The sequence below is a fragment of the Carassius carassius genome, chromosome 3 (assembly GCF_963082965.1).
Source record: "Carassius carassius chromosome 3, fCarCar2.1, whole genome shotgun sequence".
NCBI classification, from domain to species: Eukaryota; Metazoa; Chordata; class Actinopteri; order Cypriniformes; family Cyprinidae; genus Carassius; species Carassius carassius.
The window spans coordinates 15368378-15512556 of record NC_081757.1 but is presented as its reverse complement, the minus strand read 5'-3'; the positions used below and the strand labels follow the sequence as shown (position 1 = coordinate 15512556).

At 38.7% G+C, this 144179-nt stretch overlaps 5 protein-coding genes and 1 long non-coding RNA gene across 12 annotated transcripts in view; 3 read left to right on the top strand and 3 right to left on the bottom strand.

Moving 5' to 3' along the window:
- The window catches only part of LOC132121312 (integrin alpha-11-like), a 50517-nt gene extending 14868 nt beyond the window's left edge, over positions 1 to 35649 (top strand). Inside the window, exons 3-30 of one of the 3 annotated variants that reach the window (XM_059530608.1) lie at positions 8608 to 8720; positions 11159 to 11250; positions 11482 to 11596; positions 11954 to 12081; positions 12164 to 12312; positions 13412 to 13556; positions 13817 to 13982; positions 14252 to 14322; positions 17143 to 17287; positions 17517 to 17665; positions 20788 to 20931; positions 22723 to 22926; positions 23036 to 23166; positions 23439 to 23605; positions 25732 to 25871; positions 26096 to 26206; positions 26349 to 26434; positions 26511 to 26715; positions 26898 to 26996; positions 29204 to 29280; positions 29776 to 29859; positions 29950 to 30040; positions 30131 to 30244; positions 31415 to 31498; positions 31933 to 32043; positions 33036 to 33131; positions 33841 to 33954; positions 34095 to 35649. In XM_059530608.1, the coding sequence (XP_059386591.1) occupies positions 8608 to 8720; positions 11159 to 11250; positions 11482 to 11596; positions 11954 to 12081; positions 12164 to 12312; positions 13412 to 13556; positions 13817 to 13982; positions 14252 to 14322; positions 17143 to 17287; positions 17517 to 17665; positions 20788 to 20931; positions 22723 to 22926; positions 23036 to 23166; positions 23439 to 23605; positions 25732 to 25871; positions 26096 to 26206; positions 26349 to 26434; positions 26511 to 26715; positions 26898 to 26996; positions 29204 to 29280; positions 29776 to 29859; positions 29950 to 30040; positions 30131 to 30244; positions 31415 to 31498; positions 31933 to 32043; positions 33036 to 33131; positions 33841 to 33954; positions 34095 to 34109 (3346 nt within the window). In that variant the 3' untranslated portion in view covers positions 34110 to 35649. Of the gene's footprint in view, positions 1 to 8607; positions 8721 to 11158; positions 11251 to 11481; positions 11597 to 11953; positions 12082 to 12163; positions 12313 to 13411; positions 13557 to 13816; positions 13983 to 14251; positions 14323 to 17142; positions 17288 to 17516; positions 17666 to 20787; positions 20932 to 22722; positions 22927 to 23035; positions 23167 to 23438; positions 23606 to 25731; positions 25872 to 26095; positions 26207 to 26348; positions 26435 to 26510; positions 26716 to 26897; positions 26997 to 29203; positions 29281 to 29775; positions 29860 to 29949; positions 30041 to 30130; positions 30245 to 31414; positions 31499 to 31932; positions 32044 to 33035; positions 33132 to 33840; positions 33955 to 34077 lie in introns of those variants that run through there. The other 2 variants (XM_059530600.1, XM_059530618.1) reach the window with 2 other exon arrangements.
- A 2674-nt stretch (positions 35650 to 38323) lies between these two features.
- On the bottom strand, positions 38324 to 40902 carry LOC132114457 (intelectin-like). The gene is made up of 8 exons (XM_059522587.1): positions 40820 to 40902; positions 40057 to 40130; positions 39833 to 39967; positions 39505 to 39752; positions 39217 to 39375; positions 39006 to 39126; positions 38703 to 38806; positions 38324 to 38509 (listed from the first exon to the last, which is right to left on the bottom strand). Exons 2-8 carry the CDS (start codon positions 40121 to 40123, stop codon positions 38357 to 38359), a joined length of 987 nt encoding a protein of 328 aa, XP_059378570.1. The 5' UTR covers positions 40124 to 40130; positions 40820 to 40902; the 3' UTR covers positions 38324 to 38356.
- Positions 40903 to 53437: 12535 nt separating this feature from the next.
- LOC132121297 (meiosis-specific nuclear structural protein 1-like) lies at positions 53438 to 57954 on the top strand. Its single transcript, XM_059530574.1, has 10 exons — positions 53438 to 53593; positions 53706 to 53930; positions 54208 to 54335; positions 54437 to 54539; positions 54625 to 54854; positions 55007 to 55223; positions 55304 to 55411; positions 57020 to 57277; positions 57412 to 57537; positions 57665 to 57954. The coding sequence occupies exons 1-10, from the start codon at positions 53591 to 53593 to the stop codon at positions 57776 to 57778; spliced, it is 1512 nt and encodes a 503-aa protein (XP_059386557.1). The 5' UTR covers positions 53438 to 53590; the 3' UTR covers positions 57779 to 57954.
- A 5054-nt stretch (positions 57955 to 63008) lies between these two features.
- On the top strand, positions 63009 to 68879 carry LOC132121305 (tryptophan 5-hydroxylase 1-like). The gene is made up of 11 exons (XM_059530587.1): positions 63009 to 63256; positions 63790 to 63924; positions 64338 to 64521; positions 64613 to 64713; positions 64865 to 64932; positions 65020 to 65216; positions 65369 to 65504; positions 66764 to 66890; positions 67011 to 67106; positions 67576 to 67709; positions 67808 to 68879. Exons 1-11 carry the CDS (start codon positions 63167 to 63169, stop codon positions 67980 to 67982), a joined length of 1443 nt encoding a protein of 480 aa, XP_059386570.1. The 5' UTR covers positions 63009 to 63166; the 3' UTR covers positions 67983 to 68879.
- Positions 68880 to 93230: 24351 nt separating this feature from the next.
- Positions 93231 to 94952, bottom strand: LOC132114450 (uncharacterized). Its single transcript, XR_009425325.1, has 2 exons — positions 93773 to 94952; positions 93231 to 93724 (listed from the first exon to the last, which is right to left on the bottom strand). It is a non-coding gene; the product is annotated as an uncharacterized LOC132114450 (long non-coding RNA).
- Positions 94953 to 97930: 2978 nt separating this feature from the next.
- On the bottom strand, positions 97931 to 143857 carry LOC132121274 (potassium voltage-gated channel subfamily C member 1-like). 5 transcript variants are annotated; one of them, XM_059530544.1, is made up of 4 exons: positions 142648 to 143857; positions 111735 to 112665; positions 104354 to 104539; positions 97931 to 99361 (listed from the first exon to the last, which is right to left on the bottom strand). In XM_059530544.1, exons 1-4 carry the CDS (start codon positions 143215 to 143217, stop codon positions 99252 to 99254), a joined length of 1797 nt encoding a protein of 598 aa, XP_059386527.1. In that variant the 5' UTR covers positions 143218 to 143857; the 3' UTR covers positions 97931 to 99251. The 5 variants fall into 5 exon arrangements, with proteins under 5 accessions (XP_059386527.1, XP_059386509.1, XP_059386535.1 ...); XM_059530526.1 differs by lacking the exon at positions 97931 to 99361 and adding an exon at positions 99916 to 102084; XM_059530552.1 differs by lacking the exon at positions 97931 to 99361 and adding an exon at positions 99916 to 101032.
- Positions 143858 to 144179: the final 322 nt, after the last annotated feature.

Below are 144179 nucleotides of genomic sequence, written 5' to 3'. Positions count from 1 at the left end.
GGGGGCGTCAAAGACTGTACAAAAAGGCTATCTCTGTTCCAAATGCTGTAACTTTTGATTCCTTTATCCAAATTATTATTATTTTTTATCCAGATGCAGCTAACATGTAGGGGGACTTCACTAAAAAAGAATTTTCCTCCTACCTTATTTCCTTCCTGAGTTATTCCATGACAAATAAGAAAGATATGCAAAATCATAATACAAATTATATATATATTTTGTCTTTTATCCGCAATTTCTCTGCAGGACAATGTCTAAATGTAATCTAATTTATATTTTTGAAAAATTTAAAAAGAGTTCTTTCAAACGATACCTACCTTTTGACTCTCCTTGCTATAGTTTTGGAGTTATTATGATTATATAGTAAAATATAGCAAAATTTGCTGTTTCAGTCTTACCAGTTAATTTCTCTGTGTGTGTGTGTGTTTGTGTGTGTGGGTGTGTGTGTGTGGGGGGGAGGGTGTCTTATTTGCACTCTTGATGTTTTAGAGTGTCACCCCTTCATTGCTGTACACTTTTTTTCTGCACAGTGGCTGATCTGTAGTTTGTACCACCAAAGTTTCTCTGAGTTTTCGGATTTTCTTGTATTTCCCATTCATTTCCTATGTGGGTCATTTTTGACCCGTAGGAAGCTAAGTGTGCAATTTTTTTTTACGACCCTTTAACATATCAGAATCATCTCCTTGATTTTTTTGTGTGTTCACATAGGTAATACAACAAAAGTCACCAAGTTTCATCCCCCTCCGATGAAGCAAAAAAATTTAAAAATTTAAAACGTACATGGTTTCGGTCTTTTTTGACCCGAAGAAGCCCAGAGGGTTAAACTTTTATCTAGATTTAACACACTGCAACGCGAGTAATATAATATTTTGATTGTACTTTATTGTACACTTTATTGTACTCGTTTTTTGTTTACATGAATTTATAAATGAAATGAATAAAAAGGGGAAAACAAGATAAAAAAACACATCTAAATTAAATGAATGAACAAAAAAAATCATAAAAGAAGTAATGTGGGAAATTTGCTTCAAAGACTGGGCAAAATAGGAATGAATTCAAAAAAATCTGTCAATGACTTGCTGACGTGCACGAAAACCAGCCATGTATTGGGCATTTCTTGGTTGGCCATGTGGTCCCATGCCATCTTCGTCCTCCACATCCTCCTCCTCCTCCTCCACCTCTTCATCTTCCTCCCTGTTAAGTAAGGGCACTCTCATCTGCACTGCAATGTTGTGCAGCATAGCTGTTACTATTATTACTGCACAGCACTTTTGTGGAGCAAACAAAAGACCACCGCTGGACTGGTGAATTGCCCGAAAGCGCATCTTCCACCTCCCTATTGTGCGTTCCACAATACTACGTGCAACACGGTGTGCCTCGTTGAAATTTTTCTCCCTGTTATTCATAGGATTAGCCACAGGCGTGAAGAGATATGGCCTCAGTGGGTAACCACTGTCCCCAAGCAGCCTCCACTGTCCCTGTAAGTTTTGTGCCTCCTGACCAACAGATGAATTGGTGAACATGAAGGAGTCGTGTGTGCTTCCGGGCCACCTTGCCACGATGTCTGTAATCAAACCCTTATGGTCACAGATCACCTGGCAGTTGATAGCTGCATAGCCTTTGCGGCATATATATACATGGCCATCCACAGATGGTGTAAGGATCGGGATCAAGGTACCATCGATCACTCCAATGACCTGTGGGATGTGATGATGTGTTAAAAAATACTGTTGTATTTCTGTGATGTCCTGTCTTGATGCTGGAAATTGAATGTGTTCCACAGCAAGTGGAAGTAATGCATTGGTGACCGCTTGAACAGCTCTTGAAACTGATGCCTTACTTAGTCCAAGCCTATCACCAAGTACCTGGAGAAAACTGCCTCTTGCATAAAATCTCAAGGCTGATAGGAGTTGGATTTCAGGGGACAAGGCAAAATTTCTCCTGGTGGCACGCATCAGCTGAGGTCCAATGCTATTTAGCAATTGGGCTATTTGTCCTCTTGGCAGACGGTATCGCCTTATTATAGCCATGTCATCAAGGATATCCAAGGGGTTTTGATGCTGTCTGATGAAGGCATTTAAAGTCACCAGTCTACTTCGTGGTCGTCTCTGTCTTTGTCTTTCTCTGACCCTCAATTGAAGAACACGCTGTAGTGCAGGTGCAGCCATGATTTCCTCTGCAAGTCTAGTGAGGTGTAAACTCTATACTAATCCTAGCTTAATTGAAGAAACCATGTGAAGGTCATCAGGCTGTGATAATGTTCACATATCCCACTGCCTATCATCAATTTCAGTAATGACATTAGGCCCTACCTTGAAGAAAGTGAAGGTGTGGCATGCTTAAAAAACTGTATAGATTACATATTATATTCCTTTAATCTATCCTCTGTTCATAATGATGAAAAGTTGTGCTTATTATAAAAATGTACACATAGAACAGTACTGGTAAAAAATGTTGTTGATTTTTTTGTCTATACCTGTAGAAATGTATTGGCTAGATGAAGTACTGTATATATATTTGTGTTATCTGTCACGCCAAATATATAGACTTTATATTAATAATATTGAAACTTAAATGCTTATGTCTGAAAATAATCATCAACCATTAGCCATTTACTTCAGAAACATTTGGAAGAACTCATAACAATTATTTTATTATTTCATATGGTCTTAGGCCTCGTGTGCATGGTTCAACAAACACATGGACATCAAAAACACTGCATATAGCTTTATTAATAAAAAACATTGCATAGTTTTATTAATTTGGGTTATTCAGTTCCCCACAACCTGCAAAATACATTGTACAGTGAGATGAGTCATAACTACATATAGAAAACATTTCACATTGCACAAATTACTGAAACAATAAATCACATTACCTGTGTCTTCTGGCAAGATAATTGGTACAGAAATTGAGGGCCTTGCAAAACTCATCTCCTCTAGTGCAAGCCTCCTCTCTTCTAAGGCCAGTTTGGCCTTCTTGAGCTCAATGAGCTGCTGTTGGAAGTTGTTGTCTCTCTCATTGGCTTCTTGAAGGCATTGCCTAATGTCTTTCAAGACATCTAGTTTCTCTCTCTCCAGCTGCACTAGGTCCTGACTACAGCTACAGACATTCTCAAACTGCTGAGTTGTTGTGGCTGCAGTCTGGACCACTGAAGATGGAGGCTGTGGCCTGGGAGGGTTTTTTGGAGGACTAGGAGATGGTAGGTGCTCGGAGATGGCAGATGAAACTGATGGTTCCTCTGAGCATGAAGGACCTGACTCAGGTTCAGGCTCAGGCTCAGGTTGAGTTATCCCTACTCCTCCATGGATGTCAATACCACCACTAATTCCATCTGAAGCACTTGTGCCAAGTATTGACAATGCCCTTTCTTCCTCGGCTGTAAGAACGGGGGACTCATTGGTCCCACCACCTGTTTTTTTAATTGCAGTCCTCTGCAGTGCCCTCTTCCTTTTTGCCAGGCTTGCAAAATCCTGCCACTTCTTGTGGACCTCCTTCCCTGACCTTTGAACACCCCTGGTTGCAGTTAGTTTGGTAGCAATGTCCTCCCAGATGTTTTGTTTTTCTTTATTAGTATGGTGTCCTTTAAATCTGGTAAAAATCACATCTTTGTTTTTCTCTATCTCCTCTAAGAGGACATTAATTTCATCCTTTTGAAAGGTATCTTTTCTTGTTTTGTTTTTTTGTTCAGCCATTTTGTCAGTGTCTCCGCCTGTATGTATGTGCTTTATATAGACTTGATTGGTAATCCAAAACAGATGACAATTATTAGGTTAAACGTTCAGAATACGATTCCATATAAGGTTAAATTTCAGCACTTTGCGAATGGACAGCGACTCGTAAGTAGCACGTAGAGCGCGTTCTCGCGCTTTCATGTTAAGTGTATTTTTGGGAAACGCTCGTGGAATTGCTGCGAGCGTTCGTAAGTTTGCACGTAGAAAACGCTCTTAAGAGCTAAGATACATCGTTATCGGGAAACCCGGCCCAGACTGTAGTTTACTAAAAGTTTATTAATCCTGAATGTGTCGCGTCTCGCGTGTCCATCTATATTGCACCAAATGCGACACTGCACTCCCTTGTGAAGTCGATTGGATGAACGGTTCTCGAAATAATAAAAATGCAAATGGACATACAGACACAGATTCCTGCCTTTATTAGAGAGAAAAATATGTTAATTACTACCGAAGCTGCGATGCTCAAAAAATGGTATTCGACCAGCCCTAAACTTTTTCCTCTTACAAGGCTATTCCTGAATTCAGTATTATTCTGGGGGCCGGATGGAAATCTCTGGCGGGCCGGATTTGGCCCGCGGGCCGCCAGTTGAAGTTGCATGCTCTATACACTACCAATCAAAAGTTTTAATTTTTTTTTTAAATGTCTTGTTTCTGTGATGGCAAAATTAAAGCCATTTGTCAACTCTTTAGCATCACACGATCCTTCAGAAATTCTAACGTGCTGATTTAGATTTTAAATAACATTCCTTATTGTTATCAATGTTAAAAACAGTTGGACTTCTTCATGTCTTTTTGGAACACAAGATAAGGTGTTTTCGCAATGGAGGAACCTTTTCATAGTTCCTAGAACTATTGGAGAAAGTTCCTGCTTTTTGGTGTTCGCACCACCAGAACTAGGAACGTATTTTGTTCTGGTAAATCTGTTTGGGGGAACTAATTTAGCTCCTACTTCTAAAACAGTTCTATAGGAACCACCAGTAACATAAGTGTACATTGATTGGAAAAACGCATTTACATTCCATTATCACAAAACCCACGTCACACAACAAAAACAGCTCCGATCATGGCGTCTTCCAATCAGCGATTGATGATGATTGTAAATGCATTCCTAGAACTATACAGTGCGAAAGCACCTATACATTTCCAAGGTTCTTTGATCCTTTGACCCCAAACCTTTGAAGTGAATGTAATATTTGTAAATTTCAGTGGTCAAATATCAGAGATCTTAAGAGCTACATAAAATAATCTGTTGCTATCATTACCTTCAACTCTTAGTAATATCAAATTGAGGAATTTTACAATTCTTTTTATTCTGTCTCTCACTTTCTGTTGTAGCAGTTTGGATAGAAAGAGATCACAGGTCACATATGGAGAGAAAATGGCAAGGCAATACACAAATAGCTGAGTTTGGTTATGACTTGCATGATTATTATGACTTGGTTGTCCATGATGGTGTTCATGGATAAAAAGGCATGCATTCTTTTCTTGATGTCTCTCTGGCTGACAATGGTATTTTTTTCTGGGTGGCCACTGACACATGCACATCCACAAAATTGGTCTGATAGATCCCTTGGGATGGACATACAGACCAACGTGGACACATATGAACATATTGTTTATTTTTTGGGGGGGTTGCAGTTTGAATTCCTTGCTGAGTTTTGACTTGTCTGGCCTGTGACCTCTAAATTCTTCAAACAGCAGGAGGGATGAAGCGTTCTTCATCTCTACTCTCAAACTAACCTGATATTCTGCTCACAAGCCTTTTATACTGGTCTAAGAAAATTAATCTGTACATGAATGTCTTGGTTGTCAAAGCAGTAATGATTAGATTAAATCAACACGTGCAGTAATAGTTTTATGGGTTTAAGGATGTGTGGTGAGTTGCAATAATTACTTAACTAGTTTTGCTGCCTTCACTTGGAAGAAATGGAAACAAATGGAAGATGCTTGACATGCCCATTTAAATCAATTACGGGCCATGAAAAGGATAAAGCATTAGTGGTTCATCTTTCCTTTTCTGTCCCATCATATATGAAAGTAATGAAACGCCATATCAGTGTCTGTCTCACTGGCACTTCATAGACCTCAGCACCATGGTACCATGGCAAAGTGTTTTCTCACTCTCCAAATGTGAAAAACATTTGGCTATTAATGGCAAACCCCTCTTAGATTTTTCCAAAGGATCTGGGCTGCTAGTACAGCGTTTTGTGGCAGATTGAATATGTAAAGGTTGTATATTAGCGAGGCTGTTTCATTCATTGCTATTAGCCTTTTGTAGCCCTGCCACAGAGAAAAAACTTGAGAGCTTAATGAGTCTGAGCCTGATTGTTTTAACAGCTTACTGTGTCATTACCCTGGAAGTTTGACTAGACCATTAAATCACTGTAACAAAGGTCCTCTTTCTCATGCTCATCTCTTTATTTTTTCATACTTCCTTCTCTCCTTTTTTTAAGTGTGTCCTGAGCTGAACTCAAGGGTAAAGTATAGTGCCAAAGGCAGCTATAACAACAGTGATATTCACAATATTAATAGCAGCGAAAAAATATGCACGCAGTCTGAGCTCCTTCTGTGAAAAATCGTTTCCAGAGACATTTCAAAATGTTTAGATGAACTTTTAACTGGAGACTTCTGTTTTTTCATGTAAGCTTATCTCCTTGCTTATTTCATGCTAATTTTAAACCAGTGTTAAACTTAGACTGTTTATTTATCCAAAAATTGTATATCACAGAAATGTCATATTTACAAATGAAACCATGATAGAGTGTCCCTGTCGGTTCATTTTGTTTGTATGATCGTATTGACTGAATCAGGCTGAGCAGTAGGACGTGTGCAGAGCTTCTTGTTCTACTTCATTTCTTAATTCCACTGTAAATAGCCTGTGGGTGTCTTATAATCATATTTTAACTGTAATGGGTAAAATCCATTTGTTTGGGAAGCTGGATCCAGATTTTGTTGGAATGCTTCACTGCTGAAGCTTTCCAAACAGAGAAATATTATCTCGAGAGGCCCATGATGTTGACCCCTGGCCTATGGCAGAACAGTCATGGAGGTCTGGATCTGCAGTAAACTAGTGTCAGATATCGCTCTCTGAATCACTCTGTCCCTGAGTGGGTATTGCTCCTGTATAGAGCATTAACCTTAACATTAACCTGTCAGAATCAGCTTTAGATGTGCTGATTATTGGTGTGTGTGAGATGCAGTGTTTCAAACATGTGGCAGGATGTGATAGTGCCTTTGTGATTTGAATCTTTCATGTGTAATACAGAATGAAGAGGCGTTTTGAAACTATGCCATGAATCATCAAATGTGATGATCTCCTTCCTAAAATATAAAGGCAGCTCAATATTTTTCCATAGAGCCATTTATACTGCATCAAGTCAAGTGAGCTTTAGTGTCATTCTGTTATATGTGGAACAAAATTTTGTGCTTCATAGACCATGGTGCTACTGTACATATTTAAATATAATATAAATAAACACATACGGTAGCTAACCTATTGAAGTTTTAATTGACTTTTTTTTTTTGCATCAGACATGTATCACTTTGCTCACATCTGATTGGTCCAATTTCAGTTTGAGATCTCTTACCTAGAACATAACCTGCCCCGGAGCATGTTAGCTGTACAGTGTAAGTTACTATGGCAATGAACGCAGCTAAAAGCCAAACCATGTACACTTTCATGATATCTAAACCCCAGGATTGGTGCAAACTAAACTAAAATTTACCTGGCTAGCCAGCTGATCCGGCTTCATGGTACAGGCCCCTGGTCTATTGTTTTGTTTTGAAAGGTCCTCTACCATTCCTTTGCAGCCCCAATGAACTAGATATCACAAGATTAAGGTTTCAAATAAATATTAATAATGTTACCTAATATTAAGATTAGCAAGCACTACTCTGAGCTGTGAACAGACCTTTGAGTAACAATCAGTAATAACTGATATGCTGCTGTTAAGAAAATGTAACGTTCTACATGAGCACTGCTTTTAAAAAGGCAGACAAATAATCCAAGGATCATAAGCTAGCTCTTTTGCAGAAAATGGAAAACTGTCATTCTCAGACCCAATGCAAAGATATTGCCTTACGTCTGACAGACCTCACCATAAACTAATTATGAAGTTCTGAATGATATTTAAGAGTCCATCCTGACCTGGCACAGGCACAGGCACATAAATGCGAAGTCAAGCTAGTTTTCTATCTCCCTCGAGACCACTATCAGCATGAAAGAATTCTGCATCTCTTGCATAAACAGCTGAAGGTACACATCTTGCGGTGTTTAAGGAAGCCTAGTCTTGCAGTGATCTGTGACTAGTTAAATGAGTCCTCTACGGCTACTTAGTGAAAGTGACTGGCTTTGCTTATAAAAGCTGCATGCTTCCTAGAGCCGTGAGAAGTACATACTGCTCCCTGCAGTGCTGCTGCTACTGCGTCTGAGTGATGTGTGTGTCCCTGATTGCTCTCTGCTGGAGCAGTATTACGTGTAAAGCATGCCAGCGTTAATGGAGCGATGTGTTTAGTCAGTCTGGGATGTAGGATACATATTTCAACACTCACGCAAATATCTCCCATACCTAACCGCCCTGCACGCTTCCATCAATACATTACCTCAGATGTCAACATTCAACTTAAACCTGTTTAAACATTCCTTTGCCGGTAGATTCCACTCACCTGCCATCTCTCATTGATTCACTTCCTCTAACCTCCTTTAAATGCCCCTGTTTTCAGAGGGAGCTTAAATCAATAGGCTTCTGGCTGTTTTATTTACAGGGAAGTGGATCACACACCTACTTATGTGTTTCTTCTGCCGTTTTTGTTAGATGAATATTGTACTGTGTCAAAGGTAATATTTATATGTTTTGATTCTGGATGCTTCCAGGTTACTGGTAGGAGCCCCACTGGAAACAAATGGACAGCATCAGACAGGAGATGTGTACAAATGTCCCTTAAGCAGAAAATCTGGAGGACCCAGCTGCACCAAACTCAATCTTGGTATGATGACTGCAGAGTTCATTTTCACACTTTTTTGTCTTTGTTATATTTCTTTTGTATTTAGAAAAAAAAAACCATTTAATTTAGACAGTATTTTGTTATGTCAGTATGATTAAAAAAACATTGTTTGAGAATTGTTAATACTGCATATTATTATCACATTTTCTTCAATATTTCAATTAAAATTATATAATTTCTTAAACATTATTATCAATGCACATTCACTTTCCTTCATTATTGTTGGCAATAAACTCTCTGTTAAAAATTTTCATCAGTAATTTTGTTGACTGGATTACCACTTTATGACTGAGTATAACAATTAATATATACTGAACAAAATTATAAATATATAATAAATATTATAATTATATTATAAATATAAAATATTTTTCATGAGCTGGACTCTAAGATCTAAGGCTTTCTCTATGTACACAAAAGGCCTATCTCTCTCAAATATTGTTCACAAATCTGTCTAAATCTGTGTTAGTGAGCACTTTGCCGAAATAATCCATCCACCTCACAGGTGTGTCATATCAAGATGCTGACTAGACAGTATGATTACTGCACAGGTGCGCCTTACACTGGCCACAATAAAAGGCCACTCTAAAATATGCAGTTTCACTGTATTGGGGGGTCGGGGGGGGGGGGGGGGGGGGGCTGTCCGAAAACCAGTCAGTATCTGGTGTGACCATCATTTGCCTCATGCATTGCAACACATCTCCTTCGCATAAAGTTGTAGATTTGATCAGGTTGTTGATTGTGGCCTGCGGAATGTTGGTCCACTCCTCTTCAATGGCTGTGCGAAGTTGCGGGATATTGGCAGGAACTGGAACACGCCGTCGTATACGCTGATCCAGAGCAACCCAAACATGCTCATTGGGTGACATGTCCGGTGAGTATGCTGGCCATGAAAAAACTGGGATGTTTTCAGCTTCCAGGAATTGTGTACAGATCCTTGCAACATGGGGCTGCATTATCATGCTGCAACATGAGGTGATGGTCGTGGATGAATGGCACAACAATGGGCCTCAGGATCTCGTCACGGTATGTCTGTACATTCAAAATGCCATCAATAAAATGCACCTGTGTTCATTGTCCATATCATACGCCTGTCCATACCATAACCCCACCGCCACCATGGGCCACTCAATCCACAATGTTGACAGCAGCAAATCGCTCACCCACACGACGTCATACTCGCTGTCTGCCATCTGCCTGTACAGTGAAAACCGGGATTTCGTGAAGAGAACACCTCTCCAAAGTGCCAGATGCCATCTAATGTGAGCACTTGCCCGCTCAAGTTGGTTACGACGACGAACTGCAGTCAGGTCAAGACCCCGATGTGGACGACGAGCATGCAGATGAGCATCCCTGAGATGGTTTGCAAACCGATTGTTGCAGCAGCTGTCTCAGTGGCTGGTCTCAGATGATATTGGAGTTGAAGATGCTGGATGTGGAGGTCCTGGGCTGGTGTGGTTACACGTGGTCTGCGGTTGTGAGGCCGGTTGGATGTACTGCCAAGTTCTTTGAAACGACTTTGGAGACGTCTTATGGTAGAGAAATGAACATTCAATTCACGAGCAACAGCTTTGCGGGACATTCCTGCAGTCAGCATGCCAATTGCACACTCCCTCAAAACTTGCAACATCCGTGGTATTGGGCTGTGTGATAAAACTGCATATTTTAGAGTGGCCTTTTATTGTGGCCAGCCGAAGGCACACCTGTGCATTAAACCATGCTGTCTATACAGCATCTTGATATGCCACACCTGTGAGGTGGATGGTTTATCTCGGCAAAGGAGAAGTGTTCACTAACACAGATTTGTGAACAATATTTGAGAGAAACTGGCCTTTTATGCACATAGAAAAAGTCTTAGATCTTTGAGTTCAGCTCATGAACAATGGGGGCAAAAACAAAAGTGTTGTATTTATAATTTTGTTCAGCCTATATAATTAGAATAAATACTTTTGTAATTACACATTAAAAGAAATAGTTATTATTTACTAGCAGTAAATAATTACTTTGCGAAGTAATAAGGGTTAGATTTGCGGTTTGGGTAAAGCGTTACCAGACATGCCTTGTGAAAAGCAAAGGGGGTAAACACATTGATTCATTCAAATGCACTCCTGATCTGTAATGAAGTTTACATGTGGGTTCTTCACTACAGAACACATCATCTATGTCAAACATATGTGTTCTATATAATGTTAAGTGTGTCGATATAGACTTTCTGCCAGTTTTAATATGTGCATGTGTATAGATGCACACGCATAACAGATGCACGCTGCAGATCAAATCAGGAATGTCTAGACAGGATTAACAAATATGTTTACAGTTAAAGGAAGTCTTTCTGCAAAGAACATATGCTACATATGGACTGTGGTTGGATTTTATAGCACAGCCTTTTATTTGCCTCCAACATTTTTTTTTTTCTTAAGGAAGGATATCGTTGACAAATGTCTCTGAGCGAAAGGATAAGATGAGACTTGGAATGACCCTTTCGTCAAATCCTAAAGACAACAGCTTTGTGGTGAGTTTGGATGGCTGGTTTGATAGTTAATAATGCATATTCTTTGTAATATTAAAGTCATCTGGCATTTAAATGGTCTAAAACACTAATATTGTTAAGTGTTCAAACACCATCCATTACATTTGGAACACTATTGAATTATAATTTATCTAGAATGAGCCCATGATCTTTATGTAAATCATAAATGCATTTATTAATGGTGCAATTAATAACGTTTGTGATAATTCACAGGCTTGTGGTCCCCTTTGGTCATACGAATGTGGCAGCTCTTACTACAGCACTGGAATTTGCTCCAGAGTCAACGCCAGCTTTAAATTTTCCCGCACTATCGCTCCTGCTTTCCAAAGTAAGCACACGCACCTGCACCTTCGATTTAACTAGGACAGTTTTTGCAGTGAAATTTTTGGTAATATGTTTCCACTTTCTGTCTCAACCATGGACTTTATTTTTATGCTGAATTTGGCCATGACAGTTTCTGGATCTGCCATAGGCAATATATTGTGAAATTAATCTTCATTTTAAAAAGAAAATGATCTTGACTGCTCATAAAGAGCTGAGTTGTTAAATCTTTTTTTCTTTTTGACGAAATAGTCACAGACCTTGTTTTTAAATAATCACTAAAATTTGATTTTGAATAGAACTACTACTGTTTAATGTGTTTTGTGTGCCAAAGACATCAAAAACGTCTAATTTCTTCTTTCAGGGTGTGAGACATACATGGACATAGTGATAGTCCTAGATGGTTCCAATTCAATCTACCCCTGGAACGAAGTTCAAGACTTCCTTATCAACATTCTGCGGAAATTCTATGTTGGACCAGGACAGATTCAGGTGTTTTAGACTTTCTGAACAATGACAATGTGAAATATCAAATGTGTCATTATCTCAAATGTGTGAATCACGTGCTTGTCAGGTTGGAGTACTGCAGTATGGAGAAAAGGTGGTGTCCGAGTTTCAACTGAATGACTTCCGCTCTGTGGAGGATGTGGTCAAAGCAGCCCGTAAGATAGACCAGCGAGGAGGAGAAGAGACTAACACTGCGCTGGGAATCAGTGTTGCACGGTAATGCTAAAATAATTGTTTACTGGTATGATGACTTAGTTATTGTCTGTTTTAATACTCTTTAAAGGGTCATGAAACCCCAGACTACTTATTCTAAGATTATAGCAGAGGTGTTTGTGTTGTACATCATAGAAGACTATGTTAGCATCCGCTAATTTTAACTGTTGGAGAAAATTGGTTAATTTTAAGCTTATTTGCTCTATTTTCATCTTCCGGATTTAAAATCTACATTGTGTTGACGTCACGATTTGTGATGTGGCAATGGACTATAGTACATTGATGAGCGTCGGTGTCTATTCAATTATTCATGAGATTGCATGTTCTTATCCTATGAGAAGATGCTTCGCTTAATTATTCACAACAACATGTGTTGATTTGCTATGAAAGACGCATCAGACTGTGAAATGACATCACACACATTAACAGAGAAACATTCATGGATCGCAGAAGAGTGTTTTTTCTTTGTAATAAGAGTTCGGCACAAACGCGATTCATTCACTTGGTGAGTGTAACCGTTTTTATAGCTCTGTGACACAACCTGTCAAAAGGCTTATATAAACGCCACAGAATAATATATATGTCTCATTTGTGAGTCGCTTTGAATAAAAGCATCTGCTAAATGACTGAATGTAAATGTAATATGTTTTCGATGCAGGGTGCAAATGGCTGTGCATTTATTTGTGTCTCTAACTCGATGGTAGCGAAATTAAACTGTCTGAACGCAAAGCTGTGTGTGCGCTGTCTGCCTTCCCTCTTCCCCCTCCCCCGGTCCGCTTCACACCACGCCCACTTTTTTAGCATTTTTTAAAACTGTGGTGAGAACTAACCAGTGCAGAAATGGGGGGTTTCATGACCCTTTAAAATGCTGTTTATTCATGTCACGGCAAAGCAGAATTATCAGTAGCCTTTACTCCATTCTTCAGGGTCACGTGATCCTTTAGAAATAATTCTGATATGCTAATCTGGTCAATACAAATGTCTTTACTGTCACTTTTACACAATTTAAGGAGTCCAGGCTGAACAATAATCAACAGAGACATCAACAGAGCCATCGAATGACATTTAGAGAGCATAATTTATTATCTATGGATGTTCACAGCTCAGAGGCTTTTAAACAGGGAGGCAGAAGAGGAGCAAAGAAGGTCATGATCGTCATCACAGATGGAGAATCACATGACAGCGCTGACCTGCAGCAGGTCATTGAGGACAGCGAGAAGGACGGCATCACCCGATATGCCATTGCTGTAAGTATTCAGTATTCTGTATTAGGTTTTTTTTGTTAGTTTTTTTTGCCATTGATCAAATGCCCATTCTCATGCTGAAATTATGATGTGACACTGGACCAACCATTGAGGTCACATTCATCTGCCTCCGCCTGTGAAAAAAGGCCTAATGCTTTCATCCCTATTTATGGGGACTTATGTATTAGAATGTGGGCTTGGGCAATCGAGACAAATGCGTCATGTTCCGGCTGATTGATTCTTGGGGTCGTTCCTCACAACAGGTACTGGGCTACTACAACCGCAGAGGCATCAACCCTGAAGCTTTCCTCAATGAGATCAAATACATCGCTAGTGACCCTGATGATAAGCATTTCTTTAACGTGACAGACGAAGCAGCTTTGAAGGACATTGTGGATGCTCTCGGAGAGAGGATCTTCAGTTTAGAGGGTTGGCGACTTTACCACTCTAGCACCGCACACAGCATTGCATCATATTCATAACACAGCCCAAAACCTCAGCCTGTAAAACATTTACATCTCTGCACAGCCCTACACTGTAAATCTCATTGGACCAAATCTTAAATTTTATAACACATCTCTTTGATATATGCCCTCTGCCAACTCGCTCTTTAAGACCGCTGAAATCTGCACTGCTCTGTTGTAGGAAATGGCGGATTCTTTTGCTCTTCCATGTGTTCATTTTGTCTCTGTTTGCAGGGACTAGCAAGAATGGGACAGCATTTGGTCTCCAGATGTCTCAAGCTGGCTTCTCCACACACGTAGTGGAGGTGAGTCTGGGTGTCCGTCAGTCTGTAGGTTCTCAATCTAATCTATTCCTCAAGTTAACAGCTCTTTATTTCATCTCATTTGAAAGAAAAAACCCAGACAGGTTGACCGAGATCAGATTAAGACCTACTCTGTGTGAACCAAAAGTCAGACGTTCAGTGAATGATTAGGGTTACTTTCTTTGAACTTAAACCTTATCTTTCCTCCTTCTTAAACATTCTTCATTTCTTTTCTTCTCTTTCTGTAGGTCATCTATATATGTCGTTGTCAGTAATATGATACACCAAAAATATTACAGCTTTACAATGGTGAGCAGATAAGATTCCTCCCTGATAATTCAAACGAGCTTCTTTCTGATTCTCATTCCAAAGAAATTTATATAAGTCCTGCCGGTTTTCCCAGGGATGGGATTATTGTGAGAAGTATGGAGGAGAAGGAAAATGTCTTTTTTCTTTTCTGTCTGAGCCCAGAGCTGATATCAGAGCTGGTTTGTCATCCAGCACAGACTCAGCACCTGACGTTCTCATACTGTACCTGCTGTTCTGGCAGGCCATCTGCCATGCTCCATCCAAAAAAATCTGCCTAAGATGTACCTGGTGGGTCTATATCCATCCAAGACCTGCTCCCAACTGTAGCACTAATCATCTCTGTCCAGGTTGCACAGTTTCCTGATGCAACCCCTCTGATTTTTCCACTCCGTCCCCTGAAAGCAAGCACAAACTGTTGTGAGAGTTATTAATATCTTTTTTTTTTTTTTTTTTTGTGGAAGAAGCAGATAGGAAAACTCCAGATGGCCATTGTGATGACTGGAAATCTAATCCATCAGGCCTCTGGATGCCTGAAACAGCATCTGCAACAAAAGCAATTTAAGTGTTGAGAGGGATAAGTTGTTGGAAAGAATGTTTGCACTCTAAGAGAAAATCATACCCCTAAATCCAGATGGTACTCTCTAAAAGTGGGATGTGTGTAGGTTTAAATATTGCTTTTAGTTTACACATATTTGACTTTTACACTTTATATCATGCCCCAGCATTGTTGTATTAGCTTTATTTTAAATGATCTATAGAGAACATTATTTATTGAGATATGCTGCAGCAATATAAAGTGATTGCCTAAACATGAATGATGGTGAATTCAGCATTATGATTGGTTGGCAATAAAAAATACTTTTGTTGGTGTAACTTAATTTTTATTTCATTTTACTTAACTTCTTTAGTTAGTTTAGTAGAGATCACACTTGAAAAAAGTGAAATTGAGATTTAGAGGCTACTTGAATAAAACAAACTTATACAACCACAATTTCCCAGTTTGTGTGATTAATCTGTGAACAGGCTGATCAAGGCAATCAAGGACGATTATCAATTTAATTTGACCTGTAGTAGGTTCCCTTTCACAAAATGCAAATTCAGTTCACACTGTCAAAAGACTCTATGCCATGTGATAATATCCCTTTTAAGAGTGAACGCATCCACTGTGGTGGAGAGTGTAACAAGCTTAAGAGGTTTAACTGGGTAAAAATTTGACTAACAAAAGAGTGAAATTTAAAAAGTGTGTCCAGTAAAATTTCATTGAAGTCCGGGGTTGATAAAATGGGTGATGGGGAAAAAGTAAAGCAATTCGGTCCTGGTGGCATCGGGTTTAGAGGCAGTCCTGCTTTGTTACTCCATGCTGGCCTTTTAGCATGTCTTCTGCATGCGATTGTGGAGTTGGTTCTGTAGAAAAGAAAACTGACAGTGGATTTATGGCAGTGGTGATGACCAGGTGCTCAAATTCACATGCAGCCCCCAGCACTGTTCCATTTAATTGTGACTTCGGAGTAGAGTTGTTTAAAGGATGAGGTCACACCATAAAGACACACAATACAGGAGACTTTTCTGGAAAACTCTGGTGGTTTAATCCATGGTGCATTTTGTTCTCTGATTAAAAACCAAAAGGTCATGATTATCAGCTTTGTGTGTTTATGTTTAAGTCCTGAAGTATAGACTGAGCCAGAGCAGTGTGTTCTCAGTGGCCTGCAAGTTCAGTAAGAATGTTCCCCCTGGACTGGAATGGCTCGGAACGTTGTTGTTTGTTTATGTGTAAGAAACCACTGGGAATTTCAGTTCTCTCTAAACATGAACCCATTCGACTTGTTCTCATTCCGACTGCTGTCTTCACAATTAACAGTGCGGGAAGCCAAGTATTTTGTCCATAAATTATGACAGAATAAACTCATCACTAAGGAAATAAATTGTTTATGAGGTTTCCATGGCAATTGACTGCAGAGAAATTATGAAGGAGCTGTATAAACACTGAGAAGATTAAATGTATGAATCACTGTTTTATGCGTTCCTGAGAGCTGTACAAACAACTGAAAAATTTGAAATGTTTTATATATTTATTTTTTAACCATGCTTTTAATCTACAATAATCCTCATGATATTTTGTTAATAATAACAAATAATTTTACCGCCTTCATACATTATGCTATGAAGGCATAATTGGCTTTTAAGATTTTAAGTTTTGATATTAAGTGATTGATGATATTAAGTGATTCTTGAACAATTGTTTCAGAATTCATTCTGTTCAATTCTCACTACTATTTTTTTATTATATTTGACTAAAGCCATTGGTAGCAAAAAGCACATAAAAGCAAAATTGCCTACTGCAGATAAAGAATTAGTTGGAAGACAGAGAACTGGCAACATAAAACACAACAAATGCCTCTATTAATTATTTTAAAGACCAGATGTCTGTAGTTTGATGGCAGACAGAAATAGAGAATATCATTAGTTTCCTGAATTTAATGTAATTGTGGATATATTCATATGCTCTGTCTGCAGGATGGAATTTTAGTGGGAGCAGTGGGAGCTTATGATTGGAATGGGGCTGTGCTGAAGGAGACTCGTCAGGGTAAAGTGGTCCCACCAAAGTCTTCTTATGAACAAGAGTTCCCAGAAGAACTGAAGAACCATGGAGCGTACTTGGGTAAAGAATTTAAACCTATACTTAACAAAAGTAGCTGTCAATGCTCATGATGGAAATGCCTCAGTATGATCTGGCTACATCTAAATGATGTCTGCTGTTTTTTTTAAAATTATTATTTTGGTGTAATTCTTTCGCCACTCATCTCTGTTCCCAAGCAAAGTGATTAATCTAGTATACTGTTTTACAAGTGACAGACATTTATTATCATCTTTCTCATTTTGGTTTGTAGGTTACACAGTGACATCAGTGGTATTAGCTCACAGTGGCCAGTTATATGTTGCAGGAGCTCCTCGGTTTAACCACACGGGCAAGGTCATCATCTTCACTCTGAAAAATACTGGAGAGCTCACTATATTACACTCACTCAAAGGACAGCAGGTAATGAATCTAAAAATATGCTCACAAACACTTGCAACGCACAGTGTTTGTATACAGTGCTGTTCTGACTCATTTCTCATGGCTTTTGTGTGCTTACAGCAGTCCTGTTTATCGACATGCTCATACTGTACAAACAGCAGTGATCAATTGGTCATTCTGTTTTCAATTTGGTACATTTCTCTCCTGGCTTTCATTTGCGATGAGTGGACTGTCTAGATTACAAATTTATCCCACACAGCCCATGTGCTTCTCATCACCGTCCTAAACCATGCAAATAAATTCACTCTTACAAATAAAACACAGAGAAAATTGAATATTTTTAAAGGAGTTTAAGATTTAACAGGTGATTAGCGCCACAGTAAACAGCCTTAAATATAACCCTATTAACTGTGCATAATTTTTCATGTGACTTGGCATTTACAAAGCATATACAGATGCTTGTGATTCAAAGATGCACAAGAGAAACGTAATGGTAGTGCATTTGAGTTAGGCTAAAATCTCTTTTTTTTGACCAACTGCTTTTGAATACTGACTTTAGAATGAGATTTAGGCCCAATCCCAATTGTATTTTATACCCCTTCCCCTACCCCTCTGCCTACCCCTTCCCTTTGCCCCTTGAAACAGAGTGTCAAGTGGTAGGGGAGAAAATATTCCCCTAAGGATTGGGACACCACTACCATGACGTCACACACCATCATTCGTCGTCTAGCTCTTACAATACACACATGTGCTGGTGTACATTAGAGCCTTTAATTATCGTTCTGTATTAATGAGCTGCTTACTGACACACACACATATCGGAAATCGCGCAGCTCACACATCCAGGAGAAAATAAACTTGTCAACACTGCCCCACGACTTTTATTAAATACAGTTTAAATACTGAATCGCTACATTATATTTTCCAGCGACGAGAGGATACAATCACTGTTTTTAAGTAAACTCACTCTAAAAAGATAAACGCACAGATGCGAATACACACAACTTCCATTTCTTTCTCTCTCTCGCTCTCTCTCCCTCTCTCTCGAATAGGGATGGGTACCGAAACCCGGTATTAAAATGGCCCGGGGCTAAATTATGAAAGACCGTAGTATCAATAAGATCTGATGGTATCGGTTCTGCTTTCGGTACTGGAGGGGAAAAATTAATGTACTATGCATTTTTGCTTAATAATGTTATCGTGCACATTTTATCTCACCAAACATTTCTAATGTGCGATCATATTAAGACGTTTGTCTGTGAGATCTGCGAGATCCCTCATGCGCACCGCGGAGGCTGTCTGTCAGTCACACACACACACACCACAACGAGCGCGGCACACGCACAGACATAACAGTATGAAAACTCCCGCTTAATAAGAAAGAGTGACGATGGCGAAGAGATTTGCTTAATAATGTTATCGTACAAATTTATCTCACCAAACATTTCTAATTTGCGATCATATTAAGACGTTTGTCTGTGAGATCTGCGAGATCCCTCATGCGCGCCGCGGAGGCTGTCTGTCAGTCACACACACACACACACACACACACACAACAAGAATGAGTGCGGCGCACACACACACGCATAAGGGGCCGTTCACATATCGCGTCTTTTACGCGGTCAAGTTTGTTATTTCAAATGTAGGCGCGTGGTAGTGACGCGCACGCGGTGTGACGCGCTCGTTTTTTCCAGGCGCGTCCACACCGCATCGAGTTAAAAACATCTCAACTTTTCAGAGAGCCGCAAGCGCACCACAGGTCATGTAGCTTTCTCACCTTTTCCGTAACAACATTGAAAGCTCAGCCAAGATGAAGGAACCGCTGATAGCTGTATGTGGATTTTTAAATTAATTTAGTAGCAGAGCTACTGCAAGCAGTTTTTAGTGCTGCAAATCCATTTATCCATTGCTGAAATTTCCGCGCTTCATGTAGAGAGCAGGTCATGGTTGCTTAGCAACGGCAGACGTCTCAGGAGCGCAAGTGCCCGAAGAAAAAAAGGAAAGGAAAAAAAATCAGAAAGCAGCGTGCCTAGCGTTTCCACGCGTTTTTAGACGCGATATGTGAACTGCCCCTTACAGTACGAAAACTCCTGCTTAATACAAAGAGTGACGATGGCGGAGACAGCAAAACGTTCCAAAGTGTGGTTATACTTCACTAGAGTTGATGCAGACAACGCTGGTTGTCATAAGTGCAACAAAATTTTTGCATGTAAGGGCGGAAACGCAAGCAATCTGTCAAAGCATCTTTCAAAAGTGCATTATGTGCAGACAGAGAAATGCAAAGTTTCCGACTGCCTAACACAACACAAAGTAACACAACACAAAGTACCGATAAGAATACCGTTAAAGTACCGGACTGTTAAGCAGTATCGGTAAGAGTAGTAATACCTTTAAAACCTTAACGATACCCATCCCTACTCTCGAATAGGCAATATTTGAGAAAATGGTTTAGCGATTTCTAATTATTGGAGGGACTAGTATTTGGCAGTTATCGCCCTGATCCGACATGCAGTGGCACTATCATGCAGTCTGCAATGATATGACGTTAGCAAATAGTATCGATTTTTTGGAAACATTTCTTTGAGTAACATGACCGTTAATATGAACTCACAATTGAATGTAACATAAAACAAATGATTACTTTTCCTTAAAATCTTTATTTATGCCAAAAAGCTTACATTTATGTGTCTTTTTGTTCTCTGTAGCAGCCATGTTTCAGAGATAATTCATACCCCTTCGTTTGAAGTGTGGTCCCGAAAAATCTTCGTTTGAAGGGCTATCTGGCCCTTCCCCTTACCCCTTCCCCTCCAACCAAAAGAGAATCAAGACACCCCTACCCCTTCATGTGAACTGGAATTTAAATAGCCATATTATGGCATGTTTATTTTACCCTGTGTTTGCCATATTTCTGTGTCCTTATGTTATTCACTTTAAGTTGGTAGACATTTTCAAATATAATGATAAGCATATTAGTTTTAGAGGACAATACACGTAAAAAGTGGCTCAGTTTAACTCCCTATGTGTTTTCATGCATTTTATGCTTACCTCAGTACATATCCAAATGGGGTGTTTCACAGTTGTTAAATTCGTGTCCTTGTGCACCACTAGTAATCATTTTGGTCTTGATGGATGTGTCTGTTCAGATTGGGTCATACTATGGCAGTGAGATTGCTCCAGTAGATCTGGATGATGATGGAGTGACTGATAACCTGCTGGTGGCTGCTCCCATGTTCTTCAGTGGAGGCTGGGAAAAGGGCAAAGTCTACATCTACAGAGTCACAGAGCAGGTAAAGTATTTTTGGCCCTTTGGCATTTTCTTGTGAAAAACAAGTTAATTAGCTATTGAGTAGCTATTATATTACCTCCTGTTTACTTCTTAGCCAGAATACAACACTACAGATGTTGCATCTTGTCTTAAAGCCGAGGAATCCAAGCTCCAATTCTGTGCCTGTGCATTAATGCACTCTCTCTTTAATGGTCTCACGTAAATACTGACAGGCTTTTGCCACCTGCCATACTTCGCATCAGAGAGTAGTGGAGGGTGAACTCAGCAGGAAAATATTTCCCCCTTGAAATGTAATTATATGAAGCTCACAGAGAGAGAGAGCTGCTATAATAAATGGAAAAGGCTGGAGTGCATGCAAGAGCAATGCTGTGAATAGAGCAGAACTCCATCTTTATCCATTTAGCTCGTATAAGCCATTTCCTTACGGCCTTAACCAGGAGACCACAATACCTCAGGTTGTAGCCAGACACTGGGTACATCAACAGTGCTGGTCATCTGCACTGTTTTACTGAAATAATTTCTCATTTTTAAAGTCACTGCTCTTCAGAAAAATTATCAGTATATACTGTCCGTTTATAATGCACTTCTCTTCTCTTCTCTTCTCTTCTCTTCTCTTCTCTTCTCTTCTCTTCTCTTCTCTTCTCTTCTCTTCTCTTCTCTTCTCTTCTCTTCTCTTCTCTTCTCTAATGCTAATCTAATGCTTTTATAGGAAGGCTGAGAAAACAACTAATTTCACATGTCTGTCGTCTATAGCTGTATATTTTCAGAGAGAGAGAGAGAGATTTAGGAATTTAGGAGGAGGGTGATGTGCATGGCTAATTACTCTCCCAAATACTTTGCTGACGTGAACAGTCTTTGCTTTGAGAAACTGCACCTTTCTCTCAAACTTTTCAACCATTTGAAACAAATTGTTTTCAGAAGCACATTTAACTACTAAATTACCGGATAATACAGGAGTTCACTTGACCTTTGGAGTCTGGTTTGGACTGTAATAGTAAATGTTTGTGCTTAAAACTATTTAAAACTATTTATTTCAGTCTTGTGGAATATTTTTGCATTTCTTCAAATATACTGTATGTGAAACTGCATTTAAGGCTGTCTCTGTGAAGCAGACTTTTTTCAATTTGTTGTATTTAGTCAACAATGTCGCCCAAATTTCTTACATAAACACATGGTAGGTTGTCGTTGTGGTCTCTGCATCTGGATAACAAATTTCTCAAAAGATTGTCTCTGGTTACAGAAATGTTTAGCTTTTATCCATGACCTAAGTGGATATTTCCCTCATAAACAGCCTCTTCTCAGAGTTTCTACATTTATTTATGATAGGAACGTGATATAAATATAAAAAAAATGCTCTTCTTTCTCATTAAAAGTTTGCATTGAACATTTTTGCCCAATAGCAGTATAAACTTTCATGTAAATAGGTTTCTTTTATATCCCTTTTAAACCATAATATTTATATATACTGTATTCCCAAAGTATTTTTTCAATTAAGACCTCAAGATTTCAGTTTTAAGCAAAAGCAGCACTGAATTATGGGTTAGATGAATATCCAATAGGAGTTTATATCTAGAGTTCAATCCAGTGCATTGTGGGGCCAGCTGACTTCATTAAAGAGCAGAATATCTGAACATTGTTGGATTGTGAACCTATTAGTTTACCCCCTACCGTTGCCAATTTTGGTGTACAAGCTATCAACTTTTATGGAGCACCAAGGCTGATTTTGTTCTCATCATGCTGTATCTAAATTGTTCTCCCTCATGGCAGCCTTTTTTGCTTGTTTTCCCATCAGCCTCGTTTTATACTGGAGGGCTCGCTGGAGATTTTAGATCAAGGTCAGAATGCCCGTTTTGGCTCTGCACTGGCCCCTGTGCCTGATCTTAACGGGGATTCATTTAATGATGTGGTAATAGGAGCTCCGTTAGAGGATGACCACAAAGGAGCCATTTACATCTACCACAGCCAACGCAACAGAATACTGAGGAAATATAAACAGGTATTGCATAAATGTCCAGCTACTCTCTTGTGTGTTAATTAATCTGCATGTATTTGCTTTGAGTAGTTAATTATGGCACGACTTTACATCCATCTCTTCTTTCTGTCAGAGGATTGGTGCTATTCAGCTGGTCCCGGGTCTGCAGTACTTTGGTCGTAGTATCCATGGGAAGATGGATATGAATGGAGATGACCTGGTGGATCTAGCTGTGGGCTCTCTCGGTGCTGCAGTACTTCTGTGGTGGGTTTCTAACACAAGGTTATTTACACTCTCCTTAAAGAAATAGTTCACTCAAAAATGAAAATTTTGTCATAATTTACTCACCCTCATGTCATTCCAAAGCTATTTAAGTTTCTGTCAAATTTTCTAAATATCTTTTTTGTTCTTAACATAAGAAAGAAAATACAGGTTTGGAATGAAATGAGGGTGAGTAAATCATGACAACATTTTCATTTTTTGGTGAACTATCCCCTTAAATACCACAATAATGTAAAATTTTTGCTTTGCTGCAGGTCTCGAAGTGTTGTCCGAATCCATGCTATTGTTCGATTTGAGCCCAGCAAGATCAACATATTCAATAAAGACTGTCGGAGAGGAGGGAAAGATGTGACCTGCATGTCAGCTATTGTATGTCTGAATATCACAGCTAGGACTCCTATCAGAGCCTCACAGGAAATAGGTCAGTATTTATATATATTTTTAGTGCTGTATATATATATATAGTATACACTCATATATTATGCAAACAAAAACTTTTATTTTGGATGCGATTAATCACGATTAGTCGTTTGACAGCCCTAATATTTGTTATTTATTTATTTATTTGAAATACCACTGTAAATAAATAAAAATACTGAACTAAAAAAATACTGAGTCTTTCTGAAGACATATAAATTGGTATATAAAAAGTTTCACCTCTATAAATTGTTGCTCATTTATTAAATCGTATTCATTTATGAACTTATTATGTAAATAAAATAATTTTTGTGAAATGACTACATCAGTTGTACTGCTGGATTGCAACAGTTCTTTGGTCAAAGGCTGAAAAGTTTAGGTTTCACCGAAAAACACTTGAAAATTGTTTTGGAGAATGGGAAGTTATGGAAGTGCTTAGAGTTGACAGCTGGTGAGGTTTACATACCACTGACCAGCTGCACATCCAGTGTAGTTCAGTTAAGGTTTCCCTGCTAAGTATGCCACATATTAGCATGAAAAAGATATCATCAGTAGTGATGAATTGTTCAACATACACTAATCTTTTGATCTTTCATTTGTTGCTTTGTTGATTCAAGATTTACCTTGGGAATGGAAAAGAAAAGCTGCTTAGCCAGCTCTGGAAATTATAAAGTAGACACATTGTATAAAGACTCTGGCTGAAATAATAAAAGAAATTAGTATAAAAATCTTTTTAGCTTGTGTAATATTGTGTCTAGAAGCTAAAGTCTCTAAAACAGCAGAAAAGATCAGTGGTCTAAATGGACGCAGATATTATAGATATCATAGTTGTGTTTTATGCCCTACACATTAAGTAGAAGCACAAATCGAGGCAGACTGGACTGCCTTGCTGCATTAAAGTGCCTCAGTCCCTCAGGACAGAGCTAGTTAGTGTTTGACACATGCAGTTTGACTTAAGGCCTTGATGACCATAGGTTTGTTTTAAAATACATGTGCTGTGGAAGGTCATGTTCCTGTGTAACGTGTGGGACCAGAGAGCAGCACAACTGTTTTTAGTTAAACTTCATGACCCCAGAGCATCTCCATCATGAATTCCATGAGTGTGAAGCCAATATAATGGTCTCAGAGAGATGACATGTCTTAGTCTTTAGGGTCATCCAGGGGGATCTGACTTCTGGGACAATACAGATGAAGGCACATATTTTATTTTGATCTAATTCTCCTCACATGTGGAGGGTTATGAATATGTTAAGCTTTTAATTGTGTTGTTTATTGGTACACATTTTTCAAATTTATGAGATTTTAAAAAGTAGGATAACTAAGTTTATAGGCTTTTCTCAGCCCATGAACAAGGTTCAAATTGTCTTTCAGCATACTCATGTTTGAACCTTGATGGACAGTCGAACATCCTCACAACATTCAGGTCTCTTAAAAGGGTTTGCCTTAAGATTTGATTTGATGTCTTTTAAGGCCTCAAAACTCCCAAATTGTTTCACCTCTAGAGTCTCTTAAATCTGTCTGTAGTCCACACATGGAAGAGCACTATTATGTCCATAAATAAATGCCCATAAAGTTGATGCTTTGCATCTTTCATTTAGTGTTATAACTAATGCCTTCAATGTAACAATGATGCAAACCATGTATATACAGTATAAATATATGAGCACACTACCATTCAAAAGTTTGGGGTCAGTGAGATTTGTTTTTAAGGAACGAATGCTTTTATTCTGCAAGGGTGCATTAAATTGATCAAACGGTGACAGTAAAGAGATTCATAATGTTCATATATTTCTGTTTAAAATAGATTGTCTTCTTTTAAATGTTCTATTTAGCAAAGAATCCTGAAATTTCTTTTTTAAATGAATTAGAATTATTTAAAATTGTAACAATATTTCACAACATTACTGTTTTACTGTATTTTGATCAAAGAAATGCAGCCTTGGTGAGCGTAAAATACTTTCTCACAAGCATGATTTTTTTTTAACAACTTTTAACATTTGCATGGTAGTTTATATACCAATAAGTTAACTGGCATTAAAAGTATATGATGTGCAAAGTGATAAGTAACTAAATATTTGAGAAATATTTCACTGTACAGTATGTTCACTCTGTTCCTTTTACTTCTCCTAGCTATCAGCTACAATGCTTTCTTTGAGGAGAAGCGCTTCAACCCTCGAGCTGTGTTTGATGACCCAGATCACCAGCAGCCACAGAATCTCACACTGCTTCCTGGAGAGGAGAAGTGTGACCACATCTTCTTCCACGTCATGGTTAGCTCTCACCTCTTAGGTCACCAAAGTGTCACAAGAGGGCATTTGCGTTGCATTTAAAATAATTGGTAATAAAACATAATCTACAATGACAACATAGCAGCATTCCTACTTTATTAAGTTCACTTTCTAGTATTACAACAGCAGATTATATTCTTCCAGTTTACACTTTAATAGCCATTTATTTAGATTGAGAGATTTATGATATTGTAATGTTGATACAGGAGACTACAGACTATGCCAGACCCATTATATTCACTGTAGAAACTGAGCTATTGGAACTGGATCAAGGCCCAGTTCTGGATGATAGCTGGCCGACTACAGTGAAAACACAGGTGAGTGTCTTTAGGTCAAGAGATACCTTACTGTTACACTGTATATCTTTTGTTAACAACATTAACACACACTATGAATTATGAAGCATGCTGAAACCTATGCGTGTAATAGCAATAATTACATCTAAAAATTTCTCTCCAGCTTCCCTTCTGGAACGGTTGTGACGAAGATGACCACTGTGTTCCAGACTTGGTGTTACAATCTCAGACTGATCTAATGAATCGCAAGTAAGACAAAGCCCACACACATATGCTAAAACACTCACATGTACACATGCTCTCATTCCCCTCTCTTCTTCCACAGGCAGTTCTGTGCCCAGGCGTTTAGAGCAGGCAGTCTATTATGTCAGAGTCAGACGCCAGCAGAACCTTCTGAGCGCATTATAGAGGGATCCAGGAAGAGGATGGTTGTAGATGTTCGTCTGGAAAACAGAGGGGAGAATGCATATGGAGCTCAGCTTAACATCACTAACTCTCCAAACCTACGCTTCTCCAGCCTTATAGTGAAGGTACAACATCACTTTGATGGCTTATGTTTAGTTTTTTTATACCTGATGAGAACTGCTTGGTTGATTTGTTTCATTGTCCATTCATTCAGATCTTGATTGATACTAATGACCTTTGTGAAATGCATCTGCAATAGTATTTGTGAATATAAAGTTAATTCTGTTCTCTCTTTCTCTATTCATAGGATAACTCCGAAATACATATAGATTGCCACAGTGAGAACAGGCGAAAATATGAGAAATCTTGCAATATTAGTGCACCCTTTATGAGAGCAAAGTCACAGGTGAGTTGCCATTGCCATATTTTTAAAACTCACAAAGGTTCCATTTTAAAGAATGAAAGCAGAGAACACACAGTAAAAACAGCAGCATTGTGAAATATTATTACAATTGAAAATAACTATAATAGAAAATATTTTCTATTATGTGATTTAAAACTCTCTTAAAATTCCCATGATGCAAAACTGAATTTTCAGCAGCCATTGCTCTAGTCTTCAGTGTCACATGATGAATGCCACCTGTTTAAAACAGTTGTGCTGCTTAAAACATAGGATTCTTTAAGGAATCGAATGTTTAGAAGAAGATATTTTATTAGAAATACAAATATTTTGTAGCAATTGAAATGTCTTCACTTATGATTCATTTAATGCATCCTTGCAGAATGTAAAGAACTAGCATGTAGTTTCACTAAACCCTTGTCATATTTCCCTAATGTGTCTAACATAAATGGTTGGTGAGATGTTTTTCAGGAGCCTGAGCCAGGCCAAATGTAATTTAGTAACTTACGCATTTAGCATATTGCACTCCATATATGCATAATTATGTATTGTATAATCCGGGCAGATGTTTTATTGCCATGTTCAGCAACTAAGGTTACTCTAGGGACAGCACTAGCCATGAATGAATGAATCAGTGAGTGAGGGATTTATATGTGCTCTAGAAAGCCTTGCTCACACAAACATATTGGACCACACAGTCAAAAACTATATAGACTTTCCCATATTACCCATCTGCAGAACCATCAGAAGCTATCACAGAAATACCAAGTCTTTACGTCTGGAATGTTCACGGGGCATAAACATACTCACAAAGTCACCAGCACCCTGAAGTTACAGAATGATTCACTTAGTGTCCTTTTTTCTGCTGACATTTAAGCTTGTGTTCAGGCATCTCCAGAAAAAGAAAACATGAGGCAAGAATGCAATGCAAGAATACTGTTACCATACGGTTACTACATCCATACAGAGCAAAGCCCATCAATCACACGGCCTGGACCACAGAAGTCTGTCCTGTGCTAGGCAACTGCTTTGATAGGAAACTGGTCAGCAGCTTCTCACAGAGTCCTGATTCATTTTCTTGAGGTTTGGGGGTCATTGGAGCAACACTTGTGGCTACAGGGAGAGATTTTATTGGCCCACTTGGGAGCCTGGTTCAGCTCAGAACAGTATGCGATGGGGCGAAAGTGGAATAAAAGGAGGAGAACTCAGGAGGAGAGAACGTAAAAAGGATTTTCCATGCTGTTTTGTGGCTCTACTCGCCAAGGGGGAATAAAGAGTTTGCCCACGTAGTTATAGCTGTGTCCAAATGCTTCCATTTCTCTGAGCAAGAATAAAACTAAAAGCCAGCTCTTGTGCTTTAAAGGGATAGTTCACCCACAAATGAACATTCTGTTATTGTTTACATGTCATTCCAAACCTGTATGACTTTTTATTTTATTTTTGCTAAATGCAAAAGACAGTATTTATTGTTTTGGGTACCATGTTGTTTAATACCTCACTGAGCTGATCTTCATTGTCTTGAGGAACAGTTGGAACATTCTTTGAAATTATCTTCTTTTAGATATAAAGTCCAACAATTTTGGAATGACAGAAAGATGAATGCTTTCAATTAATCAGACTTACAGTATATGATCAAATATCAAATAAGAAGTAGAAGATTAATTTCGTAAACTGCATGGAGACTTGGATTACCACTGAAGTGGTGGCTAGAGCCGCTGCTTCATGAACTGCAGCAGATGTTCACTGGGAGAGTCTGTGTATCATCTGTATCTGTGTTTTGTCACTGTGAAGAGATGTTTATACAGGATATGGAAGTTAATACCTCATGTGGTGGTTAGACTGCTCAGTGAATAGCCAGCAGCAGTGGATGAAGCCCCTTCTTCCACACAAATGATGTTATTGGTCTGTAGAAAAAGGCTAGAGGCAGACTAGCGTAAAGGGTCTTGGCCTGTTTGTATCATTCTTGTATATCCAGACAGGCTGTTTGCCCTGGAAAATATTGGTTTATCTTTAAAAATGTAAGTTTTGGATGTGATCAGGGTATAAATTTGAATTCTGGAAGCGAGGAATCCAAAATCTAGGGATGAGCTCATATTTGAACGTGTGTGTGAAGTTAGAATGGATGAGAGAAAAACTAAACAGTAGCATGAAAGAAATTGTAAGGAGTGACAAAAACACTTTGATCAAGCATTACTCTATTTCTCTTTCCCCAGGTAACATTTCGTTTGGAATTTGAATTCAGTCACTCTGTGCTGCTGGATCACATACGGATCATGTTGGAGGTTACCAGGTAGGCTTTGTCTGAGATGTTGTTAATATTTGGATATGAAGAAATTTGGGAACAATGCAATTAAGAATATGAAACTGAAAAACTCTTTTGTGTTTAATATTTTAAAACTTATGATTAAAAAACATAAGATTAATTAAAAAATCCAGAAGAAAATTCAATTTCAGGCAAATGATTTGCTTAAAAAAATCTGTTTAATTTTTGGAGCACAGTTTTATCCTGTGCAGGACAAAACAACAACAACAAAAACAAAAATACACATTGATCACTGGATGACAAAATGGCCAAATTAAAAATCAAAAATCTGCTAGATGTGGTCTCAGTTAAAGTGTCTAACATTGCTGATGGTTTGGAATGTTATGAAACTCTGAGGGAAAGGATCTTGGACACGACGATGCATGAGCTGGAATGTTAAACTCCTGATACATGCAGCCAAGTGACACTTCGCAGTGAATCCTGCCTGGGAGGTTTCTCATGCCTATTCTTATGTCTCTGCAGTGAGGGTGAGGAAGTTGTCCTACACGATAACATTAATGACATTTTCTACACTCTGAAATACGAAGCTGATCTGCTCTTCACTAGGTGAGATAGATGTGTGTTTGCTTGAATGCTCTAATCAATATGTGTGATTGTGGAAGTTGGAATAGTTACAATACACTTTGATTCTCTCAGGGATTTTTACCCTACCCGATATGAGCTTAAACCTGACCTCTCTCTAGAGGAACCTAGTGATTTCAACCCTCCATTCAACTTTACCTTTCAGGTGAGGTCCACTTCCTTGCTATCTATAACTAAAAAGAGGAGGGCCCTCATGTTTCCAACAAACCAAACATGTTTTCTCTATGCATCACAGATCCAGAACCTTGGTTATTTTCCGATCCAAGATTTGCAACTGCACATTGCAATCCCCGAGGTCACGAAAAATGGCAATCAAGTCCTGCAGATCAAAGATTTCCATATCGATCAGGTGAGGAGGACACAACTAGACTAGTTTTACTCTACTTGTTATTACAATTTGCCTTAGATTTCCAAAAATATTTATAAATGCTGGAAAATGCTATTTCCCAAACGTTTGCCTGATTTACAGTCTAGATGAATCCGTGCTAGTTGCCGAAAGTCAGAGCCAGTTTGCAGATTTGTGTTGAGAGATTTCAGTTTTTTTTACTTCAGACTATGATTACATCCATCTGGATGATATCAAACTTGTTGTATCAGGCCCAGATTGGCTAATGGGAAGGACGGGGAGAATTCCCGGTTGGCAGTGTTTTTTTTGTACGATATTAAAATTATTTTTATAATAATTGTACATAAATAGGTTAAGCAGAACAAATGTGATTATTTCTGAGAAAAAGTTGTGACATTTGCCAAGTATAGTAACCAATACTCGGAATTGGTGCTCTGCTTTTAATCCATCCAAGTGAACACACACAGCAGTTAGAAGAGAGCACACACCTGGAGCAGTGGGCAGCTGTATCCAGTGCCCGAGGAGCAACTGGGGTTTCAGTGCCTTGCTCAAGGACACTTTAGCCTTGGGTATTGAGGGTGGAAGAGAGCGCTGTTCATTAACTCCCCCACCCACCTAAAACTCCTGCCAGCACCGAGACTAGAACCTGCAACCTTCGGGTTACAAGTCCAACTCTCTAACCATTAGGCCACAGCTGCCCGTTAGGCCATAGGCAGACATTATGGTACAGCACAAATATTTTGAGCTTTCTTTTTTTTCTCCATTGTTTTCTTATAAAGAATCACAATTGTCTGTCACAATTGGGCTGAAAATGAATTTCACTCTGGCCCTGTGTTTTATATATCAAACCGATTTTAAAACCGTTTTTTCTCATTTGTCATGTGTCGATTGCATCAGTCTAAATATTCTAATTATTCAATTAGTTTTTAGGAATTCGTTCAATTAGTAACTGATTTTTAATTACATTTATGCATTTGGCAGAAGTTTTTAAAGTGACTTACTGCACAATTCTTTCAAGATATGCATTTTTTCAGTTCATACATTCTCTGGGAGATGAACCCATTACCTCGACATTGTTAGCGTCATGCTCTACTGTTTGAGCTAAAGGGAATGATATTAATAGTGATTTGTGTCTTTTTTGTAATAATAGTGCTTTGTGCCTTTTTCCATCAGGAAGGTGGAAGTCATTGTATCCCCCCTCAGCATGTGGCACACAGTCGGGCATCTCCGGAGGATCTCTCACGAACATCACGACTGGTAAGAACCTCTCTGCACAGGCTTAAAGTGTCACAGACAAAATGTGTGCCACATTTCAGACTTTTACTTTAGCACGACATAAAAGTGTGGCATGTGTTGTTATGGTGCTTTATAGTTTGCCTGATTTAGGGGCTTTCAGATATGAGATGTTAATTTAATGTGCAACAGCAAAGCACTTCTCTGCAAAATAGTTGGTTTTGTACTCTCTGAATAAAGCCACTAGAGTTTAATAAATTGTGTCATAAATTATTGGCAAATCTAGTTCATCTTCAAATAATTCTAGAAATGTTACTGTGTTTTTGAAGATTCTTGTATGTCTGAGGTAGGGAGTTTTGTAATGCACTAATGCACATCAGATTCCCACCACAAGCATCTGGGTTTCATCAGTAAGATTGTCTCTTTGTCAGAGAACTGTTCCTTGCTCATTTGAACAGAACTACTCCAACACTCTGACGGTGCCAGTGCAGTGTACTGTCAACCTGCCTTCCTACAGAGACGTCAGTGTGAGAATTGGTGGATCCCTCCGAACTGATGCATTGCATGCGGTGAGTAGCTGTGACTTTGCAATAACAATCTGATGAAGATGAAGAAGTATAATTTGGAAAGAACTTGTAATCAGGGCACAGTGTTCACACAACATGTAGGCTTTGGTCTAGAGGAGGATCTCCCAAAACCAATGCAAATCTATGATCGGACCAGTAATTAGAGACAAGAAGTCATGCAGTACATGTAGACATACTGTAATCTGGTTTTGTTTACATTTTGTACTTTTTTTTTTATTCCTTTTTTCTCTCGCACAACAACAAACAAGAAAGGCACATGCTTTGAATTTACAGTGACACGAGAAAGTAATTTGGACATTTAATCCACACCCAAAATGTTAAATGTCTGCAGCCAAAAGTCAAAGCAGGTGGCATTTATTTTTAAAGGGGGAAAAAAACACTTAAGTAAAACAAGTTTTGCTTAGTCATTAGCTATATTGTTTGAAAGTAAGAAATATTATTTGTATAATTTGTGGCTGTCAAATGTTAATATAAGTTCCATAGTTAATATGGCTCAAAAAAGAGAAGGAGTTACACATTTGATAGTCCACTTTAGACATATATAACAGTAAGTAACTTTGCTACTACTGTACATGTCATTACTTACAATCACTTATATATAGTTGCTTACAGATTGATGGTGCAAGTAACCATCAAAAAGTCAGTCCACTAATATTCTACGTCTACTAATACTCTAATGACTGGTAGTTAGTACGTAGTTGCAAAGCCACTTATAGTTAGTAAAATTTCTGAAGTACACTGTCAAAATTAACAGTTACAAAGTTACATTTTAATTAGAGTGAAGCATCATTTTTTGCAGTGTCCACTTGGTTTGATATTGTTTATCTAAGGTCAGACATTTTGCTAGAAGTATGGCTTTCTCCACCGCTTCTCTAGTTTCTCACTTTTAGTGCTTGCTCTCTCCAACTTTTGCACATCCAATGAAGTAAGCATCTGTCAGAGAAACTGAAAACTGTTTTTCTTGTCACGGGCAGCTGAAGTTCAAAACCCTCGAGCTGGTGACGACAGCCTCAGTGGAACTGAACCCATCCAGCCCTATGTTTCTGCCTGAAGAGAGGCCAGTCAGACATGTGAGTCACCCTCTATACACACCAGCATTTACAGAAACCCATAATAGAGAAACATTGCAGGACAACATGTTTAGACTAGGTAAAAATAAATCCATGACTGAATTTGTGAAGATGTGGTTAGTATGAGGAGTTGCTGTTGTCTTTTAACATCCTTGGCAATTTTGAGAGACTAAAACATTGATAAATGATGTGTTTCATTCATCTGTCAGAAAGGGTTGTACACAACAATTGTACACAAGCATGTGATATAAACATCCTTATGCTAACATTACTGATTATTTGACTTCATACATTCAGGTGCACTGGTTTTCTCATGCCAGAACCTTATCTTTACACACCAGTGTCTTCTGGTGAGCTACTGTGTGTGTTGTTTCACCACAGTAAAAGAACCTGGAGCCAAAGGGACCGAAAGGACCAGCAGCACAGTTCAGTTCTGTTCTCTTCTGTATTGCTGTGTGGTGCTGCCATCTGTAGGCAGGACAGAAAATAGACATAAATACTAACATTAGGAAATCTGAACTCAGCTGCAGCAGATGAAACATGAAATGTGACAACTTGTTTAGAACAGAAAACCAGTACCAACATAAACAGAGAAAAGACCTCTGAGGAACCCAACATTCATACCACAAGCAGCTATAATAAGATCTCTGGTAAAGCAGTATAGCTTGTTATACTTTTTCTTTTGTATGTGTATGTTTTTTTTTTTTAGATAGTCCTGGAGATCAGGAAAGAGGAGGATTACCGTGTTCCCATCTGGATTATCATAGGCAGCACACTTGGAGGCTTGTTACTCCTCTCACTTCTCATTTTGGCACTTTGGAAGGTAATGTTTACTTATTTTTTTAAGAATGCACAGATGCATGCATGTAAGCATGGATGGATTTAAGAATAGACAGAGTAAATCTTGATTATTACTATTATTATTATTATTATTTCACTCCAATAGTTGGGGTTTTTCCAAAGGCAGAAAAGGCGTGAGGAGATTGAGAATGAGGCTAATGGCAAGATGATGGAAGAGCGATAACGCAGGCTGCTCATGAGGGTTCTGACAGGCCTACATCTCAGGGACCAACCAACAGCAACATTAGACGTCTCTGAAACAGACAGAAAGGGAGAAAGAGAGAAAAACAGGACTTGAGGCAATGAAGAAAGGAGAGGGATTTGCTCTGTGCACTGGACGACCTGTTGTTCAACCATGAAAAACACTGCAATGACGCTCACCATGCCTGCACTGCTTACTGAGCCGACCCTGCAGACGGGTCTCCATCTAACTTCTCACTCCAGATCAAAACCCTCAGATGGCATGTTGAGGACATGTCTTCTGGCAGACACTTCGAAGATGCATTCAAAAAGAAAAGCCTTTTTCACAGGGTCTTTGGAAATGCAATCATTTGCATTGGATCCTTGGTCAAATCCAATGTCTGACTCTGCAGATATACAAGAGAAACCTCAAAGGGCTGTAACTCTATAAAACAGCCATGTTTTCTGGTGCTTCTTCTTGGACATCTGGAAAAAAAGGGACATTTTGGAGGTAAAAAGTGCAAAAGTTAGCTCATTTTATTGTAATGCCTGTCATTATTATATGTTATGTAATATTAGGCACTGGAGTATGTAGCTCTGTGTTTTTTGCAGTGGCCATAATTTATTGAATAGGAAATGAACTGTTGTGGACTTTACTACAATTTTGTAAAGAATTATTCTCCTCTAATACTCTAAATAATTATACATCAGCATTTTATGTTTTTCTGTATGCTAATTCTTCAGTCTCAAATAACAATAGAGGTGGACATTGACTATTTGACTTTTTTTTTATATTGATGCACTTTTTATATTGTAGTGATACAAACTTGAATTTTGTAAATATACAGGTTATCTTTGTTACACAGATTTCAATTGTTTGCTTTCATGAGGATTGTGGCATTGTAGTGCATCTCTAGTGAAGATGTCAGCCCCAGTTAAACTTCCATGATTGAGCAGCACATCCTCTAATACGCTTCACACCTCAACAAGTAGCCTTTGAGAAAGGGTATGCTTACTGTATACGTCATCCAGACATTTGATGGTTAATTCATTTAAACTATTTAGAATATTGTTCAAATGTTCCCTAACATCAAATGATGTTGAGTGTTTACAATGCTATGAAACATCCTTATCATTTGCAGTATTGTAGTCAGGGATCCCTATTCTCCAATGCTTTATCATATATATGTGTGAATATGCCTGTCCAAGAATATAAAATAAATATCTAAATAAAGAATTTGGAAAAAGAAAGAGTGTTTATAAATGACGAAGAATGCTAGCCCTTAAATGCTTAAATTATATGAGTAAATCTTCACAAATGTATTCATATAATATTGTCAAAGTAACTTGTAGACTACAACTTGTTGATAAGTATTGGCAGCCCACGGTTTTATTGAAACATTATACATTTGTTCCACTTCTGAACAATTGTAAAAAGAAATGCATGAACATTGCAAGTATGTTTAAAGTATATTAGATATAAATGGATCAATAAATGGCTAATCTGACAGGTTATTTTTTATTTTTTTCAAAAGTCACAAAGAATGCAAATGTATTCTTAGAGTACAGACTGAATGATAAAAGATAAAGGATATATACTGTAATGAAATACATTTTGTGCATACAGTATAACATTCAGGTGTTATTCAGTGTAATATATCTCAATGAGAAGATTTAGACTCATCAGAGTGTCAGCGATAAAAGAGAAGTACAGCTGCTTCAGTTAGGCTATCTCTTTGGAAGCACTCCATCCTGTATTAGTACCATATCCATTCCAGTCGAAGCTCGTAAAGTCCCCACACTGTCTTTACTATCTTGTTTGTGAACAATGGCTACTGTTGGTTAGTGAACAGGTTTTTTTTCGTGATGCGGTTATTCTGCCCGTGAACTCAACGCGCAGCTTGAAGCTCTGCTTTTACTTTTAAGTTTCTTTCGTAAAAAAGTAGATTAAATACAAAATTAACATCTACTTAGTTTACTCTCTTTCTTTTATTTATTTCATTGTATAGTTCAAAAAATTTTTCGTTTTTGTCCTGTGTTTCCCTCTTCTGATTTATCGAGCACTGTCGAGACTTCTAGCTTGTGCAAGTCAGAGGATGCGCGTGGCCGCTTAAATCTACCCCCCCCCCCCCCCACATCTCCTTTGTTAATTCTAAAGATTTTTTAAGTTTGATAATTCATTACATTTGATGAAATATCGAATCATAATGTATAAACTAATATTCATCCTTCATGCTTATTGCAGGCAGCACTTGAAGAGTGATTTATTCTCAGCCTTTTGGGGGGGGTTCAAATCAATACCAAGCTCTGGGAATCACTTCTTTACACTCTTCTCCTTCTTTACTGTAGTTCAATGTATCAAAATTGATCAATTTTTAATTTTAATTTACATGGACACTTCAGGTGCATAGGTCTTTTGTTAAACTTCAGCAATACACATTACATTTTATATTTTTCTCTTTACAGTTTTGTAGTTTATAGTGTTCTCTGTGAACAAAAAGTTTCCCTTTTTTGGTTTCAACATGTCTTCTCTCATTAAAATGTCATTTTGGGCCCAATTGTTTTGTACTCAAACTTTTTTCAGGCTTCATTATATTTATATGTGTGATCCTGGACCCAATCAAGTTGCTGGGGTATATTTATAGCAATATCCAAAAATACATTTTATAGGTCAAAACTATTGAAATGACTTTTTTTTTTTTTTTTGCACCCTCAGATTTTAGATATTCAAATATTTGTATCTTGGCCAAATATTACCCTATCCTAACAAACCATACATTAATGGACAGACAGAAAAGTTATTCAGCTTTCAGATTGTGTATAAATCTCAATTTTGGAAAATTGACACTTAGACTATACAACAAAATATATATAATTTATTAAAACATGCTAACATAAAATAGCCTAATAGGCTTTTCTGTTGATCAGGAACAATAGATAGAAATATGATAGATGTACAAGTGCAATAAAAATACATTGAAATGTCTAAAACAATAAAGCAATAAGATAATCAGCAGAATACACTGACTGAATGCTGTGACTGTCAGATCAGCAGTAGCAGAATTATTTCATTGTGTCTCAGACAGCAGTGATAAAGGAGTAGTCAGTTACTTCAAATCGACATTAAAAGACTTGTTTAATTTCCTTAATTATTTTTTCTTCATTTACAAGTGAAAATGTCACAATTCCAGTCTTTCTAAGCAAAGCACCAACCCTTTGCGCCACCTAGTGGTGATTTTGCGAATAAGTCTCACATCTATGTCATAAACGACTGTTTTGATTTATTTTTGACTTTTTTCACAAAATAATTAGTTTGGATGCCATGAGTTAGTTGTGATGACTTTGCAATAATTAATAAAGTATTTAAAATAGTAACAATGAAAACGAGTGTTTCCAATTTATGTGAAAAACAAAAAAAGCCCCTAAGTGGAGCGGATAAATATAGTAAAAGACAGGGAGAAAGAAAATTACCCTTCAGTGTCAGCAACCCAAGAAGCTTTCTCTTCCTGACACAGATTAGAGGTTTATTCCCTTCATTTTAATGTTAACTGCACCAAACAATTGATATCAGGCACACAACACAGACACAGATGCAGGCTTCCGCAGGAGACCTGATTATTTTTAATAAGTCCAAAAATGAACATCCTCAAAGAGAACAAAAAACCAGCCGGGGAAGATACCAGACAGATACAGAACACACCAATCGAAAGACAGGGTGATCAACCCGAGGACATGACAAATGATGTCATGCGCTTAGTGGTCTTTAGGGGCGTTTACATTGACATGACATCTAACCAAAAACAGACTTTAGTCACATAAGTTATTGTAATAATTGACCATGTATAATTTGTTTCAATAGGTGCCAATCCACTGAATTTATTAAAATGTTATATGTTTGCTTCCACTTTTGGACAGTTATAAAAACAACGTATACAGTTTTAATGTATTGAGTACTGGAAATAGAGTAGAAATTAGCAGAATCTGTTTATTAAATGGCTAACCTGTGAATTAATTTTCAGCAGTTAAAAACATTGGAGCATGCTTATCTGAACCAAACCCCCCCCCCCCCCCCACCCCAAAAAAATGCACTTATTATAGCCATTATAAATCATTTATGTTGTAAATAAATTCCTCATTGTGTTTATAATGTTCAGGTATAATGTTCATTAATAAATGCGGTATATCTCTTTAGAATGATCAGAGTGTCAGCGATAAAAGAGAAGTACAGCTGCTTCAGTTATTTCTTTGGAAGCACTCCATCCTGTATTAATACCATGTCTATTCCAGTCGAAGCTCGTAAAGTCCCCACACTGTCTAGGGACCTCCTCAGGAAAGTGTCCACCTCCACCAATACAGAACTGCAACAATACGAGTACATTACTAGCAACACAATGTGCATTTCTTCAAATAACATTAATGCTGTAGTTTTATTTTTGTTATAAGTGTATTACTGTAAATGCATCCATGTAATATTGTCTGATCTGAATTATTATATCACAAATTCTGTTCATTAATGTTGTTAAAAATAATTCATATTATTTTTTAACTCACATGTTCGGTGTCACAACCGATTGGTTTAACACCTGAACAAATAGCCATAGCTGCCTTTTCGTTATTGAAGACCCTGAATGTGATGAATCCAGGCTCAAATAATCCTGACAACAAATTCACAAAATATATCATTGATGATGATCTGTCACTGTAGATCCACATACAACAGTAATCAGATTACAAAAGGGATGATGTCTTAAATAATAGCATCACTGAACGATACAAAGATTTTATGACTCAATCAATTTAGCTACTTTCTTTACAAATATTTGAAAAATATTGTCTTAAGATGTATTGCTGTACCTCTTAGATAACGACCATACAGATATTTGGTTGAAATAGCATTTCCAGTATCATATACTATTGGAATAACAGGTCCATTATCAACGTTGCATGTCCCGATTCCAAACCTCACAGGGAATTTCTGGGAAAATGAAGATAAATGTCCGCTTTAGCTTTGCCTATATGTCTGTCAATGTTTCAAACTTAAACATTGTGTCAAAGTTTGTTTGACCTTGAACAAACTCAAAAGGTTTCCTCCATGTAGGGTTAAGAAGTGATTTTCAGTGTGGTATCTCAGGATGGAGGCAGTGGTCCAGTGTTCCAGCTCACTATTATTAGGAACATGCCACACAGACACATCCTGTGCCACAATGTCAAAATATCCAGGATTCTGTCAAGTCAAGTCACATTTATTTATATAGTGCTTTATATAATGCAGTTTTGATCTGTTTCATATTCTAGATAAATCATTTGATGTCGGCCCAGTGTCTTAATATTCTTTATGTTGTAATAAAAATACCTTGTAATCATCACTTGTGGCCGCTTCGGCAGCTCCAAATGTGACTGTGTTTGCCCATGTCCCATCACCATCAGGACGGTTTGGGTCACTGCCCTGCTGACTAGACCAGCGATCACCAACAGTGCACTTTCCATGCATGTTGTTTTCATGAACACTGGCCACCAGCGTCCAGCCGCCGCCAGCAGTGGTCATATCACAGAACGTCTGGTAAAGGACCCCTCTTGATGAGATCAGATAGTACAGGCCGTCTGAATGAACAGAAGTATTCCTGAGTCAAGTAAATGCAGTTGGTGCTTAAGATAGCAAAAATAAATAGAAAAGATTGTACCATCATAAACATGATACTTGTCACGGATTTCTTTGCAGCTTCGAGCAACATATTTAATTCTGCCCAGAAGTTTTGCAACCTCAGGGTTGATATTGGTTTCATCCATAATAATACATGGTGCTTCTTGTTGAGTTGCTAAAATATGAAACATAAAGACAGTGTATATATATTGTGATACGAAATGAGATAAATTTATTTAAATGAAGAAGAAAAAATACACCCACTTAATGCTACGTCACAGAACCATAGATTCAGTGAGAGTGCGAGGCTGAGAAGGAACCCAGGAAACATTTTTGTACTTTGCAAACAAAAGGAGAAAAGTTATTCACAATAACATATTAAGCACATTTTTCTGTATTCAGTTTGTGTTACAGCCTCATCGCTGTTCTCTGCAGTTAGATTCTTTCCGTGCTGCATTGTAAGGGAAGATATCGTTGTGATGTAGATGAGAATCTGTGGACCGATAACCAGGAAGTCCAGGAAAACCAGAAAGAGTTCTGCGTGTACCGTTTTGTCTAAGGGGCGTTTCATATGTTTTACCTTTCTAATAAAATAGTCCTGTCTTTTTTTCTGTATCGACAAACAGTAAAAAAGCGTGAATCCTGTCCAATCTCTTTCAATCAATATCCAACATACAGCAATGTGGAAGTTTATACTGAATTGATTTATGCCATAGGAGAATGCTACAGAACAATCTTGTGCATTTTTATAGTTTACATCAGGAAATAATAACACTGCACTGTTATAATGATAACAAGGCCAAGTATTTTTACTATCTTGTTTGTGAACAATGGCTACTGTTGGTTAGTGAACAGGTTTTTTTTCGTGACGCGGTTATTCTGCCCGTGAACTCAACGCGCAGCTTGAAGCTCTGCTTTCACTTTTAAGTTTCTTTCGTAAAAAAAGTAGATTAAATACAAAATTAACATCTACTTAGTTCACTCTCTTTCTTTTATTTATTTCATTGTATAGTTCAAAAAATCTTACGTTTTTGTCCTGTGTTTCCCTCTTCTGATTTATCGAGCACTGTCGAGACTTCTAGCTTGTGCAAGTCAGAGGATGCGCGTGGCCGCTTAAATCTACCCCCCCCCCCCCCACATCTCCTTTGTTAATTCTAAAGATTTTTGAAGTTTGATAATTCATTACATTTGATGAAATATCGAATCATAATGTATAAACTAATACTCATCCTTCATGCTTATTGCAGGCAGCACTTGAAGAGTGATTTATTCTCAGCCTTTGGTGGGGGGTGGGGGTTCAAATCAATACCAAGCTCTGGGAATCACTTCTTTACACTCTTCTCCTTCTTTACTGTAGTTCAATGTATCAAAATTTATCAATATTTAATTTTAATTTTAATTTATATGGACACTTCAGGTGCATAGGTGTTTTGTTAAACTTCAGCAATACACATTACATTTTATATTTTTCTCTATACAGTTTTGTAGTTTATAGTGTTCTCTGTGAACAAAAAGTTTCCCTTTTTTGGTTTCAACATGTCTTCTCTCATTAAAATGTCATTTTGGGCCCAATTGTTTTGTGCTCAAAAATTTTTCATGCTTCATTATATTTATATGTGTGACCCTGGACCCCAGCAGCCTTAAGCTATATTTTAAATTTGAATTTAAATATTTATACAGTCTTAAGCTGCTGGGGTATATTTATAGCAATATCCAAAAATACATTTTATAGGTAAAAAATGTTGATTTTTCTTTTATGCTGACCCCTTTTTTTGCACCCTCAGATTTCAGATATTCAAATATTTGTATCTTGGCCAAATATTACCCTATCCTAACAACAGACAGAACATTTATTCAGCTTTCATATTGTGTATAAATCTCAATTTTGGAAAATTGACACAGACTATACAACAAAATATATATAATTTATTAAAACATGCTAACATAAAATAGCCTAATAGGCTTTTCTGTTGATCAGGAACAATAGATAGAAATATGATAGATGTACAAGTGCAATAAAAATACATTGAAATGTCTAAAAAAATAAAGCAATAAGATAATCAGCAGAATACACTGACTGAATACTGTGACTGTCAGATCAGCAGTAGCAGAATTATTTCATTGTGTCTCAGACAGCAGTGATAAAGGAGCAGTCAGTAACTTCAAATGGACATTAAAAGACTTGTTTAATTTACTTTATATCTTCATTTACAAGTGAAAATGTCACAATTCCAGCCTTTCTGAGCAAAGCATCAACCCTTTGCGCCACCTAGTGGTGATTTTGCGAATAAGTCTCACATCTATATCATAACATTTACATTTATCTGACGCTTTTATCCAAAGCGACTTACAATTGCTACTTATGTCAGAGGTCGCACGCCTCTGGAGCAACTAGGGGTTAAGTGTCTTGCTCAGGGACACATTGGTGTCTCACAGTGGATTCGAACCCAGGTCTCTCACACCAAAGACGTCTTATCTTATCCACTGCGCCAACTCCACCCATAAACGACTGTTTTGATTTATTTTTGATTTTCTTTCACAAAATAATTAGTTTGGATGGCATGAGTTAATTTTGATGACTTTGCAATAATTAATAAAGTATTTAAAATAGTAACAATGAAAACGAGTGTTTCCAATTTATGTAAAGTCTTTACATAGTTCACGACTGTCAGTTCCACTGACTCTGTGCCCCTGGTTCAGTGTATATAGATGAATGCATCCTGAGAGAAGTTAGCAGCTTGTTATTTGTCTTCTGTCTTTTTGAAGGAAGAAGACACATTTTGTCGGTTTCATTATTTATGCAGAATACATTATTGCCCGAGCCCTTTTATGCAACTAGATATGATCATTATGTGAACATCGAGTTAATATTTCGGAAATAATCGAGGAATGTGCTGCTCTGTCGAGGTGCTCGCGAATCAGAACCTCAGATTGCGCTTTGGAAATTCAAGTTACATTTCGCAATACACATTACAAACCAATACACACAGATTTTTTTTTTTATATATATAAAACCTCTTTAAAAAGTTCAGATGTATTTTCTATATGCGGTCCTTGATTAAGACTGAAATTAGATTCAACAAAAATGCCTCCAAAGAAGAACGAGGAGATCGAAGAGATAAAGAAAACGCTTGATTTTCTGTCTGAGGAGATCTCGACTGTCTCTAAGCAGCAGAAATTACTCATTGATTTGATGAGCGAAATTAAAGAACTGAAAAAACAAAATGAGGAGAAGGACAAGCGGATCGCTAGTCTGGAGTGCCGCGTGGCTGACATGGAACAGCATTCCCGCATGAACGATATTGTTGTCAGCGGATTGGAGACCAGGCCGCGTTCTTACGCCAGGGCGGTGACAACGACAGGAAATGGGGAGCTCATCGATCCAGACATGGACTCCGTGGAGCAACAGGTGATTGCTTTTTTTCACAGCAAAGGCTTATCAATTTCACAAACTGATATTGAGGCTTGTCATCCCTTACCCCGGAAAAACAAGAATGACAAACCTGCAATAATAATTCGCTTTACGAACAGAAAAAACAAAAATGCTTTGCTTAGGCAAGGTAATAAACTTAGAGGGACTGATGTTTATGTGAACGAGCACCTGACGAAAAAAAATGCAGACATAGCTAGAAGGGCACGCTTCCTAAGGAAGCAGAGGAAAATCCAGTCAACCTGGACAACTAACTGCAAGGTGTTCATTAAACTTAACGGGTCACCTGAAGAAGCAAGAGTACTGACTGTGAGATTCATTGAGGAGCTGGACAAGTACCAATGAATCATGATCATGTAACTTAGTAAGGGGTTCAATATGTATCAATATGTGTGACTTATTTGAATTATAATGGCTATGGACTCTTTTGAAGAGCTTGACTGTTTAAACTTAACAACAGGTGAAAATGAGAGTGACAATGATGACAATGAAGGTTGGAACTTAAAAACTTTCAAATTCACTGATCATAATCTACATAGTTTTGAACAAGATCTTGACCCAGAAAACAATTTTCTTAACAACATAAACAACAACTGTTGTTATTACTCTGATGATCAATTCAACAAGATTATAAAATCTGATTATGGATTGTCATTTGTTCATTTTAATAGCAGAAGCTTATATGGAAATTTTCTTTACATCAAAGAATACTTAAGTCATTTAAAAAACCCATTCCAGGTGATAGCCATATCTGAGACCTGGCTTAATTCTGAGAAGGGTGTTGATCATGAGTTGGATGGATATGATTTGAATTATGTTAATAGAGAGAATAAAAAAGGAGGTGGAGTAGCATTATATGTAGATAGAAGATTAAAATATAAAATTGTGAAAAATATGTCAACTAACATTGATGATGTGATGGAGATAATAACGGTCGAAATTAATTTGGAAAAAAAGAAAAATGTAATTGTAAGCTGTGTATACAGAGCCCCTGGTTCAAATATCGAAATGTTCATGAACAGTATGTAAAGTGTATTTACTAAGAATGAGCAAAAAACGGTGTTCGTTTGTGGGGATTTTAATATAGATCTTTTAAATCCCAGTAAGCATAAACTGACAGATGAATTTATCGATTTAATGTTTAGCATGAGTCTTTTCCCACTTATAACAAAACCAAGCAGAATATCATCACACTGTGCAACTCTAATAGATAATATATTCACAAACCGAATGGACAATAGTCTAATGAGTGGGTTGTTACTAAATGACATAAGTGATCATTTGCCAGTTTTTGTGATGTGTGTTTGTGATCATGTGAAGTATAAGGAAGTTAAGGTGATTAGTTGCAGGAGAATCAGAACTGTTGAATCAATAAATACACTCAGAAGAGAATTACTTGCATATAATTGGAAAAAATTGTATGATGAGACTGATACCAATAATGCATACGCAACATTTCTGTCTACTTTTAAATCATTATATGATGAACACTGTCCGATAAATCAATTTACTATAAAGCACAAATTTAAAGAGAGACCATGGATGACAAAGGGATTAAAAAATGCTTGCAAAAAAAAGAACACCTTGTACAAAGAATTTATAAAACACAGAACCAAAGAAGCTGAGTATAAATACAAAAGATATAAAAATAAATTGACCAGTATCATGAGGATAAGTAAGAAAGATTATTATAATAAAATATTAAATGATAATAAAAATGATATCAAGGGTATATGGAAAGTGCTAAATAATATCATAAGGAATGGACCAAAGAATAATAAATACCCTCTGTATTTTATAGATAATGAGAGGACTTTAAACAATATGAAAGATGCGGCCAATGGGTTTAACAATTTCTTTGTAAGTGTGGGAGCAAAACTGGCTGATGTAATAAAAAATCCACTGACTGAAGGTGAGGTGAAGGCAGTGGATTATTTAGACAGTAACCCTTACTCTATGTTTTTGAAACCAGCTGAGGAAATTGAGATTATTGATATTGTAAATAATTGTAAGAATAAAAAGTCAACAGACGTGAACGATATTGATATGGTTTTAATTAAGGAAATCATTGGTGCAATTGTTAAACCGTTAACTCATATTTATAATTTGTCTTTCAAAACAGGTGTATTCCCAAGCAAAATGAAAATTGCTAAAATCATTCCACTATATAAATCTGGATTGAAAAATAAATTCACAAAATTATAGGCCATTGTCTTTACTCTCTCAGTTCTCCAAAATATTAGAAAAATTGTATGTAATCAGATTGGATAATTTTATTGAGAAGCATGAATTATTGGTTGATAGTCAATATGGATTCAGGTCAAACAGATCTACATCAATGGCAATTATGGAGTTAATTGAAGACATTACCAGTGCTATAGATAACAAACAATATGCAGTGGGAGTATTTATTGATTTAAAAAAAGCTTTCGATACAATTGATCATAGTTTGTTAATCAATAAACTGGAAAAGTATGGTATCAGAGGAATTGCATTAGATTGGATGAAAAGTTACATAAGTAACAGACTACAATTTGTTCAAATGGGGGAGTTCAGATCAGATTGTTTGGGTATCACCTGTGGAGTACCACAGGGGTCAATATTGGGTCCAAAATTATTTATAATGTACATAAATGACATATGTAGTGTGACTAACCGTCTAAAATTTGTGATTTTTGCTGATGATACTAATATTTTCTGTTCAGGGGAAAATCTGAAGCAGCTGTTGGAAGGGGTCACATCAGAAATTAATAAATTAAAAATATGGTTTGACTTAAATAAATTATCGTTAAATCTAGATAAAACCAAATTTATGCTTTTTGGTAATCGTAAAACTGACACACAAGTAAAAGTTATGATTAATAATGTTAAAATAGAAAGAGTCTATGAAAACAAATTTTTGGGTGTGATTCTTGATCATAAAATTTGTTTGAAACCACACATCAAATACGTTAGAACAAAAGTAGCGCAGAGTATTGGAGTAATGGGGAAAGCAAGGCATGTATTGAGTAAAAAAGCACTTTTTATTTTGTATTGTTCACTTGTGTTGCCTTATTTAAATTATTGTGTTGAAGTATGGGGTAACACCTACAAAACCACCTTACAAACATTAAGTACATTACAAAAAAGAGCTATTAGAATAGTAAACAAGGTAGGTTATCTTGAGCATACTAATTTACTATATTTAAAATTGCACACTTTGAAGTTTAAAGATCTCGTTAAACTTAAGACTGCTCAATTAATCTATAAAGCAATAAATAAACAGTTGCCTAAAAACATACAACAGTTATTTACAGATAGGGTTGGGGGTTATAACTTGAGAGGGGATTTAAATTTGAGTCAACATAGGACTCGGACAAAACTCAAAAGTATGTGTGTTTCGATTTGTGGGGTGCTTTTGTGGAATGGTCTGAGCAGTTCAATCAAACAAAGTGTTAATATGTTGCAATTTAGAAAAAGGTAAAAAAGTTTTATGCTTGATAAGTATAGAAATGGAGAGGGTGAATGATAATTCATTATGGTGGGAAAGAATGCTTGATAATGGTTTTTGTATATGCTTTTTTCTTCATCTTAATATTAAGATAACGCTTTATTTAATTTAGTATTTTTTTTTGTTGTTGTATTATTTAAAATGTTATGTTAATTTTTCTTGTTAGATTGTGAATTGGTTTGGGTAGTTACTGGGGGTAGTTTTTGATAAGCCTAGGGCTTCTAACTATCCCTTTTCGAACAGGTTGATTATTATATTATTATGTTATACATGTTTGTTTATTTATATGGATATTTCTTATGAATTGCTGTCATTTTTATTTTTTATTTTTTTATGAATTGTTCGAAATAAAGATTAATTCAATTAAAAAAAAGAAAAAAAGAAAGAAAAAAAAAACACGCCCCTGCATGGAGTGGATAAATATAGTAGAAAGACAGGGAGAAAGAAAATTAGCCATCAGTGTCAGCAACCCAAGAAGATTTCTCTTCCTGACACAGATTAAAGGTTTATTCCCTTCATTTTAATGTTAACTGCACCAAACAAATGATATCAGGCACACAACACAGACACAGATGCAGGCTTCCGCAGGAGACCTGATTATTTAAACAGACTTTAGTCACAGAAGTTATTGTAATAATTGACAATGTATAATTTGTTTCAATAGGTGCCAATCCACTTAATTTATTAAAATGTTATATATTTGCTTCCACTTTTGGACAGTTATAAAAAAAACGTATACGTATCCAGTACTGGATAAGGAGCAGAAAATAGCAGAAGCTGTTTATTAAATGGCTAACCTGTGTATTAATTTTCAGCAGTTAAAAACATTGGAGCATGCTTATCTGAAATCCCCCCCCCCCCCCCAAAAAAATGCACTTATTATAGCCTTTATAAATAATTTATGTTGTAAATAAATTCCTCATTGTATTTATAATGTTCAGGTATAATGTTCATTAATAAATGCGGTATATCTCTTTAGAATGATCAGAGTGTCAGCGATAAAAGAGAAGTACAGCTGCTTCAGTTATCTCTTCAGCACTCCATCCTGTATTAGTACCATATCCATTCCAGTCGAAGCTCGTAAAGTCCCCAAACTGTCTAGGGACGCCCTCAGGAAAGTGTCCACCTCCACTAGTGATGTGTCGTTCGTAAAAACGAATCGTTCTTTTTGAACGAATCGTTCTTTTTGAACGAATCTTTTAGGTGAACGAATCGTTCTCGTTCACGTAATCCACTGACTCATATTTCTCGTTCACTGCAGTTCCTCCCTCCACAACAGCTCTGAACCGGGTAGCTCTGTGAACTGTTTCATCCATAGACAGTAAGGTTTCATCCAGGCGGCAAGGAAGTCGACCGGAAGTTGAAGTCGGCCGCGAGCTGCCATCTTGTAGCAGAACTTCACTTGCGTTATCATCCCATTGACTTTGCATTCATTTTGGCGTCACTTTGACAGCGAATAACTTTACATCTGAGGCGTTTAAAGACTCCATTTGTCCATTATTTATTTCTAAAGATACACGACAATGTATAAAGTGCTCCATTACCTTCTATGTTACATTATGGCCCCGTAGAAATAGTTTTTGTAAAAAAAGGCTAACGATTGCGTCATAACCACTCGACTCTGTCGCACAGTAGAGAAATTACAGACAGGAGGAGAAGCTCACAGGAAATTAACTTATTATGGCGTACTGGCATTACACTTTAAAATACTATACAAAATAATTAATCAGAATACTTACTCCTGCTCACTCACGCCAAAGAACTCCCCGCTCAAGCTTGCCGTCTCTGCAAGATTAACGATGGCAGTTTGCACGCACAGCCACTTAGAAGATTTACATCTGTCAGACAGGTTGCTGACGTCATCAAGCTTAGTTTGAGTCTGCGCGTCAGAAACAGAAGTGCTAAAAATCGCTAAAAATGGGCTTCACTTGTCTCAATTGAGTTCCAATGGGGTCGCTGTGTCCATTTCTTTTACTGTCTATGGTTTCATCCTGTCAAAAATGTAGCAAAATTCAATGTGCACATTGAAAATGCATTCCGAGCCGATCACGTCTCGCCCCCTCGCGCCATGTCAATCAGTGCGTGAACAAGGCGGGGCTTGCAGAAGGTCAAGAGACTCGAGACTCAAGAAGAGGATTAAAGTGAGAGAACATGGAGAAGACAGTTGGTCCGTGTACGTTTTGATCACTTCGGTTTATGGCTTCAATATTTCATTCACACTTGTGAGCGGAGCTGAAACGCTGCTTTCATCTGATTGGTTGAATTGCTCCACCTTCAGCACAGTCTTTTCATTCTTTCAGACAGAATAAGAGTCAGTGCGAGTGCGGCACTGTAATGTCTGAAACCACCGCTCACTGTTAATTAGCATAATATTTGAATCAGATGTAGCTGGGCACATAATTCGTTCTGCATAAGCATAAGCTAAATCTGTGGCAATGTATTCAGAATCCACGATTAGCGAAAACGAATCTTTGAAAAACATTAAAAAAGAATGAAGCATATTTGAAGAGCCTGTTAAATTTGTACGACTGAGGTAATTTTTTTCATTTTCATTGTGTTTTTCTTTGTGTTTTTCTTCTTTTGTAATGGCATAGTTTTATAAAGTTTAGTTCATTATTATTGAACCAAATGTAATTCCATAGAACCCTGGCACGTTTTTATTATGTTAAAATAGCTACGTATTGCTGTGTTTTTATTATGTTGCTTCTGGTATATATTGCGGCAGTACATAATTCAAATATCCGGGGACTTAAGTAAAAGTTGCTCTATAGTGTTGAAAATATGCCACCCTACCAACCCCAAACCTACCCGATAGTGTTAACAAATGCAAAACTGATATAAAAACGGATTTGCTGATGCAACCATGCCATTTTAACTTACTTTTATGCACATTTGAACTATTTTATCGTTACACAGGATTTGAACCGGAGCTCTTCGCCTCTCATCAAGAACGTCTCTATAGGTCAGGGTATATTCTGGCAAACCGTTTACCAATCACGTTTCTCAATCGGCAAAGCAATCTGTGGTACATGGTACACGTGTTTTCTCAGCACTATATCATAGAAAATACGAGGTTTGAGAAGTAGAAGGCGGGGCAACATTTAAAATATTTCAAAGTTAAAGTTCAAGCAAACAGATTTTAATGTACAAGTTTCAGTCAAATATTTATGGTTTATGCTTATAACAAAACCCAGTGTTAAAGCAGAGCGCAAACAATTATATCTGGAACATTATATACTGTAGACTTTCCAATATGCGTCACTTCCGCGTATTCATCACGGGGATAATGAAGATAAGTAGATCATTAATTATTAAATACTATACATACATATATATATATATATATATATATATATATATATATATATATATATACATATATCATGTCATATATCATGAAAAGGTTCTCTAAACGAGCTATTACCTAATCATCGGAATCAACTAATTAACTCTAAACACCTGCAAAAGATTCCTGAGGCTTTTAAAAACTCCCAGCCTGGTTGATTACTCAAAACCGCAATCATGGGTAAGACTGCTGACCAGAAGGCCATCATTGACACCCTCAAGCAAGAGGGTAAGACACAGAAATTTCTGAACGAAGAGGCTGTTCCCAGAGTGCTGTATCAAGGCACCTCAGTGGGTGCATTCCCCAGGTCAAGCCACTTTTGAACCAGAAACAGTGGCAGAAGCGCCTGACCTGGGCTACAGAGAAGCAGCACTGGACTTTTGGACAAATTTTGCATGTCATTCGGAAATCAAGGTGCCAGAGTCTGGAGGAAGACTGGGGAAAAGGAAATGCCAAAATACCTGAAGTCCAGTGTCAAGTACCCACAGTCAGTGATGGTCTGGGGTGCCATGTCAGCTGCTGGTGTTGGTCCATTGTGTTTTATCAAGGGCAGGGTCAATGCAGCTAGCTATCAGGAGATTTTGGAGCACTTCATGCTTCCATCTGCTGAAAAGCTTTATGGAGATGAAGATTTAATTTTTTAGCACGACCTGGCACCTGCTCACAGTGCCAAAACCACTGGTAAATGGTTTACTGACCATGGTATTACTGTGCTCAGTTGGCCTGCCAACTCTCCTGACCTGAACCCCATAGAGAATCTGTGGGATATTGTGAAGAGAAAGTTGAGAGACGCAAGACCCAACACTCTGGATGAGCTTAAGGCCGCTATCTAAGCATCCTGGGCCTCCATAACACCTCAGCAGTGCCCCAGGCTGATTGCCTCCATGCCACGCCGCATTGAAGCAGTCATTTCTGCAAAAGGATTCCCGACCAAGTATTGAGTGCATAACTGAACATAATTATTTGAAGGTTGACTTTTTTTGTATTAAAAACACTTTTCTTTTATTGGTCGGATGAAATATGCTAATTTTTTGAGACAGGCATTTTGGGTTTTCATGAGCTGTATGCCAAAATCATCAGTATTAAAACAATAAAAGACCTGAAATATTTCAGTTGGTGTGCAATGAATCTAAAATAATAATCTATAATTTTTATCATTACATTATGGAAAATAATGAACTTTATCACAATATGCAATTCCTAATAATGTACATATTTTTTTTTAGGTATTTTAATAAGATAGATACCTAAAATACGTTGCGCATACAGCTCAACTAACGCGATCGTTATAAAGGTGTTTGAACAACAAAACACATCCACACCATCGGAATATCAGATATATCCTGCTATAGCTAACAAATTAGTGAAATTTTGAATAAAAAAGGAAATAAAAGCAGATCATCAGTCATTCAGCGCTATTGTGGCTGTGGTGTGACAAGCAATGAATGACGCGTCTCCATGGGAACCATAAAACGATACTACGATCAATAACGGTCGCCTTGAAAAACTTTTAAACTTACGTGTGAAAAGGTTAAGTAAGGCTTACATTTAACTGTGTCTTTGTTTTGAGTGTATGGTCAATAAATAAAGGAATTTAAAAAATGGGCACAAAACCTGTTTGTCATGTCTCTATTCCCCACACTTTGAGAAACGCTGAGCTAACTTAACAGCTAACTTAGCAATAGGGGTAACAACGTTACCTCCGTTTGGTCAGGATTTTTTTTTTTTTTTTTTTTTTTTTGGCTGTTGTCGACCAACAATGAAAAATCATTGTCTGGCTGCGTTTCAGTGTCCTTTTCATCTTTCCGTCAGCTTTCTCCAACCATTCGTCCCAGCGACTGCGCAAAATAGTGATCAAACCTGGTACAGAAAGCGGGTTGGGTAATACCAAGTAGTCGGTGCGGGGGGCGGGGGGTACATTACAGATTATTTAAAATATGATACTATCTTTCTTGCTGGCAAATGAAATTAATAAAGAAAACGAACAAAAGTATTCATTCTGAATATTTCACATTTATTTTAATCTGAATGATGTGATGATATTGGAGGGGGTTATATTAGTTGGATCTGATTTTTGTGGGGGTCATGACCCCCGTAACCCCCCTGCAAATTACGCGCATGTTCGCGAGTAACCCATCGTGTGTTGGTAGAGGCGTGTACCACAGATTGCTTTGCCGATTGAGAAACGTGATTGGTAAAGGGTTTGCCATAGTGATGGGAAGTTCGGCTCTTTTCAGAGAGCCGGCTCTTTTGGCTCAGCTCCCAAAGAAGAGCCGGCTCTTTCGACTCCTGAATGGCTCTTAATTTAGGATTTTTTGTAGGCCTTTGTTTTACCATAACTTTGCAAAAACTAATGGTTTGTGTGTTGAAAACCCTTTTATGGGCAGTGTTTTTATGAGAATCCTTATAATTGCCTAATTTTGTGCATTTATTTTGTTAGAAAACCATTATTTTTTTTCATATTTTAATCAAACATTTTATTGCACAAATTAACAACAAAACCGCAAATAAATCTACAGAACTAGAACCAAACTCAAGCAACCAGTATTAATGTCCTCAGTGAAGATTGGCATTCAAAAAAATCAGATGCCTCAGCTTTGATGGACTGATCCTATTTCTTCTTTCTGTGATTATCTGCCCTGTTTTTGAGAAGATTCTCTCTGAAGGAACCGATGTTTCCACAATACAGTCACCCCTCCATTAACGTTGTTACAACTCATTAACTTGCATTGGAGTGCCGCTTCACTTCATCCCCCTCTCTGTTTTACATAATGGTATGATCCCATATACTCACATCTGATTGGCCGCGATGCGATTGCTGACCAATCAAAGCAAAGTTCTGCCTTGAGGTAAGCAGTTAAAGGAAAAAAACTGGCACTCGATGCGAGCCGGCTCTTCTGATTCATTACAAAGCATCGGCTCTCAGAGCCGCATCTTTTGCGCATGACCCCATCAGTTTGCCAGAATATACCCTGACCTCCATCTCCATACCCCGTGAGCTACCGAACGCATATGAAAACCCATAGATATGAAGTAGGATATGTGCAATGATATACCGTTCAAAAGCTTTAATTGCATTTAATAGAGATTCAAGAAAACATTGCAAGGTTTTTTTCTTCTTCTTTTTTCCATTTACACCATTTATGTCTATGATTCTGTCCACCGAGCGTCACTAGAGTTTGGCGTTTAGAGTGCTTCTAAACAGTGACTCATTTTGCGAAGCAATGGTTAATAAATGTAAAGTTTTCACATGCTTCGTTGTTACCATCACTACGTTATATATCAATTTTAGAGAAAATAAATGGGAATGTTTGCTTCCGGAACTTGTTACACTTTACTAGCACTGCAAGAGTTGCGCTGGACAATAATATTCGTCTTTATTACCAGGTGGGAAAGCCCGGCGTTTCTAGGACAACGACTCACAAACAAATGAGTGTGGCTGGCGCGTTTCCCACTTTGTTTAGTTAGAAACAAAACCATTTATATCGCAAAGTCGACGGACCTGATCCACAACCTCCAGTACACCTGAAGAATGGTAAGAATGATACAGATATGAGTAACTTAGTAAACGAACTAGGTAACGTTAATCGTTGCAGATGCTCTGATGCGAGGTTGTGTTGTACTTACGGGAAACCGTCTTTTTGCAGTCTTTCATGAGCCAGCAGCGCAACATCTCTCACAGCCACCATCAGAAGATGCTGTTGGAGCACCGCAAACAGGAGGAAATGCGTGAGAATCAAAGCAAACGCATCGCCAAAGACAAGCAACTGCAAGCCAACATCCAGTGCGAAGACAGAGTCGAGAAAAAGCGCTTCCTGCGCAAAATGCAAGATGAAGAGTATGGCAAACAAATCGAGGAATCACTTTTCAAGGTTGATTTTATTCTGTTCGTTTTACATTATACGTCAGTTGTTCAAAAAGAGATGCCTGGTCTCCTTTTTGTTTATTTGTTAGGATCCCCATTAGCTGTGCCCTACTGTTTATTTTTTTTCTGCCATACAAAAATATGAACATACCTTTAAGAACATCTATGCATTTCAGAACATACAATGAACACAGTCTATTCTAAATCAGAACATATACTGTATATGTAACATTACCATTTTTATTTTAAAATATAAATAAAATTGATGCAAAATGTATGTTTAGGCAGAAGAGGACAGACAGTTCAGAGAGAGGGAGCTTGAACAGGAAGAGAGGATGGCCAAGGAGCTTGCGAGAATTAATAATGAGAAACTCCGAGATGAGAAGATGAGGCAGTACATTAAAGAGAACAGGTAAGAGACTGGAGAGCTTAATTGCACTGTAGCACTGCATAATGTTTTTATAGGGTTTACATTTATTATTATTTATTATTATTATTGTTTTTTATTGGCAGCGTTGAGCTTCGAGAGCTGGAGTTAAAGCTCAAGTCTGCCTACACGAACAGAGAACGGGCAACACAGATGGCAGAAAAGGAAGCCATGCGATATGAGACCATGGTAACAGTGTGATCTGCAAATATGTGTCTGACATTTGGGTCCCTTATTTTGTGGTTTTGCTTATTGTGAATTTACATCTTACCAGCGACAAGAGGCAGCTGTTGCCCGTAAGATGAAGGACGAACATGAGCTTGCAGAGATGGAGAAAGAGAAGCAGGAGCAGAAGAAGTATGAGGACGTAGTGCTGTACCAACAAGAACTTGAGCGGCAGCTTGAGGAGAAGGAGTGCAAGAGACAGGAAGCCTATGAAGAGTTTCTTAAAGAGAAACTCATGGTGGACGAAATAGTGCGGAAGATCTATGAGGAAGACCAGAGGTAAGTGTGTTCTTTGTTTTCACGGTTTCCTGAGTATAATGTTTTCTACTTCATTTTCAGAAATTCTGGAGAAAGCCGACATCATCACCTCTTTTAGATTAGCTGGTAAAATGGTTGTAGGATGGTTTGAAACTGACAAACTTCATTTACAGGGAGCTTCAGTTACGACTTGAGAAAGTGGTGGCCACTCAGAGATACATTGAAGATTTTAAAAAGCAGCAAGCAGAGTGGAGACATTTAGAGCGAGCAAAGGTGGAGGCAGAGAACAGGCGCATCATTGAGTTTGCCCACTACCAGCAGAGGAAGGAGGAGGACAGGATGGCCAAAGTTAGAGAGCGAGAACAGGCCAAAGAAACACTGCGCAAAATGGTACATGACAGCTCACCCTCTGCGCCATTATGTACTCAAGATTAAGGTATTAATGTGTTCTTTCATTCCTTCTTGTTAAGCTCTCTGAGCAGATCGAGATGGAGAAAAGAGAGCGTGAGAAGATGGAGCGCGTCCGTGAGGAACTTCACTTGGAAGAGCAGGCCGAGGCTGCAAGACAACAGGAAATTGTGAGAACTCTCCTACAGTGTCTCTTACTACATCTCACTTTACTGGATACACATTGTGCATTTTTACAAAGAAATCACAGGTTAATCTTATGCAGGTTTGCCAGATCTAAAAAAAAACTAAGAAATTCTATTCCAAAACTGACTCAAAAAAACCCACCCAAAAGTAATGAAAACTAGCGCAGTTTTTTTCCTGTGTCCAGTCACAGTTGACCGATAAAGGGCCTTGAAATAAACATTTATGATTTTATTTATTCTGTTTTTTTTTTTATAATTTTAGCTAGACTAGGTTTTTTGCGGTATGTGCACATTTATTATTTAATCTGTATACCTATACATTCTTTAACTTCCCCAAAAATCTTCTAATCTTAGTCAAGACCAGTGTTTGGAATAACGGCGTTTAAAAGAACGGCGTTAGGTAATGACGTTATTTTTTCAGTAACGGGGTAATCTAACTAATTACTTTTCCCGTCGTTACAACGCCGTTAACTTTACTGAACGTTAAATGCGGTGCGTTACTATGCATTGATTTAATATGCAATCCGAACGCACCCCTGGCTCACACAGCGAGTGAGCAGGTGGGTTAATAACGAGATAAACGATTATGATTGGCTAAGGCAGAGTCATGTGTTTCATGGTAGCCAATCAGAGCCAGTGTTTTTACACACACGCGCCAGCGGCGCCAAACACCCACAGTCACACACACGCAACAGCTACACAGAGATTCGCAGCAGCAGCAGAAATGGCGAGTCAGGAGCAATCCGATGAAAAGTTGGCATTTTCAAGGTGGAGATATAAGCACTACTTCAAATTCATTGTAGTCAAAGGCAAGAACGTGCATGTAATGTGTGACACACGCATCTACAAAGCTAGTGGCTAAAAACACCTTTCTTACAAAGAGTGCAGGATAAAACTCTTGCTGTCTGTTGACGTGCAATAAATCTCGAAAGTTATGTACGAACACCTGTCTGTTCTACTTATTTCAACTGACTTGTGAAAACTGCTAAAAAAACAAATTCTTTGACACATAGCAACTTTTTTTTTTTTTACAGTAATGCAAATAGTTACTTTCCCTGGTAACGAGTTACTTTTATTATAGAGTAATTCAGTTACTAACTCAGTTACTTTTTTGGAACAAGTAGTGAGTAACTATAACTAATTACATTTTTAAAGTAACGTTCCCAACAGTGGTCAAGACTATTATTAATAGTCTACATACTCTTTTTGTTTCACTCCTCTACTCTCCACATTCACTCTTGTTTTGTCTACACACAAGAATAAATGCATTATTAATCTATAATGGCAAACTTAATTTAACTGCTTTCAAATTCCTGATGTGTGTGAAACTTGTGTCTAAATGTAACCTCTAGTAAGCCTTTTGGTGGCTGTGTTACATTATATAAGTGGCCCAAAAACACACAATACAACAATTTTTCTTGTGACATTTTTAAAATAGCCCAATTGTGTGGAAAATCGTGACCCTGGCAACACTAACCTTATGATGCCTATCTAGAAAAATCCCAGTCATATTTCAATTAACCAAGAATATTAAGCATATTTCAGGACCGTGTACATTTACTATTTCTTTACCATCACATCACTCACTCACAGGAAGAGATGGAAAAGAGGATCCGGCAGCGGCTAGAGCTGCAGCAGACGTGTCAGGAGATGATGGCCTTCAAGCAGTTGCGCATACAAGCTGAGAAAGAGGAAGAGAAGACCTTTAGACAGATGATGATGGCCAAGTTTGCAGAGGATGACCGCATTGAGCAGATGAATGCCCAGAAGCGCCGTATGAAACAGTTGGAACACAAACGAGCTGTGGAGAAGCTACTGGAAGAAAGGAGACAGCAGTATCTGGCTGAACAAGTAAGACTCAAAGCCACAAATCAAGCATGAAAATGTGCAGAAATTAGTTCCATTAGTTGCTTCTGATTCAGACTATACCAATAACCACTGATAGTACAGACGAGATGGAATGAATGAATCTAAATATTCAACAGGAGAGGGAGGAAGAGGAGCGAGCTATGGAGAAGGAGCGAGAGGCTCAGCGGCGAAAGATCATTGAAGAGGAGAGACAGAGGCTCCTAAAACAGCATGCAACGAAACTGCTGGGATACCTTCCAAAGGTGAGAACACCACACCATAGTGCACAGACACACACACATTTCTCACGGGATCAGAACCATTACTTAGAGAATGTGTTTTTTTTGTAATGCAACATTTGTATGCTTTCCTATTTTCCTTGTTTTCTAGGGTATTTTCAAAGAAGATGACCTGGAGCACTTTGATGAGGATTTCAGAAACAATTTCAAACAACGACAGGCTGATATTTTCTCTGATGAGGGTTGGGGAGATGATTCGCTGTAGGGTAATTCCTGGCATGACCACCACCATATGGCGCTGTTTTTAAGTCCCGTCTGGTATACTTAACAGTACATTATGAACTGTTAGGTGCATCTGCCTCTTCCACAAACTGTTGAACAAATTTGATACATGACACAAATTTACCTTTATCTTAAATAAATGTATACAGTATATTCAAACTAACGTTGTCATGTTATGTAACCATTTAGTGTTCATAATTGTTTTCCCTTCTTTCCTGAACTGATAAAAGTTAAATTTCACTTTTTTGTAGAATGAACTCAAGGGAGGAATTCTAAGCGAATTCACCAAATGTTCACCATTTGTAGACTAGACTTGGTTAGCGTTCCTCATTCAAGCATTTCCTTTCCTCTGAGTGGTTCCATTGCTTCCTAAGAAAGAACTGGATATGGTTGATGGTTGGCAGGCAGTATATCATCTGAGCAAGAATTTAATCAAATGTGACTGCTCATGTACAGTCAAGTCTGTCAGTGTCTCTACAGCTGTCAGTCATTCTGTTGGGTTAGTTAGTCCATTAGATTGGTCTGGCTGCTGTCATGGCCGTACTATTCTTCCATTTAAGTGTTAACTGTTATATATGCCTGCACTATGAAAATGTCATGCCTCTCTTGTAACTGCTATTCTGAAATTCCCTCTAAGAATTGTAAGAAACATGCTAAAATGCAATACATTTCAAAGTAAACATATAATGAATTTAATAGAAAATTTTAATAAATTGATACCCCAAACTTTAATGCAACATCACCATCCATTAGCAATAGAAGTTCATTTTCAATTCTAAACCTGGCAAATTCAGTTTTATTATTAGATCGCCACATACTCTTCTCACAATACTGATAATAAAATCTCTGCTGCTCTCTGCAAAATGCATTCCATTCTCTTAATGATGTTCTAGAAATTTCCTCAAAGTAGTTGAGAGGTACTGTCGAATGTTAAAAACGGAGAGGTCAGTAAACCGTTTTATGTGTCTTGCAACTAATTTCCTGTGTCATACAGCTTCAGCGTTGAAATGTCAATACCAAGCTAACGCTGTAATAAGTCAATAATTTACTTCAGAATGATTGTTGAAAGTCTCAAAAGCATGTTGTCAATATTGTTACAATGTTTGCTGAAGTTTTGAATGAGCATAAAGACAAGGATCATTCAAGATCATTTACTTTCTTGTAATATTTATGAACACTACTAGTTTCTTATGCTCACCAAGGCTGCATTTATTTTTTATCAGGAATTTTGTTTTAATAATAATATAACAATTTAAAGTAACTTAAAATAACTGACTACAACAGTCCTTGGTGTCACATGTTCCTTTCAAAATCATTCTAAAATGGTAATTTGATGATCAAGAAACATTTATTATAATCAATGTTAAAAACCGTTGTGCTGCTTAATATTGTGGAAACCATTGATGAAAAGAACAGAACTTTTTAAATAAAAAATCTATTAGAACATTATATGTCATTACTTCACTTTATGAAACGGGAAGTCCCATTGATTTCCTCCAGAGCTTTAAAAAGATTATGATGGAATCATATACCCCTCTGTCCTGTCACAGCCTGTTTTGCAATCCATCGTCTTTACTGGGTGATGAAGAGGTCAGATTGCCGAGCGTGCCAGATGCACATGCAGCATGCTGACGCACATGATTACCCCTGGTCAAACAAAATAGCTCTCAGAGCTTCTGAGCTATACACATTCATTTCTTCCTCTCTCTGTATATCAATGAACATTTTGCATTTAAATAACACATATAAAAGGTCAACATAAGAATCTACAGTCTCATAAAGTTCGCAGACCGTGCCAAAACTTGACTCAAGTGCCTCGCAGCTCGATTAAACCACTAATGAGAGTTACCTAGGTCTTTTTCCCGGCACTGGAGCAAATCTTATTTGGTCCACCTACTGTAATGGATTTTTTTTACTAGGCTGGTGAGATATTTCTTACGATTGTCATCTTTCAACTGAAGCTCAGTGATCATGACCAGACTTAATCTTTCCTGACATTGTTCTGCATCACATCATAACTTGTCTTGCTTACCTAGGAGGGCAGGAGGTACTAATACCTTGAAGGAACTTCAGGTTGTTTGACAGACCAGTGAACTCACAATATGTATCATACCTTTTTCTATCATTGCCTTTTCCTCACAACCTCGATTGAAGGGAACTTCCTGTTGCTGAGACGGATTGCAGATTGAATTGTCTCAGAATGAAGTCTCTGATTGCAAGCTGTGTGTCTACAGTGAAGCTTATGCTAATAGACCAGGCTCCAGTTCTGCATTGGATTAGTCTGAGCATGATTTGACTTGGCTCAATCATGCTGTACGTCACCGGTTCTGCGCAAACACCATTATCATATATGGCCAAAAGGAAATGAACATAAATCTCAAAAGTAAATATAAGGTTACATGCTAACCCTATTAAGATATATGCATCTTTAGATGGCACATTGCTCTTTCCCTGGTGCTTTTTGACCCCCAGATAGCTGTTAACACCAAAAAGCTCAAGCATTTCCTGTGCCTTACCTCTAAATGAGTTGCGGTTATATGAATGAGATTTTCTTTGAGTCATAAAATACAAAGCATTTCGATTTGCACACATCTTGCTTTTCAATATTTTAATGATATAATGTAGGATATTGGTTTGCAAAGTTAAATATATTCTACATCTCCACTAAATGGTGCACAAAATCTGGACATGCTGTTGGAACTGGTATAAACTGGCTGCGTTTCAATAGATGGTGAATCTCCCACTTCATAAAGCCTAATGAGATGTGTACTTATGGGCTGCCTTACAAAAGACTGTCTGTGTGTCCCCCTGAGGAGGGGTATGGAGGTCTTTCAGATCAATGACCAAGCAGTGGGAGGCACAGACAATGGACCAATAAAGCACAGAAGTAGCGTGAGAACGTCTGAATAAAAGATTAGTCATGTTGTTTGGAAATGGACGTACAGCAGTACCTAATTATATTGCATTTGAGCTAATTAATGCTGGTGTGAGCTTGTAAACAGACATTGCTCATAACTACCACATCATTATTTATTAATCTGAGCCATGCTCATTGACGTGCTTGTATTATTTTCCATGTTTCTCCCTTTGGAACAAATCACCCCCGGAATGGAACTGTAGTGTGGACTGCAGAGGCCTTTCGGTTTGGAGATAACAGGAACCAGTGACAAGCACATTCCGAATCAGTCATCGCCAGTTAATCTAGGCCTGCTGCCGTGTCTTATTAGACCGTTATCCACATCACTTCATCACTGGTCTTTCCGCAGAGGTGTGGAAATAAAGCTCACTGATCCCAGACCAACCTTGGAAAGAGTAAATCAATAAACGAAAGTCAACAGTATGAACCAAATGAATGATTGGGTGTGTTTAAATGCCAAGGTCTATGACACGATGTTATGAACATTTTAAAGTATTGTCAGGCAATAGTGTTAAAGGGTTAGTTCACCCAGATAGCAAAATTATGTAATTAATATCTTACCCTGATGTTGTTTCAAACCCGTAAAACCTCAGTTTATCTTTGGAACACAGTTTAAGATATTTTAGACTTAGTCCGAGAGCTCTCAGTCCCTCCATTGAAGCTGTGTGTACGGTATACTGTCCATGTCCAGAAAGGTAAGAAAAACATCATCAAAGTAGTCCATGTGACATCAGAGGGTCAGTTAGAATTTTTTGAAGCATCGAAAATACATTTTGGTCCAAAAATAGCAAAAAAGACGACTTTATACAGCATTGTCTTTTCTTCCGTGTCTGTTGTGTGAGAGAGTTCAAAACAAAGCAGTCTGGATATCCGGTTCGCGAACGAATCATTCAGTTCACCAAATCGAACTGAATCGTTTTAAACGGTTCGCATCTCTAATACGCATTAATCCACAAATGACTTAAGCTGTTAACTTTTTTAATGTGGCTGACACTCCCTCTGAGTTCAAACAAACCAATATCCCGAAGTAATTCATTTACTCAAACAGTACACTGACTGAACTGCTGTGAAGAGAGAACTGAAGATGAACACCGAGCCGAGCCAGATAACGAACGAAAGATTGACTGGTTTAGTGTCAGCCACATTAAAAAAGTTAACAGCTTAAGTCATTTGTGGATTAATGCGTATTATAGATGCAAACCGTTTAAAACGATTCAGTTCGATTTGGTGAACTGAATGATTCGTTCGCGAACCGGATATCCAGACTGCTTTGTTTTGAACTCTCTCACAACAGACACGGAAGAGAAGACAATGCTGAATAAAGTCGTCGTTTTTGCTATTTTTGGACCAAAATGTCTTTTCGATGCTTCAAAAAATTCTAACTGACCCTCTGATGTCACATGGACTACTTTGATGATGTTTTTCTTACCTTTCTGGACATGGACAGTATACCGTACACACAGCTTCAATGGAGGGACTGAGAGCTCTCGGACTAAATCTAAAATATCTTAAACTGTGTTCCAAAGATAAACGGAGGTCTCACGGGTTTGAAATGACATGAGGGTAAGTTATTAATTACATAATTTTGCTATTTGGGTGAACTAACCCTTTAAAGCATATCAACACTGAATCATTGTGCGATATACAGTTTTCTATTTTATTTAGATTTCCTTACCTTTTTGTTCTGTTTTTTTTTTCTTCTCTTTTCTTGTGATTTTGATGAACTACTGATAGGCTGGTAATTCATTGACATTTTGTAACTTCGATCAATAATAAATATTACTATTATAGATTAAAGAACATTATCAATAGCATAAGTACAAAAATGTTTATTATGCCAAATAAGCTGTCCAATAGAGACTGGCGCTTGTTGTCAGTGTGGTATCTCGTTAACTTTAAGGTTTTGTAGGCCATGTGTTTGACTGTAGTTTAAAACGTCCTTGAATTATATCAGTTTTGTAAAAATAATAATAATACAGATATCACTTTTTTTCTGTAGATCTTGGGAAAACAATTGAACACAATAAAAGTAAACTGGCATACATTCAGGCAGTAAACTTTAAAGGGCAGTATGTGACTGTGTGATTCAAAATCATTTTAATAGCTAGAGTAAAATAAAAAGCTACAGCTAATACTGTTTGCTCCTATTTTCCGTTCTATCATTAATAATACTAGTTTTTGTTTCCCCCACTTTATTTTAATTTCATTATTATTATTATTATTAATGTACCATAATGATCTAACGGTCGAATAGTCCTCGGTTGCTGAACCATTTCCAGTGAAAATCTTCTTGCCGGCTGGTCAGGAAGCACTTTCCAGAGCCGCGCGCTCCTCCCCCTCCTCCGCCTGATCTCTTTATAAATCCAGAGAGAAAACATTATTATCAGACTGACAGAAGCGTCTCTGTGAGCCACGCACCTCCATATTCTACTATAAAAACAGAAGCACCCATCCATGCTCTCCAACAAGCTTGACGGGCCGCGTCGAGGACGGTCTTTTGACTCCATCAATAAGAGTTACGAAGAGAAGCAACTCAACAAAGAGGTAAGAACAACTTTCGACATATAATCAAAATGATATTGATAATATTTTACATATAAAGCTTAAAAAAATGAATTTAGGGAGAAAAGTCATTGTCATCATTAATGTGCATTTAAATAACTATGATAAAACTTAACACACATTATTATTATTATTATTGAATGCGTATTAACTTCTGATTTGTTGTGCATTGTATACTACAAAATGGTTGTTTTTGTTTATTTTATTAATTTGCTTTTACATGCAGTTGCTGTCCACCACATAGTGCTGGTCTAGTCATATATAGCCTAGCCCTAACCTAAATTTGATTGCATAATGCATCCTACTCAGCCTTTTGAAAATAATGATCTTTACATGTTATTAGCCTGTGAATAACGATTTCGTATTTTAAAAAACGTCAAAAACAAACAGAAGTTCACTCACACGGGATATTAAACATCTGCTGTAGTAGAGAGATTGTCATGCAAATGTGAAAACACCTCAGGTAAAACCCAATGATATACTGATTATAATCTCTCTCTCTCTCTCTATTTAAGTTGAAAAAAACAACTTTTCATAAGACAGACGAGAACAAAGACAAGATACGTTCCTCCAAGAGAGAACATGCTGCAATTGTCTTCTCTCTAAAGAATGAAGTCGGAGGGCTTGTGAAAGCATTAAAATTATTTCAGGTACATTAATATTTCCCTTCTTTAACTGTTACCAGTCTGTTCTTTCTTTCTTTCTTTCTTTCTTGACTATTTTCAGCTTCAGTAGAATCATGTTATACATAACTAAGACATTAATGGTTAAATAGCTAGTAATTCCAGTTAAAGCAATAATAAACAATAACTTTGAAACCCTATTATGGAAAGTATGCACTGTCCAAGAATGAAGTGAATTTATAGATACTGTATCAAGTTCCACCTCCTTCCATGCCACTGCAGTGTAAAAGTTATCATACTTTATAAATCTGGTATGTCTTCAAATATATCCATTATACGAATGAATCTATAAATGTATTTTGAATAGATATTATTCAAACATAAATTTTTCCATTTAAATTTAAAGTGGGCTAAATGAAATTTTTATTCATTATAAACAGGACAGCCAGGTAAAGCTTTTGCATATTGAGTCACGTAAGTCCCGGCGGCGTAACTCAGAGTTGGAAGTACTGGTGGATTGTGACAGTGATCGAGAAACTCTAAAAGATATCGTTCAGCTGCTGCGCAAACAAACAAGCATCATAACCATGGACTCACCTGATAAGTTCTGGACTCCTGCAAACGGTACTGTGTTTTGCTCCTTTATTAGATAGATGAGTATTGCACAGAAATGTGTGTATAAATCTTGCGTAACACTGTAAAAAAAAAATTTCAGATCTTGCTGAGGTGCCTTGGTTCCCCAAGAAGATCTCAGATCTGGATAAGAGTGCCTGTCGTGTTCTGATGTATGGTTCAGATTTGGATGCCGATCATCCGGTCAGTATTTTCTTACATTTTCCTAGATAATAAGGCTATAGAAATTCACTGATAATAGTATTTTTGTCGTGATCATGTAACGCTCTTCAGTATTTGAGCTGCTAAAATATTCCATGACCTTATGTATGTATTTGTTCCTATATGATTTCAGGGATTCAAAGACAACATTTATCGTAAGAGAAGGAAATATTTTGCTGATCTTGCCATGAGTTACAAATAGTATGTTTAACAAAAAGGTTTTAAAACTCTTACATTATTTCCACATATTTATCTTTAATATTGACAAGATTCTCTCTCACTCCGCAGTGGAGAACCTATACCACGTGTGGAGTTTACAGAGGAAGAGGTGAAGACGTGGGGTGTTGTTTTCCGGGAGTTGAATAAGCTGTACCCCACACATGCCTGTCGAGAGCACCTAAACAACCTGCCTCTGCTCACCCAGTTCTGTGGCTACAGAGAGGACAACATACCACAGCTGGAGGACGTGTCCAACTTCCTGAGAGGTGAGACTGAGCGCACACCATCAGTGCACACACAGCCCTAAACTATGTGATGCATTTTAACGTTACAATTGCTACAATACAAGCTGAGAGAAGTATTAGTTGTGTGACCAGGAGAGGGCAGTAGTTATATGGCTGCTGGATGTGTGTTTCAGAGCGAACTGGCTTCACCATTCGCCCTGTTGCTGGGTACTTGTCACCGAGAGACTTTCTAGCTGGTCTGGCCTTCAGAGTGTTTCACTGTACACAATATGTGCGTCACAGCTCAGATCCTCTCTACACTCCTGAACCGTGAGTACAAAGCATACTGTATATCCCTTTATCTCTTCAGGCCTGTTTATTGACACAATCTTTTGAAAAAGGCTTTTATGAAGCAGTACCTATTGTTGAAGCAACACCAACTGTCTGTCACACCTGATGCATGAACATGTAGAAATGAAAACAAACACATCACCTTTTAATCAAACTGAATCCAGATGATTTAAGCAGTTTATATTTTGCACTTTTGGGTTTGGGTTCCATTCTTGGGTGAATCAACTTCATGGATCAAGGTTGAATCATTTAATTTTGTTGCAGTTTGGAACATTGCATAAAAGTTGATTTATTGCAGCATGTATAACAAATATAAGTATAACATGTATAAGCATAACATTGATTTAAAATGATTGGTTTAACTATTTACAATCCTTTGGCATTAAACATTGTTGCAATGTTTTTTTCAACCACATTTCAATGTTTAAACTCCATCACATGATTTCAGAATGATCAAGTTAATAGCCAGTGCTCTCAATAATCATTTTATATATATGGTAGTTATTAAAGTACCCCTATTATGCTTATTTAACAGTCATACATTTATATTTGGTGTCTGCTAGAATACATTTACATGATTTCAAATTAAAAAAACATTTTTTTCATACTGTACGTTGCTGCAGCACCTCTTTTTACAACTGCTTGAAATATTCTTTTTTAGTTCCCATCTCTGAGTTGGCCCATCTAGTCTGTTGTGAATGATCAGTTGGGTTTTTAGCTTCCAAGGCCCCATAAGCAACTGTAAACAATATTATATCTATGGTCACTGTGGCATTGGTATTGGTATAAATTGGTATAAGTTATTTTTATTTTATTTTATTTTTTTGGTGATGTAGCATAGTCATAGAAATAATGGCATGACTACAAACAAAGTGTTTTAGGCAAGTGTTTTCTACTGGAGAGGTTATATCCATTTGGTGTGGACTTTGTTGTGCTTTATCTTTGCAGATGATTTACATGCACAAACAGATTTAGTACATATTAAAGGAAAGGTAAAAATCATAAAAAGCATAAAGGTGCATTTTTAAAGAAATACTCAATGTAGTAATCCAGAAATCAATCATTTTCTGCACAGAGCTGCAACTCTACAGCAGAAACGGTCTTAACATCAAATCTTTATGCAAGGGTGCTTCTGCTTCACTTACACACTGTTTGTATATGTCTTGTGAACTAGTCCTTATTCAGCCTTATTCGGTAATTAAAGAGATCTTCTTGATCTTCTTGTCTGTGTTTTTCAGGGACACATGTCATGAATTGCTGGGTCATGTTCCTCTGTTGGCCGAACCCAGTTTTGCACAGTTCTCTCAGGAATTAGGACTGGCTTCTCTCGGGGCGTCTGATGATGCTGTGCAGAAGTTAGCAACAGTATGTATTTCTTACATTTAGCTTTCCTGCTCTTTACACAGTATATAGGCATAAAGCCTTAATATTGTTTGCACTAGTTTTGATGGTTGGTCTGTTGTTCCATTGTATGTTCCATTGCAGTGCTATTTCTTCACGGTGGAGTTTGGCCTGTGTAAGCAAGAGGGTTCGCTCAGAGCATACGGCGCTGGGCTTCTCTCTTCCATCAGCGAACTTAAGGTGGATACACATTATCAGATTTAGAATTATAGATTACAACTATAATCTTTTTATGCTTAATATAATATCTAGTTTTAACAGTAAATATGAATAAAGTGCTAGATGGTTTTTTAAATGTCTTTAAAAATACCAAAGCTGCATTCATTTGATCAAAATACAATAAAACAAGAATATTGTGAAACTGAACTATTTTCTCTTTAATGGCTGAATTTTCAGCAGCCATTTGTCAATATTCCATTTTTGCATGATCCCCCAGAAATCATGTATGGACTGAGACAGTTCAAATGAACAGCATTTATTTGAAACAGAAATCTTGTGTAACATTATAAATGTTGTTATTGACACTTTTGTTACATCAGCTGATTCCAAAAAACAATCTTATTGACCCTAAATTTTGAGCAGTATTGTAACTGCAGTTAATGCATTTAACTGAAGTGAATGCCTGAAACGCATATGTATTGTTTTGAAGCACTCTCTCTCAGGCTCTGCTAAAATCCTGCCCTTTGAGCCCAGTGTCACCTGTAAACAGGAGTGTCTCATCACCACCTTTCAAGATGTTTACTTTGTTTCGGAGAGCTTTGAGGAAGCCAAATTTAGAATGCGGTAAATCTGTTTTTTAAATAAGTGACTTGGTATTTTTGGACGCCATATCATTGTTGTTTTGTTTTCACCATATATTTCCTCTATTTTATTCTTCACAGTGAATTTGCAAAGACAATTCAGCGTCCATTCTCTCTGAGGTATAATCCGTACACACAGAGCGTGTGTGTGCTGAAGGACATGCCCAGCATCAACGACATGGTCGAGGAGCTCAGACACGAGCTGGACATTGTAGGAGACGCTCTCTGTCGACTCAGTACACACCTTGGCGTCTGAAACCATTATGGCTCTTGCTCATATTAATAGCTTGTATTCCTTCTATCTCTTATATCAAAGCACGTTACTCAACATTCAACTCTGCAATAGTATTATCTCATTATCTGCCTTCTCTGACTGCAGAGGTGAATCACTTGTAATATCTCTGTGAGCACCTTTTCTCTGCTACTGAAAATCTGCCAAATACCACAAAGCACTTAAATATCCAAACACTGCTTTCAAAGTGAGAGACCTTTAAGTGCCCTTTAAGTACACCAACCAGAGTCCTCCACTGCTATTCAAACACAACCACAGCATAAAACTACAGCCATCACATTAAATCATGATCACTATATTCATACAGTCTATTACTCTAACCTCCACTCCAGCTTTAGTCTCTGTAAATACACAGTTCATTCTGTAGAGATTATAATCTTTGAAGACAAAGCTTAGGTTTGAAAAGCACTGCTACAAACTTCATATCTTGAAGTGTTATAGTTTCATCACACATTTGTGTTATAGTTGTTAAATTAACACAGTCTAAGCAAAAACTTAGATGACCAGTTAAGAGCCTTTGTTGCTTTCTCAACATCAAACCTACTGTTTCTTCTAGTAAATGGACCCATTAATTTCTTACTATGTGCTGAATAATTTATTTATTGGTGTTTGTGATATAAAAATATATATCATAACTAATCTATTTCACCTTTTTCTTATTCTGATGTGAATCTGAAACTGTGGTGTGTATATTGTGTGTTTTGTCTTCTGAAGACTGTAATCCTTGCTGTTTGTCCATGTCCATTCATGTTTATGCTTACTGAATGCCAATTAAGTGATTCTTATAGGGAGAGATCAAAATGTAATTAATAAATAAATGTAAAAATGTAGCCAACTTTTATTAAATAATTTGTTATGAATGATATCTGAATTGTATCTAAATGATACAAATGACTCGCATGGTATTACTGAAACAAAGTAGCTCATAAAACCCACTAAACCCAATATTTGTTGCCCTGTAAACATCATCACTCGTCAATAACTGAAGTTACTGTATCCTGCAGTGTGATACTGCAGCCAGCAGAGGGCAGTGCAGTTGTATTACAGTGATGACTTGACTTGAAAGTTACACAATCGATAAAACTTGAAATTCAGGTAAGAAATCCGAGCTATGTTTGCAAAAATCAAGGCATATATTTCCTAAATTGCTTAAAAATACATTTTCTCTAAAAAAAAAATCGAGATAATAACCATTGTGTCTGTAACTGTGCAAAAATACTATTTTGTGTTGACTGCATTTGGTTTGATGTAAGTTATTTTTCATTTAACGTAAGTGTTTCTAGTTTTGTGTTTACAGTTGTGTGGAAATCACAAATATTGCTAAACACATGTAAGCAAACTGTAAGAACCTACAATGCTGATGTGTGCACGGTTGTAATAATTGCTAAACATCTATTTTGTTTATATCATATAAACTATTTATATCATAATAACCCCACTAATGAGTCAATCACATGGCTTAAAGAAAACAGATAGGCTACTGCGCTACGTCCGGTTGAACAAATTTGACGTGCGCTGTTGCTTTGGTCTGCAGTCATTACTGAGGGGGGCGACAGAGTTACTTTATAATATATTTTTGAAACTAAACTGGATGTGGACTTACGTTGGCTTGTTGATGGGGTCTGAACACTCTGGCGGGAGAGAACGCTGCGGATGTTATTTTCGTGTTTTAAGTGCTAGAGTTATGCTCGAAACGTTAAGCCTGGTTTATACTCGACGCGTCCACAGGAGCGCGAAGGTGCGCGCGGCAAAAATGACGTCATTGCGGTGTGGGCGGTCCTGCGCGTTGGGTTCGCAAGACCCAATTTCGCCTGGCGGTGTGCGCGACATTTTTTGTAACAACGCGCGCGGCGCCGCATCCGAAGATGAACGACTTCGAAGCGACTTTGTCCGAGCTGGTTCGTCTGTACCAGCATATTTATGATCCCTCCATGCTGCATTAATAAACTTCTTTTATATTACTTTCAGCAATTAATAATACAAACTCAGTTACTGTGAACTAATATTAACAAACTATAAAAATTGTATTTTCATTAACATTGCCAAAGAATAAAAGGTAACGCATGTCTACAGTGGTCAACATTTGAAGTGGATCTGAAGTTTATCAAAGTTGTCCAAAGACAACAACAGGTATTGGTCATAATTCATGTATAACTTTGATGAAAGGTTTTGCTCCACTTCAAATGTTGCCTACTGTACACTAAATGACATTACATTTACGAGATGCTAAATATCAAAAGAGTCTATGTATATCTTCTCAACATCATATTTTGTTCTCATTTCAAATCAGTGATTGGTCTATGAGCATATTGATACTGTTTATATAACAAGAATGAAAACACACCTTCTGCGTTACATTTTTTTGTTTTATTACAAACGTTGTAATAACATATACATGTAAATAGAAAATAGGTATTGTGAAACACAAAACAAACACAAGACAACATCAACACTGTTCAATTACTTTATTGCTAGTTTGCAACTTCACTGTAGACAGCCCCTTCTGACGACAGAGTCCTGCCAAGGTACAAGTCCCTGTTCTGTGTTAAAAAATGACTTCAGGTCATTTCTCACTGCAACTGCAGCCCGGGATGCTCGTGCAGATGACATTCTTCCTGCTGCAATCAAGCCGTTGTCCCCAGACACAAACCTTCTCCATTCTCCTGCCATCTGTTCCCCCGTTGCTGTGGTACCATCTGCAAAATTGGGTGGAATGTACTTGGATGCAGTAGATGTTGCAGCATCAGTGAGGGTTAACATATTGTGAAGAGCCACACAAGCCTTCACAACATCCACAGCTTTCTCAGGATGAAATTCCATTGGCCGTCCAAGAATCCTCCAGCGAGCAGCAAGGATACCAAAAGTGTTCTCGATGACTCGCCTGGCCCGTGAGTGTCTGTAATTGTAAACTTTACGAGCATCATCCAAGTTAACACCTGTAAAACAAACAAGAGCACAGATTAAAGATAATGTTCTTTCTTGCATTTTTCATATCAAATACATGTTATATTAATTTATGGCACAATTTGATTTTGTTTTTACCTGGATATGGGCGCACCAGGTTCACATGGAGTGGAAACGCAGCATCTCCCAGGAACACATGTGGCAGTTTGATGTTGGTGCCCGGCAGGTTTTCAGGCTGTGGGAATTCAAGAGTGCTGTTAAGAAGTCTGGAACCAAAAATACTGTCCTTGAAAATTCCACCATCACTTTCACGTCCATACGAGCCAATGTCCACCATGGTGAAACGATACTTAGCATCACAGACTGCCATTAGAACAATGGAGTGGGTTCCTTTATAGTTGAAAAAGTCACTTCCAGCATTTGGGGGTGCCTTGATTAGGACGTGTTTCCCATCCACACACCCCAAACAGTTGGGAAAGTTCCACACTCTCCAAAATTCATTCTTGATGTCAAGCCACTCGTTGCCTTTTGGTAGCGAGACAAAATCACCTTTTAAAGCAGTCCAGATTGCTTGGCAGACCTCACTCACTATCACTGAGACTGTGGTCGATCCCAATTTGTAGCTGGAGGCAACACATTTTTGGGAACTTCCAGATGAAAGTATGCGAAGCGTGACAGCCAGTTTCTCTTGCATACTTACTGGGCTACTGTGGGTTCTTTTATGGTCCAAATAAGGTTTGATACGGTGTAGCAAATCGTCGAACCGCTGAGCAGAGATTCGAAAGTAGCCAAAGTGCATTTGCTCGTCCACTGCATGCATTTCTTTGATAAGAGCACTGTACTCTCCATCTCTTTGCCGAGTGGTGTTTAAAGGGCGGACATACCATCTTCTTCTCCTCCTTTGTCTTTTAGTTAACATCAACAAACACAACAATTCTTCTTCAGCATTCAGCACGTCCAGAGCCAGAGGCGCCATGTTCTCAGTGTTGTTGTTCCGGCAAACTACTTCTTCGCCGCCGATTCCAGGTGGTTTAGAGGAGAATTACTCCGAGTCGCCCCCTGTCGGTTAAAAAAATAGTACAACGGCGAGCGCGTCAAGTATTCATTCGATTCACATGACGTCACTGTAGCTTTGCGCCGCCATCTTTGCGACCGACGGTCTGAATATGCCTGCAATACTATACATGTACATACATAACTGCACATAATATACATGTACATACATAACTGCATTTTTGGAATATACCTGCCTACAATTGTCAATTTGTATATTGTCATTTCTTATCTACTTATTTGTATTTTTTGTATTTTTATATTCTTTTATTATGTGTTTTATGTTCTGTCGCTGTCATTCTGTTGTACTGCGGAGCTTCTGTCACGAAAACAAATTCCTCGTATGTGTAAACATACCTGGCAATAAAGCTCATTCTGATTCTGATTCTGATTCTGATATGTTGTGCGGTTGGCTGCAACAACAGCCGAAAGAGGAACCCCGAATTGTTATTCTATTATATACCTAAAGAAAAGGATAGAAGAAAGAAGTGGTTAGCTGCCATTCGAAAAGATCACTGGACACCCACATCTCACTCCTTACTATGCAATGAACACTTCGTGTCAGGTAAGTTAAGCCTTCAGCCCATGTGATGCGTTTGTGTTGTATTATTTGCTATTTGTATTTAGGTGATTATAAGCCGAAGCCGGCTTCATATGTTTTGTGTGCAAAGGCAAGCGTGAATTTAAAATAATGAAAACCAGGACATTTTCATCACTTTTTTAAAAATCAGCCAGGACGGCCAGGACAGGGCGTTAAAACAGGACATGTCCTGGGAAAACAGGACGTTTGGTCACCCTAGATTAATGACAGCTAGCCGTGTGCCGGCCCGTGGCTACCAGCTGTTAGCCACTTAGCTAGCTAACAACTCGCTACCTAGTCAGAGCAAACTACCACCAAAATCATACATTTGAAATTGTTTTTATAATACCTACATTTCCCATGATTAAATATAAATCCTTGGTGGCCAGGTGCCGCACTTTCACGTTTTTCACCCATCCAGCCACAGCATATTGATACGCATCTGTACTCTTGAAAGCCTTCAAGCGATCCCCACTGTATGGGGAGGGGTTATGTACAAGATATATATATATATCATGGAAGGCCAATTTGGGCAAGTCTGGGGCAGATAATAATGGACAAAAGAAAACTGGGGGTAACAAATAAGGATCGGAGCCTAAAATAGAAATCTCTCTCTCTCATTCAAATGGGCAGTTTGGGCGGCCATACCGGGCGAGTCAGTCGCAAATATGGCGGCGTTCTATTTGTAGTGACGTAGGTGGCATCTTTGAATAAACGCCTCGTCCGTTTGCGGAGGTGCGCGCGCAGTCTGTGGAGACTCGCGCTGCGGAGCCAGGCGAAAGTATAAACAAGGCTTTATAGGGTGTGAACTGGACTGGGAATGGTATGGAAAGTGTAAGGGGAAGTGATGTTTCAGGAAGTGAATGTGAGGGAATGGGAAAGTGGAGCATGGATGAAAGTCAGGGGTAAAAAGCGGAGAAAAAAAGGATAAATCAAAATCTAGTGATGAAGGGAAATAAGTAGTATTGCGGAAAGGAGGAGAATACAAAGTATTTGTGAAATTGGTTCGTGAGGGATCTACATTTGAAGATTGGAGTCCAATACAACTAACCAAAGCAATACATAAGGAATTTGGAGAGGTAAGGAGCACAAAAAAGATGAGAGATGGATGTCTAATGGTTACATGTAAGGATGAAGAACAGCAAAGAAAGGCAATCAGAATTAATAAAATAAATGGCAAAGGAGTCAAGTGTTCAGTGGTGCTTGACAAGAAACTTGTAAGGGGAGTAATTTCAGGTATCCCATTAAGGGAATCTGTGGATGATGTCAAAGGAAGCATAAATAATGCCAAAGTAAAGGAAGCAAAGCGACTAAAAACGAGACGAGTTATTACTGATAGTCTCTCAATTGTGATAACATTTGAAGAAGATAAACTTCCAGAAAGAGTATTTGTTGGATACATGAGTTATGAAGTTAAGATGTATATTCCACCACCACTTTGATGTTTTAAGTGTCAAAAGTTCGGACATGTAGCTGCAGTGTGTAAGGGGAAACAAAGATGTAGTAGGTGTAGTGGAGAGCATGAGTATGGGAAGTGTGATAAGGACGCAAAGTTAAAATGTAGTAATTGTGGGGGGGAACACAGCTCAGCATACAGTGGATGTGAAGTAAGCAAGAGAATGCAGGAAGTACAGAGGCTCAAAGTAAATCAAGGTTTATCTTATGCGGAAGCAACAAAGACTGTTAAAAGGGCAGTGGTAGGTCCAGCTTCAAATGTTAAAGAGGGAAGACAGTGTACAAAGTGTGACAAAATCAAAGAAGAAACATTGATTGTATCAAAAAATAACTTTGTGTTATTCATGGCTGAGATCGTCAATTATTCAGCACAGACAACAAGTAGGACAGAGAGAATTAAAATTATAGTTAGATCCACTGAGAAATTCTTGAATGTGAAAGAGTTGTTGTGGGAATCAGTTAGTGACACTTTGAATGAAGAGGTACAACAATCGCAAGGATGGGTTGGATCGGGTTAATGGTCTTGATTATATTGCAATGGAATGCCCGGAGTTTAATAGCGAATGGACAGGAAAAATTAAATTAAAAATTAAAAATTATGTTGATAATCAGTGTGTAAAACCCAATGTTATTTGTATACAGGAAACTTGGATGATTCCCAAACTGGATTTTAGTATTAAAGGATATTCCTCAATAAGGAGAGATAGAGAAAATGGAAAAGCTGGGGGAGTTATAAATTTTATACAAAAAGGCATTCAGTATAGGGAAATTAAAAGAGGGAAAGATCTAGAATACATTGTTGTTGAGATTTGGTCAAAAGAGGGTAATATAGAAATAATACATTTTTATAATCCATGTAGGCAATTAGAATCAAGTCAATTAGCAGAAATTTGGAAGGATACAAAAGGGAGAGTGATATGGTGTGGTGATTTTAATGCCCATAGCACACTGTGGGGGGTTAAGAATGATGGTAATGGGGATGTGATTCTAGAATTTATGGATGAAGAAGAGTTAGTTTGTCTTAATGATGGTTCAGGTACAAGAATGGATGTTGTTAAGGGAACAGAATCAGCAATATACCTCACATTAGCTACAATAACATTAGCAGACAAGTGTGAGTGGGAGGTTTTGAAGGACAATGTAAGGGAAACAGGTCAATTTAGCTCAAAGGGAATCATTTAAGATTTTAAAGGGAATTTGAACAGAATCACTGTTTCACGGCTGATCACTGAGACGCCCTGCGATTCACTGAACGAGCCGTTTAACATCAAATCTGCGCTGGATATTAATATCCAAAGTATAGTGAAAACACTATCAATTAGCCAGTAACAAGATCGGCAGTTTAAGACATTAACTTGTAAGCACAAAACACAAGATACTTCTCTTTTCAATATAAATAAGGCTTTATTAGATAAATCTAAGACATATAAACTAATCTAACACATAAACGCACACACTCACACATTCACACAAGTTGCAGGAAGATTGAAAGTTAGGGAAAGATGAGTTTAAGAGAATGGAAATGTGGAATCCCAAGTTTACAGCAATACGTTAAATTGCATAAACATGAACAACCATCAATCACTTAAGTAACCCTCGCATTGAGTTCCTCAATGAGGTTAAAATTATATTAGATACACCAGCACAAATGTCTGAAGGTACATTGCCTGTGTAAAGTTGTCGCTGATTGGCTGGAAGTTCAGTAGTCGTTGAAGTGACGTCTTGGGAAGCCCTGGTTGGGCGTTGGCTGAAGACGGAGTTGTGTGCGGGTTGAAGTTGAAACTCGACGTTACAAAACTTAACTCAGAACACGAAACTCTCAAACGGAAAAGAAAAGAAGTAAAGTTTGACGAGACTAGGTGGTGTTCCTTCTCATCGTGGCTAAGTAGCAGCAGGCATGCAGGCTAAAGCACGCTGGAACCACGCTCAAAGAACAGTGATGACAAACAGCATGGCTAAAAGCTAAAGCTAAGAAGCAAAGCTAAAAGCAAACTAAAAGCAGACATGACTAATAGCAGAAGCATAGCTAGAGACTAAAAGCAGGATTTTATGGTGTCCTGAGTATTTAAACTGGCCTGTTGGCCACACCTCAAATGTTGTCTTGACCAATCAGATATTGTCTTGGCTCGGGGGCATCATAAATCAAATGTTTATCTTACCAAGCATGTGGTCCGAATTTTCCCGCTCTTGCAGGGTCTAATTTTGGACACGATTCCTATAACCAGAATATGATATATTTGACAAATAATTGATTGTCTGGACTAATTCAAGCAAGCAGATTCGATTACGTAGATACCAGACATGACTATGTATCCTTAAGCTATCCCATAGTTATTAAAAGACATACACAATAAGTGATTATAACATGATAGTCAAATGTGTGGGTTACATATATCATGCTGATGATACTCAGCTCTATATTTCTTCGCAGCCCGGTGAAACACACCAATTTGAAAAACTAATGGATTGCATAGTCGATATAAAAAACCGGATGACGAGTAATTTCTTACTGCTAAATTCTGAAAAAACAGAGGTGTTAATTATAGGACCTAAAAACTCTGCTTGTAATAACCTAGAACACTGTCTAAGACTTGATGGTTGCTCTGTCAATTCTTCGTCATCAGTGAGGAACCTAGGTGTGCTATTTGATCGCAATCTTTCCTTAGAAAGCCACGTTTCTAGCATTTGTAAAACTGCATTTTTCCATCTCAAAAATATATCTAAATTACGGCCTATGCTCTCAATGTCAAATGCAGAAATGTTAATCCATGCATTTATGACCTCAAGGTTAGATTATTGTAATGCTTTATTGGGTGGTTGTTCTGCACGCTTAGTAAACAAACTACAGCTAGTCCAAAATGCAGCAGCAAGAGTTCTTACTAGAACCAGGAAGTATGACCATATTAGCCCGGTCCTGTCAACACTGCACTGGCTCCCTATCAAGCATCGCATAGATTTTAAAATATTGCTTATTATTTATAAAGCCCTGAATGGTTTAGCACCTCAGTATTTGAATGAGCTCCTTTTACATTATAATCCTCTACGTCCGCTACGTTCTCAAAACTCAGGCAATTTGATAATACCTATAATATCAAAATCAACTGCAGGCGGCAGATCCTTTTCCTATTTGGCGCCCAAACTCTGGAATAACCTACCTAACATTGTTCGGGAGGCAGACACACTCTTGCAGTTTAAATCTAGATTAAAGACCCATCTCTTTAACCTGGCATACACATAACATACTAATATGCTTTTATTATCCAAATCCGTTAAAGGATTTTTCACTGCAGTCACCCGGATCCAGTACGTATCCAGACCAGATGGTGGATCAGCACCTAGAAAGGACCTCTACATCCCTGAAAGACAGCGGAGACCAGGACAACTAGAGCCCCAGATACAGATCCCCTGTAAAGACCTTGTCTCAGAGGAGCACCAGGACAAGACCACAGGAAACAGATGATTCTTCTGCACAATCTGACTTTGCTGCAGCCTGGAATTGAACTACTGGATTCGTCTGGTCAGAGGAGAACTGGCTCCCCAACTGAGCCTGGTTTCTCCCAAGGTTTTATTCTCCATTCTGTCACCGATGGAGTTTCGGTTCCTTGCCGCTGTCGCCTCTGGCTTGCTTAGTTGGGGACACTTCATCTACAGCGATATCGTTGACTTGATTGCAAATAAATGCACAGACACTATTTAACTGAACAGAGATGACATAACTGAATCCAATGATGAACTGCCTTTAACTATCATTTTTGCATTATTGACACTGTTTTCCTAATGAATGTTGTTCAGTTGCTTTGACGCAATGTATTTTGTTTACTATTGTATTTTGTCAATGTCATTGACATTGACATTGACATATAAATGAATATGGAGTTAAGCGATGGACTGATATTCATTCAAAAGTCATTTTGGAGTTCATTTTGGTCCATATACATGTAGAAAAGACAGGTTCTTTGCCATTCTCTTGGCAAAGATGTCTGTGGAGACCAGAGGTTCAAAGCCCCTTCCCCCTTGTAGTACTCTCATGGGTTTACACATGATGTCCTGGAGTTGCTTATCAATTACGAACAACAAATTTGACAAATCTCTTCTCCGAATTGAAATTGTCAATAATTGTTCTAGTGGTGTTAATGTTGAAAGCTGTTCTGTGAAAGCTTTGGTTGGTTGGTTATCTTGCTTGGGACTTGTGGCACAGAATGTTTTATGACTTCCTGTTGCCTTACTGAGGAATTCAGCTCGTGTTTCAGCCACAGCCCTGATCGACTTTTTAATTTGTCTGGTTCGAGTCATTTCTGCTACAACAACGATATAGGTAGTGATCACTTCCCTATTAAAATTCAGGTAGGAATGGAAGTTGTAATTGAACATGAAGTTAAAAATGAGAGATGGATTTTAGAGAAAGCAGATTGGGAAAATTTTAGAGAGATTAGTGAGGAAATGATGTCAGCAGTAGATAGAAATACAGATATTGAAAGTTTGTGTAAAGATATTAGTGTTGGAATAATCAGGGCTGCAAGTGTAGCCATTCCAAAATCTAAACCTAAGAAGCTAGGTAAAATAGTACCATGGTGGACCAGTGTGTGCAAAAAAGCAATTAAAGATAGGAATAAAGTTTTTAGAGTTTTGAAAAGAACACATAATTATCAAAACCTAATTGAATTTAAGAAATCTCAAGCAGTTGTAAGGAAAACCATAAGGGAGGCTAAGAATGGTTGTTGGAGAAGGTTCTGTGACTCTATAGGAAGAACTACTCCAGTGGAGAGAGTTTGGGGCATGATAAAGAAAATGAAAGGGAGTGGAAAAGAATATGATTATCCGGGATTGATTGAAGGTCAAAATGTTATCACTAATAGTAATGGCAAAGCAGAGATAATGGCTAAGACATTTAGTAAGGTACATAGTAATGAAAAACTTAGTCAACAGGAAAAGAGGGCAAGAGCAGAAACAGTTGGAAATTATCGACAAGAATTTGATAATGCAGATATGATAGGAGGGGTGTTGAATGAATTATTCACAATAACTGAACTTAATAATGCATTAAGGAAATTAGGTAAACCGTCTCCAGGGGGGGATGGGATTTGTTATTCTATGTTGGAGAACTTAACTGATAAAGGAAAGGAAGTGTTAATGTGTCTTTACAATAAGGTTTGGACAGAGGGAATAATTCAAAGAGGATGGAAAGAATCAATAATTATCCCTATTAAAAAAACTGGGAAAGATCCACAGATTCTTAGCAGCTACAGACCAATAGCACTTACATCCCAAATGGGGAAAACAATGGAAAGAATAATAAATGAGAAAATGACAGGCTTGTATAGACAGTTGAGACAAAAGGATTGATACAAAATTATCAGAGTGGTTTTAGAAGAGGTAGAGGTACCATGGATCCATTAGTATATTTAGAGGATGCAATAAGAAGAGCTCAAGTAAATAAGGAATCAGTTGTGGCTGTCTTTTTCGATATTGAAAAAGCATATGACATGATGTGGAAGGAAGGCCTGTTGATTAAATTAAGCCATATGGGAATCAAGGGAAGAATTTTTAATTGGATTAAGGAATTCTTGTCAGGTAGAACAATAATGCTGAAGATAAAAGGGGTGATAAGTGAGCGACATCAGGTAGAAAATGGTATTCCGCAGGGGAGTATTGTTTGTTTACTGTGTTGAGACGTGCTGCGTTTGGTCTCGTACTCTATCGCATACGTTGTCAGTGTTGTGCGCTTGCTTAGACCGCTTAGACCTTTGTTGTGATAAACAGTAAAGTGTTTAATATATATACAGCGCAGTCTTAACAATCTGCACACTTTGCCTATATTTGCTAATACACTACTTTCTTTTTCTATTGGTTTCTGGAATTGCCAGTCTGCTGTAAACAAAGCTGATTTCATTACTTCTATTATTAGTCATTCAAAGCTCAATCTCATGGCCCTAACAGAGACCTGGATCAAACCAGAGGACACTGCTACACCTGCAGCACTGTCCAATAATTTCTCATTTTCCCACTCCCCCCGTTTGACTGGAAGAGGTGGAGGTACTGGTCTGCTCATCTCTAATGATTGGAAATTTAATTCTTTACCATCTTTGGGTATCAACCGCTCCTTTGAATCTCATTCAGTTACTGTTACCTACCCTTTTAAAATACATTTTGTAGTTGTCTATCGACCCCCAGGACCACTGGGTAACTTTTTGGATGAATTAGATGTGTTGCTCTCTACCTTTTCTGAGGATGGTACTCCCCTAGTTATGCTTGGAGATTTCAACATCCATCTAGATAAACCTCTGTTTGCTGATTTCCACACTCTGCTTGCCTCTTTTGATCTCAACCGAGTGTCAACTACTGCTGCTCACAAATCAGGCAACCAACTGGACCTTATTTATACACGACACTGCTCTACTGATCATGTTCTGGTTACTCCATTGCACACGTCGGATCACTTCCTCCTCACTCTTAACCTCAAAATGGTCCCTGCCACATCACTTACCCCTCCACATGTCATCTTTCGACGTAAACTACGCACGCTTTCACCCACCCGGCTATCTGCAATGGTTTCATCTTCACTTCCTTCCCCTAAACTGTTTGCATCTTTGGATGCTACCATAACAAAATTAACAATTCGTCTAACTCTCGCATGCTTTTTAAAACATTTTCCTCACTTCTTTGTCCTCCTTCTCCACCTCCTGCTTCATCTCTAATAGCTGATGACTTTGCAACGTTTTTCATTAATAAAATTAAACGCATTAGTGCACAATTTTCCACACCACAATCAGTCAAGCTCATATCACCAGCAAACATACACTCATTTACATCCTTCTCTTCACTCTCTGAGGCAGAAGTCTCAAAACTCATCCTTTCTAATCACCCTACTACTTGCCTGCTTGATCCTATTCCATCTCATCTCCTTCAAGCCATTTCTCCTGCAGTTGTACCTGCACTCACTCACATCATCAACACATCCCTCCACACTGGTGTTTTTCCCTCATCATTTAGACAGGCACGTATAAATCCACTACTTAAGAAACCCAACCTCAACCCATCTCTTTTAGAGAACTACAGACCAGTTTCCCTTCTTCCTTTCATTGAAAAAACACTTGAACGAGCTGTGTTCAACCAAGTCTCTACATTTCTCACAAACAACAACCTCCTTGACAGCAACCAATCTGGCTTCAGAAGTGGGCATTCAACTGAGACGGCCTTGCTCTCAGTTGTTGAAGCTCTAAGACTGGCAAGAGCAGAATCCAAATCTTCAGTACTTATCCTGCTTGATCTGTCCGCTGCTTTTGACACGGTTAACCACCAGATCCTCCTATCAACCCTACTGGCAAAAAGCATCTTATGAACCACACTTCAATGGTTTGAGTCCTACCTATCATATAGGTCCTTCAAAGTATCTTGGAGAGGTGAGGTATCCAAGTCACAACATCTAACTACTGGGGTGCCTCAGGGCTCAGTTCTTGGACCACTTCTCTTCTCTGTCTACATGGCATCATTAGGTTCTGTCATTCAGAAACATGGCTTTTCATACCACTGCTATGCTGATGACACTCAACTCTACCTCACATTCCATCCTGATGATCCGACGGTTGCTATTCGGATCTCAGCTTGTCTAACAGACATTTCTTCCTGGATGATGGACCATCACCTTCAACTCAACCTTGCTAATACAGAACTGCTTGTGATTCCAGCAAACCCATCGTTTCATCACAATTTCACCATCAAGTTAGGCACATCAACCATAACTAAGTTATGATGGATGATCAGCTGACTTTCTCAGACCACATTGCTAAAACTGTCCGATCCTGCAGATTTGCTTTATTCAACATCAAGAAGATCAAGCCCTTTCTTTCGAAACATGCAGCACAACTCCTTGTTCAAGCTCTTGTTCTGTCCAGGCTGGACTATTGCAATGCCCTCTTGGCAGGTCTTCCAGCCAATTCTATCAAACCTTTACAATTAATTCAGAACGCGGCAGCAAGATTAATTTTTAATGAGCCAAAAAGAATACACGTCACACCTCTGTTTATCAATTTGCACTGGCTTCCAATAGCTGCTCGCATAAAATTCAAGGCATTAATGTTTGCCTACAAAACTACCACTGGCTCTGCACCCATTTACCTAAATTTGTTACTTCAGACTTATGTGCCCTCTAGAAGCTTGCATTCTGCAAGTGAACGTCCCTTGATTGTGCCATCCCAAAGAAGCACAAAGTCACTTTTACGGACTTTTAAATTAAATGTTCCCTCCTGGTGGAATGACCTCCCCAACTCAATCCGAGCAGCTGAGTCCTTAGCCATCTTCAAGAATCGGCTGAAAACACATCTCTTCCATCTTTATTTGACCCTCTAACTTTAACACTCACTATTCTAATTCTATTCTTTAAAAAAATCTACCTACATTTCTAATCTTTTTGTATTCTATTTTCTTTTCATTTATTATGAAATTGTATATGTGTGTATGTGTATGTGAAAAGATCTCTAACACTAGCTTGCTCTATTCTTTTTTTATTCTATCGGTTATTTTTTAATTTTTATTTATTTATTTTTATTATTTAAAATCCCATGCTACGTGTACTGTGTTAACCTAACTGAGACTTGTTATAGCACTTATATATCATTGCTCTTTTTGTTGTTTTTGATTGCTTCCACTGTCCTCATCTGTAAGTCGCTTTGGATAAAAGGGTCTGCTAAATGAATAAATGTAAATGTAAATGAGTATTATCAGTCCTTTATTGTTTTCCATTATGATAAATGATATTTTAAGGAGGTGGAGAATTTTGTGGATGTGGCATTGTTTGCAGATGATGGTGCATTATGGAAGAGAGGGAGAAATGTTGATTTTGTAGTGGGTAAGATACAGCAAGTAGTGGATAAGTGGTCCATTAGATGGGGTTTTAGGATATCAATTGATAAAACTAAAACAATATAATATAAAAATAAAATTGTCAACTAATGAATTGGAAAGGGTTGATACATTTAAATACCTGGGCATATGGTTTGATCAAAGATTAACATGGGCAGTGCATATACAAAAAATAATTGATAAATGCAAGAAAACTATAAATGTAATGAGGTGTCTATGTGGAGTTGATTGGGGAGCTAGTAGATCTGCAATGAGAACAATTTACACAGGTTTGATAAGGTCAGTATTAGATTATGGAAGCATAATATATGGGTCTGCAGCCAAAAATTGGTTGAGCAAGTTGGATGTGATACAAAATCAAGCATTAAGATTGTGTTGTGGTGCTGTCAAAACTACACCAGTGACAGCTATCCAAGTGGAGGTGGGAGAAATGCCTCTCCACCTTAGAAGAGATCAGCTGGCCATTGTGTTTTGGGCAAACTTGAGGGGTCATAATGGAAACCATATGAGTCAATCAGTTTTGAAGAAATGCCAAGAGTGTGGAAATGCTCAAGTCAGAAGTTTTGGTTGGGTGATCAATGATAAGGTAAATGAAATGGGGTTTAATGATCTTAAAGTAAGTACTACTGTACCTTTCCCAGTTGTTCCACCATGAGAATATAAAGAAATGGCTATTGATTTGGGGTTGTTAGAAGAAAAGCAAGGAAATGGTATGGACAAGTATGGGGTGCAGAGATATTTAATGGAGAGGTAAAGAGAGGATGTAAGTATATATACAGATGCATCTAAACAGAGTGATAAAAGAATGGGGGTAGCATATGTCATCCCAAAATTAAAAGTAGAAGTAGGTAAAAGAATCAGTGATGATTTGGCAGTTTATACAGCGGAGTTGGTCGCTGTGTGGCTAGCTCTGCTTTGGGTGGAAGTTAAAAGGCCAAGGAAGGCAGTAATTGCTTCAGATTCAAGCTCAGCTTTGATCAGCATCAAAACATGTCAGTCAAAATCAAGACAGGATATTATAATAGAAATAATACAAATTGCAAATTAATCTGGTACAATTAGGAACTGAGATAACTCTTATATGGGTACCAGCTCATATAGGAGTCGTAGGAAACGAGTTGGCAGACAAATGTGCTAAGAAAGCAGCTGGAAATTCCAATGTAGATATTGAGGTTAATTATAGCAAAGCTGAAATTAAGAGTATAGTTAAAAACATTATTAAGGGCAAATGGCAAACATTATGGGACAATGGGCAGACTGGAAGACAGTTTTATAATATCCAGAATAAAGTGGGAAAGGGCAGAAATATGAACAGAAGCAAGGAGGAGGAGGATGTGTTGTCAAGAATGAGGTATGGACACACAAGAGTAAATAAAACTTTGGTAATAATAAAGAAACATGATGAAGGCAATTGTGAATTATGTGAATGCCCAGAGTCTGTAGAGCATGTTATACTTCAATGTCCTAAATATTAGGAAGAAAGACAAAGATTAAGTTCACAATTACAAATAAAACAGTTAAGATTAAACTTAGAAGAAATCCTACAAAGAAGCTCAGGTGAAATATGTTTTAAATATATATTTAGTTTCCTAAGGAATACAGGACTAATTAAAAGAATGTAGGTGATGTGTTTTTTTTTTTTTAATTGGAAAGGTTAGAATCCAGTACCACACCCCAGTCCAGCAGGTGGCGGTAATGCACTATTAAAGTTAGTTGCCAACTGCCAAAAAAATTTAAAGAAGAAGAAGAAACTGGATGTGCTATGCAGCTGGATACACTCGCTGAGTCCCAATTCGCATACTATCCATCCTAAATACAACCCGAATTCCGGAAAAGTTGGGACGTTTTTTAAATTTTAATAAAATGAAAACTAAAGGAATTTCAAATCACATGAGCCAATATTTTATTCACAATAGAACATAGATAACGTAGCAAATGTTTAAACTGAGAAATTTTACACTTTTATCCACTTAATTAGCTCATTTAAAATTTAATGCCACAGGTCTCAAAAAAGTTGGCACGGGGGCAACAAATGGCTAAAAAAGCAAGCAGTTTTGAAAAGATTCAGCTGGGAGAACATCTAGTGATTAATTAAGTAAATTGATATCAGGTCTGTAACATGATTAGCTATAAAAGCTTTGTCTTAGAGAAGCAGAGTCTCTCAGAAGTAAAGATGGGCAAAGGCTCTCCAATCTGTGAAAGACTGCGTAAAAAAATTGTGGAAAACTTTAAAAACAATGTTCCTCAACGTCAAATTGCAAAGGCTTTGCAAATCTCATCATCTACAGTGCATAACATCATCAAAAGATTCAGAGAAACTGGAGAAATCTCTGTGCGTGAGGGACAAGGCCGGAGACCTTTATTGGATGCCTGTGGTCTTCGGGCTCTCAGACGACACTGCATCACTCATCCGCATGATTGTGTCAATGACATTACTAAATGGGCCCAGGAATACTTTCAGAAACCACTGTCGGTAAACACAATCCGCCGTGCCATCAGCAGATGCCAACTAAAGCTCTATCATGCAAAAAGGAAGCCATATGTGAACATGGTCCAGAAGCGCCGTCGTGTCCTGTGGGCCAAGGCTCATTTAAAATGGACTATTTCAAAGTGGAATAGTGTTTTATGGTCAGACGAGACCAAATTTGACATTCTTGTTGGAAATCACGGACGCCGTGTCCTCCGGGCTAAAGAGGAGGGAGACCTTCCAGCATGTTATCAGCGTTCAGTTCAAAAGCCAGCATCTCTGATGGTATGGGGGTGCATAAGTGCATACGGTATGGGCAGCTTGCATGTTTTGGAAGGCTCTGTGAATGCTGAAAGGTATATAAAGGTTTTAGAGCAACATATGCTTCCCTCCAAACAACGTCTATTTCAGGGAAGGCCTTGTTTATTTCAGCAGGACAATGCAAAACCACAAACTGCAGCTATAACAACAGCATGGCTTCGTCGTAGAAGAGTCCGGGTGCTAACCTGGCCTGCCTGCAGTCCAGATCTTTCACCTATAGAGAACATTTGGCGCATCATTAAACGAAAAATACGTCAAAGACGACCACAAACTCTTCAGCAGCTGGAAATCTATATAAGGCAAGAATGGGACCAAATTCCAACAGCAAAACTCCAGCAACTCATAGCCTCAATGCCCAGACGTCTTCAAACTGTTTTGAAAAGAAAAGGAGATGCTACACCATGGTAAACATGCCCCGTCCCAACTATTTTGAGACCTGTAGCAGAAATCAAAATTGAAATGAGCTCATTTTGTGCATAAAATTGTAAACTTTCTCAGTTTAAACATTTGCTATGTTATCTATGTTCTATTGTGAATAAAATATTGGCTCATGTGATTTGAAAGTCTTTTAGTTTTCATTTTATTAAAATTTAAAAAACGTCCCAACTTTTCCGTAATTCGGGTTGTAGTATGCGAAACTAGAATTAGTACGTCCCAAATCGTAGTATGTTGAAAAGAGTATTCCAAAGATACCCGGATGGTCTACTATTTCCGGTTAGAATTCGAAGTGCAGATCAATGCACACTCTTAAGTGCTAATATTGCCCACAACCCATTGCGTGCGGGAGGGAGGAGCTTTGCGATGGCTTTGCGGTGATGTAAACATGGCAGCCGGATGCAGCAGCGGAGATGCGCCCTCAGCTTTTAAGTGTAAGAATTCAAATGTTTAACCCTAATTAAAGTTATATTTTAAAAGCATGGTTCATTTTCATCTGGGTATTTTTGAGTTATATACATAAGTATAAAATTAAGTATAAAATACGGTAAACAATAGTTATACTATAAACTTTAAATATTTGAACTTTAAAATAAGTAGCTTTCGTTAAACACATTGCACATGAACGTCAGAACCAGCCGCCTCACAAACGACCTGCGTTTGGTTCTACGACGATGCCGCCCTGCTTCTTCACTCCTCAACTTGGTAGAAGGACACATTGTAAAATGTATTGTGAAAAAAAACGATAAGAAAAAAAGATGGGAATAGTAAATAAAATTGTATTGGACATACAAGAATGAATGAAACGTTAACAGTTGTGGTGTGCGTAACTAGGCATCCACGTTGTCGTTCACGTTGCATGACATCATCGAAGTATGTCCCAGAACGTGCATACTCTTTTGCTACACACTCAAAAGTATGTATTTTTTCCTCACAAAAAAGGTACATACTTTTAGGTCGTAGTATAAGTAGGCGAATTGGGACTCAGCGTATGACTGAGAGTGAGTCGTTATAGCACAGAGCCCCTCCCCTCAATATCACAGTCTCCGCCATGTTGGCAGGACACCGGCGGCAAAACATGATTGTGTGTTGTTAACTCGGTAGTAGAGGAGGTTCTCGCAATTCTGCACTGTTTTACCATGCCTGGAAGTTACTGCTGCATTAAAAACTGCTCCAATACCTCACACGATACATACGGGAAACATAGGAACAATGGAATACAGTTTTTTTTAGGTTACACCAAGCGCAAAACAGCGGTATTTGGAGAAGCTCTCAGGCATCCAAAATATCGACCTATATGAGCTCCCTGCAGCGGAATGGCAGAGAGACCTGGACCATCTACCTCCACGCACATATATTGACATTGTGAGTTATCTTGTTTTTGGTCTAAGTTACTACACAATGCAGGAGTTTAAAAGCCACAAATCTTTGGAAAGTTACGAGGCTTTCTGCTGTGGCTGGGTCCATCTACAAACCTCCAGGTGGCAGAAAAGCTACAGCAGCTCAATCAGCTTAAGAGGAACAACTGTGAACTTCGGTCTGATGAAGTGTTGTTAGACTAGCCTATATGTCAGTAAAACACACTTTCCTGTCCCATTAGCTGTTTAACTTGCTCATGGTGCAAACTCTTCAACAGTACGCAGATATGTTGCGCACGCTCTATATCACTTCTTCATAAATAACCCACACAAGAAATATGAGCATACATACCCAGTTCTGTCGTCAGTCATGCAATCTCCAAAAAGATGATTAAAGCTGCAAACTTTGCATGCATACGCAGCATGCAAGAATGTTGCTCAAATGCATGTACTAAAATATATTCTATAATTTGAGAATACCTAAGGCACAAACTGATATGTATTTTTATTTGTAATTTAATGCATAGATAAATGTGAGCACAGTGCACTTATACTAGTATAAGTGTACTGTGTTCACATTTATTTGTGCATTAAATTACAAATTTTACAAATCTAGTAGAACATATATGAAAATGAAAATTGAAATGCATAAAATAACAAATTTTATATCCTGGCATTTATGTCTACTGTTGACTTCCAACCATTTTCACATCTTTCTGCGTGTCTCATCCATTAGTATGCAATATTGGAGAGCAAGCATTTGGGAGTTTTGAGAAGTTGAATGAGCATTAAAGCTATAGTGAGCCCCTTTATAAAATACCTGGAGGTGAGGAATAATACAAAAACTGTCATATTCACTCACTATTACTTGATCTAATTCACAAATATCTCAATTACAGTTTAGTAGAAATTAATTGTACTTAGTTGTGTTTTTGGAACGAAAACAGTCCAGTACATTATAGTCAAACACATTTTTATATTGAAATAATGAATATTTCTGTGCCACCCCAGACTGGTTGCTGGCCCCTCCGTGGCCACCCCTATGAAAACGTCCTGGCTCCTGGCTTTTATTACAGATGAGAATACATGTAATTAGATTACCACCTGAGTAGCCTACATTTCAAGTTTTCATTTCAGGCACATTATATCTTGTGATTAAGGAGATACTTGGACTGTATTTAATGGAGGAGCTCTAACATCACAGTACTCAGACTGTTTCCAGAACTGCTTTCAACAACAAAACGTTCAGAAGTCCTCTGGAGATTTCTGGTAGACAGCCAAATTAAAAATCAATGATCTTTGGTTTCATAAAAATGGCATGCACCATGACAATAAAACATGTCATATTGAATTTTAAAGAACATTCCAGTCTGTATGGGGTTATTTTCTGTAGATTTTGCTTATATTGTGTGCATTGAGACTTAGATAATTCATGCAATTATTCTGTATTTGTATACCAAATTTATGATGCATGAGTCTCTGTCAGTTGCAGCAGTACGCTACATGTGTTGGCTGAAAACAATTAAGTTTTCCTTTCTGCATATTCTATAAACTTAGTGTGCATTTCAAGCTTATTCCAGTGGGGCAGTAAAAAATCTGTATACACACACTCCACTCCAGTGCTCCTTTTGTAGTCATAGAAGAGATAGGATGAGAGAGATAGAGAGTCAAAGGGGGCTTGGCTGCTTTACAGGGTTCCCACCAGAAGAGATATAAAAGGGCAGACAGCAAAGAGCTGTAGATGAAATGCACATGTGTCAATGTTTCATGTGGGCATGCAGTCAGAGCTGCTCTCAAGATCACGGAATGACACTAATGAAAAAAATATATGTTTTATCATTCAAAATAAGGCATAATAAAGGGAAGCACATGAGCTACTACGTTATTGGATTTATTAAATATTTTACATTAATATTAACAACCTGGTAATGATATTATATTCTATATAATATTAGTGAGAGCGTAATACCATCAAGAGAATATAATCGTAATTCAAAAATAGATTTTAAAGTTGTATTTATAACCTTATATAATCAACTTCTTTTTCCATTTTACTCCCTATTTCTATCTCTCTCTTCATTATCTCCTCCCAGAGCTCCTCTATCTCTACTGCCGGTAGTCCAAACCACTTAAGCGATTGTGAAGGCTTAATTGGTGTTCATTAAACTTTCAGGGCTGGCTGCTCGATGGCAGGCCATCCTGTGACAGCACAGGAAGATGAAGTAAGAGCATGAGTAGCAGAAGGCCCTGAGGCCATCCTTAAAAATATTCTTGTTTGCCGTAACCCGACCGACCCTGTCAATTTAGCACCGATTTATTATTTTTTTTTTTTGTTTTGTTTTAGTCCGACCGACTTGCCGATTGTAAATTTGCGTTAAGACCGACCAATTATTTTTTTACTCTTCAAACAACTAATACAAACGCAATAAAATACTATTAATTATATTTAAGTAAGTATTGTAAATATATAAATTGCATTGGCCTACATACAAATGAAGGCTATCTTCTTTAATTAAAAAAAAAACCCTTGGCGTCATCTGTGTTTACACGGATGTCACACTGTGGCCTGTGCGTTCGCTTCGTCTCAGACTCTCACTCACTGTCAGAGTCAACGGTTCGCGCTTGGTAATGATGGCTGCGGCTGCAGTAAACTAAATGTTCGCGGTCACTGTTCAAAGTCATACGGGCTCGGGCACCATAATACATCTAAAAAAAATCATTAAAACAGTTCTGGAAAAACTGTGCCTAGATCTTTTCCCATCCCTTCTCCTCTCTAGTCTAAAACCGTGACCGTGTCGGCTGTCACTTTATGTTCGAAAATCTATTGCACGAATCAAGCACGAATCAACCAACACAAGTTTCGAAAACGAAAATAAGAAAATGATTTAAACGACCTTTTCTCGGAGCGCGTCCAGGTTTTTTTTCTTTTTGAACAGGCGTCACACAGCAACAGCAGCTTCGGACAAACACGCATAACAGCAAATAATACTTCTGCACAATGTTTCTCTTTTTACAACAGAAATGTGAATTCAGCCGTTATTCAGTCTCATACAGTTTCGGGCTTGAATCGCCTAGGGCTGTCAAAATAGCTGAAAAAACTAAATTCAAATTTTTTACTTAAATATGATCAAAATTCGAATTGTATTCAAATTTTAAATGCATAATTTCAGTTAGGGTGAAGAAAAGCTTTTTGCTTCTCTTCTGAGGCTCAAGATAGCGCATCGAGCAAAATATTACTGCATGTTTATTCAAAGCATTAGAATACATGACTGTGAAAAAAACACAATATTTAAAATAATGTTTATGAACCAATTATTATTAATTAAGTTGCTTAAAGAACTATAAACAAAACAGCATCATGTATGCATGCATTGTTAAATAAATAAAAAGGGCAGAAAACCAGTCACACAGGATACAGTTTTTCATTTAAAAACATGAGATGCTCGAAATATGCGTTTTGTGTGAACGGCTTGGTTTCAGTTTTGATGTAAACAAGATCTTCTCCACATTGATTTTTTTTTTAAGTGGCATCAACTGGATAGGCTAACATAAACTTATAATGCAATGACACATATATTGTCATCGCATCTCGTGCGCGTACACGAGGTGAAAGATGAGAAAGCAGATACTGCGTGTCGAGCTCGTCCGCCTTTGAAAGTTGTGTAGACACAGCTGTGCGCGCGGCGAGATGGAATGGAACACGTACGGGGCTCATAAGACAGCTTCCTTAATGCACACCTAAAATTCATATGCGCATTCGAATGTGGAATTTTATTTTAAATTCGACGAATATTCGAAAAAGATTTTTTTTGATAGCCTAAGAAAATCGCCTATGCGATTTTTTTTGTTGTTGTTGAAATTTAATCGTAAACACATGTTGAAGCCTGCAGTAAATAAGCAGTCCACTCTGCTTATTGTTTTTCGAAAATGTTGCACTCCTGTTTGTCATTTAGCACGTAACTTCACGCCAATAAATCATCAGAAATATTGGTCTTTACCAATATATTGAATCTTTACATTCCTCCTGCCTGTTGTCCGTGGATTTACCTATATTTGGTGTTATTTGCCGTATAAAACTTTAGACATGCAAAATCGATTTTACAATCGATTCAATGAACACTCTTCACTCAAATCAAACAGGATTTTTTTCACAAAAGTGACAACCCAAGAAAGCAAAGTAAACTTGCTCTCATTTGTAGGTTGCATTGATATGTAGCGGTGGATGCAAGTAAAACAGTACCTCATTTTTTTTCTCACCTGAAATTTATGCAATAAACATGTTTTTGACAAAGATTTAAATTTGTTTGTGGTCTATATAGCCTGCATCAAAATGAGGTTTGCAATGATGTGCCCGAAGGCACGGGTTGAAGGCCCAGTCAGTGACGTCACGATATGCTAATTTGTTTAAATTTATACCGACGTCATCACCATCACAAAAATTTACATTTTTTATACATTGAAACTTGAAAAAAAAATATAGACCGACCTACCGACCCTTTTTTTTTTTTTTTTAAATTACTGTTACTGCAAACCAAAATATTTTTAAGGATGGCCTGAGCAGACTTACTGCACATGCTCAGTGGCCTTCAGCCTCATCATCAGCACAGTCAAAGATAGTTCAGCTCATTACTCAACTCCAGTGAGTGGCATAGGAGGTTATGTCCTGTCTAGGAAGAAGTCCTGTCATCAAACATGTAATTATATCATTCACTTAAGGAAATTACCTGAGCTATATAAACAGCAGTTATTTTAAAATTGGAATATCCTCGGAATCTGATCTCCTAATCCCTCTGAGATATAATGGCTCCAAGCACAGGTAAGTCCCTCCAGGCATTTCCTGATTTCAGATCTAATTGGAGTCCAACCTGCAAGAGAAATCTGCCCTATTCCCAAGCACAGTATTGATCTTTGTATCAGTGAAAAGGTTTCTCTTGTAATATTTAAAGAAAGGACAGCGCAATACATGAAAAATTGACTTGTCTGATTTGCTGTCAGCTGATGGGAGATTTATTCGCTTTAGTGCCATATGCTTAAACCCATGGCTTCAAGGTTACCATATTTCTGGAATTGTAAGATCTGTAAAATATACACTATTTTCCCTTTGCACAATGCTCACTTAAGCAAGATGTTACCCAGGTATAAATAATAATACTGTATAGTATATATAATATAATAATAAATATATAAGATATAATACATATCTGTCTGTCTGCCGGGATGAGCAGTATTTCAAATACATGTATTTGAAATACAAAATACTATTTTGTATTTAAATAAATTTAATCTTAACATTTGTGTAGTTTCAAAATACATAAAATAATTTTTGCCAAACCTCTTTATTAGACTGCTGATTTCCTGTATCAACAAGTATACAAAAATACTAAAAACTACAAATTACTAATATTAAATGTATTTAAATACAAAATACATTTGACTTTTCCAAAGGTATTTAAAATACAAAATAGTATTTCAAATACTTGTATTTGAAATACTGCCCATCCCTGCTGGAAATCAGCAGAGTTTGATACCTTATGTATTTAGAAAATAAAAAAATACTCAGATTAAATGTTTAAATGCAAAATACATTCAAAAAATTTTTTCAAAGGTATTTAAATAGAAAATAGTATTTTGTATTTCAAATACATATTTTTGAAATACTGCCCACCCCTGTCTGTATGTCTATGTGTGTGTGTATGTGCGGCCTATATTTTTGTGGAACCCCTGAAATATTTTTCAGAATTCTTTGATTAGACCGTTGCAAAACACAATTATTGGAAATATTTTTGTTGTGATAGAAGTCTTTACTGTCAGTTTTAAACCAATGAATTTCAACCATGATGAATAAAAGTATAAATTTTCTTTCATATGAAAACCTCCATATGTGTGCACACACACACCCACACTGGTTTCATGCTCACATTTTATGAGATGTGAAAATATTATATATTTTATTCTGTACAAACTGCATATTCTGTTCTCTAACCCTAACCATACCCCTCACAGAAAGCATTTTTAGACCCCCCTCCAAAAAAAGTTGTTGTGAATAAGTGGTTTTTCTCATGGGGACCAAAAAAAAAATTGTCCCACAAGGTTAAAAATGACTAAATTACTGGTATTACTATAATTGTTTGGTACCAGGTACACACACACAGTTTGGAAATAGATTTATATTTATTACTTGAACTCTAAAATGCTACTCCATTAAGTGGCAATAAAAGCAGTCATTTTTTTTTTTTTTTACATTTTATTAACTCTTCATAATGACTCCCAAGCTCTTACCCAAATTTGATGTCTGGCATGATGTTTTTTGATGGTGTGGCACTGGTTGGGCACTGTCAGTGCTGCCATAGAGGCTTTGCTGTTCCTGCAGGTTAAACCCCATTGGTGCAGTGCTCTGCAGTCAGAAGTGTTACTATTTGTCTCCTTACCTCAACTCAGGCCATCCTCCAGAATTTTACAGGTGTTCAGTCGCTTGTGTGTCAGGGTGTGTAGATGGTAATTTATGATAACCACAACTGGAGAAGGTGAATAACCCAGGTTGAGATTTCATACACACACATAAACACAGGTATGTAATTACTGGCGAGGTAATTATCGATATAAATACCCCAATTACCCACAGGGACTAGTTTTGTTTATGTTCCTCGTGAACAGCATTAGATCTATGTAGGCAGATGCAACAGACTGTAATTATACCGTTGCTGACATAGAATAGCATCAGTGATAATTATGTGAAGAACTTTGTGTTCTGATGTGTGAACGTGTCTGATGAATCGCAGACCCAAATAGCACATACAAATGTAACCAGGCAGCAGGGAGTTATGGGAGAAATGGGCTGCCCTTGAAAGCAGATCACATACTTGTGTTGCTATGGCTACGGTCCCTATTAGGTAACTAGGTTGCCATAGAGTCTGAAAAGATCAAAGCTCAGCAGCAGAGCAAAGAACTGGGTACATGAACTCAAACAGAGAAAACACAGACCCTTGCACCCAGACACGCTCACACAGAGCCTCACGTGCATTTAGCTCCCTGTCAGTCAATATGGATATTAAGGAAGACAAAATAAATCAAACCATGGGAACATTTCATTTGACACATTTTAGGATGTATTTAGACATATACGACAGCCATGATGCAAAGTCTCAAAGATATACAGTATATAAAAGGACAAATACAACAAAGATATTCAAATGGTTCATTTATTTTTTATTAAACCTTATTTGCCTTTACTGAAATCCTTAGAAGTCCCCCTTAAACATTTAGTTGGTTAAATAAATAGTAGGTTATCATAGAAAGTTCATTTGAAACGCAGCCTTTCTGTCAAGCTGATAACTGCAATTAGCAACAAAACTGGTAATCTATTCGAAGCAATAAAACAGCCTTTAAAGCATTCAGAATTCAGTTATATTTAGCTCATTGTGTGACTGGAATCATGCCTATATAGTTTATTTTCATAAAATACTTTTATTTGACTTTTTCAAATGCACACGTGGAACTGGGGTAAATTTAATATTTACCATAAACATTATGCAGTTTGAAAATTTACCTAAGAATAACCTTGCAAAGTTTAGCCACATAGTATAGTGTAGGTAATATTAATGTAATATTGTATTATTTACAAACATATAAATTCTTGGTGACAGATTTAGGTTCAACCCTGGTTCTTAAAAGGGTCATGAACTGCCTCTGTTTTTTATTTTGCACAAATTTTCACATCAAAAACATCATAATTTAGAAATTATAGGCTATTCTCTGTCCTGTTTTTGTCGCCCCTCATCTGTTTTAATAGGCGTGGCAGATTTGAGACTCGGAAGTAGAGATCGACCGATATGGGTTTTTCTATAGCCGATGCCGATGTTTAGAGTTCAGGGTCAGCCGATGGCCGATATGTGCTACCGATTTTTAGGGCCGATATCTTGTTTTCCCCTTTCATTTGCATGCTAAAATGTCACACTAATAATAAGTGGATGCACAACATTTTTTAAACTTATCATCATTTATTGAGCACAGACAGAAGTCAATTAGAAAGTCAATCATTTACAAAAAAGTTTAAGAGCATTTATCAAGCAGAATTTTTCAAGTTTGTTGGAACATAAATATAAACTTAAATATACATTTAAATAAAATAAATAAAATGTTATAAATAAAAATCAATTAAACTGAAAAATATAAAAAATAAAATATATTTAAAAAAAATAATAGTAGTGCTGCAAACACACTACTAGCAACCAGCAACATTTGTGTTTGGTATAAATGACAGAACATCTAAAGTGCATTCTAATTTCAAACTTACATCGCAGTCTGTTCATTATTAAAATAAAGTACAGTCAACCAAACATATAAAAGGTTACACTGGTCAGTTTAAATAGACCGTAGTATACCGGTCCACTCTGCTGTTATGCCAAGGACGTTTTTGCTCATGTGAAGAGGATGATCTTTTCCGTCTAGTTTACATTAAAAAAATAAAAAAATATTATAGTTTAACATTCAGATACATTGCGAATGTGGAAACATTTGGATATGCGCAGAACGAGACCTGAGCAATAACCTCCAAATACATCTAGTCAAACCTGCGCTCGCTTGTCCTCGTATGCACGCACGCATGCATGCACTCATGCTCTGTTAATGCAGGATTTTTTAAAACAAATAGGCCTAGCGGAACGCAAAAATTCTGAATCGAATATTTTGCAGAACAGGATCAAACTAAAAAAGTACTGGTCATAATACTTGCATAAAATGTTTGATGTGAAAAAGAGGTTCACTGACTGCGCAGCAAAGCCACAAGTGCCACAGTTACGTTTGGGATCATTTTATTTTTAATGCTATAGTGTCATTTGAAAACATTGCAATTGCGTTTTAAAATACAACAACGAGCACCACGAAACCATTTAAAGAGACGCATTCAGCAGTCTCCTTGACGGGAAACAGTTAACAAAGTAACATGATCTAAAACGTATGGCGCACTCTCTTCATTTTATCAAATGATCGTAATCACATCTATTCATTTTACAGTCCTGCTACTAGCATTTTATTCAGACTAAAACCCCTTTAATTCAGGTGAGAAAGCTTTTTTTCCAAGTGGCTTTGCACTTAATAATAATAATACCGCTGCAGACGCATTTTGCAGTTTTAAGCTTATTAATTGAGCATTAATTTAAACGTCGATCGATCATGGAAAGATTGAATATTGACATCCCTAAATGCAAATGAGTTGGATGGAAACCTGGTTATTGTCTGCATCAAACCATGCTTCCGAACAAATGTGATTCACCATTCTGGGCAGCTCCAGGACAGCTGTCTCTCCCAGCACGCTGATGTCTGTGAGCAGCGGAGTAACGGAGCCCTCAATCACGTTGCAGTGTTTGTAAGCACTGACAACTTCTCCACCCCATTTAAAGAGTGAGATTCTCTGACTACCTTTATCTCCCAAAGACTGTTGTTGAATCTTCTAAAAGTTTTGGCTTGGGGTCCTTCACATGCGCAGCAGCACTTTCCACTGCAACAATAACACGGGGCTGCCCGTTGACGTGCCTGACTTTAAATTGGCGCTACTAAACACATATATCGGCCGATGCCGATATATAAAAAAATGTAAAATATTGGCCCGATATATCAGCCGAGCGATATATCGGTCGACCTCTACTCGGAAGTAAACACCCACTGCTATGATTGGCTAAAAGTTGTGTATGTTTGACAGCCTACAGCCTTCAATGATAGACGCTGCTGTGATTTAGGTTTAAACCTCATAAATACTCAGTACATATCAAATGATCTGTAATAACAGACAAAGCAATAGTGACACGTAATGAAAACAGTTACTCACACTTGTGTTGTGACATTGATGTCAGATCCAATGTAGTCGGCACAGCCTTGTCTTTTAGTTTTGATCTTTTCAAAAATCCCTGTCAAATTGTGCCTTGTTTGTTTTCTGCTGGAAAATGAAGTGAACAAAGTTCTTACTGATGGGGTCTGGAAATTAATTAAAAATAAAGTTCATCCAGTCTTTCCTAATGTTTGGATCAGAATAAAAGCAATGCAAAGTTTTTTTCCACAACTTTGCACTGAACAGCCTCTTGTGTTTGGAGCATCTTTATTGTTTGGTTTCTGCATAGATCTGCACATACACTACATGTGCATGAATCGGTGGGCAGGACAAAACAGGCAGTGCCGTAGAAGCAGGCGTTGATCTTCTTCTGCAGAGGCAGTGCTTATCCACACTATTGCATCATAGAGTTGTACATTCCACAAGCTGTCGTTTTGGCAGACTGCCTTCAATATAAGCTGTTTTTAGACTAACGAGAGTTTTGAGTTTTGAAACGTACAGGATGTTTTTATACTACAATGATATCTTATATGTGTAAAGAGAATGGAAATTTGGTTTCTCAGTTCATGACCCCTTTAAAATAAAAATACATTTATCTGTGAGCTTCTCTTCGGTTTAAAGTGAACCACTCAATCTAAAAAAGTGTAGCCTTTGCTACTTCTTAATCTGGTTTCTCCACCTGTAGATTTTAAAAACTCCATTAAAAACATGTCTTACTCATTGGCAGTGAGTTTACTCCAAACTAACTGGATATAGATGTACTGATGTCAGTTTTTAATGCGTGATTTTAAAAGAACACATCAATGTGTTTTTGACACTTTCTGTTTAAAATCTCACTCCATTTAAATTACCACTTGCTTTCACTGGAGTATACTGATGTCCTTGCTGGGTTCAAGGAAAGAAAGAGTTAGAATGGAATTAAGAACATTATAAATACATACAATTTGTCCACTAACATTTATAAACCAAGCAAATACAGGGCTCAACAATAAGGGCTCAGGGGTTTGCCTCAGTTTTCAGATGATCAGTCAGACCAGTGCTATATTGTCACTGTTTATTGATCCCTATATACAGAAATACATAGAAAAGGTTTGCAAAATCTGTTGGAAAAGGCCACCAAGATCAAGGTTATTTGTCTTACTAACAAACTGTGAAATGTCTTTAAAAATTGGTCCATACAAAAATTTTAATTCTGTCACAACTTACCCTCGATGTTGCTCAAAACCTGTATGCATTTCTTTCTTCAGCAGAACATAAAAGAACATATTATGAAGAATATTAGAAACCCGTTTCCCATTGACTACCACTGTATGGACAAAAATACAGTAGAAGTCAATGAGAAATGAACATTCTATCTTCTTTCATGTTCCATAGGATGAAATCGCGCCACCAGTTTGGAACAACATAAGGTAGCATAAACAATGATAGAATTTCAACCCCTTTAATAAAACATGTAAAAACCTAATAATGTATTTTTTGTAAATTTTGATGTAAGGAAATGAATTAATATATGTTTAAAGGATTCTTATTGTTGAGCCCCAGAATGTAAAAGTTTACTGTAAAAGTGCAAAGAGCAAACCAAGGCAACTGATGACTTACAGCAGGAGCACAACAGAGAACAACATCATTAGTTTCAGCTCATTCTAATTTAAAGGCAGCTTTGTGAATATTTGTTGTGATTCACAAAAAGTTATTGGATAGGTTTGACCTTATAACCCTGTAAAGATTACACTAGATATTCTAAATATTCAGTCGCAAGCGTGGGCAACACGAAAAGCATATTTACAGTACAGACACGCGTACAAAAGCACACCCATATTTAACACGCATGCACTCAAATACACATATTACACACCACTACAAGTTGACAGTACTACCCGCCACAGACCACAAAATAAGTCCTATTGAAATACATTTAAATATGTAGAAAGGGGTCTTCCACCCATTCGTGTACAACAAACAGACTTATAGAGTGTTATCAAGAAGTGGGAGGGGTGTTCTGGGCCATGCATACAGTGGTTGGAACACCACGATTCATGACACACACAGAGTCTGCAGGCGGTTTGTGCCGGCCCTGCCGAGAAGCCTCTACAGACATGAAAAAGAAGAGAGACAACAGACAAGTTATTACCCAGACACCTAGAACAAAGACGGGTGAAGAGGGTGCGGGACAACGTGCGAGCCAGCACAGAGGAGACATGGAAGGGGTCAGGAGGAGAAGGGATGAAAGGAGAGCAGAGAGTGACGTTAATGCGGTCTGCTAGCAAGCACGTTTAGCAGGTGTATAAGGCAGGCTTTAGCATCATACCTCATTAAGCAGAGTGTATGTTGACATCGCTTGTTCAAAACTTCACAGCTCGTTCACAGCATGCAGGTGTTTCACTGTTTCCTTCAAATGTTAATGGTTTAATTCATCACCATGCTCATCAGTGCAGTCTGCCATGCTGCTCCACCTGGAGACATGTTTTCTTTTTCTTTTCACTCGCATCAAAGACCTTCCAATTCAACTCTTTGTGCCTGTCGACTTCAGGCCAAAGAGAGTATTGGTACATCGTCCAATGAGAGAAACCGAAATGAAACAAACATTCCACTGCAATCAATGAAAAAAATACAAATAAAAATAACAAACCCAAGCCCTCTAACAGGTTTCATAGAAAATTTATTTCATGCTATGGTTGTAGTCATGTTTTCCTGTTTTTCTATGCAGTTATTGTTGCATAACATAGTGCATGCATTTGTTTTTCCTCTAAATTGCATACAATCCTCTTATAATGTAAATATACATTTGTCTTTTTGCTTTTCTTTGTGTTTTAGTACCTAAAAATAATGAGAGACAATGTGGAACATCTCAACAGGATGCGTTTTTTTCTCCTTTTTTGATGTTTTTTTCTCCAAAAATAACACTGTTAAAAGTTTTCACTTGATATGTGAAATAAACAGTTGCTCACGACAGTTTCCACAGGATCTTTTCACCAATAAGTAAGACATAAAACAGAAAAATAACTTATTTTGCTCAGTTTTTTTTTTTCTCTATAAGATCCAGAATCACAAGCATGCCAGACAGAAACAAAGCTGAAAAGTGGAATTTACAATCTATCTGACGGCAGTAACCACTAGCGTCTCTTTCAAAATTTGAGGTCAATGTGACCAGAGCTGAGTCATGTGGTTAACAACAAAGACGGAATGAAGAAATCAGTGGCTGAAATAAAGAACATGGTCTCTGAACATCTCATTATCCATGGCTACATGTCAATTCTGCAAAAGTCAAGAACTCTTGAAAGAAAATATTTGTTTTGTACAGACAGATTCATTACAGATATAGAATATTTTCCTCTTTTTTTATGTAACACCATGCAGCTCATGCTAAAATGAACAGGTAAGAGTCCACTACATCTGTCACTGCAGGTACTATCATTAGTATTATGATGATAAATCTCATTTTGCTGGCTTTAAAGCCATCCACTCATCGCACTCTTCAGTCGATGGTCCTTAAGGTTTTCCTTAAAAAAAGTCCTGGTCCATGAGATTCCTCAGACAGACGGAATCTGGATAAAAATGCTTGCCACTGCGTCGACTTACAACATCCTCTATTGTGCTTTCTTTCTACATATACGTCCTTCCTTTGGACTCCAGCCTGAAATCCCTCTGGCCATTGTGAGAAGGGAAACCAAGGTTTTGAGATTCTGCTGCCTTCTCAGGTCACTTTGAGCACCTCTGACTGCATATACTTAACTAGGGCAGTTTCCTCTTTGCAGGGATCTGCAGTAGAAAATACAGGGAAGGATGGGATTGCTCAGGGTCATCCTGCCATTGGGCCTTGTTTTCATTCAGCTCACAGAATGAGGAGGACATGGGCTGAGAAATTAAGACTTCCCTTTTGTCTGCATTGTAAAATTGTTCATTTGGGTTACTTTCGCAATCCAGGGCTAAAGAAGTCGGAGAAAGTGGGATGGACAGAAATTCACAGGGATAGTGAAAGAAGTGCAGGGGAAGGAGATACATTTGTTGAGGACAGCGAGACAAAGGTAGTCCTGATACCTCCTACCTGGGGTCTTGTTAATGAGGTGATGAAGAAAGAAGGGAGGAAGACTCCACCAGAGCAAAGGGGAAGTACAGTAAAAATTAAACCGTGAAACAAAACCAAAAAACGAAACCGATAAAAAGGCTTTCAGATGTCTGAAAGGGTTTTATGTGAGAATATACTCAGACAGGAGAGGATTTATAAGTAAATATACATAGTAAATCCTTAAAAATATCATTATTTCTATTGTTTGAAGGGAGGATGTAAGTCTTTCCAGTACTGAAGTGGTCCCAGGAACAACGACTGTGTGCTATAATAGAAAGGTTTACCTTTCTCATCCCAGTTCTTTTACTGTGTCTGCTAAACACTTGTAACTAGGAAATCCTTAAAAATTCCCCTGAGATCATTTGGAGGTTTTCTTTCTCTTTGATGGCTTTGTATGAGTTGAGAGTCGGTACGTAAAGACAAGAAACAAGCAAAATGGACGGAAGAGGAAAAGGAGGAGCAGAGGAGACAAAAACACAGCTCCAGAAAACAAGGACCAGAGAACAAGACAGACCAGACCAAATCAAACAGTACAAAGAACAGGAGGCAGCAGAGCAGGAGGAAGACCCAGGGAGACAGCTCTAACTACACAACTGCTCAATTTCTTAGAGAATGGAGGGAATTGGAGAATGGGACCGCCGCAGGAGAACAGGTGGGACGCAGGACCCGGTGGACAGCGATACCACCTCGGCCAGCGTTCGGGCCTTGCTGGTTATGGTGCCCAGGCTTCGGGACTTTTGATAACCTTGGTTTAGTGGAGAAAAATGTGCACATGGCAGTTGCTGAGACACAACAGTCAGTTTGCTCCACACCATGTTTGCTGCTATGGGTCAGGTTTAAAGGGTTTAATATGGCATGCAATCACTGAGAGGGCATGCACAAAGATCGGTTGGTTAATCTGGCATTAGAGTGAGCAAAGAAGGCTGTGGATTGCAAGGCAAATGTTACAGATAGAATTGAGAAGTTCACAGATTTCAAATTATATAACTGTAGCTGTCATAAACAATTGTCTTTTTTTATACTTTTTTGGGAAATTTATAAAAACAAAAATAATAATTAGGATGACGTGGAAACAGTTTAAGAAAAAAATAATTGCACTTATAGTGCATATATTTAACAAGTTTATTTTCCTTTTCAACAATTTAATTTATTAAAAACATGTTTTTTTCTATTATCATTAAGTGAAATAAGCCATTTCATTGACGCCTTTCAATCGTATAAAAATGTATTGGACAATTGCTTAAGGGACAATTATTGTATCAACATACCATCTAATGTTCATTCATGTTCGCTACTAAAAATTAAGAGAAGATCAGTTCACATGCATTTATGTGCTGCTGTTTGAACTGAGGCAGGGGGAAATTGTCAAATTTCATCATAAAACTGAAATAATTTGAAAAAAGAGACTTTTATTATTTCTAAAACAACAAAAAAAGAAAACCTAAAAGGTGTTTTTTTTATTTTTTTTTATTATCACATTTCTCCATGAATGGCTTTTTGGGACTTTTGATGTGAAATGAAAGAGCATGTCACATATTTCAGTGGTGTATCTACACCATCATATTCTTTGCCATTGTGCAAAACCAAGTCTTCACTTTCTCATCAAATACCATGCAGGTATCAGGACAGATTGTACAGCAAGGCCGCAGGACTGCCCCAACACATGCACAACATAATGCTACAGAAAAAATAACAGTGCACTCTGAAGCACTGCATGCACACACACACACATCTCAAAACACTCATAAACTTACACATACACATACAGTAGAACACACAATGAAAAAACACATATTTGTTGGGAACAGTGTGTGTAGTTCTGCTTGGTGATGATGTTGATCAACTTGTGGTGCTTTTGGCTGTGGGTAAGATCTGATTTCAAACAGAGCATGCTCACACAGAGCAACATGTCATAAGACACAGACAGACAGCGCCATTGATTAGAAAATGATCACATGACAAATTTGTGGATGATAGCAGGATATTCTTTTGAATGTGATCAGAAACGGCTATTTTATTTTGTCGCTGTCAGTGATGTCATTATTGTGGAAAGATCATCTTTAGTCTATTCATACCGGAGGGGTCAAAGGTCAAACTAGAACAGGTCTGAGATAACATGAACGTGTGTTTGTTTTTATAACACTACATTTGCTGATGTTAATTGAAAGCCTGTAAAGCTACATAGGCGGTAGGGGCCTTTTATTTATCTAAGGCTGCTGTGAGTGGTTTGAGTGTATGACAGCGAAACAGACATGGATCTCAGGTGGTGACCCTGGCATGGCTGTCTTCTGGGCTGTGCGCCCAGCCTAGCTGCAGCAGAGGGTAACCCTGTGTGCCGGCCGGCTCCGCCCCTGACCTCCCTGAGAACATTCCGGCTATGAGCCAATCGGGTAGCATAAGGAAGACGGGGAGAGGGAGAGATGGAAGGAGGTACAAACATAGAGACAGACCACAGGCATGTACAGTAGTGGAAGAAACAAGTAAAAAACAAACAAACAACGAAGAAAAACAGAAAAAAAGGGAAGATTAAGGTTGGCCCCAGGTGGCAGCTGTATGTTTGTTAATATGAGTTTGACGTAATGCAGCGTGGCGTGGAAAAAAAACGTATTTACAATATGTTAAAAGAGAAGAGGGTTGGAGAAATGTGACTTGTGGAAGGATCTGAGCGTGCAGGGAAGGGTCTTTATCATTTGAAAAATGCTGACAGTAGTGTTTGAAAGATAATAAAATAACTAATGGAAGTAAAAATGTCAACAGAAGATGCAGTTTTTGATCCCATCTGACTAAAGCCTGATATGGCTTTTTTTTTGTACAAATTTGGTCTTTAACTGTAGTTATTAAACTGCATTATTATAACCTGTCTGTTGTGGGCGAGCTCTGCTTGTCTGTATGTTTGGACTCTGTTTATTTACTGTGTAATGCACCTGATATTTACATCTGTGCATGTGTGTGTCTATGTGTGTATGTGTGTGTGTATGTTTGTCAGGCAATAGCCTCACACAGCAGTTACATACCCTTTCTCACTCGGGTGCCCGTGTTAGTGGATCGTCTGCCGATGTTTAGCAGAAAACACGGAGTGTCTCCCCGTGGCTCGCTTGAGTTAAAGATCTGGCCGTCCTCAGGAGAAATGACTTGGTCTATGTGGGGACAATCTTCATTGGCCAGCGCTGCTTTAGCTGCCTCACCATTCACTTTGGGATCTTCAAACACACAAGCACATGTAAGAAGAACATGTAGCCATGGTGAAACACCAGGACTGATAGAGGGCTTGTGCAGGACGGAGAAGAGACAAGAGAAGGTAAATGAAAGCCCTTCAAGTGACATGGATGTAAATGTACAGTACAGACCAAAAGTTTGGACACACCTTCTCATTCAAAGAGTTTTCTTTATTTTCATGACTATGAAAATTGTAGAGTCACACTGAAGGCATCAAGGGCTATTTGACCAAGAAGGAGAGTGATGGGGTGCTGCGCCAGATGACCTGGCCCCCACAGTCACTGGACCTGAACCCAATCGAGATGGTTAAGGGGTGAGCTGGACCGCAGACAGAAGGCAAAAGGGCCAACAAGTGCTAAGCATCTCTCGGGGAACTCCTTCAAGACTGTTGGAAGACCATTTCAGGTGACTACCTCTTGAAGCTCATCAAGAGAATGCCAAGAGTGTGCAAAGCAGTAATCAAAGCAAAAGGTGGCTACTTTGAAGAACCTAGAATATGACATATTTTCAGTTGTTTCACACTTTTTTGTTATGTATATAATTCCATATATAATTCCACATGTGTTAATTCATAGTTTTGATGCCTTCAGTGTGGATCTACAATTTTCATAGTCATGAAAATAAAGAAAACTCTTTGAATGAGAAGGTGTGTCCAAACTTTTGTCTTTACTGTATGTTATGTATGCATACTTTCATTTATTTTGGGGTTGCCAGCATACTAATTCAACAGCAAAATTAATATATTAACATGGTATTCTGGTCACAGTATTTTATTAGTAGTTCAGGTCCTATTTTAACTACGCTGCCTAAACCTTTCTGGGAAACTACTCTCCAAAATTTCAAAATGTCTGAAAACCACTCAATTTACAAGACATGATTTTTTTCACTGGTTGGGATAGATGAATGAAGTTCAATTTGATCATCTTCATATTTAAAATGCAATTTATGCACAGTATTTATATAGAAATTCTAAAAATATAGTTTTCATTAAATATCCCTAGTTTCTATTTGCAGAATGTTTTTCCCCATCATTTTCCATCTGTTATACCCAATCTAAATTATCAACCAAATTACATTACAATTTTCAAACTATTATTTGCATCTTGTGATCATGGTGCTAGAAACATGTCATGGGTTCAATTCCCAAATTAAACTGATATAGCTTAGATGCAATTTAAGTCATTTTGTTTTGTATTAAAAAAAAAAAAACCTAGCAGAAAAATGCATACATGTAAATAATATAATCTAATTGCATCCCACATTTTTACCCACAGATGAATTGTATGAGAATAAATTTAGTTATCCATTGGTTAGCATAGAAAATCTACTAGGAATGCAAAGACCTAAGCCTCTTCTGTCACACATTTGACCAAACTGTAGGGTGCAGCTCTGGTTTTACTCCAAAGAAAGAGGGAGGAGCATTAGATTATAGCTCCCAGCCATGGTGTAATATATAGAAACAGCTCATGGCAACCAGCCTGTTCACCTGTGAGCTCTCTGGCAGCCAGAAGCTTCTGCTCACTCGATTTACACTTCATCGATCAGACCTGTGAGAAGGGAGAGCGCTGCTAGAGCTCCTCGGGGGAAAAAGCGCTGGGAACTATCATATCTTCCACCTGGTTTTCCATTGTATCGCCAACACTGATTCAAGCACACTCTTGCTAACATATTACTGTCAACAAAAGAGCATCTATCAGCAACTACGTCAGGCTTTAACTTTGTGGTTATTCAAATAGGACATGAGTCCTGTTGGTTATATTACAGTGGCTGCAGTACATTTCATTATGGTCTGTTGATAGAAATGCACACCCTGTAGTGTAGACACACATATACGGTTTATATTAACATTGTGACTCTTTGAGTTATATTAACATTGTGAAAATATATCTTCATAAAGTGACAAAGTTAAAATTCTGTCATCATTTACACACCCTCATGTTCTTCCAAATCTGTGTAACTTACTGTGGAATACAGTTTAACATGCACTTACAGTGAACGGGGAATGGAGCTTTTACATTTTGAAAGGCACATTAAAAGTATTTTAAAGACATCGGTATAATAGTCCATACAACCTATAGCCACAGTTCTTTTTTACTTCCATTACACTGAAAAGAGCGGCCAGAATTTTTTTTTTTAAATAACTGAAGCAAGAAAATCATACAGGTTTGGAATGACATGAGGCCTGAGTAAATGATGACAAAATTTAAAATTTTTAGGTGAACTACATTTTAATTCCCTTAGGTCATGTTCTTCCAGAAAATAAAAAATTAAATTATTACTCACTTATTATTAAATTATTACTACTTATTATTAAAATTAAAAATTACTCATCAGTTGTGTTCTGACAAAACAAATTTTAGCAATATTTAAGTCTAAAATATTGAATTACATTAGGAGTCAAATGGCATTTACAGCTAAAGTTTAAAAAGTTTCATCAGCAAAGATGGCATATTTCAAATCAGTGTTAAGTTTACTAATTCGCTATATATTTTTGTTTTTTGTTTTGTTTTTTAACGTAAAAAGGAAAAAGATCAGAAGTATCAGCTGATATTTTATGTTTTTACAATTAGTCTTTTTAAAGAAATCTCTTTGATATTGACATGTGTAAGAAATCATATATGAATGCTGATTATGAATCTGTATGGTGTTGCTATCCCTGGTTTTGCCACCTCATCACAGTCACATCTGAGATGTATGTATAGTTCAGCAAATGGATAATTTATAAATGGTAAAAAAAAAAATATTGTGTGAAATGTATGGGAATATAATGGTAAAATGATACCAAATGTAGTACCATTTAATGTAATACCTAAAATCTCAAAGGCTTTTGTAGAAAGTTTCATTCAATTCATCCTTTTCATCTAATAATGGTCCTTAATTCAATACAGTTCTCAAAGAAAAATCCAGAGACTTCTAGCTGTAGACCACGTGTGCTGTATGTTATTTCCTCAAGCAGGAATATCCAGCTCTAATCTGTATGAATGAGAACCGACTCACTCTAAGTACACAGAGAGTAATTATTATTTACATATGAGAGGTAGAGCCCCAGTGTAGAGTCTGTAGTGAAGGACAGATCTGTTGGGGCCCTGCTGCACCTGTCCTACTTCCTCACTGCTATTTCTGCCCTGAACACCCTCGAATCTCTCTTTCTCTTCATCATCCCCCTCACTTTCAGCACTCTGCTCATTTTTCCTCTCCTTAGCACTCAGCCCTATGATATGAATAACAGCAGGAAGTGATAAACAACCTCAAGCATCAGTTCAGAGATTAGCCACATCCTAATGTAAATATGGTTGTCAGTACTCGTTTTATGTTGTACTGTACAGTTGTTTATGGATTAGTGGGCATTACAACTACATTCTACAACCAGATTCACCTTTGAAAAAGTCATGTCGTGATTTTGCAATAAATCTGTGTAGCCTCGGTAGGAACAACTTGAAATACTAGTTGTCTCAGTACGCAGTTTGACATCCATATTTCTTGTTTACAGCCGTGAGATGCTCTCACTTCTCACATCCAAAACTTTTTGGGGGTTTGTGGCCACTGAATAACCTGAAGTCAGCTAGGGTCTTAAAGGACCCAAAAATGAATGTGTCATCATCATTCTCTCAAACTCATGGCAGTCCAAATGAGATCCATCTTTTCAAACTGAGGACAATTGAAGGTCTAATGCAAAACAATAACAAAAAAAAACTTTCAATTATGCTCATGAAGACATGGTGTATATAAAATTATATTAATCTTAACTGTATATATACTGTGGTGGCCCAGTAATGCACAACACAATATAATTGCCACAACACAATGCATAAGACTAATTTAGTTGAGTTTTGCTAATTTCATAGTGTTGCAGCTGTTGTGTTTTGCTAATTTCGCTGTGTTATGGCTTGTTTCCATTGTGTTTTGCTTATATCATTGTGTTGCGGCTTGTTTATGTTGTGGCTTGTTTCCATTGTGTTGTGCTAATTTGGATTTGTAGTGTTTGTTGTGGGACAGATCTGAATACACAATGAAACTGAATATACACACAAACATTGGAAGATTTAAAAATGTATTAAAATAATGGACTGGATATGCCAAAAATGTTGTTTTCCTGCTGTGACTAAATATGGTTAATAGCAACTATCCCTACCAACTGACAGGGGTGTTATGTTCTGTTCAATATATCAAAACTAACCTATACGCTAATGGCACATAACACAAAATATAAATATTTTCATATCTCTGAATGCCACAATTTACAGTGAGAGCAAGAGCAGCTCCTTAAACACCATTATGTTGGATGTGTTAAGTGTGAGTGGACCGTTTTGAATAAAAACAGGGCCAAAAGCATAATGATAATTACACAACTCCTATTTCTCAGGAGACCTCAGAATTAGAAATAACTATACGACAGGGACAGATATAGGCACTGTCTATAGAGGACAGAGAGTTGACTCATCTCAAACAGTGACTGTGTGTGTGTGTGTGTGTGTGTGTGTGTGTGTGTGTGTGTGTGTGTGTGTGTGTGTGTGTGTGTGTGTGTGTGTGTGTGTGTGTGTCACAGAGCTGCAGTGAGAGTGTTTGCTGTGTTTCTCTGTAACCGTGGCCAATTCAACAGATGCTTTCGCTCTATGTGCTGGTGATTCTTACGGTTCTCTGCCCAAAGTCAAATGGATGGAGCTAATAATCAAGGCCTTTGTGCCATCTGTAAACTCATTTACAAGAGAGATTTAGAAAGGCTATGCTGAACAGAAAGGGAGAGGGCAGAAATAATTTTTTTTTTCTCTGTATAATTTATTATTTTATATTTTCTCCCCTAAAAACCTGAGCAGTAATTAACAGTAGGTCACGTATTGATTTATACTGCATTCTTCCTCAGACCATCCATCTGTGTGTGTGTGTGTGTGTGTGTGTGTGTGTGTGTGTTTGAGAATAGCACAGGAGTCGTGCAAGGTGAGTGAATGACTGCAGCTTATTGCAGAGTGCGATTCCTATTGTGTGGTTGCTTGGACACTGTTGCCATAGCAACAGGCTCTAGTGCAGTTTAAAGACACAGAGAATGAAATAATAAAGAGACTGTGTGAAAACAGAAGGCATTACCCATCCTTTCACCTTATAACAAAGCTTTGTTTTTAAATGGACAGAATGATCATGCAAGTAAAAACTGTAGATGTGACTCTCCTTTTCTAACTTGTATAAATAGCTGGAGGAAGGTTGTCTCTAATACTGCATCATTATTCATTGAGTGAATAACATCAAAACTTTGATGTTAGTAAGATTGTCTATTTTGAATATTAATTGATCTTTTGTAACATTACAAATGTCTTAACTGTCACTTTGGTTCATTGCTGAACAAGGTATTATTTTCTTTCATACATAAATCGTACTTCCCCCAAAGATTTGTTATAATATTTTAATATTATAACATGATTAAAAAATTGGTTACAAGTGTCACATATATTTATTTCTGCTGATGGGAAGATCTTTCTTTTTTGTTTGTTTGTTTGTTTGTTTTTAGACATACATTGCAAAGGGTTTTTCTGCATTTTTGAACTGAGTTTCTCTTTTCCACCTTTAGCTTTATATTTCAGTGTCATCATCACAAGCGGATCATAATATTTGGTGGTTCTTGATATCAAAAGCTTGATTAAATGTATTATAATAGCATATAAAAGTGGGGGAATCCCTCCAGTCAGACTTATGAAGGAGTCACTCACAGTTACTCTCACACATTAATGAGAATTTCTTTACCCAGTCTGATCAGACGAAGCCAACAAGCCCATCTCCTCACTTCTCTTTTACAGCCGGTCTCTAAATGAGTGCTCCAAATGAAGGCACTCATCATCACTTTCTCATGTTAAGAACGATGAGGACAGAGTGAAGTGGGTTGAAATATCTTATTTATGCTGGTCAGGCCCTCTTACTGTGTCACATCCACATGTGAGACAAATTCACAGCTTTTTCACTTTAAAATTTTTCAATAAAACTGAACTCAAACCAACATGAGAAATTATGAATACGGATTATGAGTGTATGGTTCACAACATAGTAATAGCTGTTTACTACACCACACTTCTGCAGCTACAACAAATACTAACCAATGCAGTTCGCCTCAGATTTTAGCTGGTCGTTCTGATTGCCCTCTTAAGTAAATCATAGCTTATGTAACACCCTAAATGCATGGGAGTGTTTAAAACTGTTGATAGACTTTTTTCCCTAAAATGATATGTTTATATTTTACACATTATATATGCACATAATGTTGCACAAAATTTAACTCTTTTTGCTTTTTTGTGACCATAATTTACTCAGTAGGTTGAAATTATTACTTTTATTATTATTTTTATATTTGGTTAATCTGATGATTCACTTGATTAATCTATAATCAGATCTAGCAGATCTATACAGGTGGAGCTGGGGAAGGTGGAGGGTTTCAGATAAACTCTGAAAGCGTGCTGCAGGAATCTCATATAAAGGCAGTAAGCTCATTGGCTGCATATCATAAGTCATTTAAATCTCTGAATATCATCAGTTATGTTAACACCTGTGCCATCTAGAGTTTCATGACTGAACTATATATTGTTTTTTCTAAAAAGTTATATTCCCAAAAATAAATAAATAACACATTTCACATTCTGCTCTCCTCTAAAATATATAAAGTAAGCTACAAAAACAAATATACAGATTTAGTGCATAAAAATGTTTAAAATATAAATATTATATAAAAAATTTTTTAATGGAAATTAAGGTCACAAAAGCAAAAAAAAACAAAACGATTGTTTATTGACATATAAGTAGAATGTAATTAATCCGAGCTGATAGACAAAAAAAAAAGCAAGCTGTTGAATGAGTGTGCTCCTGTTTGTCTGGGTGGATATAATTTATTCTCACAGGAGTCTGATGGAAAAACATATAGATATGCAAAATGTTGCATGGGGTATTAGTCGTTATGCAACCATGGAGAAGACGTGTGTTTGTTTCTCTGTGCATCTATGTTAAGAATGCAGTGCGATGAGATTTTATAATCTGGATTTGTCTCCAGATGGTAGAGCTGCATTTGAACAATTCCCAAATGAGGGATTTTGAAAACAGGTCTAGAAAGACTGTGAGGTGGAAGGGAAGAAAAGGTGAGTTAAATCTCATTTCTGATTCTATTAAAATTAATTCAGACGGACTTTACTTAAACAAGCCTCCTACCTGCTCTGTTCATTTCTAAAATCTCCTCTTGGGCAGCAAGAGCGCAGTGGTCACTTTGTGGGCTGTGGTGGGGCGAGTTCATGGCAGACTTACAGTAATTCGGTGAGCCCAGCTGAGGCGCACGGGGAATATGCTTGTTCTTTTTCTTTGGTAGCTTCTGCTTAGCCATGGCTAGAGAGTAGTACATCCCAAAGTTATTGACGATGACAGGCACAGGCATGGCGATGGTTAACACACCCGCCAGAGCACACAGTGCCCCCACCAACATGCCTGACCAAGTCTGAGGATACATGTCTCCATAGCCCAGTGTGGTCATAGTCACAACAGCCCACCAGAAGCCAATGGGGATGTTTTTGAAATGGGTGTGTTCGCTGGCACGTGGGTCATTGGGATTGGCACCAATTCGTTCGGCGTAGTAGATCATGGTGGCGAAGATGAGCACTCCGAGCGCCAAAAAGATGATGAGCAGGAGGAACTCATTGGTGCTGGCGCGGAGAGTGTGTCCCAGTACGCGAAGGCCCACAAAGTGTCGCGTCAGCTTGAAGATTCGGAGGATCCGAACGAATCGCACCACTCTGAGGAAACCCAGAACGTCCTTCGCTTCAGAAGAAGACAGTCCACTCAGGCCCACCTCCAGGTAAAATGGCAGGATGGCCACAAAGTCTATGATGTTTAGAGTGTTTTTGATGAATTTCTTTTTGTCTGGACAGAAGGTGACACGCATGAGGAACTCAAAGGTGAACCACACCACACACACTCCCTCGATGTAGGTTAGGTAGACCACCGTCTCTGTCTCCAAGTGAAACCTGGAGCTGTTGTCTACAGGGTTAATATATGTGCGGTTAATGATGGGGTTGAATGCCTCATGTGTCTCCAGGCAGAATGTGGTTATGGAAACCAGTATGAAGAACAGCGAGGCAAATGCCACCCACTGAAGGAAAGAGAGAAAAGGGAAAATGAGAAGGGAAAAACACAATGTTAATTTAAAAAGCCTTTAGTTCGCTTCCTTCCTAAAAAGACAAGCCTAAACAGACATCTTTTACAGCATTATACAGTTCTTTACTCTAACTTTTGCTTGAATCATGCATCCCCAAATTTTAAATAATAGTGTAATTAAATATCAAAAGACTACTAAAAAAAGATCATTGTGCCATATAGAAGAATCCACTGTGTGTAGACTGTGAGTACATTAATCTGAACAAATACAGAATAAGGCAAACAAACAGTATTGAAAAACACAAGCTAATTAAAAGCTAATAGAGTAGCAACTGAATAAACAACTCCGATTCAACAGAGCAGCACTTCTATGGTGGTCATTGTTAATTTCTGTTCATATAATAATCACCTTATAATCAAAGGTGCTTTTATTTAGAATTTTTAATGTTTAATGGCATTTAGGATCTAGTCTGTGTGTTAGGTTATCCACAAAAAGCTAGAATGATATAAGCAGTGATTTCAGGAGCTAAGGGCTCTCAAAGATGCTTTAAAGCATAAACAACATAAACAACTCTGCCTGCAGCTCATGGGCTCTGGGTCACTTTTTTTCTTGCACATCCTCTGACTAGTTTACTCTAATATTCTCTTTAGAGTTTGATGATATATAGTACATTGCAATAAAAATAGCAAAATGCCACAAAATGTTTTTTTTTCTCTGTTTTATTTAATCAGCTTCATAGTCCTTTAGCAAAATGTATCAATTAAGTCCAGCCAATCAATCAGTTCAGCATCAGTTACCATCAGTGATACAAGAATGGAAACCAGGTCAATGTACCAAACAAACGATGTACCATTTTTACATACAATAAGGTATCATATAATATATTGTATATCCAAACAAAATTCCCCTCTAAATGAATAATGTGCATTTGATTTTTACTGTTAAAATTATTGTATCCTCAAGCTACCCTCTTAAGGAATTTTTAGTTTTTTTTCATATAGAAAATGAAAATTTTGATAAATTGTTAGCTTGTCCTTACATTTCTTTACAGGTGAGCAGAATGGTCCGCATTACGTGGCCTTGTGTAAGGCAAGCCTCCTACAGCAAGTCCCACGCATGAAGTCTTACACCAAGACCAAATGCTTGAGCAACACTTCCAGTCTCAGAGGTGAAACTCAATGCAGCAACACTGTAGGGCAGCATAAAGATCTCAGCAACAAGCCAGGTGTAATCAGCCAGTGCAGTGCAGCAGGCAAATATCTGGGCAAGCAAAAACTAGCTCTGATGATGACCTCTGACCCTTGACTGACCTGAAGCCTGTAACATAAAGCTCAGACTCAAGGACATTCCATGAGTTTTCAAACCTTATCACATCTGGCTTTTTGGTGGGGAACAAAATCACAAAGATATTAAGAAGTACAATTGTTTTTGACATTGTAAATAATAAGAAATATTTATAGAGCATATTAGAATGACTGCTGAAAATGTAGCTTTTTAAAATTTTATTAAAAAAAATAAGAGTTATTTTAAATAAATGGTAAATGGTAATATTTCACAGTTTTACTTTTAATTTAAAACATCAAAAAATCTTACAGACTCCAAACCTCTGAACAGTAGAGTTTAATGCTGTTTGACTGAATCAAATCACAGGCTAAAATTGCTGGGCTCTCATTGGCAGTTATAATTCATCAGCACAATTGCCTTTTAAGCATCAGTAAATCCATTTCTGTGAGGCTGAAAGGTGGCTGAATCTGAATGACTAGTTCATGAAATGACCATGTTCAATGGCTTTGTCAGCACAATTGTTTAGCCATGATATTGATTCTTTTCTCTTTCTCTTCAAAGACATGAATTACCCCTGCTGGACTGTTTGGGTTTCGAATCATGTTACTACACTTACTGTCATCAAAAGATTACGGATTAGTTACCCGAAACTCTCTCTCAGTCAGTAGATCTAAACACATCACAAACACAACATGGTTTGTGGACAGTTTATGGTCCGATTAAAATGCTGAGCACTCAGTATTCTACAGAGTGTATTTATATATTTCTTTTTAAATAAAATATGACCTTCTTAAGCTTTTATGGGCTTACATGTTTGTTTGATTCAGGCAAATGGCAGAGTTGCTGCTTTCTGCAGTGACAAAACACTCAGCCCACATGAAACAAGTTGTTATTTTATTGTAATAAAAATAGGAAAGTTCAAATCACATTATTAAAGTTAAACATCCAGCTATTTTGCAGATGAAGATGATGCGACTTAGTGACCCCTTTGCCAAAGCATTTCTGCTGCACTGCATGGTAAAATGGAGAGAGTGCAAAAGGGAGAAACAGAGGGAAAAAGAAGGGGAGAGGCTCATTCAGTTGTCTCAGAAATAGCACAAATCCTCCCCCTTCTCCCTTGCATCACCTCTTACTCTCATTCTCTGGCTGTACCTCACTTCCTGGAGATGAGAGCTTGTCACGTTCTCTTATGTAACTAAACACTGCCTAACACAGTGCACCCACATTTGGGACTGCGTCTGTATTTTGCGCCTTGTTTTGTCACTGCAGGGAGGGCCTGGGTATTGGGCTTTTCGTATATGACTGTGAGTGCTGGCACTGCTGTGCTTTCATTTTTGGACAATAATAATGTCCCACTGGGGCTTGACAGAAAAGACAGTTGGGGAGTCCTGATTAATTCCTACCAGTTTATGGCCATCTGTATTAATTAAAAAGAAGCTGGTGGCAGAGCTTGTTTATTTCTTTATGAAAAATACCAAAAGCACAAAAATCACTACAAGTCCCTTGTCACATATCTGTAGATTGTTTCCTTTCAGAAGTGCATACCGGACACCCACATCCCCGGGACTCTTTCTGCAGGTTAATCCAGGAGGTGGCATAAATGATAGTCTTAGTGAGTATATCTGTAAATCATTCATTGAACTGATTGGTTTTTGATTCATTTATAAATTAAACTGGAAGTGACTGGCTGCATCTGAAATCACATACTTCCCTACTATATATTAGGCAAAAAACATTATGTGAAAAAGAAGTATGTTCGAATCTATGGTATTTATAGGAGCCAAAACACTGTACATATTATTTGGAATATGGAATAACCTTATATTTAATTTATAAGGTTTATATTACTACATTAATAGCTTATTGCTAATAGTAGTCAAACATAACTTTATTAAAATATTATTATTTCTCAGTTATGTTTCTTAGTAATGTTAAGGAGGTTTTCAGAAAACGATCATTGATATAATTTGAATTATAAATGCTGTTTAGTGATTTGGAAACAACGAAAACCATTTTCTGTTTAGCTCAAGGTTTAGGTTGAATTTAGGGCTACCGCCCCTTTAAGAGAATTGTGCTGGTTTCCCGCAAGACCGTTGAAGCGTCATAACTAACTTTGGACGCTCGGAGCCAGCTGTGAATTAGGACCTGAGCGATATAGTTTTCTTACCGTAGCCTATGGACGTTACATTGTCTTAGAAACATCAGACAGCATTATTTTTGGTTTAGGAAACATTTATTTTATTACTCCTGTATGAAGATTTCACTGTGGGACCTGAATAAACGGTCATTTTTGTTATCTTTTGACATTGGAGTCCTGTGGAGTTTTTTTTTATTTGCCCTGGTACAACGTTCTACGGCACGAGTAACTAACTTTTGCAAGGGATTGGACTGCTGGCCCTGACATAGTAAGAAAACTGTGCTCTATGAGGAAAAAGGATTCAAAATTCACGAACTGCTGGAGCTCTGTGATGAAGGAAAATAAGCAGATTGGTGGGCAGTGAGTACTGAAGAAAAGAGAATGTGGATGCTATTTGTGTCTTTTCTGTTGAGTGGAGACGTCAAAATTAAAAAAGGCTTGTTGCTAATTAGCTAAGTTGGTGCAACTTTTGCTGCTATTTGTAGCAAGTGCTGACAGCCTCTTGTGAGAGTGATAGAGAAACGTTTTCACCAGGCAAATAGGAAAATTGATTTTTGGGTTCTCACTGTAACTTAAATTCATCAAGATGAGCCAAGCAGGCGATTCAACCCCCCAACCTGAACCTACTGAAGCTAGACAGGTTAAAGTTACAGCCAAGGCTTATGAAGAAAAAGTTCGCCATGCCATTAATAAAAGGAAAAACAAGCTAGGTCAGCTAACCAGCAAAATTAATCAGATAACTCAGTTAATGGATGAAGGTGACAACAGTAACCTGCCAGCTGTAGAGAAGATGTTATCAGTAGAGTTCAATAAACTGTTTGGAGAGTTTTGTGAACTAAATACATCAGTCAAAGTGTTACTGGATGAAACATCAGAAATGAATGCAGATCAGGAAGGATGGTTTAAGCCGAAGGCCGATATGTTTTATAACTTTGCTGCTAAGGCTGATAAATGGATAAAAGAAGTGCATCAGCGCATAGCCGAGGCTAAAAAGACAAATGAGGAGATTTCTCCTGAAGATAGTGCATCAGTGTCCATTGCTTCGAGAAAGTTAAGGAAAGGGTCTAAAGCACCATCCTCAGTACATTCCAAAGCATCCTCTGCATCAGCGGCCCGTCTGAAGGCTGAATTAGAGAGAGCTGAGCTACAAGCTCGAGCTTCCACTCTAAAACAAAAACAACTACTAGATGAACAGGAAGCTAAGATAAAAGCTGAGAGAGAGGAGTTGCAAATGCAGATCGCACTTGCCGCCTCCGATGCTAAGTGCAGAGTACTAGAGGAGTTTGAAGGTATCAGAGCCTGGTCTAGAGTTAGCCAGCAAGATGGTATGAACTCTTACATAGAGAAAGCAAAGCACACGGTACCACAAGCTCCTAGGCAAGCTATGACTACTCCCCAAGCAGAAGTCAGAATAGAACCTGCTCACAGAGGTAGCCATGGAGCCCCTACTAGTGATGTGAGGACGGAACAGGAGACTTTGCGACCAGAATCTTCGCCATTATCCATTATTGACCTCCTAATGAAACAACAGAACCTCGCTACCCTGCCACCTCAGAAGATTCCAATATTCAAGGGGGACCCTATGGAATACAGGCTATTCATCAGGGCCTTTGAACATGGAGTAGAGGATAAGACGGATAGTGACAGGGACCGGCTGTACTACATGGAGCAGTACACGGACGGGCAGCCGAGAGAGCTTATACGAAGTTGTTTTCACATGGAACCGCAAAATGGCTATCGTGAAGCCAAGAGGCTCTTGAAGGAGCACTTTGGTAATGGATTTAAGATTTCAATGGCATACATTGACAAAGCACTGGCCTGGCCGACAATCAAGTCAGATGACGGAGAAGCACTTCACTCCTTTGGCCTTTACCTCACAGGATGCCTCAACACAATGTTGGATGTAGAGTACATGCAAGAGCTTGACAGTGTGTCCAATATGCGAGCTATCGCTGCCAAGCTTCCATATAAGCTGAGGGAGAGGTGGAGAAGCAAAGCATGTGCTCTCCTAGAGAAGGAGCAACGCAGCGCTAAGTTCAGGGACCTTGTCGGCTTTGTGATTCAGCAAGCGGAAGAAGCCCTCCACCCACTCTTCGGCGACATTACGGATGGAAACAAGAGCCATGTAAGGGCTCACAAGACTGAGAAATCAGCCAGAACGAGTGGTGCTCAGAGAAGCTTCACTACTGCAGTCACAGCAGTCAAGAATCCGACAGAGACAAAATTAAAGCCCAAGGGAGAATCACTGTGTGCTTTCTCGACCCCTTGTCTCTTCTGCCAAGGAGAACAGCATACCTTGGAACACTGCAAAAGGATGAAAAGGTCTCTTCACAAGGAGAAGATCGACTTTCTTAAGAGTAAAGGACTATGCTTCAGTTGCCTGAAACAAGGACACATGAGCAAGGCCTGCGATGAGAAGATGGCCTGCCAGGTGTGTCAGCTTACTCACCCGACAGTTCTCCATAAGAAGAATAAGGATGCTACTGATGAAGCAAGACAGAAGGAGCCATTGACTGACACGTCCAAAAACACAAAGTACAAGGTGGAACGAGCAGATGGAGAATCCAGTTCAGTAGTAAGTGGATGCATCAATGCAGAGATGAGGACCTGCAAAGCTACTGGGGCCGGCAATGTTAATAGTGTTTTGGCGATCGTTCCAGTACATGTCAAGGCCAAGAAAGGTAATAAGATTGTGACTACTTATGCGTTCCTCGACCCAGGCAGCAATGTCACCTTCTGCACAGAGAAGTTAATGGCCTCACTCAAGGTCACAGGGAGGAAAACAAGTATTCTGCTGAAGACCATGGGAGGCGAGCGACTGGTGAGCAGCCAAGTGGTGTCTGGTCTGGAAGTCAGCGGCATGGATGGCAACAGCTTCCTGGAGCTGCCCAACATCTATTCTCAGAGGGTGATCCCGGCACGTGAACAGAACATCCCTCTGCAAGAGGAAGTAGACAAGTGGCCTCATCTCAGTCAAGTGAAGATCCCAAAGATTCAGGCAGAGGTAGATCTTCTCATTGGGACTGACGTACCCAAGGCCATGGAGCCGTGGCAGGTGGTACCTAGCGTGGAAAATTGGCCATACGCAGTAAAAACACGACTGGGCTGGATTGTCAATGGTCCTCTCCGTGGAGTCAACAGCCATGACACGACTAGTGGACTCATACAGGTCACTTCCAATCGCATATCAGTGGCTACGCTAGATGAGCTGTGGAACCATCAACAGTTCAAGATCGACTTTCCAGAGTGTCAAAACGACCGTGTAGAGATGTCAAGGGAGGACATCCAGTTTCTGGAAATGGTCTCGCAGTCAGCAAAACCTATAGAGGGTCACTACAGCATCGGTTTACCACTGAGGAACACAGTTTTCAAGATGCCGAACAACAGGAAAGTAGCTGAACAGCGAGCTCTCAACTTAAAGAAGAAGTTCACAAAGAATCCTCAGTTCCATGCTGAATACTCTGCGTTTGTGGAAGACTGGATCGTGAAGGATTACGCTGTCAAGGTTCCCAATGAAGAGATCAGCCGTAGCGATGGAAAGGTGTGGTACTTGCCACATCATGGCGTATATCATGCTAAAAAGCTGAAGATTCGAGTGGTGTTCGATTGTGGGGCGTCCTTCCAAGGCACCACATTGAATGATCAGCTCCTACAGGGGCCGGATCTGACGAGTACTCTGCTTGGTGTCATCACAAGGTTTCGGCAAGAAGTTGTGGCTGTCATGGCAGATGTGGAAGCCATGTTCCACCAGGTACGGGTTCCGGCTGAAGATGCTGACCTTCTGCGGGTTTCTGTGGTGGCCCTCTGGTGACATCAAACAAGACATCGCAGAGTACCGAATGAGGGTGCATATATTCGGTGCCACTTCATCTCCGAGTTGTGCCACGTTTGCCCTACAGAAGTGTGCACATGACAGCAGAGGTCAGTACAATAATGCAAGTATTGACACAGTACTACGCAACTTCTATGTTGATGACTGCCTCAAGTCTGTCTGCTCAGAAGAGGAAGCAGTATCTATGTACAGCGACTTGAGGGCCATCCTTCATTCAGGAGGATTCCGCCTTACGAAGTGGGTAAGCAACAGCAGAGCCGTGCTGTCTGCAATTCCTGTGGAGGAGAGAGCTGAAGAACTAAGAGACCTCAATCTTGACTTGGATATGCTACCTGTCGAACGAGCATTGGGGGTCCGATGGTGTATTGAGAGCGACAACTTCAAATTTAGGATCATTATTCAAGAGAGGCCACCCACAAGAAGAGGCATTCTCTCCGTAGTTGGCTCTATCTATGACCCGCTGGGTATTCTAGCACCAGTGGTCTTGACAGCAAAGCTAATCCTCCAGGAGCTCTGCCGACTCAAGCTGGGATGGGATGATGACGTTCCAGAGCACCTCGCTAAAGAATGGAACAGCTGGTTGGAGGATCTTCACTTGTTGAAGGATTTTGGAGTGTCTAGATGCTTCAAGCCCAGGGACTTTGGCAAGGTAATATTCAATCAGCTGCATCACTTTGCAGATGCTAGCCAAGAAGGCTACGGAACGGTGAGCTACTTGCTGCAGGAGAACGAAGAAAACAATCTTCACGTTGCCTTCGTCATGGCAAAGGCCAGGGTGGCACCCCTCAAGCCCCTCACCATCCCACGCATGGAACTAGCGGCAGCTACCATGGCAGCGCGCATGGACAAAGCCCTGAGGTCAGAAATGGAACTCCCCTTGGAAGAATCGGTGTTCTGGTCAGACAGCACCACGGTGCTCAAATACATCGGAAATAGAACCAGCCGATTTCGCACCTTCGTTGCTAATCGAGTGGAAATGATTTTGAAGCTGTCAGAAGTAAGACAATGGCGACATGTAAATACAGCCAAGAATCCTGCTGACATTGCGTCAAGAGGACTTGACGTGAGATCTTTCCTGCGCAATGAGTCATGGATAAAGGGGCCGGACTTTCTCACAAAGCCAGAGGAGGAATGGCCACAGAACCCAGACAACCATGGGGACCTAACCACGGAGGACCCAGAGGTAAGGAAAGCCGTGGTCAACACTACTGCAGTCGAAGAGCAGTTGGACACAGTGCAGCGGTTCCTTAAGTATTACTCCTCCTGGAATCGTCTGAAGAAGGCAGTCAGCTGGATGCTCAAACTGAGAAGCACGCTGCTGACTCTGTGTCGTAAGAGGGAGGAGATGAATGCGTCACTTCCACAGTCTGAGGTCCAGAAAAAGATGAAGATCTTCAAGGAAAGCCTTCCAAAGACCAACCTCACTGTGGAGAACCTCAAGGAAGCGGAGCTTGAGATCATTCGTTTCTGTCAGCGGCGAAAGTACTCTGAGGAGATCTCTGTACTTCGGAAAGGTGAAAACGTTAAGATGAGCAGTCAAATCTACAAGCTCAAACCCAAACTACAGGAGGGGATCCTTAGAGTAGGAGGAAGACTCAGCAGATCAGCGATGCCTGAAGAGATGAAACACCCTGCCATCCTACCTAAGGACTTCCATGTGACGGAGCTTATACTCAGAGATATACATGAGTGCGTGGGTCACAGTGGTCGCAACCATGTACTGTCCAAGTTGCGACTGAAGTATTGGGTTCCTGGTGCTCACTCAGCTATAAGAAGAGTCCTATCAAGATGTGTGACATGTCGACGCTCGCATGGTGCAGCTGGACAACAGCAGATGGCAGATTTGCCCCAGGACAGGGTACTTCCAGATGAACCCCCTTTCACCTATACTGGAGTTGACTACTTCGGTCCGTTCGAAGTCAAACGGGGCAGAAGCTTAGTAAAGAGGTGGGGCGTTATCTTCCCCTGCCTGGCTATTCGTGCTGTCCATCTGGAGGTGGCATCATCGTTGGACACGGACTCATTCATTGACGCTCTTCGCAGATTTCTAGCAAGACGAGGCCAAGTGAAAACTCTCCGTTCAGATAATGGGACTAATTTTGTGGGTGCGGAGAAGGAGCTAAGGAGAGCTATGGAGGAATGGAATGTCTCCAAGATTGAAAGCAGTCTGCGTCAGAGGGGCATCCAGTGGATTTTCAACCCCCCGACTGGTTCCCACCATGGTGGCATCTGGGAACGGATGATTCGGTCAGTCAGGAAGATCCTCAGTAGCATTGTAAGGCTTCAGACTCTGGATGAGGAAGGCCTGCACACTGTCTTGTGTGAGGCAGAAGCCATCATCAACAGTCGACCTATAACCAAAGCCTCTAATGACCCATCAGACCTGGAAGCGCTTACCCCCAATCACCTCTTGCTTCTTCAATCAAAGCCTTCCCTGCCACCAGGCCTCTTTATGAAGGAGGATGTCTATGCCCGCAGGAGGTGGAAACAGGTCCAGTATATAGCCGACATATTCTGGAAGCGATGGACAAGAGAATACCTCCCGCAGTTACAGGAAAGGCAGAAGTGGACTCGTGCTTCCCGGAACTTCGCTGAGGGGGACATTGTCTTGATCGTCGATGATTCTGCGCCCCGCAACTCCTGGGTCCTTGGTAAGATCATCGAGGTGGTTCCAGACGCGCACGGGCTCGTGCGCCGGGTCCGCATCAAGACGAAGACAACCACATTAGATAGACCCATTACCAAGGTCTGTCTTCTCCAAGAAGCTGCATGAGGCGGTGCTGAAGACGGCTACAGAGACACTCGACAGTTATTAGTTATTAGTTTAAGTTTGTTGACTCCTTGTTGTTTTTTAAGGTAATTTTTTCTGAAATAAGAAAAATTAGGGGCCGGAATATAGGAGCCAAAACACTGTACATATTATTTGGAATATGGAATAACCTTATATTTAATTTATAAGGTTTATATTACTACATTAATAGCTTATTGCTAATAGTAGTCAAACATAACTTTATTAAAATATTATTATTTCTCAGTTATGTTTCTTAGTAATGTTAAGGAGGTTTTCAGAAAACGATCATTGATATAATTTGAATTATAAATGCTGTTTAGTGATTTGGAAACAACGAAAACCATTTTCTGTTTAGCTCAAGGTTTAGGTTGAATTTAGGGCTACCGCCCCTTTAAGAGAATTGTGCTGGTTTCCCGCAAGACCGTTGAAGCGTCATAACTAACTTTGGACGCTCGGAGCCAGCTGTGAATTAGGACCTGAGCGATATAGTTTTCTTACCGTAGCCTATGGACGTTACATTGTCTTAGAAACATCAGACAGCATTATTTTTGGTTTAGGAAACATTTATTTTATTACTCCTGTATGAAGATTTCACTGTGGGACCTGAATAAACGGTCATTTTTGTTATCTTTTGACATTGGAGTCCTGTGGAGTTTTTTTTTATTTGCCCTGGTACAACGTTCTACGGCACGAGTAACTAACTTTTGCAAGGGATTGGACTGCCGGCCCTGACAGTATTTATAATATAGTAAGCAAAAAGTACCCAGATGACACACTGCTTGCTGTGAAACTGTAAAATGTGCATCCCATGAGGCCACAGGAGAGGATTTGTGAACACATTCATACTACATAGAACATAATTTTTTGTAGCAGTCGTGAAGTAATTACTTATTCAAAACAAAATACTTATGCAGAATGTATGCAATTTCAGACACAGTCGCTGCCTTCATGAATGAATCATTGAATCAATCTTTCACTCAGCCAATTTGTTCAAAAACCGATTCATTAATGAAACCCCCCCAAAAAATAACTAACATTAATTGAAACTCTGGAAGGCACTTCTTTTTATATCATAAAACAAATAAACTCAGTCCTGACTTCTTCAAGTCAGACAAGAAACACTCCAAAAGTAGGAACCGGGACGTTCGAGCCTTTAATCAGTACTGGGGCACAGGCACACCATCTTTAAAAAGTGTGTCCGTATTTTTATGTTGTTTTTTTTTACTACTATTTTGAATATAAATTGATTTAAATAATTTTTCCCTGCAGTACAGAGTCAATATTATTCATTCGTGATTCTGACATCTTTAGTTCAGATGCTAAACAGCACATAGAAAACACACAACATGATTGCTGAGGTATGCTCATGCTCCAGTAAAAAAGGTTTAGGGACACCCCAGGTAGTTATCTTATGAGTGACTCTTTCTGGGTTTCCAGGTGTATTAAACAGGGTCAGAAATACAGCCTCATAAATTACTATTGAGTCTATAAATGCTAGGTCAAGTTTGTACAAAATAAATCTTTATATTATCTTATTATTATGCATAATATTTTTAATATTTTAATTTTAATGTTTATTTTATTTTAGGTTAATTTCACGCCATTTTGTCGCAAGCCCAGATTAATTTCTGAAGCTTATAGTAAACGTTACCAGAAATTAATATACTATTCTGAAAAAGATCTTTGGCTAGAGAGGCACCAAACAAAACTTTAAAACCCTTACCTCTAGGAAGCCATTATTATTAATGCACATGTCCTTATTGAAAATGTTGTGTTAATGCCTAAGCGCATGACTGTCAGTTAACAGTCCATTAGCAGGTTTAACCAGGGACAGCCTTTGCAAAATATGCTCAACAGTGCTATGTGTGTGAATCGTCTATAAATTATGTATGTTAAAGATTGTAACAGACAATACAAAGACTCACAGGCAAGTGCAGAAATCAGCAGAGGCATAAAAGGCTGTTGACCACATCACCACAAACTTCCTGTGTACTGTATGTGTGCTAGCATGCTTGACACTGAATCCACACAACAAAATTCCATTAGCTTGCAGTAATTCATAAATATATTCCACTCATGCCTGATGACGTACACACTGCTGTTATGTCATTAATGTGCAGTGAAGTTCCTCGACTCAAAGCAGATATAAGTAGCTCTCTCCACTGATGGCAGATTAATGGTAAAGATGGTGCGGCTGGCCATTCTTGAAGGAATGAGAGGTATCCATTCATTATTGTGTATTCAGTAAAACACACCACTAATTTATTAACCACAGTTAGGCCTACTTAAGTCGACATCATCATCTCCTAATGAACCTGGAACTGATTATAGTCAAGAATTCTGTTGTAGCTACACAAATTGACAGCAGTTTATTTAAAATTATTCCATCACTATCCTTGGCTCACAGTCATTTTTTACAGCACTTAGCACAAGCCGCACAATATTTACTGTTTTAGTCACAGGAAACACCCAAACCAACACTCTGCTCTCAGAATGAAAACACAGCCTCTCCCTTGGCTTCCTCTCAATCAGTGGTCAAACCTAAAATGCTACTGACACTTTTTGGTCTGGTTTGTTGGGTTTTCTGTGTGTGTGCATGTTCATGGATAGCAGAGAAACAGCTCCAAAGATACTTGGAATATGAAAGGAACATTACTCTATGATATGTTTGAAATTTCTGCGCCAGTCTGTTTGTTTGAGTGGCCTGCTGGGTGTGACATAACAACACTGGCTCCAACAACAGTGGGAATTTGGGGTGGGCCTGCCTATTTGAATGGCAAGAAATGAAACATTATTTGAGCTGCCTCTAATACTAGGGAATGAAATGAGACAGATGCGTGTTTTGGTAGATCCAAACTTAAAAGCAAATCCAACTTATCTTAACAGTGTAAAGAGGCCTTTTCTCACTCACTTTGTGTAATACAAAGGGACACACCCTGTGTTTTAAAATGCTGTGAATATTGATCCACAAGAGAAAACCACTACTACTAAGTGCAAATGTGCTTTGTCTTTTAAAAAGCATGCAAACAGAAACCGGATACATTAACTAAATTCCTGTCACTGTTTGTTGTTTGTTATAAAGAACTTTTAAATGCAGAACACATAAAGTGATGCAATCCTTTTGGCCAGCAAGGACCTCTTCAAATCTCTCAAATCTTTGCATTTTTTAAAAATGAAAAATCAAATCAAATAAAAAAACAATAATGTGTTTTAACTTTGTTTACTGCAAAGTTTTAGTTTAGAATATTATTTTTTCCAAAAGTTATTTTGCAATTCCGTTTGTTGGAATTGGTTATGCACAAAATAAACATCACCTTTGAAGCTTGGTTTTACTGGTTTGGAAGCAATAAGGTCTGTGTAGATTTGTTTATGCAGTACTAAATTAACATTTACAGTAAACAGATTTATGAAGTCAGTCAGCTAGTAATCCAGTTAATGGATTGTCATTCATCAGCTAGATCTTAAATGACAGCATTGTCCAAATAATTATTAATGGGGCAATTCTTATCAACACAAATGATCACACAATGTCTTTCTACACAGAGCAATACCATGCATTTATCCATGTGCACAAGCATTAAATCCATGATTCATAAAAAAACACAGGAACATCTCAGCAAATGGTATATGTTTATGATAATTCCACAATTAATCAAATTTTCTTATAAGGAACAAAGGCTTCTGCCTGACCTCTTCAAGATTTAGTTTGCATGTAGCACTTGACTATTAAATATCATGTTGGCATGCTCATAATCACACAAGTAACACAAACAGCAGACTTCCACAAACGACAGGCCACATTTTCAAAGAGAGCTGTGAGAAACTTTACTGATAAGTCCATGTCTGTAGAGGATACAACCAGATAATTATACTCCCGCGCAATATTAAAACAAATAAAGTCCTGTATTTTGTGTCAGCTTTAATGGGTTTGCTAATGAAATACATAACAATCAGTTCTTTACATGAACAGGTCAAAACTGTTTGATTCAGTCGGAATTATTTGGGTGGCCAAATCACATAGTGCAGCTTGTGAATGCAAACCAGTCTAAGTGCAGGTAAAAACATTTTCTATCTAGGAATTATCATTACACTAACGCTGCAAAAAAACCACACTAAAAGATCCATTTTGGGACATTCCTGGGAGTACCATTCAAGTTTCACCCTGTAATGTTGTATGTAAAGTTCTGTTTGGCTGACAGGTGGATAAGCTGAATGAGACGCAATGTCAATGTTCAGTGGCTTTGTCAGCACAATTGTTTACCTGTGACAATGATTTTTATCTCTCCTCTGTATTCAAAGAGATCAATTGCTGCTGCTGTATTGTTCTGTTTGATCAATCATATAACCTTGCTTATTAGTAAAAACAGTCCTTCCCTTCCTCAATAAAGTGAGCCGATCGACAGTGGTCAGACTAATCTGCAATGGAAGCAGACAAGTCAGCATACCATAAAGTCCATTAAAAAGAAAGGTATCAGCTATCTTGTTTACACAAATGCCTTTCGGCTTAAATGCATAATAAGTCACCCCTCAATGGCCGTTAAACATTCATTTCTGTGAGGCAGACAGGTGGCTGAATCTGAATGACCAGTTCATGCACTGTTGAATGACTTTGTCAGCACAATTGTTTACCTGTGATATTTGATTCTTTTCTTGTTTTCTGTATTCAAACAGATGAATTAGCCCTGTTGGACTGTTTGGGAATCACGTGAACTCATTGCTTACTGCAGTCACAGGAACAAAGGACAAAACTCAGACCATCAAACAGTGTTCTGACTAGAACTAGAGTGCATTAAAATGAAAGGTATCAGCTATCTTCCTCTGTTTTCACAGATACGCTGCCACAGATCTCGCCATGGAGCCTCTTCTCCAGCCCCGCCAGCAGCACTTTATACCCCAAGCTCTCACTGTGTGCTTTGTTTAAAGCTCTGCTTAATGTCTTGTTCTATTCTGGGATCTCCCTTCAGGATCAAACAGGACTTTAAATAAACCATGAATTCAAAGGCTAGATTAGAAATTATTACTGGTATAGACAGGTTTGTTTTAAAACTAATTTTTCTCTTTTTTGAAAATTTCATATTTAATTTGCAGATTTTATGCATAGTTCAATTTAACTTAATAATATATTAATATAATAATAAATTAAAATACAAAATACTGTATGTTTGTTTGAGTTAGTCTTTCAGCAGCTAAATCTTTGACATACTTTTAAAGGAATAGTTAACCAAAAAAGTAAATGCTTAACCTCGCGTCATTCCAAACCTGCACAATTAACTCTCTTCTGTGGAACACAAAAGATAATATTTTTACAATATTTTATAATTTCTAAGAAAATATCTATATTAAAATATATATGTTTTAGTATAATTTTTTAATGTTTTAGTATAATTTTTTACATTATAATCATGATACTCGGCTTGTGCAATAAGCTGACAATCATCAAAAAACTAAAATCTGTCAGTCTTCTGAACTATGCTTTTAAAACTGTTTGGAAGCACAGGAGCAAAATCCTCTTGAGCTTAAAGGGCACCTATGTAAAATCCAATTTTAAATGGTGTTTGAACATAAATGTGTTGGCAGTACTACCCTACAATCAGAGGTGGGTAGTAACGAGTTACATTTACTTCGTTACATTTACTTGAGTAATTTTTTGGGGTAACGAATACTTTTCGGAGTATATTTAAAGATGGGTACTTTATACTCTTACTTGAGTAAATTTTGGGGGGGAAATCTGTACTTTTACTTCGTTACTGTGGGCGACGCTCCTCTCGTTACTTTATCTTAATGCAATAAATGTTATAAATGCTTCAGTTTATTCCAAACGCGCCGTCTACTTTTCTCTGGGCAATGAGCGATGCCCAATCGCGAATGATTCATTCTTTTGAGTCAATACTGTTCAAAGGCTTGATCAAACCAATTGGCAAACAAGTGAATTGGTTCATGAATCAGTTTGAATGAGTCGTTCAGTTCCCTGCCGCACGCGCTGAGCATCTGAAGTGGTTCACTCTGAGTTGTAACGTTTAAGAACAGAAAGAGCGTTGAAAACGTGGCTGGAACTGCACTGAATTGAAATCTGCAAAGGTTATTATTTGCTAGCGATGGAGATCCTTATTAGATGAACACCGCGTGTGCTGTCTACTGTTTAACAGGTAATAACTTGGGCTACATTCGATTACAGTACACGATACCACTGTGACATTAGTTTGTTGTACGTGTGTGGCTTATAACAGAGGGAGTCAAGTTGAATGAAGCTTCCAAAAGACAAAAAATAGCCGATTAAGATTTTATTAATTTTAATACAATCACACTGGTGCAAGTCAGCTGCTAAATTCAGATCTGTGATCGCTTGCTGGCGCTGAGCCAGAGATAGATGCGTTTATACCACGCTGCGCATTATAACAAATCACACATGATTCTTTTGAGCTTATTAAAGCATTGGCCAATCAGAGGTGTTCAGATGAGTCATCGCTAAAATGCCGGTGCTTCCTTCACTCGCTCGCTGACTGAATACCTCTTTCTGGCGAATTCTCTCGCAGGAACAACAAAGTGCAGATGTGTGTACGAATCTTTAATTAAGATATTGATTTCACAGTGTTAACAGTTTCAGTGATTTTAATGGGAGTTTCTGAGAGTGATTGAAATCTAGACTGTCAGTGAAAATTATCTTTAATAATGTAAATGTTATTTGCTCTCTTTCTGAACAATGAAAGATTAGTAGCAATATTTAAATCACATTAACTTTCAATGTTAAATTCACATTTAATATAAAGTCAGTCGTATTAAAAATATGTTATGGCATGACACCTATATCTGTTACTTAAGTAAACAGACAAGCTTTTATAATAAATTACATAAATTGGAGTAAAGGATGATGAAATATATACATTTATACACACACACATACATTACATACATTTTATCTATATATCTAAATAAAAATTGGCTCAGTATATATGACCCAAAGTAACTAGTTACTAACTACTTGAGTAGATTTTTTATCCGATACTCTTTTACTCTTACTCAAGTAACTATTCAAGACTAGTACTTTTACTTTTACTTGAGTAAATATTTCTAGAAGTACTTTTACTTTTACTTGAGTACAGTTTTTGGGTACTCTACCCACCTCTGCCTACAATGATAAAAATCCACCCACTCCTCATTTTTTAATCCCCTTTAAACCAAGTCATTTTCACTAGGCCTACTGTTTTGCAGTGTGACGTCACACTACATAGGGCGGGGCCACAGGGTTGATTGACAGTCCTGCATTGCTACAGTTTCCACCTTCAGCGGTTGTTTGCTGTCCTCCATTTCTCAGCACTCAGCATTTTAGCCATATTTGTGTGCATACATTAAGTATTTTTTAACTGATCAGCGCTGTGCTTGTGAGATTAATTCTCACCGTTCGTAGCATGAAATTTGTTCGGTAGCATGGTCGGTCAAATGATCCGCGAGCTCTGTAGAATTGTGCTGTTTCGTTCCACTTTCAGTGCATTTGGCTTACCATATGTATGGCAAAACACTAATTCTCTTGCTCTCAGTCATGTTGCTTTTACCGGCTGTTCATTGCTGTAGATATGCAATGCAGAGAGACGTACACGTGACGGCCTCTTCTGGAGAAGGGGCTGGAAGATGTAGCTCAATTGCAGCACTTTTTAGACACCCCAAAAATGACATTTTCCAGCTGTTATAATAAATTATCTGTTGGGTATTTCGGGCCGAAACTTCACAGACACATTCTGGGGACACCCAAATAATACATCTTGTAAAAAGGGGCATAATAGGTGCCCTTTAAATACAGTTCCACCTGCCTTGAGCAAAATCCACACACAAAAAAAAAAAAAAGCAAAAAAACAGAGCTCTTCGCATCTGGGTGCCCCAGTTTGAATGTCTAACACCCAATTCTAATGGCCCATGGTATCAAGGCTATTCACAGTTGCTGGGTCCCTAGAGCCACTGCCCTGCAGCTTTTTAAAAGGGTGTCCTGCTCTACTTACAGCTCATAGACAGAACTGGGGGAGATGGAGTGGGGGAGAGCGGTAATCACAGGGTGTCCTAAAAATTAGGAGGAATGGGACAGCATGTGTATATTGCAGTAAATGGTGCCTGCTTCTTTTTTTCTTTAAATGTTCTGCATGATAAGAAATACCTTACTCTGTTTCTCAGCAGATCATTTTCTGCAGAACATGCCGGAGGTTATAGCCAGTACACTGTGTCAAGGTACTCCACCCTATTTCTCTCCGGTAATTAAGGGAGCATGGGCTTTACTCAGCTGCTGCAATCTAATTAATGTTAATCACTGTAGGCTTCCTCTGGGGCTGGCTTCTGTTCTGCATTAACATAGCAAGAATCTGTGCTAGTCTCACTTCAAGGATCTTCTGCCAGTTCGATGAGAGCATGGTAAGACGTATCACTGTCTTACCATTGCCCTATAACTATTCCAATGCATTAAGTGTTTTGGACTACTGTCTCCAAGAGAATAACCTTTGAGTTGTACCATAATAATGAAAATGAACTTTTAAATTAATGACTCACTTAGGGAGACAGAGATGGAAATAAATACTAAGGAGAACGAAAGAAAGAATTAAAGAAATGTGCCTGTGGCCACAAGGCAGATAGAAAAGCCTTCCATAATAATAAATAAAATAAAAAAATCCATGGGAAACCTCTTCCAGTCCTGTTTAATTTTTGCATGCTGACTGATTACATAAAAACATATATTACATAAATCCAGTTATGTGCATGTACAAATAATACATAATAATAATGCATTACTATATGTCCCCAGTGTCTTATTCTGTCTCTAAATATTTCAGCACTTATCCACCTTATTTTTCAAGGCTGTTTGTAAATGTGCAAGACTTTATTTTCATTGGTCGAAATTGTTAAATAAATAGAAGAACAACAAAGTTAGGTAAATGGCCAAACTATTTGGCCTACAAATCAGTGTGTTTATGAGAATAAATCTGATAGCAAACTGATAACTGATAACAATCAATAACATCATGCAGCATAACACTGTTTTTTAAGCTAAAATAAATAAATGCAGAAAACACAGGAAGCCTTGCACATTGAAGTTAAATATGGCCAAGTCTGCTCGTAGGTTAAAAATAAGGTGGATAGAACACATGCTTACAGTAGACATTACACTCAAAAGAGATCCAAGCATTATGTTTTTAAGGAGTTTTTGTCCTGTGAAGGACACTGAGAGCAAATATATTTTGTTTAAGCTGATGTGTTTAATTTAAAAGCTGGACCAGGCATCAATTAGGTCCCCTTCCTTTAAAATCACAGCCACACAAACAAAGATTTTTACCATTTTTACCAAACCTTTGCAGTCTGTCAGTCATATAATTGCAGTCAATGGGCTACACGGTTTTCAGAGTAAAAAAAAACATATACAGACAAAACCAAATTAAACCCTACAGCTCATGTGGACCATGGTCAAGTGGACCATTGCCACTCTATCTATAATCTCAATTAGGAGTATCAATGGTCCCTTTGAGAGATAATGCACTTATAGGTCTGCAAACTGTCGTAAAGCAAGAAGAAGAAGAAGACGCGACACGCACCGGCTGAAGAAGAAGACGCAAACTTGCTTAGTACAGATCTAACATTGCGGTGAATCAGAGGTAAAAAAACTATATAAATACTGTTCAGTTTCTTGCACAGACTGATCTATCCGTGTCTTTACACATCAATGTATAATGATTTTGATTAAACATCAAATTTTCATTTGTGGGTGAACTATCCCTTTAATGACTCAGAGGAACCTGTTATATACCTGAATACTCCCTATACCAAGCTTCTGAAACTCTGGCACCCACTGTCCTCACACACCCAGCACAGCACACATAGCCTGACCTGATTGAAAAAATCCCAGTTTATTATAACAGATGGTGTGCTTGACTTATAATGTGACATATAAGATTAACCTCACAAAAGTATGCATTATTATGCACATTATGATGATTATGCAAGAGGTACAAAAACTAGTCACTTGATTCAGTGCGTAACCTTTTGGGGAGAGAGAGTGAGTGAGAGAGAGAGAGAGAGAGAGAGAGAGATGTGTTTCTGTCCATGGTTGAGTATACAGAGATCTGCTAAATGTTTATAAATGTTTTTGAAAGACATCTCTTATGCTTAAAAATTCAGTAGAAACATCACTATTGTTCAATATTGTTACAATTTTAACATTTAAATGTTTTATTTTATATTAAAATGTAATTTATGTTATTGCAATACTGAATTTTTCAGTGTCACATGATCCTTCAGAAATCATTGAAAATACATAATAAACAGTTCTTATAATTATTGTGGAAATGGTTGTGCTACATAATATTTTTGTGGAATTTTTTTTTTTGTGGAATCTCAAATGGTGACCCACAGATTAAATCAGGCCTGTTAGTTATGTTTAAATGCCCTTTTGATTGATTTGTATGAAGTCATTGCACTGACTGATACATCAGAGAAGTCAGAGGTCAGAGGTCAGAGGTAATATGCAATTCCTTTTGAAAATAGTCCGGAATATCCTTCCATACAGAGGATCAATACTTTGTGCAGTTGTCCACAGTTAATCTAATTGATTTAATTTTTTCAAATGGCAGTTCTGTGTAGTGTAAGACCATTTTTTCCTATGTGGATTAACACTCTCAAAAATATGGACAGATTTATTTTTAAATACTTTTCTCAAGAGGAGAGGACCTCCTCGATTTGCCGTCTGTGGCCCAGGCAGGAACACAATTGAAAAGCCATGCCTCTTTCATAAGAATTATAATTACAGGAAGTTATTATAACAGATTTTTTTTCCGTAGTGGGTTTTCTTTCCTAAATTATTCCCAAACCCCCTTCTAATATCTCTATGGCAACCAAATAAATTTGATGAGCATCTTTCAGATTTCATGCTGTTCAAGATAATCACGTTTAAAATGAAAGTCTGCCTCTCACCATCTCCAAACATTCCTACTCAAGAACAGTCAACATTACCCATTTAAATGGGGAGCAAAAACAATCCATCAAAGAACCTGTTTTGTTCCCAATTAGGCTGTTTTGAGATCTGCCGAGGGGCATGTAGGACAGTCCTGTTGTGGAGTGAGCGATTATGTGCTTTCTGCTCTGTTTTTGTGAAAGAGTGTCAGGGTTAGGGCTCAGGGAAGTCTGTTGAGGTGAAGGTGATAATGTGTGAATCCTCCCTCTCTGCAGGTACAGAAACAAGAGTTAGAGGTGGGAGATCATGTGATCTTGCTGTGACAACAAACTCATCACAGCCGGACCATGGCTGAAGACTAATACAAAGAGACCCAGAATGCCTTGATTTGGTTTAATTTTTCCACCTACCCCTACTTCTCAAGCTGCTTGACTTGCAAAGGACAACATGGAGTTTTCTTCACACTGTGCTTCATGAAATGTAAGATTTAAGTAGCAACAAACGGTGTTGGGGAAAGTTACTAAAAAGGTAACTAATTACATTACTTAGTTACTTTTTATTGAAAGTAATTCATTATGTTACTTTTGCGTTACTCCTTAAATCTGGGCTGGGCTTGCTTGTTTGCTTTTAAAATAAAAAGTTATATTTTTGCCAAATGTAACAGCCCTTTCACACCAAAAGCCTCAGGCTGAAGGAAATGAAAATTCACATTTGTTCAGTAGAATGCAGAAGAAGCAAGTTCAACACTCTTCAGCAATAAAAAAAGAAGAAGAAATGTTAGTTTCTCTTATGAGAGTTCTCTCGTACTGCGTCTTAGCTAAGACGCTACGGGAAAAGTCTCTTTTCACGAAATACTGAAGCAAAAAATTATCCTTAATTTTGAATTTTTGTAAAGCGCATTTGCAGCAGTACACAGCCATAGGCGAGACGGCTCGCTCGCTCATTGGCTGCTTCTGCGGCAAGTGCACAGCCTATCGAGCGCAGGCTGATGCCATATCAGACCAATAAGAACGCTCCGCGCCCTTCACGCCACTTCCTGCCGAAACGGGTGTGGCCCAACCTTATAAAAGGAGCTCGAAAAGGCTGACTCACCTGATTTTTCATCTCTTCAGCAAAGCTCACGCATCGCTGGATCACGGAGGAAGCAAGCGTCGTCTGAGAGGCATATCAGCGGGACGAGCCATTCTGAAGCTGCTGGCCTTCGCCGCCTTCCACTGCCGTTCCTACTGCGCTGTCCGGCGCCTATATCCTTTCAATTCTGTTATATCCAGCTGTTCTTTATGCGTGTGTGTGTGTTCGCCCTGCGACACACACTCGTAAAAGAGCTTGCGTCTTTTTTAAGATGCCTTCCTGCGGCTCGTCAGAGCCCCACTCAGCGAGGGAGACCGGTACGTCATCTGTGTCTCCTGCCTGGGTGAAGATCATGCAGCGCTCGCGCTCGCTGACGGCGGATGCCCTCACTGCGAGCTGTTGCCATGGTGACTCTGAGGACTCGCCTGGCCTTTTTCTCTGAGCCTGCATTCTCCGCTGCGCTGAGGCGCCGTAAAAGTGCCGCTTCCAGCGGATTCCGGAACCGTCTTCAGCTCAACAGAGCTCGCCGGTTCACCCTGCTTCACCGGCCTCCCCTGCATCGCTTCCCGATGGGCAGCGCCCGCTATTTGCCGCCGCGTCGTCCGAGGAAGTCGATCTCAGGGCCGAGTCGGGGGAAGAGGACACGCGCTCTCTGCTAGCTTCGGATAGTGAGGGCTGGGCGAGCTCCGAGGATCTCGCGCCTTCTGCTCAGAAGCCCAGCAGACGAGCTGACATCGAGAAGGAGCTGGGGCGAGTGCTCGCGCTGGCCGCGACGAGTCTCGGCCTCGAGTGGTCTGCACCAGCGCCCCCCTCTCGTTCCCGGCTGGATGGTATTTTCTTTTCGGATGAGCGTACTTCTCAAAGCCCACCTCATTTCTTCCTGAGCTTCACGAAGAGGTGGCAAAGGCTTGGAACGCTCCATATTCAGCACGAACTCGTTCGTCTGTCTCACTAGCATTCTCAACACTGGATGATGCTAAAAACAGGAACTACCAGTCACTTCTGCCGGTGGAACAGGCGATAACGACGCACCTTTGTGTTTACGAAACGACGCACCCATTTATTTTTACGAAAGCGGTGTTGCCATCTAAAGCCTGCTGCATGACGCTGCGTCTGCACTATTCACGATGGCTGCTTCATTGAAGCGCAGGTGTACGAGTTCCGCTGTGGCCGAGCTCTCACCCAAGCGCGCCGCTGTTTCAGTTCCAGGAATTGTGACTGTCTCAGTGTTTTCTGCAACGCGCAAGCCTGCACAGTTGCCCGCTTGCCTGCACACAAAAGCCGTTATCACAACAGCTTCAGCAACGCAGCTCGAGACCCCCGTTCTCGCTCTACCGGCCGTCGCCCCGCGCCGCGGGGACCGCGGCAGAGGATTACGGTGAGGCCGGGATCCCCGAAGCCATCCTAGGAAAGCGCCGGTGTACGAGTCGCCGCGGCCGAACTCTCACCTAAGTGCGCCGCTGTTTCAGTTCCAGGGATTGTGACTGTTTCAGCGTCTTTTGCAATGCGCAAGCCTGTACAGTTGCCCGCTTGCCTGCACACAGAAACCGTTATCACGGCTACCCAGATATTTCCCGAAAAGGTGTAATTTCTGGTGTCCCGGCCAAGGCCGATAGTGCTATAAATGTAGTGACGATGCCCACTGCTCAGTGCCCATCTCCACATGTAAGCACAGCCCTTCACACAGGGCTCGCTTCCATAAAAGCGATTCAAGTCGATCGCGCGCACTACATAGTAAACGTGCCCACTCCTCAGTGCCCACAATCACTATGTCACACGCGTCATGTGGTTTCTGTAAAAACTAAACCCATGCACGTTCGTCCGGCCACGGCCGATGGTGCTATAAATGTAGTGACGATGCCCACTCCTCAGTGCCCATCTCCACATGTGAGCACAGCCCTGCACACAGGGCTCGCGCACATAAGATCGACTCAGATCGGTCACGCGCGCCACATAGTAAACGTGCCCACTCCTCAGTGCCCACATACACTATGTCACACACGGCGCGTGGTTTCTGTAAAAACGAAACCCGTGCACGTACGCTCTGCCCAGGCAGACAGCGAGTCGAAAGTGGTAAATGTGCATTGCAGCCCACAGTTACTCGCAGACATCACGAGTCCCATGGGACCCGCTCAGCCCTCCCCCAATCGGTTAAGCACCGGGATGGGGTCGAGGACGAGCGATCTGCCCGCTGTGATCAGTGCGCTACCCGCCTCAAATGCCACAGGCGTAACGCCCATGGTGCAGTGCACCCAAGCGCCGCCGTTGCCCAGTCAACAGAGCGCACTTCGCATCCGAAGCTCGTGGAGCACAGGGCCGTTTTACTCGATCACCTCGAGAAGCTCGGTCTCAGTGTCAATTGGGCGAAGAGTTCGCTGAACCCCAGTCAGACGATTCTGTTTTTGGGTATAGTTCTGAACTCGTGTTCCATGACGGCGCGGCTGTCACCACAGCGCGCGTTGGGCATTCAGCGCGCAGCGAGTTCTCTCCGCTGCGGCGCGACCGTTTCGCTCAAGCACTGTCAGAAGGTGCTGGGTCTCATGGCCTCAGCATCTCCGGTTCTGCAGCTGGGCCTGCTCCGCATGCGCCCCCTGCAGCTCTGGCTGAAGGCGCGGGTGCCGCGCAGAGCGTGGGTGTCTGGCCGACTGTGTCTCAAGGTCAATCAGGGCTGTGTCACAGCCCTGAAACCCTGGACAGCAAACGGCTGGTACCAATCAGGTTTAAGCCTGGGGACTTCCTCGAATGTGAAGATGGTGTCGACGGACGCCTCCACTTCGGGATGGGGAGTGCTGTTCGAGGGCAGACCGTCCTTTGGCCTGTGGTCAGAACGGGAAAAGCTCCATCATATCAACTGTCTGGAAATGCTGGCAGTGGAGAACGCGCTGATGCGCTTTTGTCCCCAAATCAAGGGCCACCACGTCTTAGTCCGTTCGGACAACATGTCTGTGGTGTCCTACATAAATCGCCAGGGCGGTCCCGAAACCTGTACTGGCTGGCGGAACGGCTCCTGGTTTGGGCTCAGCACAACGTGCGTTCGCTGAGGGCAGTGCATGGGCCTGGGCTACAGAATCTGGGTCCAGACAGGCTGTCCAGAGGCAATGTTCCCACGGGCGAATGGTCTCTACACCCGCAAACAGACCAGCTGTTGTGGGAGAGATTTGGCAGGGCGGAGGTGGACCTCTTCGCGTCCCACGAAAACGCTCACTGCCCCGCGTTCTTTTCCAAGAACTAAAGCGCGCTGTCATGGAAATGGCCGTGCTGCCCGCTTTATGCTTTCCCTCCCGTCTCCCTCCTTCCGCAGGTGATAGAACGGGTGGGAGAAAAGAGATGTTCAATACTGCTTGTAGCACCTTGAAGAACTTGAAGAACCAACCATGGTTCCCAGATTTGATGCAGTTAGCAGATGTCGCCCCGTGGCCAGTGCCGTTGAGGAGGGTCCTCCTCTCGCAGGCCAGGGGTTCGATTTGGCACCCTCAACCGGAGTTGTGGTCCCTCCATGTGTGGGCGCTCAACGGTTATCCGCTGATCTCGCAGTGGGAGTGCTAAATACCATCACTCAGGCTAGAGCTCCGTCGACACGACGTCTGTATGCCTCGAAGTGGTCGGTGTTCTCAAGCTGGTGCACAGCTCGAGCATGTTCACCCCTTGGTTGTGAGGTGAAGGAGGTTCTCTTCTTCCTACAGGAGCTGTTGGATAAGGGCTGAGCCCCATCCACGCTCAAAGTTTATGTGGTGGCCATCGTAGCGTTTTCTGAAACAGCGCTCGGTCAGTCAATAGGAAGGAACGATTTGGTCATCCGCTTCCTTAGAGGAGCTAGGAGGCTGAATCCACCCAGACCTCCGTCAGTCCCTATATGGGACCTCGCGGCGGTTTTTGGAGGCCATGAAGGGTCCCCCTTTTGAGCCGATCCAATCGATTAGCCTCCATCATCTGTCGTTCAAGACGGTATTCTTGTTGGCTCTCGCTTCAGTGAAGCGTGTGGGTGACCTGCACGCGCTCTCGGTGAGCCAGTCGTGCTTGGAGTTTGGGCCTAATGACTCAAGGGTCATGCTCAAACCTAGGCACGGTTATGTGCCAAAGTCCCTCAACACGCCGTCTCGGGCTCAGGTTATTGCCCTGTCTGCCCTGTCGGTGTCAGGAGAGGATGGAGACAGAAGCAGCCAATGAGCGAGCGAGCCGTCTCGCCTATGGCTGTGTACTGCTGCAAATGCGCTTTACAAAAATACAAAATTAAGGATAATTTTTTGCTTCAGTATTTCGTGAAAAGAGACTTTTCCCGTAGCGTTTTAGCTAAGACGCAGTACTCGTTTCCTCTTCTAGAGAGAACCGAGGTTACGTTAGTAACCGAGTACGTTATGTTGTGTAATTTTTCCTTATTAGTATAGTTGAATTGGATCATCGAAGGTCACCAGCAAGTTGGTTAATAAAATGAGATTAAATACATAAAGGATATTTTAACAGTTTTTATTCATTTTGGGGAATTTTTATTTATACATTTTTGAGTGAGTGAGATGAATTAATGCATGTTCACATTTATTCTAGGACTAAAGTTACTCCCGATTTCTCTCAACATGGGGACAGGAGAGCTTTAAATCAATAAATGGGGAAAAAAGTAACTCCGATATTTTCTTGTAAATTAAAAAGTAATGCGTTACTTTACTAGTTACTTGAAACAATAATATGATTACATAACTCGAATAACTTGTAATGCATTATCCTAAACACTGGCAACAAAATGAAAACCCACAGACATCTCCAATCACTTAATCCACCCTACACTCCAGAAACACCCATTTATTTTTAAGCACAAACACTGACATCTTGGAAATCCAGTCAACTATTCTGGAACCAAAGGTCGCAATTTATATTAAGTGGCTTTAACTACTATGTACTTACATTTAAATTCATCTTTTAATACAATGTATGTATTGTGTACATACATGTTTTTACATTGTGCTTATATTTGAAAAAATACCTGCATGTAATTACATTTATAGTTACACTGTTGACCCATCCCATCACCTTAACCACTGCTCAGCTACCATTCCAACATCCCACATTGGTGGGGCTTCCATTGGGAGAGCCTGGGAGATAAAAGGAAGTCTGGGAGACATGCCAATTCCCTCATCCAGGAATGAGCCAGCAGGTGCAATCACATATCGACCAGTGCATTAATTATCAACACTTTTCCTGTTGTTGTACAGGGCAAGGCACACTGAAGCATGTAATGGCCTAAACGGCCTCCTGGGAGAATAGGACATTATGGGAATATTGCATAGCACAACTGGAAAGACACATGAGTATGGGCCATAATTTAAGCAAATAGCCTTTATTATAATTTACCCAATTATTATGTGAGTATGTGGTAAGTTTCATGTAGCCAGTCAGCCTGGTCTCCTCTTTTGTATATTATTATAAGCCTCCAAACTTGTAGATAAACCTTCGGGAATTCATAACAGCTCCCACTTTCTCTAACAAGCTTGAAGATTTTTTATTCATTCCAGTGTTTTCTTCATTTATTGGCTTATATTTTGTCACTGCGTAAACAAAACTTCATACTAAATGATGGATTTACAAAATAAAGTAACTGACACGGGGCAAACGTATACACAAGAGAAGAGAGAAGTTCACTTCAAGAGAAGTTTACCATGTTTTCTGACATCTCATGAGGAAGACCAGCTTTCATCAGTTTCATTAGAGCTCTGAAAGCGTTGCCATGACAACTTATTCCCAAGACATGCACTGTAAAAAACAGCATCTTGCCTGCCAAGGACATAAAAATATCAGGGGCCTTTGGGAACCAGGACAAACATCTGCTTGATGACAACAGGATAACAGCTCTGTCTCTCTTTCACTCTTTGTCTCTCAATCTCCTGCTCCATCACATGCAGAAACAATAAACATAAAGATTGTCTGAGGCATGTCCATTGTGTGTTGGGTAAAGCCTGCAGTTCATTCAGATGTATGACTCATTTTTTTTTTTTTTATTAATTCAGATGTGCTGAATAGCTGATTCACTGATCACTTAAAATGCCATAAGACTGACTTGCTCAGATCTGATTCAGAGCTCTTCACAGACACTTCAACACATTAATAATCAATATACAAGTCAGGAAATGGCATTAATAATAAGAAAAGTATTCATATCCAATTAAATATTATTGTGTGCCACATTATTAAAAATATTTTGGTGTGTGTTTTCATCATCCAAATGAAGTGACATTTGACAAATGTCAAACCATGTCATCTTTAAATAGCAAATAAAGTAACGTTTTGTGAATAGTTTTTTACAATTAAAGGACAAAAGAATCTACTGGTACTGTATGGTAATGTATGTTTCTTGTAGTAAAAGACGTGTACTTCTGTAATGGCACACTTGAACACTCACAGAAAAGGTTCATATGATTAATTGATTTCAGACATAAATCCACTCTACTTCTAACTGTATATTGACATTTCTTGACTTGTTTTTTCAGCGTTCAGTAGCCTAGGGTGCAATCTTGGCAGTGATCCTGGTCCATTTTACTCCTATTAAACAGTCATAAAACAAACAGGACATCTCTTAAGTATCCAAATCAGACTGGCCTTGTAATTGACATATAGAATACATAAAATCCCCTTGACCCCATCTGGCTGACACTTTTATCTAAAGTAACTAACATTGTATTGAAAGTAGACAAACATTTTATCAGTTCTGGCATTCCCTGTGAATCAAAACCATGACCTTGGCCAGAGCCTTGCTCTACTGTTTGAGCTTCAGGATTCAGCAACTGCTGTACACATTTCAATACCTTATGCCCACTGTAAAAGTATGTCAGGACCTAAAAATGTTTACCACATCTAGCATCTCAAGTGCTGTCACTCAGACCTCCTGAGCAATATGATGTTATCGGCCTTGAGTGTCTTATCTCAAAGCAGCATGGGCACATAAATAAAGTAAAGCCTTTGCTTCGTTATGTATTCTCTTTTATGTTCTCCCAGAGTGGTTAATTTGTGCACGAGCACGCCTGCGGCAGGGAAGGGAGCTCACTGTGCGTGGCACAGCAGCATTGCAGTCAGAGGAGCTGTCGATCAATGCTGCATGCAAGACGCCTGGAATGACTGCACATGTTTTCCCCAGGGTGACCCAATTTAGTTGCTTCAGTTTGATGTATCGCTAACAATGCTACAGGAAATGCAAGACTTATAAATTCATCAAAACACGGTCAAATATATAGACAACCAGCTGTTGTGTTTTTTTTTTCACAAAAGCAACTGTACATTGTGATCAGCTTTTCAAAAACTAAATTATAAAAAGGTCAAATAAATTATAAAAAGGAGAGGTCCTTTAAAAACAATATTAAAATACATAGGCCAAGTTATCTGTATATCTTTCTAAACATATTTCATGCATTTTTAAAAAAGTAGCTTAAATATAATGTATAACATTTCCAATAAAAACATGTAATTAAAGTGCTTGCATTGCATCTTAAATATGTACATGCATGTAACTATCAAGTAATTGACCTGAAAAAAAAAAAAAGTATTATGTATTTTCCTTGTCGTCACATCATGACAAAATGACTCCTACCAAACTATTGTGATTTGGATGTGGCAGGCAAAATGCTTTACTGTTAATTTTTGAAAGAAATAAAATATTACTTTGAACTATTTTAGCAAAAATACCTTTTCAAAGAATCTCAGCCTTTTAATACCACATTTTATTTTATGTCTTAACAGTTCTTTAAAAAAAGATATGTACAGTATTTTTTATTTATTTATTTGTTTATTTAATTGCATATATTGCATAATATGCATATAAATATATATGTATATATATATTATCTTTTAAGCTAGTTCAAGTAGATTTTAATATTGGCAGGCTATTGTTATCCATTACAACACCTGCTTACCATCAGTGAACAGCGGGGCTTCCACTTTAAAACTTGTTCATTACTCACCCTTGCATATTTAGAGGAATATGGATCTTCAAAGAGCGCCCAAACACGACGCTGCCAACGTTGCCACAACCCTGCACTTTTTGCGTCAGGTAAGTCGCCGAGGGCCAGGCGTTTAGTCATCTCAAGTTCCTCGTCTCCGTCCCCTGGATCACCTAAACCTTCTGTGTCCATCTCATCGTTGCCCATTTCAGCTGGCCCTCCACCGAAACTGTCCAGTGCCTCCTCGGCCTCCCGGTGCTGCCGGTACGTCATCCAGCAGCAGGGCTCCACATCTGTCTCATCGATGCCCCAGAAGGCCAGTTCTTCCTCATAAAGAGGGCCACAAACATCAGCGGGGCAATGCAACTTGCCAGTCCTGTAATAATTGAGAATGTGTGCAAAAACTCCAGGGTGGCGATCAAAGAAAAACTCGTCGATCTGGGCGTCATAGTCGAAGTGACTGTGGGCATCTGGCTCAGCAAGCCAGGCTAAACGCGTGCCGGGGAGAGTGCGCAAGGTACTGCGGTAGGTTTGGTGTCGAATCCCTCCCACGTTAATCACAACACGGTCTTTCTCGTCGCCCTGGCCCATCTCGTCGCTTAGGCATGTCTCGAGCCCGGGTCAGGCATTACAACTCTGAAAGTCCCGGAGGATACATGTGCGCAATTGTCAGGCAACGGAAAAAAGAGAGGGAACAGAATGCACGGAGAAAAACAGGTGCGCAAAGGCAGCTCAGCTGCAGGAAATCGCTGCATGAGCGCTTGAGGTTCTGGTCAGGTGAATAAGGGATTGCCTCCAGATGCCAAGAAAAAAATGACAAAATAAAGACGTTAAATGAATGCCGATGTTGTCATGAATTTGGGCTCCGCACCATGAAGTCCGGAGAAGGTGCGAGGCTGATGGCTTGTGGTGCACCGCTGGTGGCAGATGTGTGTGTGTGGTTCTGAAAGGACAGCTCCAGCGCGCACACTCCCTCCTCTCTCCAAAACGAGACACATACACTGCCCTGATTCCCAGTGGACGCCTCCTCAAATCCGACAAAAAGTGGAGGGATCGAGGCTCACTGGAACGGTCACATTTTAAGCGTTTTTTCGATCAAAGCATCAGTCGTTTTCTTCGAAGCATATCCAGATTCCCATTTTTACACGCAGTTTGTTGACAAACACGACACACATCACATCTAGAAAATGCTTTGCCACTGGATATGTAGATACACTCATACAGGAGACGTCAGGTCCTTCAGAAATCTTCTTTTGTCTCCACAATGTCCTCCTGTGTTTGTTCGGAAGTGATCGATCGTATCCTCTTTATTTCCATCAAATTAATATTTTCAGATTCCCTGTCCGCGCGTGCCTGTTGACGAAGAGTGGAGCGAGGCTCGTCATTCCTGCGGAGAGACAACATAAGCGTCCTCTAGAGCCCACCGACGCGCATGCGCAATTGCTGAGTGGATGAGTCGACGCGTGCACTAGATCAGATACTGGGATGGTATCAGACGGTGGAAAGCTCTATTCAAAACGACATGCAATCTTTTTCAGAGAAGACAAAGCCTG

What these genes read in the sequence shown, in the direction of transcription:
- LOC132121274 (XM_059530526.1), bottom strand. Translation starts at nt 143,217, where the DNA reads ATGGGCCAGGGCGACGAGAAAGACCGTGTTGTGATTAACGTGGGAGGG. An exon ending in ATTCCTCTAAATATGCAAGG is followed by an intron (nt 112,666 to 142,647) that starts GTGAGTAATGAA and finishes TCTTTCCTTCAG; the next exon opens with TGGGTGGCATTTGCCTCGCT. An exon ending in GGGCACCCGAGTGAGAAAGG is followed by an intron (nt 102,085 to 104,353) that starts GTATGTAACTGC and finishes CACTAAACCAAG; the next exon opens with GTTATCAAAAGTCCCGAAGC.
- LOC132121297 (XM_059530574.1), top strand. An exon ending in ATCTATGAGGAAGACCAGAG is followed by an intron (nt 54,855 to 55,006) that starts GTAAGTGTGTTC and finishes CTTCATTTACAG; the next exon opens with GGAGCTTCAGTTACGACTTG. An exon ending in CTGCAAGACAACAGGAAATT is followed by an intron (nt 55,412 to 57,019) that starts GTGAGAACTCTC and finishes ACTCACTCACAG; the next exon opens with GAAGAGATGGAAAAGAGGAT.
- LOC132121305 (XM_059530587.1), top strand. Translation starts at nt 63,167, where the DNA reads ATGCTCTCCAACAAGCTTGACGGGCCGCGTCGAGGACGGTCTTTTGAC. An exon ending in CTTGCCATGAGTTACAAATA is followed by an intron (nt 64,933 to 65,019) that starts GTATGTTTAACA and finishes CTCACTCCGCAG; the next exon opens with TGGAGAACCTATACCACGTG. An exon ending in CGTGTCCAACTTCCTGAGAG is followed by an intron (nt 65,217 to 65,368) that starts GTGAGACTGAGC and finishes TGTGTGTTTCAG; the next exon opens with AGCGAACTGGCTTCACCATT.
- LOC132114457 (XM_059522587.1), bottom strand. Translation starts at nt 40,123, where the DNA reads ATGTTTCCTGGGTTCCTTCTCAGCCTCGCACTCTCACTGAATCTATGG. An exon ending in GTTCTGTGACGTAGCATTAA is followed by an intron (nt 39,968 to 40,056) that starts GTGGGTGTATTT and finishes TTCATATTTTAG; the next exon opens with CAACTCAACAAGAAGCACCA. An exon ending in ACCTTTTGAGTTTGTTCAAG is followed by an intron (nt 39,127 to 39,216) that starts GTCAAACAAACT and finishes TCATTTTCCCAG; the next exon opens with AAATTCCCTGTGAGGTTTGG.